The sequence below is a fragment of the Chelonia mydas genome, chromosome 9 (assembly GCF_015237465.2).
Source record: "Chelonia mydas isolate rCheMyd1 chromosome 9, rCheMyd1.pri.v2, whole genome shotgun sequence".
NCBI lineage: Eukaryota > Metazoa > Chordata > Testudines > Cheloniidae > Chelonia > Chelonia mydas.
This window is the reverse complement of record NC_057855.1, coordinates 75,648,975-75,786,488: the sequence shown is the minus strand read 5'-3', so window position 1 is coordinate 75,786,488 and position 137,514 is coordinate 75,648,975. Positions and strand designations below refer to the sequence as shown.

Sequence of the window (137,514 nt, the reverse complement as noted above, 5' to 3'; positions counted from 1 at the left end):
ATAGAGACAGGAGAAATAATTTCCCATAGCAGCAGCATGAGATGGATCTTACCTGCCCTATTTTTGTGCATTCTCAGAGTAATAATAATTAATAATATTTAGCCCTTAACTAGCACTTTCCATCCACTGATCTCAAAGCACTTTACAAAGTGGGATCAGCTTATTATCCTATTTTTACAAGGGACAAGCCCGCTGAGGAAACCACGGTGCAGAGGGTAAGGACAACAATTTCAGAAGTGGCCCTATTTCTGGCTGCTTCAGCTTTTGGGCAACCAGTTTAAGACATGCGGGATCTAATTTTCAGAGGTGCTGAGCCCCCACAGCTCCCATGGGAGTTACTTGTATCTTGTCAGAAGAGTCTAGGACCTCAGGAAGGGACTTCTCTTATGGGGAAAGCCAGCTCTTTGTCCTTGTTCAAAGACCCCTTCCTGAGAGGTTGTATGTAATTAGTGGCTTGAATATGCATTGGTCTTGACTGCTGTAAGCTTGGTTTCCTAGCTCCCTTTATAGAGGACTGGCAATATAGCAACTAGCAGCTTCCTCCTAATAAGTCATTATAGCAAATTTCTTGCAGATAAGGACTTGCGTAAAATGCTAGCTCCTCTAGTAGCTTCATTCATTCATCCCCCTTTCCCAGCCCCACAGATGCTCACTCAACAGTCACTTGCCATCAGGATGGTCTGAAATGGTTCTTCTGTCACCTTCTAACATCTGTTCTGCCCTACTCATCACTCTCGTCTTTTCTGACCCTCATTTTCTTTGCTGCCTTCCAGTGTGATAGAGGAAGAGTTGGATGCTAGGTCTGTTCCCATCTGGGTTATGGGGGTAGCCTCGAACCACAGTCAAACTTGCATCAGTGCTGCATGCACCTAGCCACGTCCACCAAATCCTTAGGGAATCAGGAGCAAACCTGGGCTGGGAAACAGAATGCCCTAACCCCACTCATAGCCTGTTCCTCTGCTGTCCTGAGACGTACGAAAGAACCAGTGAGACCATAGCCTGAGACCCCAGGCTGAAGGAAGGCCCTGGCCTGTCCTAATATCATAGTGTCCCATCAAATGTTAGACCTGTCATTGTGAGAACTAGGGCTCCTAGATATCTCACCCTGGTGACGCTAGGCTGAGGAACTAGGGGGCCGCCCATGCCATGGCCATGCCACTGAGTGCCGCTGTGACCCCACGCACCAGGTTGCAATGCGCAACACCACTCCCACAGATTTGGAGGGGGTGGGTGTCAGGGCTTATGGGCCAGGGGAGTCAGGCTGCTGGTGGGAAGGGGGTGCCTGAGAGGGGAAGAGGAGGGTCAGGTGGGAGGAGCGCAAATCTATGCCCCCCCACCATTTTAAAGGGCTCTCTGAAGACCCTGCTTTTGATTGTTTTCTTTTGCTTCCTTTTGCAGAACCCCTGCTGTGCAGCGACTGATTGAAAATGTCAGACGGCTCCAAGTATGTCTTCCTCTTCCTTCTCCCACTATGTATTGGATTGGGGCACTGCAGAGTGCCAACATGTAGCACCCTTCACAGGAAAGAGGGGACCCCATACACACTGTGTTAGCTCGCCCCAGCCCTAGTGGAGGCAGCCCATACCCTGCAGAGATCGGATGGAATGGGGTAAATGCCCACTGTTTTGAAGGCCTCAGCCCCCTCCGGGGACAGTCCTGCAACCAGCCCATGTTGCCTTTTGCTCCCTCTCCATGTGGGACTGGGACGTGCCATCCTCCAGGGATGGTCAGGAGTCTCATGCACGTGTGTTTAGCAGTGGGTGACAGGACTTTGCCTGGCTTTGGTGGCCCATCCCTCTCTCTGTCATGCATATTCAATGCCATCTGCTGGCATTATGCTAGCTCTCCCACTCTATATCCCGCCCAGAACAAAGCCTGCGTCTGAGGGAAGCTGGGTGCTTAATGTTAGACATGATGGAAAGGGAACGTGGGATTATGGTAATGCGAATTGACACTGAAGTCACTATCAGCTCCTTAGCATCAGCCTCCAGCTGGCAAGGATGTCCAAGGTGACTTTAATCCGTCAGAGTCTGGGCCAGGAGCCAGATGGACATAGGACCAGAGGAACTTCCAACCCAGTCAAGTGTCCCAACTCCTGCCAAAATCAAACCAGTTCAGTGGTCCATTAAGTCCAGTATCCTGGCCCAAGCAGCGGCCAGTTCTTGATACGTTAAAGGAGGAGGAACCCCACCATCACAAAAAACCGACCCTCGTGGTAGGTCATATGTGCTGCAGTGTTCACATGTAGTGGCTGGGCCCAGTGACTATAAACCCTGCATCTATCTCATAGATCAAGCAGTTCGACTTTGTTGCTGAAGGTCCCAAATCCAGTCTCTTTTGATGAGAGCGGTGTCTGTATGCATATGCAGCCACATCTATGTACATGGGGGATTGTCACCTCACCACTGGGTGATCAGTTCATGCCAGGAAATAGGAGCATTGGGAGCCCATGTAGCCTTTTACCCTGACTGCAGATAATGTCTAACTGGAATAGGAACTTGCCCCACAGCATATGCTAAAGCATCAGAGTTTAGCGTTACTAAGGCCATGTCTACACTACGGGGACTACAGCAGCAGAGTTATGGTGCCATAGATAGACTGGCATAACCTGTAGTGTAGACGCATCCTACAGCAACAGTAAGGGTTTTTCTGTCATTGTAGGAATATCACCTCCGCAGCTGCATTTACACCGTGGATTAGGTCGGCATAGCTCACCTGGGTGGATTTTCCCCATCCCTGAGCACCTGTTGACCTAAGTGCAAACCAGGCCTGAGTGTTTGGCAACAGTAGCTCCCTGTCCTGTGGAGAAATCCACTCCCCAGTGCCAGCAGCTAGAGAGAATTGGGGAAATGCAGCAGCCCTACCTGAGAAACCTGAGACAGGAGCAGGACCAGTGCCTGGCTGGCTGACCATATTCTACAGTGAAAGGAGATATATACACATGGTCTCCCTAACTCCAGGAGCTGTTCACTAGCTAACACTCTCACATCGCAGTTCCCTGCTTTCCTCCCCAGCCTTTAAAATATGGTCTGTGGCAACAGTATGTCCTCCACTCCTCCCCACCAGGAATATTCTTCTCATGATAGTAGGCAGAGAAATCCACAGCACAGAGAGCTCAGGGCATATGATATCTCCCTTCTCCCCAGCCATTTGAGTCTGCACCAGGCAGAAACAGGCAGGAGCTCAGTTTGGGGTCTGACCAAGCAAGGGACTGAACCCCCAAAGATCCTGAATTCACATGCCCACTCCTCCGTAGCTGAGAGTTCTGGCTACAGACTCAGACTCGCTCCCCGACTTCCTCCTAACTACCAGGTGAACTGACTCCCCTTCTCCTCCCTTTCTCTGAACATAGCACTTCGGCAGAGGCCAGCCTGCAGGGACTTGCAATCTTTTCCCAGACCTTCCCAACCCCTTTGTGTTTGTTTCCTTTGCAGGGTTTTTAAGAAGACCAGCCCCAATGGGAAGGTAAATACCTGCTGAGCTTGGGCAAGTCTGGGGGGCTGCAGAACACAGACACATGCAAATTTGTATCCCAGGACACTTTACCTGTTGAACTAAATTGTATTTGATTTATTCAGGCACTACTAAGAGAGACTTGCACGAACATGTGTGTCAGAGACTCCATGCCAGGGGGATTCCAAATCCACCAGGGGTGCATTGTGGGGAATCCCACGCTCTTCAATCTCTCTCTTACTCTATTTCTGATGCACCTGGCATTTTTTAATATAATGAAGTCCCTAAGTAATGATGGCTGTTCTGGTAACTTGAATAATCACAGTATCGAGAGATCTCCATTCCATGATCCCAGCCACGGCTACAAACTTGAAACTTCCACTGGTCAAATGAAGAACAACAACCTGTTTCTTTGCTGTTCTTTTTTTTTTTTTCCCTCCCCTCATGCTGCCTCCAGTTATCCATCTACTTGGGGAAGAGAGATTTTGTGGACCATGTAGGTTCTGTGGAACCTGTAGGTGAGTGAAGTTATCGTCCCCATCCCATTCTGCAAGCCAGTATCCTCTGCATGTGACACGGCAGCTGATTGCTATGTAGCTGGTTGTCATGTTGCAAACAAAAGTTTTGTGAGGCCAGATTCTCAGCTGGTGTAAAATGGCTTAGCTCCATATGTTCCAGTGGTCGGTGATTTTCAGTGAGAATAAGCAAGAGGAGCAAGCAAGACTTGTGAGAAGCAAAAATTCTGGTTTCCTACAAATATCTGTAACATAAGACAAAGGTGGGAGAAGCGGAAAATCTAGCCTCTAGGAGCAGGTAGACAGACATGCACTAGCTCTGGTCAAGCTAGCACACTAAAAATAGAAATGTGCCCATGACAGCATGAGCAGTGTGCCTGAGTACGTACCCAGGAGGTCAGCCAGGTCTGTATATGGAGAAAACTGATCACTACATGGAAATGGTTTTGGAAGTATTTTAGGAAGTGGTAGCAGCTCTTCAACATGCAATTTCCCTATGGGATGGGCTAATGTCTCTGCAGCTGGAGAAAGGAGCTACTTTTGTTGACTAAATTTTATGGATAAAGCACATTTTTAAAAGAACATTTGCAGCCCCACCTGTTGTGAAGGCTGAGCTCACCTGCACTTCTTGTGCTTATTTGCAGATGGTGTTGTCTTGATTGATCCAGAGTATCTGAAGGATAGAAAAGGTAACTCTCTGCAGCAATAAGATGCAAATGTTGAGGCTATGATATGCCTTGTGACTGTAGTTAGGTTAAAGTGCCTAGTGATCACCAGTCTCCCTATTCAAAGCAACCCTTCCTGAGCCAGAGATGAAAGACTGTCTCTGTTTTCTGCTCTTCTCTCCTGTCTTGGGGACTGATTCTGAAGCTACCAGAGGCTTGAAGAAGGATTTCATGGATCTTTCTATCTTTCCACTGGGCTTTAGAGACCCAGCCCTAGATAATTGGGTCAGATTTTTGCCTGCACAAAGAAACTGCTTTTAACTTTGAAGAGTCATTAACATGGCCTCTTCTCTTGTCTCAGTCCTGCTCCTCCACCTGCCCTTTCCTCATTTCCATTCTTTCCTTTTGCTCATCTTCTTTTCTCTCTTTCAATTTCCATCTGTCCTGCACTGGCCCCAGTGTATGTGATCCTGACTTGTGCATTCCGCTATGGCCGAGACGACCTGGATGTCATTGGCTTGACCTTCAGGAAGGACCTCTATGTCCTGACCACTCAGATTTATCCTCCTGTGCCAGAACAGACACCAACTTCCCTCACTCCTTTGCAGGAAAAGCTGTTGAAGAAGCTGGGCGAGCATGCTTACCCCTTCACTTTCGAGGTAGGAACTTCTAACACACATGGCTCTTTCCATTCACACACTCCATTATCTCTTGCTATGCACAGTCTCTCTGGAGCTGTGAAGCAATGGCCACTTCTCATGCTCCCCAACAAATGATCCAGGATCAGTGGCAACTAAGTTAAGGAGGTAACTCATAGTAGTATCCTTCTCAGCTACATCAGCTCAAAGGTGCTGCCATATTGCTGGGGGAGCAGTCTTGAGATTTTGTCCCTTGGGTAAGGGATTGGGGCAGAACCAGCACCAGCATCAGCTTGAACAGAAGCTTCCTATGGACAAACATAAAGCCCATGTCATAGACAGTGGCTTAAGAAAGTACAAAGAGACTATGGGGCCCCAAATGCGTTGCTACCGTGGTGTGGTGTATGGGTGTGCAGTGTGTGTGTGTGTGTGTGTGTGTGTGTGTGTGTGAAGTTCCTTGCTCCATTTATGCCTTAGGGAACTAATCCTCAGGCACACTCCTTATCTGAGCTGATAGCCATGATGGAAGAGGAAACTCACCTGCAGAACTCTGAGCTGCTACCAAAATGTCTGCCAGGGACACATCTATCCCACCATAAACCCCAAGCCTCAGGGGACTGAAGCTAGGGATTTTCTCATCCCGACACCCCTCGGTGCCAGGGGTCACTAGCCTGGAGTCAGACATTACAATGAGTGAGGGGGAACCTGAGCTCTGATTGTGCTGTTCTGCTGGGTTGGGTTTGGTGTTCTTGGTAAAGATTTCCTCTCTTCCCCCAGATGGCAACCAACTTGCCCTGTTCAGTCACTCTCCAGCCAGGACCGGACGATCTTGGAAAGGTGAGCTTGGGTTCTGCATTTCATACCTATCATTGGCCTGAGAGAAGGACAAAGAGGTGGATGGATGAATTAAGAATCTGTCTCCAACAACCTGCCCCAACTTTAGGGCTCCAAAAATCACAGCTGCTTCCATTGTGGTACAGCCAGCTGGGGGGCAGCTCTGAGAGGGAGGTAGCACAGCTGCTTCATGCAGAGACAGGGTCTTCAGAGAGGTTGATGATACACACTGATGTGATGAGGAAAGGAGGTGAATAAATGTAACTATCAGCACTTATTATCCCTGATGGAAGTTAAGGGGCCCTGTTCCACCCTGAGGCCTATCACAATAACCTTGTAACCATCTGTGTTTCCCTCAGGCTTGTGGTGTGGACTTTGAGGTCAAAGGATTTTGTGCTGAAAATCTGGAGGAGAAAATTCACAAGAGGTAATTCCAGTGCATTCCTTCTTCCCCCATCACCCTAAAGCAAAAGAACCAAGTTTCTCCCCTGAGGCCAAATCCCTGCAGGAGGGCAGCCCTGGGTTTATACTTCCAATGGAGGCCACAGGCTTTAGCGTCCATCATCCCTGCCTCATGCTTTTTGATTCAAGGTGCCAGCCTCTGTTTCCATTTCTGATGCTTCTTAAGAGCATACTTTGGTTTGCCCATGCATCTCCCTGGGGCGGGGGAATAAAAGTGTCCATCTGTTTAAACAAACAGACATTTTCCTCCATTCTTTTAGATCTAGCTGGGGGAGAAGGGTAGGTTATATGTGGGACCCCTTGGGACAGACCCAATGTCTCTGTGCTTACAGGCCTGGCCATTTCTCATCCCTGCAGGAATTCAGTGCGACTGGTGATCCGAAAGGTCCAGTTTGCCCCAGTAAATACGGGTCCAGCACCTAAGTCAGAGACCACCAGGCAATTCATGATGTCTGACAAGCCCTTACATCTTGAGGCCTCCTTGGATAAGGAGGTCTGTATCCCTGTATGGAGTCTCTCCCGTGTACTCTTGCAAGTAGGGCCTGTCCCACACAGACTGGTACATGCTGGTCTTTCCCTTTGCTGCTGGAGACTGATTACAGCAGAAATGCTCAGCTGTGAAACTGAGGCTCCAGAAGAGGATCTCGCACCCATTCCAGCCTCCTGACCTATTGTGCCTCTCAGCCTTCCAGCATCCATCATTCATTTGCCAATAAATATGGGGGCTTCATCCCAGCCTGTACTTTTTAAGACATGCTTTACCCTGGGGTGAATCCTCAGGAGTTTAGTTGGGCTGGAACATTCTCTTCTATGTCTGTATTTCTAGTGCTTGGAAACAGACCCTTTCCGCAGACCCAAGAAGACAAAGGACCCCTCCTATCTGGGCTGTCCCCTTCTTGGAGAGGAGAGGTCCTGGTGCACATTGCATATGCATTCCCTTGGGTCCCGGCATCCTAGCTATTACAGGTCTCTCTTTCCATGGTGCCTCAACTTCTGCTTATCTATTTAGGTCCTTACTTTGGTGCCCATCATCATAGTATCTGGCTACTTCCTTAACACCTGTTAGCGCGCAGTGTAACCAGCTCCGTTGTGATTGCAGATCTATTACCATGGAGACCCAATCACTGTCAATATTAATATCAACAACACCACCAACAAGATTGTGAAGAAAATTAAAATATCAGGTGAGAGAGAACATGGTGCACACCCTCAGGCCTCAGCTTCATTCTTACCTCCTGTGCCCCACATTCTTCCTTTTGCCCCCTGCCCTTCACTTTGCTCATGCCCCACACCTTGGGGCAGACCTTTAAAACACCTTTGTGAGAGTCAGGTTTTATAAATAAGTGTGCACATGGGCCCAGTAGGTGAACTGTCCTGGTTGGGCACAAGGCCGAATGCCTCACCTCTTCTCTTCCCCACTCTCCCAGGCTCAGAGAGTAAATCCCTGCGCCTGCTTCTCCTCTCCCTTGCACCAGTTCTACACCAGTGTAGTTCCACTGACTGCAGTGGGGTTATACCTCCTTTAAACCAATGCATGGGAGGGAAGAACCAGGTACTTTGTATGGTTCAGGGATGCGGTTTAGAGACACAATAGTTTCATTCACCCTCATAGAGCTCAGACTGTTAGGGGAGGGATGAGATGTAAAACAACTGAGGCCAGAAGCCTGCACGACGTGTGTCATGCTCCAACTTTATCTAACCTGTCAATGCAGCGGTGGAATGACTAGGAAAATCCTTGGGAAGCCCCCTGCTATTCCACTGGTTTAAGGGACTACCTCTTGAGATGCTACAGAGCCGCAGTGTCACGGGGCATGCACAAGGGGGGCAAGCATGAGCATGCCCCTCCTCCAATCCCTTCTCCTTCGCTTTCTCCTTCGCCTCCTCCAATCCCTTCTCCAACGCCTTCTCCTTCCCTGCTGCTGGCGTCCCAGGCGTTGCCTCGGCCTCCAGCCCTGACTCACCTCAGTGAGTGCCTGCAAAGCAGGCAGCAGTGCTGGGACTCCAGCAGTGGGGAAGAAGCAGCAGCTGGAGGGTGAGGGTGAGGGGGAGGAGGAGTTCAGGTGGCAGCCAGCCGCCCTGCTGCTTCCTCCCTCCCTGGGGGGGGTGGGGTGGGGGGGGTTGCAGGGACACGGAGAGTGCAGCTGCCAAGGCAGCTGCTGCCACCTTGCTGCCAGGCATCCCCGCCAGGGTGTCTCAAGAAATCTGGGCCGGGGGGGATCACGCAGACCTTTCACTTGTGTGTGTTTAATGTGCCCTTCCGAAAGCGGTCAAATTTAAATTCCTGCGCATGCCTCTGTACAGAGCCACGGACAGTGTGTGCAACATCCTATGTGATAGGCATGTCATTGCCACGATAGACATTGTGTTCCCTTTCTCTCTGATCAGTCGAGCAGATCACAGACGTGGTTCTCTATTCGCTGGACAAATATACAAAGAACGTGTGCACAGAAGAGATACTGTAAGTGAGAGGAGGTAGCAGATCATATATCACTGGGCTTGGCTGGCCAGTAGAGTGAGGGGGAGAGAGAGAGAGAGAGAGTCAAGGAGTGGGAAGAGAAAGATGGGGAAAGAGAGGAGGCAGGAAAGATGACGTTTCAATGCGGAGCAAGACTATCCAGAGTTCTAATAGGAAATAGGGAAAAAGAAACAGAGCTTTGAAAGGGATATAAACCCCCAAGCATCAGGGCATAAGCCACTGTCTAACCACTGGGAGCTAGGAGGAAACTTCCCTGGGGACAGATTGTCACACAACTGCCCACAGCAGGGTCCTTGCAACTTTCTCTGGAGCATTTGGCGCTGGCCACTGTCAGAGACAGGATACTGCGTGGACTAGATGGGTCACAGGTCAGATCTAATCTGGCAGGTCCTGTGTTTCTGTGCAAAGGAAGAGGGAGAAAGAAAAGGGGAGGAGGAATACAAAGGAGAAGGAAAGTGGGAGAGAGAAAAGGAGACAGAGAAGCCGGGGGATACAGACAGCAGGCACGTTTGTGTTTGGCGGAGTGGCGGGGGGAATAGAGATTCTCCTCTTCCTGGGGCATATAGACAGCAGGGTTGGGGGAAGGGATCAGGTAGTGTGCTGTGGCCTTGCTCTGCCCAGACACATCTGCTCTGGGTCCATAATCACAAGCCGTTCCATGGTGCAGCAGCAGGCAGCTCAGGATCCTAGCTTTCCAATGGGTTACTTGCAATTGTCACTACTCTGTTCTCTGTTGGGACTTTGGTGGCTGTTCTGAGCTTTCCTCTCTGCATCCCTTTCAGTGAGACTGTGGCTGCCAATTCCACCTTCTCCAAAAGCTACACAGTGACTCCCAGCCTATCATCCAACCGTGAGAAGCGTGGCCTAGCACTTGACGGCAAGCTCAAACATGAGGACACCAACCTGGCCTCTACCACCATGTAAGAGAAAGGCCTCCACCCTGCCAGCAGTGCTCTCCGGCCGATCTCTTTGCTTCTCTTATCAGTCTCTGCCAGACAACCACTTCCCACACACTACTCCCACTTTGTACCATCCAGTGCTGCTTGCCAATACCTAGGTACCCAAACCTTGAGCTGCAGCCTCCACTCCTGCTAGTCCAGTCCTGGGCCTCTACACACTGCTTATGTACCTTGATCCTGTCCTGCCTCAGTCCCTGCAGCTCTGTTTCTAAGACCTTCTTGAGCAGAGACTGTTAATCATGCTGAAGAATTTGTTGCGTTTGTGATGAGGCTGCACACCCACTGATCCATCTTGCAGGTGAGAGGTAAGCCCATGGGCCTGACCATGATCTTTAAAAGATCCCATAACACTTTTTCCAAGAGCCGGTGCAACAGCCCTAGTGTCCTGATAAAATTCCAGCTGAGGTAATTACCATCTACCCCCACAAATTCCTCCATGCTTTCAGCTACATTAGTCTTCCCTTCCTTTGTGCCCTGTGGCTGTGCAGTTAAACAGCTACTTCCCTCTGCACAAGATGGAGCCCTATGGCAGACACAGATTATAAGATTTTTATGGCATTGTTGTGGTGGCTTAAACCTATTTCAGTAGCTGTCATCCTGATCATCAGGTGACAAATTCAACATGGCATTTCTCATCCCAGGTCATCTTCCGACCTCTTTTCTATGCTTTTTCTTGTAGACTGAGACCTGGGATGGACAAGGAGGTATTGGGGATCCTGGTGTCCTACAAAGTGAAGGTCAACCTAGTGGTATCCAGAGGAGGGTGAGCATCTCTCCGGTACATAGAGTGTGACTCTTTGGTGTAAGAGTTGTGTGTTTGAACAATACCTAGCATAACAGTGACCTAGTGCATGACTGGAGCTCCTAGGCACTACCCCAATACTACTACAGCTAATCAGAATAATACTGACATGTACTGACCAGGGAAATAGCTTAATAACTGGATTCCTTAGTTTGCCTTTTGGGGCCATCTCTGTACCCTACAAACACTTAAGCCAGGGGTTCTCAAACTACATTGCATCGCAACCCCCTTCTGACAACAAAAATTACTACATAACCCCAGGAGGGGGGACCAAAGCCTGAGCCCGCCCGAGCCCCACTGTCCCGGGTGGAGGGGGCCGAAGCCTGAGCCCGCCCGAGCCCCACCAGCCTGGGTGGAGGGGACCAAAACCTGAGCCTGCCCGAGCCCCACAGCCCTGGGTGGAGGGAGCCGAAGCCTGAGCCTGCCCAAGCCCCATTGCCCCGGGTGGAGGGGACCAAAACCTGAGCCTGCCAGAGCCCCACAGCCCTGGGTGGAGGGAGCCGAAGCCTGAGCTCGCCCGAGCCCCACTGCCGCTGGTGGAGGGGGCCGAAGCCTGAGCCCACCCGAGCCCCACCACCCCGGGTGGAGGGAGCTGAAGCCTGAGCCTGCCTGAGCTCCGTTGCTCTGGGTGGAGGGGACCAAAGCCTGAGCCCGCCCGAGCCCCATTGCTCCGGGTGGAGGGGGCCGAAGCCTGAGCCCACCCGAGCCCCACCACCCCGGTGGAGGGGGCCGAAGCCTGAGCCCACCCGAGCCCCACTGCCCTGGGTGGGAAAGCCAAAGCCCGAGGTCTTCAGCGCCAGGTGCACAGGTGCCAGCTTACTCTGGGACCCAGGGATGCTCAACCTCCCGCTCTGCGCCCACCCACCTCCTTCTCCCAAGTCCCCACCCCCACTCCACCTCTTTCAGCCCCACGTCTTCCCGCCCAATTCCATCCCCTCTCCCGAGTGTGCCCTGTCCCCGTGCCTCCCTCCTGCCTCCCCCGCGCCTTCTGCCCACTGTGAAACAGCTGATCACGGGCGGGAGGCACTGGGAGAGAGGAGGAGGAGTTGATCGAAAAGGCAGCCAGTGGACAGGAGGCATTGGGCGGGGAAGGGAGGAGTTGGCTGCCGATGGGTGCTGAGCACCCACTAATTTTTGGAGCACCTTTTGGAATCGGCACCTATGCCCAGGTGGGGGCCTGTAACCTGAGCCCCACCACACAGGGCTGAAGCTGGTGGGCTCAGGCTTCGGCCCCAGCAAGTCTAATGTGAGCCCTGGCGACCCCATTAAAACGGGTTTGCGACCCACTTTGGGGTCCTGACCCACAGTCTGAGAACTGCTGACTTAAATCATCCAGGCATTGGGTCATCCACATGGCATCCGTTCCAGAGGTGAGCCTTGGATTCTCAGTGATTCCCACCCCTTTGCTCCCAGGTCACATCCCCATTTATACCCCTGCACTTCACTTTATTACCAAACATTCTCTAATGTCCCACATTCTCATAAGCAAACTAGGGAAATGTGGTGGAGATAAAATTCCTATAAGGTGAGTGCATAACTGGTTAAAGACCGTGCTCAAAGAAAGAAGTTATCAATGATTCATTGTCAAACTGGGAGAGCATATCTAATGGGGTGCACAGGAGTCAGTCCTAGGTCCAGTACTATTCAGTATTTTCATTTATGATTTGCGTCATGGAGTGGAGAGTATAGGACTCTTGACACATCACCACAGGACACCTGGGTGCCATGACAGCAGGGATCTGTGAAGGGTGTCACTCACCTGCCCAAAGTAACAGTGACACGAAATGAAAAGCCTCATTGTCCAGAAGGGGACATTTTCCACTCATTCATTACATTTGTATTTGTTGTACTGTTTTTTAGTTGAATTCTATGTTCTTTCTTTCATCCCCACAGCATCCTGGGAGATCTCACTTCAAGGTAAAGAATGAGTCAATTGATGGGTGTCTATCAGGAATGGTGTCCCTGCTTATGGAGCTTTGCAATCATATGGTGCACAGGGCCCAGAGACAATGAATCCTTCTTTCACTGTACAAGAATGAATATCAAGCCGCCCCCACAGCTTCACACCTCCAAAACACACATATGCAAACACACTTTCAGACACCTTGCGTGAAGATGTGATTGTCAAACCCCACACCGCCTGTGTGACACCTTCCTGTGTCCTGCTAGTGGGTGGCTCCTCTTCTCTGGGCTCTTATATTCCCTGCTCAGCTGTTAGTGCAATTACCCAGCAGATGACTTGTGCTAAGAGAACTTCACTCAAAGTTGAGGAAAGAGTGGGTCAAGTAGAAAATCCAAGGCCTTTTCTGGCCCAAACCATGATTTGCAGCCTGACCTCTCTCCAGTCCGCTCTCTGACCTGTATTTCGCAGCACCATTCAGGGAGTTGGATGGTGTTCCTAATGCAAACACACACAGCTGCTCCCCATCCTGTCCTTGTCCCACAAAAGTTACATTTTAACACATATCAGTTTTAATTACGATTTTGATTATCTGATTGTTGCAAAGCATTGTGGGATGTTTCCATGACTGCCAGAGTGCCATAAGCAAGCCTGAGCAGAGACAGCCAGACCTGTACTCATGCCCATTGAAAAGGCCATCAGTTCAGGAGGATTTAACATACTCTTGTGCTCTTCCTTCACAACTGTCTCTGTGTAATTCTCCCCTTTAAGAGATGTGTGCTTTTCCTTCCAGTGATGTTGGTGTTGAGATGCCTGTTATTCTGATGCACCCAAAGCCCACTGATGGTGAGTGATCACGCTGGAATACAATTTTCACTAGGGAAGCAGCAGGGAGGAAATGCATTCATATTCCTGAAGGTGTCAGAAACACTAGTGACACCAGTTATCTCTAAGGCCAGGTGAAGCAGTTCAGCTCAGAGAAGACCCAACCCAGATGGAAACAAACCTCAGAGCCTTTCCAGGGTGGGATCAGTTCATTTGCCCTTTTCTCTGTAGCTCTGTTCCTTCTGCCATGGCCAGGCCTGGAAGCTCCAATGCACCCTGAAAGAGAGAGGCTTGTATTATTCCCTCTCCAAACTGAGCTTCCACACTTTCTGCAACTGACCCATCACTGGGTTCCCATGATGTCCTGCACAGTGTGCCAATGATACCATCAACAATATGAAGAAGGCACAGGCTATGCTTTCCAGAGTCCATTGTTTCCGATGAATTTGTAGTCAGTCAGAGCAGTTCCCACTTACATTTTAGCCATGATCTGTCTATGGCGTGCCAGGGGAGGTCTCCCGTAAGTTTGCCACCTCTCCAGATCTTGACAGGACCATCTTGTTTCCTGCAAACTTGTCTTGCAGAACATGCAGCTACATCATCACACCAGTATGCTGCATTGTGATGGCACAGACATCACAACTTCATGATGCTGTGGGCTTGTAGTGGAGGACAAATTTTTAAGGGTGGTGATCCAATGCCCAGCCAAGACTTGAGGCTAATGCTCTGCTGGAGCAAAGGTCCTATTTTGGAATTGTGTGTCTGAGCCACTAAACACAACACAGGTAACAGGAGAGCTGTGAACTGTGTTTAATGCTTATTTAGCAGAATTGAGTAATAAACGCAAAACTCCACAATGTGTGTAGTGTAGTGGAAGGTTTGACTTTGCCTTGAGATCTAGGCTGAGAAATATTCTCAAGGTTGCATGGTGTCTCAGCCATATGTCTACTACTGACCTTCCACAGTAACTCTGCAGATAAAACACACAACTCCTGTCAGTTATTTGCCCCAGAATGTGTCTTTCCAATAGAAATATCCCAGTAGTAAGAACATGTCCTTTTGAAATGCCTGTTTCAGACTAACCTCTGTGTGTCTCTCTCAATCTTTCTCCGCCTCCCCACGATGTGTTTATAAATGGACTATAGAAATGCCAAGGTAAGGAAAAGGTTTCTCGGCCTCTATACCAACACTTTCTGTAAGAAATCTGTTACATAAACTCATTGGTGATAGCTGCAATACTATCTAACCTGCTCCCATTTCAATATGCAGTTATGGAGCCTTCTGTGAGTGTCTTGGACCAAAAGATCCATCATAGAGCTCAGGCTCAGGCCCCACAAATGTGTGCTCTCGACATCACAACAGACACTATGACATTACAATGTGATGTCACCGCTAAAATGAGCATTGTCATAGCGGGAGGAGAAACCAAAGCTGTAAGAGAGGCATGTTTGCAGCTTAATTTTGTTTATTTTATGGTTTCCTGGCTTTTCTTCTCCTTGCTAAAATCACACTGGCCCCTGTTGTTTCAGATCCAAACTGTGTTGCCTATTTCAGTGTTACTTTATTATTTTCTGAAGGGAGTTGCTGTCACCAAGTTGGCTCCATAGATACATGCCCTGCTCTGTTGCTATGGTAGATGGCCCACTGATAGAGATTTCTGTCCCTCGCTCCTATCAGCACAGCTGAGAACACAGACTACAGCGCTCCCAGTGCTGTTGCTTCCTTGGTAATCTTAGCTGGCTCCAACTCACTTAAGCTTGGTGGCTGCTGGAAGCTGCACTCCAGGCACTGGACTACCGGAAACTGTAACCAAAACAAAATCCAAAATGTCCCTAGAGAGAGGGCACTGGCTGAATTCTTAACAGCAATAAATCCTGTAGCTACTGTAATTAGTGTAGGAAATGACTAAAGCATCCAAGAACTGTCCCAACAGGACACAAATCCACCAGGATTGTTAGTACCAAATCCCACTATGTGCCAATAAATTATATATTGAGAGCCAGCCTCATAAGATAAAGTCCTGTATCGCCCTGGTAATTCTGTTTAGCTCCAGAACACTCTGTCCAAAGGGCTCTAATGGTGAAATCCCACTTCCCCAGCTGGCAGCAATTTATACTGGCCAAAACACAAGGATGGAATTGCCACACTTATAAGTTTCCCCTCTAGGAAATCTCACAATGTCAAATCCATCCCCCACTCCAAAGTCCACCAGCTATGACTTTGATCTATAGTTGCAAGACCATGAAAGACCATTTTTGTGTCTAGTTATATCCTGCGAGGTGCTGCTGCGGGACGCTGGAGAAATGCATGAAAATCAGAACCGTACTTTGGGAACAGGCAGAGTCCAGGAGCTCCCTGTGCCTAGATAAGCTACTCACGTATTCTCACAGCAAAGAATGTGCCCTTTATAGCCTCTCTATGAGCCTAGTCAGGATATTTCAAATTTCTCTCAGGAGTACGGAACCCACTTGCACTTCATTCAGTTTGTCGAATCACTTTATAGTCTTGAAATTTTGGAACCTGTTTTGCTGAATTTTCTCCTTTTTTCCTTCTGTTCCTTTTTGTGCCTCTTTCTCTGTTTCATGGTGCCATTTTGCATTTCCCTCTTGCAAGGAGGTAACTAATCCTCTTTATGTCTCTCTGTCTCCATTTAGTCTGTTTGGTCATTGTGTAAAACTTTGTCTTCAGGAATCTCTTTAGATGCAGGTTTCCCCCCTCCATACACACACCTAGCTGAATGTCCTGGGCAGAATTGCATTGCTTCTGCTGGTAAAAGTCTTAGCCACTTGAGTAGCTATTTACTATTCATCAGCACATCTTGTGGATTGCCTTCAGTAAATGTCCCCCACTACACTGTCCTTACCAATTAGCACTCCAAGCCTCCTGGGGCCAGGGCTGAAATATGTACAGAAGGTGAAGCACTGTTCCTCAACAGAACATGTGCATTGAGGAGTCCTGTGAGGCTGGGTGTCAGCAGAAAGTGGACATTGTCTCCATGCTTCTGATTATTTAAGCAGGGGCTTCACCCTTTTGGGACTTTCACGCTGTGACCCTCCCTCCTCTCCCCCCCCCCCCCCCCCCCCCCCCGCCCCACACCCCGAGGCAGATGATGTGTGTAGTCACCAAAGCCCCAATTTTGAGGCCTCATCATTCTGTCTTCTTCTCTCCAGTGAGGAAGACATTGTGATTGAGGAATTTGCTCGCCAAAAACTCCAGGGGGAGAAAGACGATGAAGATGAGAAGGAGGAAGCTGAAAAAGACGAAAGCTAATCTGCTGCCCTGTCCGGTCCAGCCAAAACATGCAGCAGTGACCACTCCAGTGCACATAGATTTTTTAGAGCCGTCCCTGATGTACCAATCTTATATTGTGGTGTGATACAATCACCATTTGTTAGCAACTGTAACTATTTGAATGCTGTCAAGGAAATGTGTTACATTCTGTTTATGCCACCCACTGGAATTCTGCCACATTCTGCAATTTCTTTATAAATAAAACTATATAAACTGAAATGTGCTGGAATCCATTTATTTTGGCTTTGGTTTTACTCTGATCACTTCCTCATAAGTCAAGGAAGAGCCTACAAGCTAGAGGCAAAGTTGGTGCACAAGTCCCTGTGTCTCTTTCACAACAGCGCCAGCTAGGTGGACACCACCCCACAGGGAAGGGTCAAGTCCAAACAAATTGGTTTTTATAAATATGTTATTAAAGGAGAATGTTCAGTATATGCTGTATATACTATTCTTATAACTAGTTCAGATCTGGAATAGCCTTCCAAGGGGAGCAGTGGGGCCAAAAAACCTAATTTGTTTCAAGACTGAGCTTGATAAATTTATGGAGGGGATGGTGTGATAAGGTTACCTAAAATGGCATATGGCTCATCTGTGACTGCTATTAGCAAATATCTCTAATGGTGAGAGATGGGACCCTAGATGTAGAGTTACTATGGAGAATTATTTCCCAGATGTCTGGCTGGTGGGTCTCACCCACATGCTCAGAGTCTGATTGATCACCATGTTTAAGGTCAGAAAGGGATTTTTCCCCAGGTCAGATTGGCAGAGATCCTGGGAAGGTTTTTTTGCCTTCCTCTACAGCATGGGGAATGGGTCACTTGCTGGTTTGAACTAGAGTAAACAGTGGATTCTCAGTAACTCAGCCAGAAGTTGTGCGTCTATTGCAGGAATAAGTGGGTGAGGTTCTGTGACCTGCGATGTGGAAGAGGTCAGACTAGATGATCATGCGGGTCCCTTCTGGCCTTACGGTTTGTGAGCCTATGATTTACACACAAAACCCTTCCAAATCTGCCACAGTCCAGTGACGCTAGTTTGCCTGCTCTGGAATCAGGTGATGTCATGGGGTTGGGATCTCTCTTCTCTCAGCCCAAATGCCCAGTCTGCTTATGCAGACCAACATACAGCGATTGTATTTACTGCACCTGCTAAAGAAGGTAAAGTTGCTGATGGCTGATGAGTTGCAAAGCTGGATCTCACAGGACCTAAAACATGATAAGAGTGAGATTTGAGGTAATTATGTGCTGACTGCACTTCAGCCAGACCATTTGGCACCAATTGCAGAAGAGGATGGAACCAGCAGGATCATATTTGTCATCCACGTTTAACTGTGATTGTGACAACAGTTGACCAAAACCCCATAACAGCATTACAGTCAATGTCTAGTGCTCTGTGGCAAGCAAGATCTAAATTCTGCAACAAGGTTCCTTGGATTCTCTGAAGGGCGCAGAGACTGGAAACTCTGTGGCAGCTAAATGTTAAAAAAGATGTTTAAAATTAAATATGTAAAATAATAATACAGTCAATGGTATCCATTCTTTTTTATTGTGTTATTAAACTCAATGTATCTTTACCCTGACCCCACATGTTCTGTTTTAAGGTAGTACACATTTTTGGATTGACAATGCATAACTTCATCATAGAAGCTTTGATGAAAATAGGTTCTGGCAGCTAGAAAGGCATTGCAGTTTGGGAGCTGGACATTTCTGCTAAAATGAACAACAGTGATGTAAACTGTTATATTTAGACTTCAGAGTTAATACCACCTTAACATGAATGGGGCATTTCACACCTCAGATCTACTGCTTGAGTCTGTCTGCAAATTCAGGCAGATATCATTGCCTCAGTTGCAGTCATGATTTGTCTAGATTAGGGAAATTTGCACCAATGTAACCATATCAATGTAGTTACACCAGAGCAAATTCCTTATGTATTGCACTGATGCAAAAGTGGGCTTGCTTCTATGCAGGTAGGTTCACACTGGAGAAGCTCGTTCAGTGTGGCACATGTACACAGGGAGGTTGCATTGGTTTAGCTACATTGGTGCAGCTACATAAGTGCAACAAAAGTCACGTTTAGACAGGACGTCATTTCCTATATTTCAGATTTTCCCTACAACCATGGTCATGTTTGCACTAGGAAAATTCAGACCCATAATTTCGACCCGGGTAGTAATGTTGAAAGTACTGTACTAGTGCGTGCAGGACATCAGCATTCTTACTATGTGACCTAAGTTTTCAAGGCCCATGAAGGCTAAAAACACGGTGTTGTTTTTGCAAATGGAGGCTTATAGTCTACAGTACATTTGGGCAGGGTAGCGTAGATCCCTGTTATCCATCGGATGGGTGGGCCCCTGTTATAGGTGGATTAGGGGAAACCCTGGTATCCAGCTGCTGTGGAGCCCCTGGAATAGATGCATGGGGGGATTTTATGTAAAAATCTGGTGTGTGTGTGTGGGAGGGGGGGTGTTCCTGTTACAGGTACATTGTGTTATCCATCTGGTGGGAGGTCCCTATTATAGGAGCGTGGGGGACCCCCTGTTACACATCTGGTGGGAGGTTCCTGTTATAGGTGCATGGGGATCTCCTTTATCCATCTGGTGGGAGTCTGTTATAGGAGCATGGGGGGACCCACCCTTACCCATCCGGGTGGGGGTAGCTAACAGTCTGGGGAAAGGGCAGGGATGGCCTTACCATGAGGCAAACTGAGGCGGCTGCCTCAGGTGCCAGACTGTGGTGGGGGGGGGGCGCCACTAGGACCCAGAGTGTAGAAAATTGTATCTGTTGCTGATGCATATGTATTCTCTCTGCTCTAGATGCACAGAGATGGTGGAGTGCTGTGCTGGAGGATGGAGGGCACAAGAAACATAACAGGCAGGAGAAAAGGGGAGAGGGAATAACAGAAAGCAGCAGGAGCTGCAGGGAGAGAGAGGAGGAGGAGCCTCTTATCTACCTCTCTAGCACCCCCAGGAGCCTGGACTGATTAACCCCAGCTTCTCAGGGAGCTTCCTGTTTCCTGCTGCTTCCCTGAACCCACTTGAGGAGAACAGGCTGTCAACTGCAGTAGTAGGAGGCAGTTAGACCCTTAAGACGCTGATATCTTCCCTCACTCAGGCCCTGCTACCAGCCTGCTTATTTGTCCCCTTCAACTGAGTTTTGAGAGTTACTATAGCTGGCACAGAACAGCAGTCATGAGTGAAAGAAGAAAATGCCCCCCGGGCAGCATTCAGAAAAAAAAGAAAGCAAAGGAAGCTTTTCTATCTAAGCAGGAAGGAGCTCTTCTGAGATACATAGACACAAATGTTCATGGTGAGCCTTCTGGCCCCAGTGAGGATGTGAGTGTTGAGGAGATGCCTGATCTTCCAGTTAGTCAGAGTGCAGCAACATCCATATCTCCATCACAAATGGATGTAACCACGCATATTCCTGAAGAAAAGTGTAGATCAGAGAAGACTGTGGTGGAGGTGCAAGAAACAGCTGCTGCTGAGTTTAGTTCCTTAAGTCTAGATGATCCAGGACTGTGGACCCACTTGAGCAGTAGCCTGAGGGCCTTCCTTGTACTGCATGGGCCACAGCAAATGAAAAACTTCATGTTCCCCAAAGACAATGAAAATAGAAGTTTCCATCCAACACATTCCTGGCGTGAAATCCCCAATGGTGACAAAGTGGAGAGGCCATAGCTTATGTACTCAAAACCCCAGAATGCTGCATACTGTTTTTGTTAAAAGGAGTACTTGTGGCACCTTAGAGACTAACCAATTTATTTGAGCATGAGCTTTCGTGAGCTACAGCTCACTTCTGTAGCTCACCATGCTCAAATAAATTGGTTAGTCTCTAAGGTGCCACAAGTACTCCTTTTCTTTTTGCGAATACAGACTAACACCGCTGTTACTCTGAAAACTGTTTTTGTTGCAAACTCTTCCAGTCCAATGTTCCAGCCACATTGGTTTCTACAGGAACAAAGGACTTTCAAAGTATTGGCCCAAGCGAGGGGGCATGGGGGGCGCCATTTGAGCGCCCCGCCTCAGATGCCAAAATGTTGTGGGCTGGCCCCGGGGAAGGGGGTTTGCCCATCGCATCTCAGGCACTGGCTGCGTTGGGCTGTTAAACACCCAGCCTTGAAATCAGCACCAGCGTGCCACGTGACGATTCGGTGACGTCACACGACAGGAACGGGCAAGCTGGTACGTGAAGACGTCGCTCACGCGCCGGCCGGGATGAGCCCAGGGCGCAGGGGGATGACGTTTTCGCTCTCTGCGTCTGCGGAAGTGACGCCCGAAGCGGTGGCGGTGGGTGGATCCCGGAGCGGTGGGAGTTGGGCAGCGTCTCTTTTTCCCCAGTCCCGGCTCCGGCTCGGCCTCCCCGCTCCGCCATGTCCGCGCCCGGCAGCGGCGGCGAGTTCGGGAACCCGCTGCGCAAGTTCAAGCTGGTGTTCCTGGGCGAGCAGAGCGGTGAGCGGGGCGGGGCCATGGCTGGGGGGCGGGGGGTCGCTCTGTGACTGGGGTGGGGCCGCCGGGGGTGGGGTGGAGAGAGAGGTCTCCCTGCCTGGGCGGGGGTAAACTCGGGGGCGGGGCGGGAGGGATTTGGGGGCAGGGTGGAGTCCGTGCCTCGGGGGCCGCGGGCGGGGGGACACCCGGAGCTGGGGGCTGAGGCCTGAGGCGGGGCAGACCCGGGAGTGGGGGTGCGGAGTGGCCAAGTGGAAGACTCAGTGGCTGCATCAGGGGCCCGGGGTGTGGCCCCGTGGGTTTCTGCAGGAGCTGCAATCATCCCCCTCCGTGATTTCTAGCCTCTCGGGGGTGGGGAGAAGGCGCTGCTGTCATCATCCTGGTGCTCTTCGCGCAAGGCCAGACACAGATCTGAGCCCTGCTCACCGTTCCTGGGAATGGCTGGCTGTGTCCCCAGCATTGCTGAGCTGGGCTGGTGTGTGGGGTGTCCAGCCAGGCTCTCAGCTCTCCAGTCCTTAGCCAGGGATAAGACCTTATCTGCACCACGGAAATTCGCTGTTCTGATGATGACACGCTCCTGTCAGCACACTTATAACACGCCTGGTGACCAAGCACAAGTGCCCCAGCCAGATCATCATATGCCTCCCCAGATCCTTTGCTCCAGACACAGTTCGGTCTCTGCCTTTTTGGTGACAATGTGGATGGAAGTGTTTGGAGTTATAGTATGAATGTTGTAAATAGTTCTTCTCTTACTCTTCTGCAGTGCACTGGTTGTGATCTCCCCAAATCCACAGTGTCTGTCAGCTGTGTCAAGAACTGGGAGTGGACACCCAGAGAGTAGTGCAACTGAAATGGCTTTAGAAATGGCCTAGTGTGGATGGGGGACAAAACTGCATTGGTTCAAAATATGGTTCAGTGTATGCACACTGAACTTTTTATATTAATGGTGGTTCACTCCCACCAGTTCAGTTGTTTAGTGAAGCCCACTGTGTTTGTTTTTGGCATTATCCAGCTTTGCAAAATTCTGCTCACTCACTTTTGAGCAGATGAGTTTGAAAAAAGCTCACTTTTTTATTACAGGATAAGCAAGCAGACTTTTATGTCTTGGCTGGCTAACGTTCATAACATGTGCGAGGTTGCAATAATATGTGCACATATAGAGCATTGGGATTACTATTGAGGTTCTTAGTGGGAATTTGGTCTCTCCACAGGCTGAAAGCTACTGGGTTTAGTGCAGGGGTTCTCAAACTTTTGTACTGGTGACCCTCCTCCATTGCCCCCTTTCACACAGCAAGCCTCTGAGTGCAACCCCCCTTATAAATTAAAAACACTTTTTAATACATTTAACACCATTATAAATGCTGGAAGCAAAGTGGGGTTTGGGGTAGAGGCTGACAGCTTGCAACCCCCACATAATAACCCTGTGACCCCCTGAGGGGCACAACCCCCAGTTTGAGAACCCCTGGTTTAGTGTAATGCCAAATTTCTGGGAGCTGTCTGTGGAGGGTGTTCGTGAGTAGGGTAAAGAGATTTCAGGAATTCCACTCTCTGCACTTGTGGGAGAATTGCATGATCTTAATGCATTTCCACTAGACTGCTTGGGAGAGCACCATGGCCAGGTGCAAACAGTCAGAAAGGGCTTTTCTTGTTGCTCTGCTGAAAGCTCACATTTATGAAGAAGGATGGTCCAGTGGTTAGGGTACTAGCCTGAGGCTCAGGAGACCATGATTCAAGTTCCTGCCCCACCACAGGCTTCCTGCATGATCTTTGGGAAGACATTGAGTGTCTCTCCCTCGTTCTCATGTGAAATGAGAATAATAGTACTTCCCTACCTCACAGAAGGGTTGCAACTCAACTCAAGGATAAATATTTAAAGATTGTGGCCCCGCCTCCCTAATTTCCCACAATGGTGAACACTGAAATAGATAAAAATAGAAAAAATGTTTAAAAATAAACATGGATATTGTCAGTCAATATTATTTAAAAAAAAATTGAATTCTGTCTAGTGTAATTATGATCCAAGTGCTATAATGTTGCTGTTTCAGATCTGTGTGGCCAGAAATTACCATTTCATAAGTGTTGTTAAACTGTAACTAACCCTGGTTTGGTAGCTATCTACACCAAAATATGGTTAAAGCACTTATGGTGACTTCTGTCCAGCTTTGTAGAACACAGTTGCAGAATATGATTATCCCCAAATGTGTTTAAGCAGCTGTTTTTCAGCATAAACTAGGGCTGAAAGTACAGTGTTAAGAAGCTGTATGAGGGAGCATGGTCCAGCTTGGGAAGGCAGTAGAGGGAGGGTCACTGCAGTGTGCGGCGTTGGGGTGGTAAAGGAGTACATGAGAGAATCTAAGATCCCATAAGGCAAATTTCACAGTGGTGGTCTGCGGAGTGCTTGGTTGTCAATGGAGAGCCGATTAGTGCTGGCTCTTTCTCCATTCAGCTACTAAACAGTGCTTAAGGAAAGCTAAAAATACATTGTTTTCCTAATGTTACTATCTATGTTGGCAATGGTTGTAGTTTCCACAGATAAGTTAAGCAGTTCTGAATGGATAGGAAGGGATCCATATTAAAACTTGGACCCTGTTATGAAACCACTTGATAGCTCCTGTCAAAAAATTATGCCCTTTTCCTATGAAGGGAAAGAGAGGGTGCTCAGAAGCATTGGTGCAACTGAGAAAAGTAGATACAAGTGAAGAAACATAGGGTCTGATTTCATACCTGTTACAAGAAGGTGTAATTCCCATAGATATCTCAAACTCCATAGTGATGTAAATAGGATACAAGTTGCATATTGGTATTAAATAGCCAAAAAATAGCATAAGTGGTATAGTAGTGTAACTTATATAGCCCACTCTCATCCCCTCCGTTGCAGTTCTGCTTAACCTCTCTCTCGCTTCTGACTCTTCCCCTCACAACAGAGGCATACTTTATCTAGTTCCTCCCATCTTAAAAAAAATCTTGACCCCAATTGCCTCTGCAGCTACCACCCCTTCTTCCTTCTGTCTCTAAGCTCTTTGTAAACAGAGCAGTCAGTCACTGTCTAGAGTTGCTTTCCAATCTGGCGTTCTTCACCTTACAGTCTACTGAAACTGCTGTTGTGAAAGTCTTTAATTATTTATTCGTAGCCAAAATTCTGAACCAGTACTCCAGCCTCATCCTCCTTGACCTATCAGCCACCTTTGACATCATAGACCATGCTATTCTTGAAATTTGTCCTCCCTTAACTTCAGTGACTGTTTTCTCCTGGTTCTCCTCCTACCTCTCATTGCTCCCTCAGCATGTTCTTCAAAGGATTCTCCTCATCCCCCTTTCAGCTAGTTGTGGGGGGTTCCACTGGACTCTGTTCTTGGTCCTCTTTTTCATCTCTAGATTGTCTCCTCTGCAAACACATTCAGTTGCCATCTCTATGATTACAACTTGGAGATCATCTTCTTCTCCAGACCTGTGTCCAAACTAAAATCTCAGCCTCTCTCTTACTTCTCATTGTATTTGTCTAGTCATAAGCTCAAGCTTAACATAGCTAAAACAGAACTCTGGATCTTCTCTCCCCAGTACCTCATTTTTCAATCACTGTGGACAACACTACTGTTCTGTGTCTCTTGCAGGCCCATCACCTGTGCATCATCTTTGATTCAGACCTGTAGCTTCTACTGATTGTTTCTGCTCAGCATCTCTGAGATACAGCCTCTCCTATCCATCCACACAGCTAAGACTCTCATCAAGGCTCTCGTCTTGATTACTGCAATATCTTTTTTGCTGGCCTTGAGAATTGCAAGCATTTACTTCCCTCCCTGGTTCTATAGACCACAGAGGTCCTTAGCTGAGCTCAGAATTTACCCCACCTCTTTCTGTCAAGGGTACATGTTTCTTATTGATGGTAAATCCCAGTAAGAGCTCTTAGTTTGCTCAGTGTTTTTCTTCCATCTTCTTAGATCAACCATGCCACTGGATACCATAAAGATGACCTTCCTGGCAGAGCTTAGCTTGTTTGCCTTCTGTTATCCTACCATTCTGCCACTGAAGCCATTGAGATTTCACAACATTTATTTTTGGTTTTTCTGTGACTTTCTGCAGTTCCCTATTAGATATTCTCCACACAAACTTGACCCACTCATATCCATTCAAAATATTACTGCACTAGTTCACTTTACTAGCCCATTGTTTTGACCATATCGTCCCTCTCTTTGCATCCCTTTACTGGCTCCCACTTCTCTGTTGCATCACACATGAGCTATTTGTCTTCATTTTCAAGGCCCTTCACGGCCTGTCCCAACCCTCCCTATCATCTCTCATTCACTATTGAGATGTCAGCTCCTGCCTCTGATCAGCCTATGATACCAATCTCCATTGCCCACTTGTTAAATTTTCAAACAAGCAGCTTCTTGCTTTCTCATGTGCTACCCGTCGTACTTGTGAGGAGCTCCCATAAACATCGACAAAGCTACCTCATTATCTACTTTCAAATCCCTTCTTAAAAAATTCCTCTTGTGTGATACCTTCAAAAAATGGTTGGTCTGCTTGTGTGCTGAAGCCACTGTCTATCATGCTGCCCAATACTGTCACACTGTTTCTTTGTACTCCACATTACCTCTGTCTGTATCCATTTGTCTCTTAGTTAGTCCCTGCCCCAAACAGTTTACAATCTATCTCATTGTTCTGTTTGTGCAGAGCCTAATACAATGGTGTCCTGGTCTGGGACTGGGGCTCTTAGGTATTACAATACAAATAATTTATACAGATTTGGCATTGTTTTGGGTGAGCAAAATGAATAATTTTTAAATCCCATCCACACTTCAGCTACAACTAAGTTGAGGACCAGGTTACAGTATACTTAGTAATTAACTAGTACAACCTTGAAAATATCATGTGGCGTGGTTAGATCTATTCTGCACTATATTTTAACCACGTTGTGAGTGGGTTCTTTGTCTAAATATTTTGTAGTATAGACAGTTTCGTACAGACCAAAGAAGGCTGTCGCAAGAAGAGCAACAAACACTGAGTTTGGAAACTTTATCATTTGAATTAACTGTGCTTTGTGGGAAGCATTCTTACTCCTTTTCTGCCACTTGAAAGTAACTTTTTTTCTCTCCTCCTGCAGTCGGGAAGACATCTCTGATCACCAGGTTTATGTATGACAGTTTTGACAATACTTATCAGGTGAGTGGGAGCCCAGTAAATGCTTTCTTTATCAAAGTACATCAAATTCCTTCATTGTTTGGGAAGAATTGACCTTTCAAGAACTGTGATAGAAGCTACATAAGCCTGGGATTACATCCCTGACTATCTTGGCTAATAGACATTGATGGACCTATCCTCCATGAACTTATCTAATTCTATTTTGAACCCAGTTATATTTTTGGTCTTCACAACATCCTTTGGCAATGAGATCCTTAGGTTGACTGTGCATTGTGTGAAGAAGTACTTCCTTATGTTTGTTTTTAAACCTGCTGTCTATTAATTTCATTGGGTGACTCCTGGTTCTTGTGTTATGTGAAGCTAGATGCATGACGTTTCACATAGGTGGGCGCTGACATCTCAGTGCCATGTGGAGATAGGTAAGATGTGGAACCTGTGTAACTCTCCCTCCTTACAGAGGCTACACAGTTCCCTGCCTACACTGAGTTTCCCAGCAGGTCAGACTGCCTAGACAAGTCAGCATGAGCATTTTGCTTTCTTCTCAGAAGCTATAAACAGCATAACTGTGGGCAATTATGAGTTCTCACACAGCCCTTTCTAAGCAAGCACACTTATTCTTAAGGTGAAAGCATTACAGAGAAAACATATTAAACAATAAAAGAACCTACACACACCAATAAGCTTTACCAGAGAGAATTCAGCTCCCACAAAGGCTCTGGCAGGTGATCAGTTCTTCAAACCCCACCAAGGGTTTTTTCTGTGGTTCATAACAGCTGTTAGCTCAGAACAAGCACTCTCATGAATTTGTAGTTTAGGACTTTGATCTTCAGATTCCAGGAATAGGTAATCTGCAGATAATGGGTTTCTCCTCAGGGCATAGCTTCAATAGGTTGGATCAGGAGGTGGGAATTTGCATTCACCTCTTCCCTAGCATTTCCTAGGAAACCCACTTAATTTTGTCCCAAAAGTTCCTTCTTATCTGGTACTTTGTTTAAAATAGTCATTTGATGCTCAGAACACTTCCCAGGGTTTACATCACATCTCCTCCCTAAAGAAGTTATGCAGTCCTACAATAAGAGATAAGGTTTGCGTGTGTAATACAAATGGATTCCAAAGCTACTTAAACTTAATTCAATAAGATCTTGCAAAAAATTGCCCTGTCACTGTGTAAGACACTCTCTCATGGACGGATTGAGGCGATAAATGCACATGAACAACCTTAACTGGAAGATTTTTGAGACTAATAAATATAATGCTTTACAAACCAGTATAAGGGGATAAATTGCAGGTTACTGAGACCTTTTTCTTCTTTTCAGGCAACCATTGGAATTGATTTCCTCTCAAAGACAATGTATCTAGAAGACCGCACGGTGAGTGGGGACGCTGTAATTAACCTGGCAAATGCAGTCACAAGAGCCGCAGTTGCCCACGCACACAGTGTTTCTGCCTGGTTCTTCATGCAATGGCCATTCCTCCAAACCCCACAGCAGCCTTCCCGGGGCAGTGTTTAACAGGAATTGCCAGACCTGGTCAGGCTAGTAATCTGTCTTGCATGGAATCCTGTTGTACTGGCTCAAGCCACTGGTCCTGTTTCTGATACTTGCGATACTTGGTGCTTCAGTGGAAGGTCAAAAAAGCACTATGCAAAATTGTGTCAAGTTCACAAATCCATATGCTTGAAGAAAAGGGCTGTCTTTGTGTTGTACTTGTTGCTGCTATATCACAGGCATAACATGCTCATTCTCAAAAGTGGCGGCAATGCTGCCTTTGGGACTGTCAGTATGAATGAATCTAAGTAGACCAGAGGTGATTCTGCTCTGTGAAGTTACTGAAGATTTCTGAGGATAACAAGGTCAATTCTCACAGGGCAGGTGGCTAGATAAGTCAGTAACATAATTCTAACCTACAACATTCAGATAACAAACATATATATCTGAATAAAGTCAGTGAAGGAAGGAAAATGTTCACTGAAGCAATACAGTTAAGTGTGTCCGCTACATGAGACCCCTTAGATTCCTCTCTTATTCCTTTTGGTATTCCTATTCCTTTCCTGTTGAATCTCAAATGAGTACTCATCACTGGCTGAGCAGGTGAAACTGGCCTTCCTTTGGAGACAGTCGCTGCTCCTGAGTGATGTGATGCTAACCCTTCTGGTTGGGTGGCACTGGCATGCTGCCTCTGCACCTGATCTTCAAACCAGAGCAACATCCCTCTCTCTGGTCCACTGTGGCAGAGAATGAATTTCCTAACTGCCTTCCTCTCGCATTATTTCCACGGTTAGCTTTCTGAGTCATGTAGGCGGCCCACCAGAGGCCATAAAACCTGCTGAATGTAGGCAAAGATGGTGAAATGAGAGATGAAACAGGAGCAGAAATACCTGCTCTCTGGTTGTCTGCATGTCTTTTCTCACAGGGCCTTGTAAAATCTAGCACCAGCCGTGCCTGAGATAAGGCTCTGGCTGCCATGCTTGGATGGAAGCATGATAGGGCCTTGGTTGCACACTGGCCTAATTCACATTTTGGTGCGTTTGATGTATCCTCCCTTCAGAGCTATCCTTGTTCCAGATGCTCAAACTCTAAATCCATCCCGTGTTGCCTGTACCGTGAACAGAAGAAACAACTGTCTCTAGCCCCTAGTGCATGTACTTTTCATTCTCAAAATCAGCCCTAAGTAAATTGCCAAAGAAAAACACACACGGGCTTTGACTGTGGGAGATAGAACACAAACATGCTACTTACAACTCATTGCTTCTTGGGTGGATGAGACACACCAAATTAAAGGAGTGCTGAGGAATCTCATTTACCTTAATGAGTACCCATAACTGTCACAGCTACAACCTCAGCCTGGGAGGATGGATGGAACTTTGTCGCTCACCTCCCAGTATTGCTCACTAACAGGCTGAATTCTCAAGTACAAGTTCAAAGCTTTGGGGCTTCATTCTTCTTCATACTATGAATCTTTAACTTGTGTGATCCTGGAATGGAAGAGAGGAATAGGCTGCTGAGGTGTGGAGAGATTTGACCTGGTACTGAAGCTCTGCTTGCCCTCAGCCATCAGAGTGTCTGAGTGCAACTCCCAAGTCAGTGTGATAGGTAGGTTTTTGTAGATTTCTTTAGGGCTTGTGAAAACTGGTCCCACATGGCATAACCTTCATCAAGAGGTAAGGAAGAGCCTAGTTTATGGCAGCAATGTCAACTGTTAGATTTCACACCATCCCAAGATAATTTACTGAGTGAGCACAGAGGGCTTGCAGGTAGTCCTGCTTTTTAGGCTCCCATGTAATGGCTTCCAGTGTCTCCTGTTGTATGTATTCCCTCTTTCCACTGTGGGATCCTCTGTTCTGAGCATGAGTGATGGTAGGCCAGTTTGGAGGGTGTTTGATAACACTATATCAGGAGAGCAAACACCTCAGTTGAAGGTGGCTGGGCCTCAGGCATTATCCTGCCTTTTGTGCTTTACACCTTATAATGAGATTAAACAAAGACCCTCTTGGCTTCATAATGAGCTAATCTACAAGAGGCTCCAGGATGATTTAGTCCTTATGTATTAGGTGTGACTGCATACAGCCATATGTAGGTAGCAAGCATTGTGGATAGCCCTGTCCTGTCTGACTGCCAGGATGCAGTGATATAGGTACACAGTCATAATCCATCTCTGGTGGATGTTAGAGGTGATTTTATGAGGGATGTTTTGGTTTTCCACCGAAATAGGGTCTCTCTCACAGGTCAGCAGGTTGGTGTGGAGGTGGAGGCTAAGTGATGGTTCTGCCATGTTGTTTGCAGCCATTGCATGGAAGGGATGGAGAGGTACCTTCATCACTCTTCATTCTCCTGCACTGCATTTTTGTTCCATTTTAACTTTCCTTTGAATGTTTTTGTGTTATTTTTTGCCTTGCAAAATAGTTTTCTTTTTATTTCACTTGGGTTTTGGTTTTATTTTGTTTCCGTTTTTCCTGCTCTTCCCCTTTCTCTCCCCCCACATTTTTCCATTTCCCAGATCAGGCTGCAGCTGTGGGACACAGCCGGCCAGGAGAGGTTCCGCAGCCTCATTCCCAGCTACATCCGTGACTCTGCTGCAGCTGTCGTTGTCTTTGACATTACAAGTAGGTACTGAGCCTGAGCTCCTGCAGGGGCCTTGCTGTTAACAGGTGCCCACTAAGTGGAGGAGACAGCTCTGTTTTTGGAAGGGGCTCCTTTCCATTTGGGGTGGGCTAGGCTTGCAGCTAGAGGCCTGCAGGTGTTCTGTGGATGGATCTGCTGCCTCTGAATGAGGTAGCCGAAGTCTCTTCTTTCCCACTTCCAAATGTAATTCTGTCAAGGCTGCTTAGGGAATTGGGAAATCATTGATTTCTATTTACTCAAATCTCAAACCTTAAAGATGACCTACAAAGGGTGAGTACGTGTGTGAATTGGATTTATGCCTTTTTATATCCCTCTGTTATTAAAAAAGGCCTTAAGGGTTTTTCGGACACTTTTATGTACTTGTTTTAACACTAGAACTTTAGGTTTTCTCTGGACAAGTAGAGCACTAGAAGGAATTTGACAAAGATACCAAAGAAGTGAAACCTGAGTTGGGGGAGTAACTTTTTTTATTTTCAAACTGTGTGAAACTGCATAACACCAACTTAAAAAACTGCACAATGCATGTCTGGGCTGTCCAAAGAGCCCTCTAACAAAAAGGGAAAGGCAAGACTTAATATTCCTGGCATTTCTAAAGAATAAACAACTTTGAAGGGAAAACACCCATCAATCAAACTTTCTCTAAATTAAAATGGTCTTGTCTCTATGGGAGGTGTAAGCTAAGGGGTGAATTTAAATTGATAGTTGTACTAGTATAACCCCTGGGGTAGACACTTATTCCATTATTAAGAGTTCCTTTTCTTGGTTTAGTTTATCACTTGGGAAATCAAAAAGTAATTTATATCTGAAGAAGTGCCCACATGGAGGGTTATACCAGTATAGCTATATGGTATAGACCAGACCTAAGTAAAATAAAAAACACTGCCCCAACAGTTTTTCCTTTGCAGGTTCCCTTAAATCTGCAGCTTAGGATACAATATTCTAAATCCGAAGGATTTATGGGTGGGGACTACCTTTACTTTTGTCTTGCACTGTGCTGAGTACATAAATGTTTAACAAGTAAGATCACTTTTCTGTTTGAATTTTCCCCAGTGATTTGTAGTGGGGACAAGCAGTTGAGGTCTCTGTAATTTCTAAGCTTACTCCACTTTGGGAATGATTGTCTGAGACTTCCTTTGGGGAAGGACCTCTGGGGTGGCAGAACATACACATGTAATGTGCCATAGGGCACCATGCAGGAATTTGAGGTTGAAAATGAGGACAAGTCTGCCTTCTGCACATAGACATAGACGTGCTCGGATATACATTGGGAACACCTCTAGCTGAGGTTGGAGTTTGAGAGAAAGGATGTGCACTCTGCCAGTCTGTGATGACATCTCTCCGTCCCTGCTCCTTCCAGGGTTGGATATTGCAAGGGGCATAACATGCCATTCAGCCTGTACTACAGCAGGCTATGGGAGGCTTGCAGTTCTGTTTGGACTTGGAGTAAAAGATTGTCCTTACACAGCCCCGGCCACAAATGAAATGGTGAGAGTTGGGGATAGGAAGGATGTTACGATTGTTTCCCTTATTCTCCGTACACACACTAAAAAAAAAAAAATGTACATATATGCAGTCTGTCTCCACAGCAACTTCAGCTTCTCCAAACAGCTTCAATAAGTCAAAACAGTCTAGCAGATCAGCAAAGCTGTGGCACCCCATACAACATACTTGGGTGCCTGCTGAGACAAGCTGGCAGAGCAGGATCAATCCAGAATGAGTGCTTGAACCTCTCAGTAACACCTTCTAGATACATGGCTGCCACTCACGTTCCTGTGTAAGTGAGGCACTACTGGGTTTGGGGCTCTTGTGCAATCAAGCAGGTCCATTTCCTCCATAACAGTGTGGTGCTCCTTCTGAAGTCTGTTACCTTGTACTGTAAGGAGACCAGCCAACTTGTGCATACCAAAGGCTACGAGAGAAATATCTGGATGAGGACCTCTCCTCCTTCCAGAGTAGGGAAGGGGTTTCTCTCTCTACAGCACAACCCTTGTGCAGCACTGCTTAGGGTTTTGTGGTGGTACTACTCCCCAGAGATTGGCTGAGCATCAGTTTTTTGACTTCTGGGAGCCACTGGAGGCTAATAAGGTATCGCAGTTAAAAATTGTTTTTCTTTGTCTCCTCCCCCCCCCGACCCTCCCCACCCCACCACACACACCCCTTATCCCATCATCTCAGGGTTGTGTTGCTTCTGAAACCGTCTCAAAAACCTTTGTGTGTGTCAGACCATGGCTCAGTGTTGGTGAATTTTTATGCTTGTTCAAACACAAACTGCTTGTTAGTTCAGTGGTTCCCCGTGTTGTTCAAGCAACAGTATTCCTTTACTAGAATGAGATCTTGACTGTACCATCCAATGCCCACCACCTTTGATTCAGTGGTTTATCCTATGGCTATGCTTATGATCACAAAGCTGGAGTTCGGAGCAGCTTAAACTCCATCTTGTTTAGAGCCTGTCTGGGTGAATTGGAGGTGGGCAGCAGCAGTGATGTGCAGACCACCATGGAGGTGCATCATGAAGCTAAGGAATGGGCCTAGGGTACAAGTCAAACCTGAATCTTGAGGGCTCATTTACAGTGTAGCCTAGTGGCTGGGATTCACTGTCCTGGATTTCCTCTGGCACTGGGGGACGCTAGCACAAAGCAATACCCTTTATAGGAGAGGGGAGGGCACCAAGGACGTGAACACTTAAAGTTAGACCCCATCTCTCTTGAAGCCATAGGGCAATGGAGTGGATTCTAGTGCTAGTACCATGGGGGTTTGGAGAGGTGTGGTCTGCCAAAGCATCTCCAAGAACAAGTCTCTTCCTAAACAGAATTTGGCAGTCTGCCCTTCCTTCCTTCATAAAAACTGCCACGTTCATCTTGTAGCTAGTGTTGGGCACTTGCAAGTTCACTCAACTAACATCATCTTTCAGGCATAAAAGGGCCATTGTTCCAAACTGAGTAATGAGCATTTGTGAACACATCGAGCCTGCTCAGATACTCCTACTGGGTCCTTTCTGGGGCTTCCTCCAGCTCACACTAAACATGTTGGATCACTGGGAATGTCAGTAGCAGGCTTTTCTCACCCCATCAGACTGTTCAGCTGAGCAGCGCGGCTAACAGGATTACAGTTGGTAGCATTTTGGGGAGGGGGAATTTGAGGTGAAACTACTTGATATATTTTATTAAGCATCTGTTCACTCACCGTTGTGGTATCTAGGGGCCTTTTTTGAGCCCTGACACTTCATGTAGGTAGGACACTTTCAGGCAGGCATAATCACTGTTGCTTCTTTCTGACGTCCCAAGAACCTCCTGTGGATGTGAGGGTGGAGTGAGTGGGGGAAGGAGAAATAACATTTTTAAATTGTGGTGTATCCTGTAGTCCCTTTCATGCTTAGATAGTCTGACTGGACTAATATGGCTGCTGTGCTAGAGACCAAACTGCCCTCTTCTTACCAAGTAACTGGTGCATGTTTCTGCCTTTCATGTTTTCCTGCAAGGGAGCACTGAATGCAGTTTGTGAGCTGGGGCTTGCTGCGTGTGCTCTTTTTCTTCCTGAAACCTCTTGACCTAAGCTTACATGAAAATCCCCATTACCCTCTTTTGGATGCTTGATGCTGAGGAGAATGTAGATGCTATTTCACTATGTTGTCTCCTGAAGAAGTTGTCCCATGTCTTTGCATTGAGTATAAATCTGAGAATTGCACAAGGGGCACAGATCTGAGATTCTAGCTCTCTAGACTAGGTGTGTTGGGGAGGCAGCGCATGCTCCTCCCTTGGAGGGAATGGCCAACATGGTAGGTTACTTACTGGCCACCTTTCACAATGTTAAATAGTGTTGGAGGGTGCCAGTGGTGTCCTTTTTGGTTGGAATGGCAATAGCCTCAAGGTAGAGCTCATTGGTATGGGGAGCGGGAGGGTGTGAACTTCATGGGACTCCCCGGCACACAGAAGGGGTAATTAAAGTAGGCCTTCTTACAGCCTGAAATAGAACAGCTGGGTTCACTGCTCTTTGCGTGTTCAGGGGGCTGGTCAGCAAGGCAGGTGTCCAGTTCCCAGACTGAGACCTGTAAACAGTTAGTTCTGGCAAATAGCCTTTTCTCTAAAGGACAGTTTCCTCCTTTCTTCTTTCTCTCTCTGCTCTCTCTGCTCTCCCTGGCCTGGTACCAGCAGGTTCGGCTACAGCTTTGGGACACAGCAGGCCAGGAGCGGTTCCGCAGCCTCATTCCCAGCTACATCCGCGACTCCACCATTGCTGTGGTAGTCTATGACATTACAAGTGAGTGGTGCTTTGATGTCTCGTGTTTGAAATGCTACGCTTGAGAGAGGGGCTAGTAAGTGTACAGTCACGAGTTATTACAGAAAGATAACATTAGAAACATAACTGTCTCTTCCCTTCTGGGTGGACAAGAAGCAATCTAAGGATGTCATCTATGCAGTGCTGGGGGAATTGGCAAAGCATAGGGGTAAAGACAAAGGTAGTTTTTGGAAGTGTTTCATTATCCCCCTGTTTGAAAGAGCCTCTAGTTAACGTGCTCAATCTTCCCCTCTTCACACAGATCTGAACTCGTTCCAGCAAACCTCCAAATGGATTGATGATGTGCGAACAGAGAGAGGAAGTGATGTCATCATCATGTTGGTGGGGAATAAAACTGACCTGGCAGACAAGAGGTAATGGAGGGGAATTGGTGACCTTGCCAGTTTGATAGCAAGTGGTGGTATACTTTTTAAGGGGACCACTAACTGTTCTTAAGCCCAGACTACAATGGCCCTTTGGGGCTTAAGTAGCCCGTGATGAGTGAGATTCCCACTGTCCTTGCTGTTTGTTCCATAACATATGTAATAGAATGCCCAAGGTGCTTGGTCTTGTTAGACTGTACAAATAATCATGGTTAGAACAAAGTCAACTGAAAACGCTTCCCAGCCTACCAAAACCAAGCACCTGCTCCACACTGTTTGGTACAAAACACGGAAGATAAGACTGAAAAAGTAACTTTGCAAAAGTCAGGAAATTCTGGTTCCCACAGCAACATTAAGTGGGTCTTTGTGCATGGCAAATGTAAGAGGCCCTGTCAAGTCGTCTTTGGTATCAGATGTAGGTGTGTGGAAAACAGATTTTACAAAATCTGAGATCAACAGAGAGGGTTTCCTACAAAACAGAATTCCCTGCAGTAGCACAGCAGTGCAGTGTTTCGAACCAGCAAATGAAACAAACTCACAATTAACAAAAGTGAATCTGGCCACTCTCAACTGTCCAAAATGAGACGGGTAAAAAGTAAGCTTGACTCTTCAAACTCAGTCAGGTTTACTAATATAAAACACTACTAGTATGTTAAAGAAAGCAGTTCAGTTTTTGAAAAATATTTTAAATGTGACGGTATCACTTCAAAACGTGTAGCAGGGTAGTTAGCATCCTAGGGGACCAGAGGCTTGCATTCTTTAATCTCTTAACTTCAGATTCTTATCCTTAATGTTGAATTCAAGCTTATGGCATTAATTGAAATTTACTTTCTATGAAGGACAAAGTGCACTGAGATTCAAATGTCACATAACTACCCTTGTGATGGAACAATAGAAATACGGTAGATACAAATAGCGGCTGTGCCTTTATTTCATGATGGATAACCTCTTAAGCACGTTTGCTCATGTATATCAAGTGCTAGGCACCTCGGCACATTGTTAGTGAGGGAAAAATTAGACTGCGCAGTATTTTTTTAACTACTAATTTCAAAACAGTTACCTTCAGCTATGTCAAAAGCACTAACTTTACGGAGTTCTGGTCCATGGAAAATTTGCTTCTAGTTAACCTATTTGCGTTATTTGTGTACAGTAAAAATCTAAGTTGCTGAACTGGGGTAAACACTTGGAACTCTCACAGCCAAATGTAGTCTTGCCAAACTAAAGCCATTCACTCCAGGCTGCACACAAGATACTTCTGTTTGCTGGGTGAGGTTCAAGCCGTAAGAGGAATTTAAACAGAAATGCTTTGTCAAATATAATTCTTTCACTGGTATGGTAGCCAAGCTAGAAAAATTGTAAACATTCAGCCAAACCCCTTCAGTTGGCTGTTTAATTTCCTCTGCTTTGATGTAAGGTTCAACAAGATGTCTGACTGTACAACTCTGTTAAAGGGGTATTTTTAATACTTTAGAACTTTTAAATCTGCTTTTTATTTTACCATTTCCATGAAGTATAAAAATCACTTTAGAGTTTAGCGCTTGCATTCTCTGCTTCCCCCGTTGTGTTGGTGTTACACAGTGCTCATGTGACATGATACTCAACCTTGCAAGTGCATATTGCTGCCATGAATCTCATTTTCTCCTTGGCCCTTGTCTACCCTTACCACTTCCCCTTCACTATGGAGAACATGCCTTGCTGCTGTGTTCAGCTTTCTAGCCCCACTGGGAAGAGCATATACAGTTCTGTTAAACCATCTAGCAGTGAGTTAATCACAGAGGCTAGGCTCCTACTCACTATGCCATCTTAGTACTTGGGCTACTGACAGATGCTCTATGTTAACTGAACTAAGCCATTGTCATGTTTACTTCATGCCAGCAACTCTAATTCATTCCCCTGTTGCTCTCCGATAGTTCTGATTTCAAAGCTCCTTTCTACCAAGGTTACTCTGCAGAGTCCCAGCTTCAGTGGATGCCACCATAAATGATGCCTTACTACCATACGTTACAGGAACGGTGAAAACTCTTCCCACCCAGGAACAACTTAAACTAGGTTGTAATTAACACACACCAAATGCTCTGGACTGAGAAATCTGACAGACAAGGATTCCAAGCTGCCTCACTTTGGATCAGCCAGGGAAAGTGACTAGATAAAACATGAGAACCATGCTCTATCCACAGTAACGCTATGACCTGAGCAATTAGTACTTTATGTCCTTCCTGGGTTCCCAGAATAACATCAGTCATCTGGCTCTTAGATTTTGGGCTTTCTAATTTTTAATAAGCTTGTGAAATCTGCCACTCTTGTCATTTTCCAGTGCTGGAAAAAGACACAATAGGAACCTTATCAGTCATCCTCCCCAGGATGACAGATGGGACAGACATGTAGGGCACCCTGCGTATGCCAGCTCATCATTTGTACCAGCCCTAACAAAAAAGCCAGAGACTTTGCCATGCTTGCAGTATACCTGTAGTTGGAGTGCATGTGGCATTAGATATTCCCACCCCGTGGGGTAATCTCGGTGGTATCAGATGCTTTGCTTATGAGCAAGCTAATGTGATCTAACACCTGAAACTCTGGTCAAAGCAAGAACCTGCCTTGTCGTGTCTAGAGTTTTAGGTGTACAGATCATGTTGGTTAGTTAAAATACTGCACCTCTAAACTAAACAAAGCCCCAGTGTCAGTCTGAGCCTGGCCATGAATTCTGTGTCTTGATAAAGTCCTCAGGAAACTGTTAGCCCTTTGGGAAGAACCAGGTACTGTCCTCTAAGCTGTAGTATCAAACATGTTTGAAGAGTTGAGCTATTTATTTAATTTGTCATTTTATTTTGTGTAGCCTGTATGTTTTCTTTCCATGCTAATGTTGTTTCAGTTGCTGGCTAGTTCCTTTGTGGTTTTCTTTTAATTTCTACTACCATTTCTGTCTAGTTTTCTTTTGTTTTGTGATTTGTTCTCATTGCTGTAGACAGGTTTCTATAGAGGAGGGCGAGAGAAAGGCCCAAGAACTGAATGTGATGTATATTGAAACCAGTGCTAAAGCAGGATATAATATGAAACAGGTATGTACAGGGCATTGGTCAGGGATGCTCTTGCAGGTGCTTCGCTTCCAAGCAGCAGCTCAGTACTTGCTGTTGAATTTCACCTCCTGCTGGAGCCTTTTTGAGACCTTCCTATCACCTTACGGAGTTTCCTTCTGTTGACTTGGGGGACTTGCTTTTTGCATGGCTGCACACTGATTCTGTTGCATTAGGTACAGCTGAAGAGGTTCCTTCCTTCCCCCACAAGAAGGCTATGAATGAGACTTACGTGTGTTGTTACATGAAACTCACCGGTGCAGACTCATCCTTATTGGTTATTATAATCTACATATTCCCTCAGCTACTCATTTGGGTTGGTCCCTTCTTAGCTGGAGCATAAGAAGGTAAAGGGAGGGAGGGGCGTAAAGGCTCAGAAGCCCTACAGTCTCCCTTCTTGGACAATGCTCTACTATTAAAACCCTTACTGAAGAGTGTTTCAGTCACAGAAGTCTGTAACTCATGCCTTCTCTCTCCTGTCTGTTCTTCCTTCTCTTGCTCTTTCTTTCCTGTTTGCATCTGTCTGTCCAGGCAAATCACTACGGAAGAAGGTGAGCAGAGAGCCAAAGAGCTGAATGTGATGTTTATTGAGACAAGTGCGAAGACTGGATACAATGTGAAACAGGTAGAGCAGCACTGTGCCCTCAGGATGCAAATTCTGCACTTTTTCCACTTCACTGTGATTAGGGAGATGAGCTGCTTTATGGGTTTTGTGCTGCATCAAATCTTCATTTCCCACTTTACCCTCTGCCTCCATATTCCCAGCCTCTGAAATTCTTCCCTTTAGGCAATCAGTGTGTCCTTTAAATAGAGGAGGCTCCCTCTCTTGCCAAGCCAAGGGTGGCTCATTCAGGTAGAATGCTAAGGGATCCTGTCAGCAGCTGACGTACCCTGTTCCCAGACTGTGACACCAACAATACTTGTTGCATATACTGATATGCTAAAGTATGTCAGAGCTTTGGAACCAAAGCACCTGTGTTCTCTTCAAATCACAGCTAAATTAGTGTCCTGTGGAATTTCCTTTCCCAGGTGGTGGTTTCTGCTGGGACAGAATTAAACCTTGTTCCACATTTACTTTGAAGTACACCCAACATCATTGCTGTCAGGACATTCTTCATCTCTGATTTGCACTAGTCACAACATGCTGCAGGGCAACAGGTTTGGCAGAAAACCTCACACTTGGGTTTGGGGACTTCTCAAACTAACTTCATTTTACTCTTTAACTAGATTACTCTGCATTAGTGTAAAATTCTGGGCCAAATCTACTTGATAGCATTGCTTTATTTGCCTAGCAGAATTTGTAATGCATGAATTTCTGTCATTCTCTAGTGCTGCAAGGTAAGTCCAGCTTTGTGTGTCCTGGGCACAATTACCATGCTGCACCTGAGGCACTGTTCATGATTTGTCTAAGGTAGGGAAGGAAGAACATGGATAGATAGAAAAGAGTCTGTCCCTAAAGGCTAATGTGCAGCACTCTCAAGTCAACCCTCTACTCCTGGCTCACTGCCTCAGAGCTTGGCTTTCTTTTAACTTAAGGGTAGACTTTTAAACACCATGTCAAACACCGTGTCCCTAGAATCCTGAGCTCATTCTGGAACAAACTAGATCAGTTTAGTGGTGGATAGCACTGTCCAGTAACAAAATCAATAATAGCTATGCACAGAAGCAGTGGGGTTGGAATGGTAAATTGGTGCCTCTGACATGCTTCCCAGTTGAGTGGAGGATGGAATTATTAGCCAGCTGGCTCTTAACATCCTGGCATTTTGTGGAGCAATGGTCTGGTACATTTAAAGAAATAAAAAAGCTGAAGCAAAATCCTGCACCAGAGGTGTGCTTTGTAGATGTTCAGTAGCTTACTAAACTTGATAAAATGTTTGAACTGGGGTTCAATAAAATCCTTAGAGATATTCTTGTGAGGACCGTGTTAATTACTGCAGTGCTGGCTAAAATGTGTATATAACTCTTAGCAAAACCTTGGCTTTCCAACAGCAGCTGTAGAGAGAAAATTGGGTTTTTAATCATTTACTTTCTTTGACAAGTTCTGCGTTCACCTGTTGCTTTGGTTGCTGCCTTTCAGCTTTTCCGCCGTGTGGCTGCTGCCTTACCTGGGATGGACAGCACACCCGAGAAGAGCAAAGAAGACAGTATCCTTGTCTGCTATGCAGTCACTTTCTTATTTCAAGAGTTAGCAAGGTTTCCTTGTTGCCAGGTCTGGCTGCTGTCCTTGACAGATTGAGGGCAGCCATGGACCTCGATTCAGTTGCATCACTATAAAGCATAAGTAGCCTTTATATTGTAATGCTCACCTGCATGTGTAAACTGAGGATCTGCAGCCAAATGTCTTGGCCACTTGCACCACTGGGGCCAGTATTGAGCTTTTGCTGTTTAGGCTTGGTGTGAAATGTGTTTTTGATTTGTAATGATTCAGTATGATCTAATCTTTTCTGATTCTGTATTCTGCATGCCTCGGGCCATACAGACCTCCTTCTGACTGGCTTGTCCCCTTCAAAGTGCTGAGTGAGGCCAGTCCCCTCACTGCGCATCATGCCTGCTTTTCAGTGTACATGCTCTGTTAATGCATCTTCCCTTCTCCGGAAGGGTGACTGAGAGGCTATTCAGAATTACAGGAGAGAGAACTGCCAAGTGGGGCTTAGCTAGAACCCATCAAACTGAGCTCCTAAATGACTGTCTCAGACTGAAGGGCAGGAACATAGCCTCTGCCAAAGCAACGGTCCATAGAAATACATTACTTGCCCATGTATCCAGTTAATGCTCTAACAGCAACTGGTGACTCCATATGTGCACACACTGGTAATATAGCATGGGGTGGAGACAGTCAGTTGTTCTTGAGAAGCATGCTTTGTGGGGCTAGTGGTTTGCCATGGGCTATTTATGGAGAAAGATCAGTTCAGATTTATAGTAAAAATGCCCCAAATCGCAGGTCACACTAGTTTAAAGCTCCAGGTAGTTGCTAATATGTTGTAGTCCAAGTGCTGGCTTCTGTCAAGGAGAGTAGGTCCTGTACTGGTCAGTGCATGCTGGTTCAACTGTGTTATCACAGCAGCTTTTGTTGTCAGATGCCAAATCTATAGCTGTCACTTCAGTACTTCTTCCTAGCCTCAACCTTCACAAAGGCAGCAGCTCTCTACCAATGCCTTCAGCCAGCTGTTGGTTCTGGAGATGTCTGCTTCAACAAACAAACCTCATAGTTCCTGGCATTGATGCCTATGTACCAAGCCACCTAGGTGGCTGTACTTGTTACCTGGTTCTTAACTGTGGAAACCCCAGTTTTACTCCTGGGTTAGATAAGGTCTGTGCTTTGTCCTGTGTGCTCTACTGGACTTGAGTTGTATTGTGATGCTTTGCCCATGACCCTGGCCAGGTGGCTTCCTTAACTTGTCTTCTACAGTGATTGACATCAAGCTAGAGAAACCTCCTGAGCAGCCAGTAACGGAGAGCGGCTGTTCCTGCTAAAGTGCCCGTTGTATAGCAACACTTTCCCTGATTGGCCAGTCTCACTGAAGAGCATCACTTCTCATTGGCTAGGCAAACCTACTTTTTGTGAACTGAAGAAACAACTAATCAATCTACTAAGTGAGCGAGCTCCCTGTTAGCTGGTGGGGAACAGCCCTGGCTGCCCCTCCTATTGCATGGTATGAGCCCTGAGTGCAGAATGAATGTTATGTCCTCTTTTAGTTGTTGCACTTTGGCACCATGATGCCCTTTACTCCATCCCACACCTTGGGCCTATCTGCACAGGTGTATTTTCCTGTGAATGCAACAAAAAAGCTGCCATGTTAGGGAAATAAAGCTGGGGGTTGTTTCTCCACCTCCCTAATTGCCTTGCATCTTAACCAGTTTTCCTTCCACTCCAGTAATGTTTTCTCTCCCACACCCCACTTCCTTTTTTTATTTTTTCCCCTTCAGCGGCTTCTCCTTTAAAACTAGTCACAATTTGATTTGGCCTTGTCTGTTTTGAGAGTTGGGGGTGATCTGTTCTCCATGTCTGGCTTCCTTGAGAGGGTGCACAGTACAGGCCTCCCAGTCCTTCCCTCCTGTGGTTGGTCTTAGCCAATTCCTGAGTCTTCTCTTTTGAGGTTTGGGAGAAGGAGCTTCCCAGCCCTCCTCACTTCCCACATCGGTGTGAGAGCTGAGCCCTGGACATTCTACTCCCAATCTGCTCTAGCACAAGCCACTGATCTTGTTTGCTCCCTTTGTCCTGTGGTGGGTAGAATTCCCCAGGATCACTGGCTTCAGTTGGATTCTTTGCCCTGGGGAATGATGTCAACTGCAGGGGAGGAGGGTATACAGACTTGCTGCAGCATTCAGTCTCTGTGGGGGAGCCTGCCTGACTTCACCTGTTGATGACCTGGGCTCTATCTGTAGGCTGCAGATGAAATCTAGAATTTATCCCTAGGATGTCAGTATTAGGACTGGGTATCCCGGGTCCCATTCTGGTTCTCTTCACCTGCAGATATACTGGGAATCTCCTTTTTCTTGTGGAACATGCACAGTCTACTGTCTGCTAGCCAGACATAAGATACAGTTACTAGTTACGCAGAAATGGGGCTTGCACTGCAGAAGTGGCTCAGTCCAGTGCCAGCAGCTTCAACCGATGTGGTGGAAGGGCAGCTGAGCATCTCGTATTCCACTAGGTTGAATCTGGGTGACAGCAGTTTTACTCTTTTAACTATCTAGTGTGTTGCCTATGAAATAGAACATGGCTACCCTCAACCTTGCAGCTGCCTTTGCCGGAGAACCTCCACAGCCCTGTATGTGGGGAAGATGCTAGGTCATAACATTCCCAACATTGGGACAAGCAGTAGGATGGCTTTGTTCCCACCTTCATAGGAGGGGAAGATGGGATTAAATAAAGGGAAATGTTGCTTTTTTGTGGCTGCTTCTGTTCCATTAGCTTGGGTTGAGGGAACATCTCCTAGTGACTCTTATGATAGTTTTAAAGGGGATTTTTTTAAAAAGTAATTTTTGCCTCTGTGCCCACCCACAACCCTGCTGTGATCAGACTTGTCCATTCGCTGAGGGGAAAGTACAAGGAAGAGATGGAGAAGTCCTGTTAGACCATCCATTTGACCACCTGGTCTGTGTAGTGGTGTCAGGGTACATCCTAAAGAAAGGGTAGAGACAGTGCATTAGAACAGGGGCTTAGGCGGCGTGCATCAGCATAAATTCTATTTCCTCTGGTATAATGCCTGGTTGGTCACCACTTCAGTTATGTACTCTTTGTGTGAACCTTGTGGTCCTATCCAGGAAGAGGAATGAACTGTCACTCTTACCTGGATTAACTAACTTGAACCCTGATAGCTGGGATTTCCCTTTTGGGAGCACCCAACTCATGATGCCAGGGCTGGCTTTTCTGGTTGTGTTTACTTAATGGCCCTGGAGCACCCTGCTACTGGTTAAGGTAGATACATTTGGTATGTGGTCAGCATTGTCCCTTCCTCTCCATGTGAGTTGACCTGCAGGGAGAAGCTGGGATGTTTTTGTTCTTTGTTTCTCCTTCCTATTCTGGAGTGTTCCCTTTTTCCTACCTAAAGCTCTCAATGGCCTAGTCTGAGTCGTTTAGAACCCACCCCCAGGGTGAAGCCCTGGCCCATACTATGTATATACTCCCTGTTGTGTGGGAATTGCTGATGTTCTGTCAGTGTGTCTGTGTCTGCAGTAGAACAGGTTCCGCTCTCCCCTCCTTACAGGCAGACATACCCTGCCACTGTGTTGTATTGGTCTCTCGAGTCACTGGACTTTCTTTTTTTGGGGGGGGAGGGGTGTAGGAGGGGGAGAATAAGTAATCGGGAGGGAAAACCTAGTGAAATAAAATAGTTCACTTTCCACTGCCTTCCCTATGAATGTGCATAATAGTGAGTGTGTGTCTCTGGCCCTGCTGTCTCCTAGCTGTTAGCCAAGTAAGTGTGACTATTAATATGAATAGCGACTGTCTGACCACAGCCGTCTATCACACTAAATAAAGTTATTTCACCAACACCTTTTCTATGTTTGTTTTGGAGAGAGGACTGCTGCTGCCACCATTTACTTTACTCAGAGCCCCTGCTCATCAAAGGCCAACACCAATTTATCTGTGGAGGAAACAGGTAACAGGCTGTCCCATCTAAATGCATTCTTCAGCTATAGATGTTCTGTGATGCTGAAGGGTTGTCTGGGAAATGTCTTCTGGATTCTTTATACATCTCAAAAAGAACCTACCACTTTGGCCTTTGGGATATTTTAGTAACTGTTTCTACCTAGAAGTTCTACAGTCAGTAGTGCACTTAAGCCCTATACCTGCTCATTCTGATGAGACACATACATACAAAAAGTAAATGACCCAGTTTCATCGAATCATAGACTATCAGGGTTGGAAGGGACCTCAGGAGGTCACCTAGTCCAACCCCCTGCTCAAAGCAGGACCAATCCTCAGTTTTTGCCCCGGATCCTGAAATGGCCCCCTCAATGATTGAGCTCACAACCCTGGGTTTAGCAGGCCCATGCTCAAACCACTGAGCTATCCCTCCCCTCTCTTTCATGTGAACTATGAAAGAAGGCCTAGTAGTTATACAGTTTTAAAGCACTCTACAAACCAGTTGCAAACAAAGTATAGGGAAGCCAAGGCTCTGAGAGAAAACTACAGTGCCCTCAGATGATGGTGAGTTAGTTATAGGCTTGGGATCCCGGAGTCCTGACTCCTCCCAGCCCCAATACCCATTGTCTCCTGCTTTAACCAGTATGTACCACTTTTTTGGGAAGAAAATTTGTATGTGCCAGTTGCCAAAGGACGAGGGAAGGAGAGGCAGAAATGTTTGCTCATTTCCAAGCAACCCCTGACAATCAGAGTAGGGGGGTGCTAGCAATAAGTAATAGGTGCTGCTGCTGACACTAAGAAGCCTGCTGATCTAGTCTAGCTAAGACCTGTCAGTTGTCTTCCATCATGCTGTGAAGTCAGATAAATCAATGAAGAGTGAAAACACAAACAAGAGGAACTTTTTAAAGTACTTATCAGGGCAAATGTAAACAGCTAGCTCCCTATGGGGTCTATTGTGTGCTTGCAATGAGTGAAACTCAAATAAAGAAGGGATTTGTGCAGTAGGAAGTTGGGATTGCTGCAAGGTTGCATACTGTTGAAACATGGTACTGTCATTGATATTTCCACTCCTGGCTGAGGGATATTGCTCCCCTTGGGAAGTTACAGTTGAACAAATTTAACATTCGGAGATGCTCCTTTAGTCTGTTTTTGCAAGACTTGAAGCTGAGTGAGTGAGGGGGAGCACTGGAGAATTCATTTCAGTATCACCCAACCAGTGAGGAAAGCATCCCTCTGAACAGCAAAACCCAGACTTTGTGTGGCAGACATCCTTTTCAGCCATGGGTTGGGTCCTACCAGTGAACTGCCAGCTCTGGAGTTGCCTGTCATTACATTATCATCATGAACATAAGAAACTGGGCTTCTCTGTTGGGCATGGAATAGTCCGCATTATATACAACCTGGATACATCGCTAAGTTTGTAAATCCACTTCCTGGAAAGGATGTTGATGGCACTTCAGGAGCCTGTGTGAGATGAGTAGGTGGGCTTACCATTATAGATGGGGCAGGTAGCACCATCTATTAGTAAGGTTGCCTAACACTTCCCATTGTAAGATCCTGTTTTCAGTTGTTTATAACTTTGCCAAACTGAAATTTTCCATGTTGCGTGTCTGTCAGGCAGAATTATATCAGCCAAAATAATTCAGCTGTTTCCAAGAATTAGGGTAAGGAAAAATATGCTTTGCCCTGTTAAAAACATTTTGGTGACTCCTGCTTTACAAAGCTCTAGTGCTCCATGCTGTGCAGTAGGGACTGAAAATTTGTCAGAAGCGTGGCCTGTGTGTCACTAATGTGCCTTTTGCTGTCACCATGAAAATCCATCCAAATTTGATCAAATTATAAACCTTTGAAACATTGCAGTTTGCACATGCTTGGTACAGACTTAGATTTTTACCAGTTAAGACTCCAACTGCACTAGTCATGCTCCAACCTGAGGTTCAGTGAGATTTTCCCTGCAATTGCAGTTCTGGGTTGATGCAGACCTGGCTGGGTCCAGACACTCTTACTGAGAGCAAGGAGCCTCTCTCTCTCATTGACCTCCTCTGCTGGGCTCAGGTGGCAGAGAGGAGGAAATTAACTGATTCAAGTATAGAGGGGACAAGAGCCAGAACTGGGGGCGACTAGGACTAGCTGAGCAAGGAGAAGTGGGATGAGGAGTTTGGAGGACTTGCTGGGCAAGAACACTGGGACTGAAATGAGACGTCTGAGGAGCAGAGACAGATACAAGGAGCCAGGGATGGGAAAGAGACAGAACTGGGCAGAAGAGTCTGTGCCCAGTAAAAAGAAAAGGAGTACTTGTGGCACCTTAGAGACTAACCAGTTTATTTGAGCATGAGCTTTCGTGAGCTACAGCTCACTTCATCGGATGCATAGCATATCGTGGAAACTGCAGAAGACATTATATACACACAGAGACCATGAAACAAAACTTCCTCCCACCCCACTCTCCTGCTGGTAACAGCTTATCTAAAGTGATCATCAAGTAGGGCCATTTCCAGCACAAATCCAGGTTTTCTCACCCTTCCCCCCCCCCCCCCCCCCCACACACACATACAAACTCACTCTCCTGCTGGTAATAGCCCATCCCTCTTTGAAACCTCTCTTTATAATGCGCATGATAATCAAGGTGGGTCATTTCCAGCATTAATCCAGGTTTTCTCACCCCCCCCCCCACACCCCCCTCCAAAAACCACACACACAAACTCACTCTCTTGCTGGCAATAGCTCATCTTACAATGTGCACAGCAATCAAGGTGGGCCATTTCCAGCATAAATCCAAGTTTAACCAGAACGTCTTGGGGGGGGTTTGTAGGAAAAAAACAAGGGGAGATAGGCTACCTTGCATAATGACTTAGCCACTCCCAGTCTCTATTCAAGCCCAAATTAATAGTATCCAATTTGCAAATGAATTCCAATTCAGCAGTTTCTCGCTGGAGTCTGGATTTGAAGTTTTTTTGCTTTAAGATAGACTAACAGACTAACACGGCTGTTACTCTGAAATCTGTGCCCAGTAGAACACTCCCTTCCAAAGCCTGGAATGGAACCCAACATTCCTAGCTCTTACCATCCCTCTGTTATTAGCAAATATCTGTGAAACCCACTGACAAAGTGTCCCATTCCCTTCTAGCGCTAGTCCACAGAGGATGACAGCCTACTACTGCTATCAGTTCTTCTGTCAATTCAAATGTCACAGGTCTGTGTGGTGGACCTAAAGGTTCCAAACCTGCTGATGATCCATGTGGGTGTTAATATGATGCCACATGATAATTTTTTCTTTTTGAGTTTGCTTTTTTAAAATTCTAAGAAGTTACAAAAATATTAAAAGAACATTAGTCCAGCACTCAAAAGTTAGGAAATGCTTGTGTAACCTTAATTCAGCCCCCTTCTATCTGTGCATCATAATGCAATCTAGTTACATGATCACACATGGTTTCCACAGGACCCCTGCCTCATTCAGTGCACAGGCTCTTTCTGCTCTGGGGTAAATTAGGATTGTGTAGTGAAGGAGACTTGTCTGTAGGACTCCTTTATTTGTTGCAGAAATTGGAAAGTATGTACTTACTGTGGTTGGAGAGAGACAGCAGGCTTAACCCAGCCATCAGCTGAATGAGAATGGCCATTGAACCCAGGCCACAATTAAATACTGGGCACAGCAACTGAAAAAACAGGGATGGAAGTGAAGTTCAAAGGGCAAAAATCAGAACCACAAGGGGACACCAAGCAGAGAACCCCTGGCAATGTCCATTGCTCCTCAAGAGTGCCTAGAAAGTCAGTGGACATTAGCCCAGAGGAACTCTGCTTGGAGGTATGACTTCACAAGGGCTCGGAAACAGGCCCCACAGAGCACCCTGCTCCCTCCAGCTTCCTCTTTCTGGAGTGATAGATGGCCATCTTGGCCAGCACCAGGGAGGAAATTGACGAGGACATCTCACAACTTTGTTGCTATGGATGAGGTGTGCACTGATGAGGAGGTGCATGGAGAAGTGCAACCAGAACCTCTTACAGACATTCTGGAGGAGCCAGAAGAGGGGTTGCAACCTGACACACCCTACATAGATATGTGCCAGGGTGTCCTCACCACAGAAAGGAAAGGGGTCATGAGATTGTAAACTGTGCCAGGTACACACCCATGCTGATGGATCCATGGAGGTGCTGCCAACTGCTATGCCCTGCAGTCCGTGAACCCAGAGTCGAGGTACAGACTGGCCAACCAGGGTTCCTCACCCTCCTCAGGTGGCAGTAAGCCCCATCACTGAGGGTTGGGGTAGAACATGAAGGCAAGGAAGTGGATGGTGTGAAGCATGAGCACATACAGATGATTTCTGGGCACAGTATGGAGATGGACCATCTGGCCCTCGTTCAGCCAACTTAGGGGATCGGGGTGTACAGAGGCTTGTGGGACAGGTGTCCACTGAGTTCTGGAGGGCCAGGGGTGAGCAGAGAGGACCTGCTTGAGAAAAGTGACAGAAACAGGAGGCAAGGATGGCTTCACTCCTGGAGAACCCAATGGGGGAAATGCAGGATGGGCAGCCCATGCACTGGCTGAGCACCACAAGGTCCACCTGGACCCTCCAACTATTGCCCAGGAGGTCTCCAATTTTGGTGGCGCCAGCCAGGACCAAACCTCCGGTGCACCGAGGGGGACTCCACCACCTGCATGAAGAAATGGGGGTTGTGTAGCAGGGGTTCTATAAGGAGATCTTCCCACTCGACAGCCGCTATGGACCTGGTTGCTGAAACTAGCTTCCAGGTCCTGATAAAAGACTGGCAGCTCAGAGAGGTCTTGCTGGAGACAAAAGAGCTGCTACTGGTACTGGAGGTGAAGGAGGAAGGCCTACATCAGCACACTCTATGCCAGCCTACCTGCACTACCACAGAGTCTTTGCAGGGTCTGAAGGTGGAAGGCGTGGACCTGGCTACAGTTACATACCGGGCCCTGCCTGCCCTCCCCCAGAGGGAGGCTTAGGACACCTGCAGAGAACCAGTGCAACCCTGGCCAGAAAAACTCCAGGATCTTCTGCTGGATGGTGGCCAGGGTCCCTGGGGGTTGGCTCAGGGTGTTGAACTGGTGCCAGAGCATGGACTGGACTAGCTGGTTGATCATCAGCATCAGTTCCAGCACCTGAAGGGAAAGACACTGGAGCAGCCCTGTCCACCTCTACAACCCATCAGACATCCTGGCCTCTAGGTCAATCCAATTCTCCAGCAGGGAGGGACCAAGGGCAGAAAAGTGATACCAAGAGAGCGCAGTAGACCCCACAGCTGGCACAGTATGGGTGGGAAGGAGCCTACCTGCTACCTGTCTCTATCAGACCAGCGCTTGACTCAGTTGACCCGGGCAGAGGAGGCTGCCAAATAAATGGCTTGGCAAGCCTCAACCCGTGCTAGGTCTCCTGAGTCCTGGTCAACAAGAAGTACATTATTGGCATATGCCAACAGGCCCACCTGCAAATCCAGCTCCTGAAACACCAACCCAGTCATCCTCTTGCAGGGGAGATGCAGGAATGGTTCAATAGCACTGGTATAGAGCTGGCCGGACGGTGGGCAATGGAGGCAAGTAGGGCCAAGACGCTGTGGGAGGCAAGAAACAAACAGTGAAGGAAAGGGCCTGGGCACAAAACAAACAGCAAAGGTTGAGGCCTGGGCAACCTAGGGAAGGCAAGCAGGGAAACAAACAGATGGAGGTCCTGGGCAAGGCAGGGGAGGCAAGTAACAAATGGACAGGGGAGTGAACTGCAATGAGAGGGGGACCACACAAGACAGGGGGGGCTGCGGTGAACTGCAAGGGGAAGGGAACTGGTGAAATGGGGGGAGCAATAAACTGCAAGTGAGATTGGGGCCTTGTGAGATGAGGGGGAGGGGGTTTTGTAAACCATGAGAGAGAGGACTGGTGGGCAGGCAGGAGAAGGAGGCCCACCAGCCCAATGCAAACTGAGGGGAAGGTATGTGAGGGGAAGTCCAAGGGGGCATGTGTACCCAAATGCACTTGCCACTGCTGCAGAGTTCCTATGTGATGCTGATGCTGGCAAGTCACTTAAACCAAACTTTTCACAAGTTGTTACTAATTGTATGTTCTTAATTTTCTAGTGCCTAACTTGATACCTGATTTACAAATGGGTTGAGCACTCACAACTCCAACTGAAGTCAATGAGAGCTGTGCTTTGAACATATGAAGTGCCATATAATGCTAAGTACTTTGAAAAATCAGCTCCTAGGAATCTCAAATTGGGCACCCAAAATAAGTGACAGGTTTCAGAGTAACAGCTGTGTTAGTCTGTATTCGCAAAAAGAAAAGGAGTACTTGTGGCACCTTAGAGACTACCCAATTTATTTGAGCATAAGCTTTCGTGAGCTACAGCTCACTTCATCAAAGTACTTTCCACAGTATGCATCCGATGAAGTGAGCTGTAGCTCACGAAAGCTTATGCTCAAATAAATTGGTTAGTCTCTAAGGTGCCACAAGTCCTCCTTTTCTTTTTCCAAAATAAGTGAGCACTTTTGATCTTAATCTCTTTGTGCCTCACTTCCCCATTTGAAAAAGTGGGATCATACCCACTTGTGAGGCCTGTGAAAATGAATGTATTAATAGTTGTGAAGCACTTAGAGGGAAGTGCATAAAAAAAGCCCCAGAGGAAATTTTAAAAATCTGTTTTGTGAGCAGGTTTGAATAGTTTGCAGTAAATAAGGCCTGGAGTCACGTATTGAACAATGTGGAGAAAACAAAATATTGAATCAATAAGTGAGCTCTGTCCAATAGCACTGAATGAGGCAGGTTCCTGCTGAAAAAATAGTATGTGATCATGGAACATAATACATATGTACAAGGGGGCTGAATTAAAGCTGCATAGAGAAAGGGCTGGTGAGTTGCACGAGCAATCTTAATTCTGGTCTTTTCTGACTACACAGTACTTGACTTTGCAATGTTAAGAGTGTTCTTTTAGTGTTTTGGGTGTGTTCTTTGTTTTGTTTTTGTAATCACAAACCATTAGTTCTTATGAACTGGCCTCCTCCTTGCTCAGGCACAGAGGAGAGAACAAGAACTGAAACATACTTGCTTTGTGTCAGTCTCCACACCAGAAACAAGTGAGAGTAAGAAAGTTTCTCAAAGCGTAAGTAATTCTCCTCTTTAAAGGGGAAGAAGAAAAAGTATGCTTAACCTTAGACGTGAAAAGGGTAGTGAGAAAGCAGCCTGTGACTGAGTCACAAATGGACAATAAACCCACATAGGCTCATGGGGTAAAATAGCAAGTACCTTCATAGAGCCCTGTGCTAGATCTTGTCCACATTAGAATTTACTTTGGTATAATTTACATCGCTCATCAGGGATGTGAATAATCCACACACCCCTGATTGGCCTAAGCACCAATGTTGATCAGTGGAAGAGCTTCTAGTGAAGATGTAACCTGAGATGTACATAGAACATCTTGTTCTGACTTACTTGCTCTGCAACCACTCTGGTCATTGATTCCAGGGAGTGTAACTCAGGGCAAGATTTAGCCTGTTGTCTGTCTTAACTTTGGTGACATCAGTACAGTTTCTCGTCAAAAAGGATTTTAAACTTAAACTGGGCACCTCCTCTCTTCCCCAGTGGTGGATAGCTCCAGGGCACTGAACTGAATGAGTCTCACTGGCATGGGGCAGTGTGGGCCGGGCTGGTTGCGTGCCAATCCCTAGATGCTGGTCTTAGCCCCAGAGGTGGTGTAGCTGCATTTCAATCTTGCGTGAAGTGAGGCCTGTCTAGTTCTATTATTATTCAGTTTTTTCAGGTCTCCCAAGGGCACCCCTCCCTAGCGCTGAGTGCCCACTCTCTACATGAAGAGTTACAACACAGACAGCTAAGGCCTTGTCTACACTTGCAAGTTAGAGCGCATTAAATCAGCCCTGGGTGACCTAACTCCTAGGTGTCCACACTGGCAAGGCACGTAGAGCGCCCAGACTCCGCAGCTGGAGCGTCCCTGGTAATCCACCTCCACGAGAAGCATAAAGCTTGCTGTGCCCCGGCTGGAGTGCCGTGGGACCAGTATGGATGCCCTGGTCCATTAATGCGCTCTGATCGGCCTCCAGAAGTGTCCCACAATGCCTGTTCTAGCCACTCTGGTCATCACTTTGAACTCAACTGCCCTGCTCTCAGATGACCAACTGTCAGACCCGCCCTTTAAATTCTCTGGGAATTTTGAAATTCCCCTTCCTGTTTGCTCAGCCAGGCGTGGAGTGCTCTCAGCGCATCTTTCCAGGTGACCATGCCTCCACGCGCCAGGCGATCCCCACTATGGAGCAATAGAAAGGTGCTGGACCTCATCAGTGTTTGCAGGGAGGAAGCTGTCCAGTCCCAGCTGCGCTCCAGCAGTAGGAAATATGATACCTACAGGCAAATATCAAGGGCCATGATGGAAAGAGGCCATGACCGGGACGCAGTGCAGTGCAGTGTTATAGTGAAGGAGCTGCAGAATGCCTACCACAAAGCATGGGAGGCAAACTGCTGCTCTGGTGCCGCCCCCACGACCTGCCGTTTCTACAAAGAGCTGGACGCAATACTTGGGGGCAACCTCACCTCCATTCCGAAGACCACCATGGACACCCCAGAGGCCGTAGCAGCCCACAGTTCAACAAAGCAGTAGGAGGAAAGTGGGAGCGAGGGTGCTGAGGAGGAGGGGAGCCCAGAGCCAGAGGACAGCCCGGCATTCCTAGATGCATGCAGCCAGGAGCTGTTTTCAAGCCAGGAGGAAGGTAGCCAGTTGCAGCGGATGGTGCTTGGGGAAGAACAAACAGCAGAGGAGGTGCCCGGTAAGCGGCTTTTATTTTGGGAAGGTAGTTGTTTGGTGCGGGCTCTTGGGGTGAGGAGGATTAGGGCTGCATGCATATCTAGGTGCGGAATAGGGCGTTGATGTGTTCTCTCACATCACGGTAATCGGCCTCAGTGATCTCATCAAAGGTCTCATGCAGAAGCTGGGCAATCTGCTTGTGCAGGTTCCTTGGCAGTGCTACTGTGTTCCTTGTCCAAGTAAGGCTAACATGTCCGTGCCCCTGTGCCGTGAGGGGCGGGGGGACCATTGCTGCACACAGGCAAGCGGCATAAGGGCCAGGGCGGAAGCCGCATTGTAGTAGAAGACCCTCCCTTGCTCCCCAGGTCACCCTCAGCAGTGAGATATCTTCCAGGACGAACTCGTCCTGAGGAAAATGTGGGGACAGTGTTCAGTATAGGGGCCCCCTGCAGCTGTTGGCTCTCCCCAAGGCACAGAACCCCAGAGGACAGTACGGCCGTGAAACAATCAGTCCTCCTTGCCCCTGTGTTTGCTCACCATTTCGGGGCTCCTGTGGGTTATGTGCGCTCGCTTTGGGACGGGCACTTTCTGCTATTGTTTACACTGTACTTGTCTTTAAGTTCAGCCGAATCATTGCTCTGTCTGGTGTGAACAATGCTGTCTCTGTTAAGTGTTGCATTTTGGCTTTACAGATGCAACCTTGAGATCCCAGCCGTGCTTGTTATCAATGGCCGAAAGATGACAAAGAATCAGGAAGCATACGCGAAGAACCAAAGAGGACCTGTCCCCTACTGAAAATCAAAAAGTACAGGAGTGACAGGAGACTAAAAGGAGGCTCTGCCAGCAGAATGTGGATCGCCGGCACCAAAGCACGGAGCGGCTGCTAAGCATTATGGAGCGCCAAGCGGACTCGATACAGGAGCTCATAGCACTGCAGATGGAGCAGATCCACGCCTGTCCCCCCCTGCAGCCCTTGTCCCAAAACTCTTTCCCCTATGCCTCCATGTCACCGCCAACTCACTTCCCCCAACATCCAGTTTCTTACCGCCACCAGCTGCCTCCAACACCTGTAGCTTCACCACCCAGCCCTGCAAACTACGACCCTTACCCACTGCACTCAACCCCCATACCATGCATTTTAGCCAGCCTGAAGTGCAGTACTCATTGTGCGGCACTCCAGACAGGAAGGCTGAATACGATAACAGGACATACACCAATCTGTGATTGTCCCGTTCCCCACCCCGCCCCCTTCACTCCTCCCACACAGCACAGATGTGTCATGCCCTTTCAGTTTCCCCAGCAGTTGTGTTTCTTTTTTGAAGAAATGAATTTTTTTGGCTTTGAAAACATTCTTTATTGCATTAAGTAAAAGATACCAGAGCCCAGGAAAGCAACAGGCACTGCAAGTCAGTGCATCATACGTAGCAAACACAGATGCCTACTAGCATTGGAGCCACTGCACTTCACACCCGTGCAGGGCACCAAACATTACTGGTGGCTCTCAGCATCGAATTGCTCCCTCAAGGCATCCCTAATCCTTACAGCCCCGCACTGGGCCCCTCTAATAGCTCTGGTCTCTGGCTGTTCAAATTCAGCCTCCAGGTGTTGAACCTCCGTGGTCCATGCCTGAGTGAAGCTTTCACCCTTCCCTTCACAAATGTTGTGGAGGGTACAGAATGCAGCTATAACCATGAGGATGTTGTCATCGGCCAGGGTCCAGCTTCCCATACAGACAGCGCCAGTGTCCCTTTAAATGGCCAAAAGCACACTCAACAGTCATTCTGCACCGACTCAGCCTATTGTTGAACCGCTCCTTGCTGCTGTTAAGTTTTCCTGTGTAGGGTTTCATGAGCCACGGCATAAAAGGGTAAGCGGGATCTCCATGGATCACAACGGGCATTTCGACTTCCCCTACGGTAATCTTCTGGTCTGGGAAGAAAGTCCTGGCTTGCAGCTTCCTGAACAGGCCTGTGTTCCAAAAGATGCATGCGTCATGCACCTTTCTGGACCAGCCTGCGTTAATGTCCATGAAATGCCCACGGTGATTCACAAGCGCCTGGAGAACCATAGAGAAATACTCCTTCTGATTAATGTACTCAGAGGCTAGGTGGTCTGGTGCCAGAATTGGAATATGCATCCCTATCACCCCTCTTCAGTTAGGGAAACCCATTTGTGCAAAGCCAGCCACGTCACACACGTTGCCCAGAGTCACAGTTCTTCTGAGCAGGATGCGATTAATGGCCCTGCAAACTTGCATCAACACGATTCCAACGGTCGACTTTCCCACTCCAAACTGGTTAGCGACTGATCAGTAGCTGTCTGGAGTTGCCAGCTTCCAGATTGCAATAGCCATGCGTTTCTCCACCGGCAGGGCAGCTCTCAATCTTGTGTCCTTGCACCGCAGGGTGGGGGCAAGCTCAGCACACAGTCCCATGAAAGTGCCTTTCCTCATCCAAAAGTTCTGCAGCCACTGCTCGTCATCCCAGACTTGCATGACGATGTGATCCCACCACTCAGTGCTTGTTTCCCGAGCCCAAACGTGGCGTTCCACTGTGGTGAGCATGTCCATGAATGCCACAAGCAATCTTGTGTCATATGCGTTATATGAGTCGACATCATCGTCAGACTCCTCACTGTCAGTTTGTAGCTTAAGGAGTAACTCAACTGCAATCCGTGATGTGCTGGTGAGACCCATCAGCATATTCCTCACAAGTTCAGGATCTATTCCCACAGACCGAAAGGAAAGACAGAGTGCTCAGTACAAAAAACGTTGAAAGATGGTGCCAAATATGGATGGAAGCACAGGGATTGCTGGGATGCGAAGTGATGCATTAGGACAGGACCCAGAATGCTCTCCCCTCCCCCACCCCCTTCACAGAATCATAGAATATCAGGGTTGGAAAGGACCTCAGGGGGTCATCTAGTCCAACTCCCTGTTCAAAGCAGGACCAATCCCCAATTTTTGCCCCAGATCCCTCAATGGCCCCCTCAAGGATTGAACTCATAACCCTGGGTTTAAGCAGGCCAATGCTCAAACCACTGAGCTATCCCTCCCCCGTCCCACAAGCCACAGCACCAGAATGAGAAAAGGTGTTCTGAGGGATACCTGCCCATAATGCACCACTCCCAATGCTGCTGCAAGTGCCACAAATGTGGCCACCCCAATGCGCTTGCAGCTGACAGTGTGAACACAAGGCAGCACTTTTCCTGCTGCGGTCTGCGAATGCTGGTTTAACTCAAAGCGCTCTACATCTGCAAATGTAGCCATGCCCTAAGGCTATTTCATTGCCTTGCTCCAATCAGGCCACCTACTCCCCCATCACTAGAGTGTCTGCAGCTAATGGACATCAGAGATCGCAGCCTTGTGGGCCAGCTCCATGCCCTGGTCCTGGTTAGGACTGCCAGGTGTCCGGTTTTCAACTGAAACACCTGGTCGAAAAGGAACCCTGGCAGCTCTGGTCAGCGACGCTGAGCAGCCCATTAAAAGTCTGGTTGGCAGTGCAACAGCGCTGGCAGGCAAGCTCCCTGCCCAGCTCTCAGGAAGCAGCGACACATCCCTCTGGCTCCACATGCCGCCCCCATCCCAAGTGCTGGCTCCGCAGTTTTCATTGGCCAGGAACTGCAGGTGCAGGACAGGGAGCCTCCTGGCCGCGCCTTCGCCTAGGAGCCGTACGGCCATATCACCGCTTCCCCAGAGCCGTCTCAGGTCAGCGCTGCCTGGAACCTGCATCCCGAGCCCTCTCCCACACTCTGAACCCCTCAGCCGCAGCCCAGAGGCCCCTCCTGCACCCCAAGCCCCTCAGCCCCGGCCCTGCCCCAGAGCCCCCGCACCAGCCTGGTGAAAAACGAGCCAGTGAGTGAGGTGAAGAGTGGCGGCGGCCAGAGCCTCCGACAAGGGGCGGGGCATGGGGCCGGAAGGACAGGCCACGCGGCGCCACAGGGCTCGTAAGGGCCGCCCAGCTCCCGAGCTGTTCCTTCTGGAGCCAATCCCCACCAGACACTCCGTCCCAACAGCCAACCCGAGCTCTCCCCGCCGCCGCCGCTCTTGGCCACGTGGCCCGCGGCCTGTTTCATGCTGTATCTAATTCCGAACCCGCCATTGATTTTTAAAATTTCACCAGTCACGAGGCGGCAGGTGTGTGCCGCGCGGGGGCAGTCCAAAAGAAGCAGCGGACACCGTGGCCAATCAGCGGGCAGGGCGGGGCAGGCGGGACGCACCTGGCCGGAATCGTTCGGTGATTGGCGGCTGGTTCGACGAGGCGAAGCCAATGAGGAGCGGGGACAAGCTGGGCGAACCTGGTGGGGGCGGGAGCTGCTACGCCAACTGCGTGTGGGGCCGCGAGGGGGTGGGGCCTTCGCCGGCACCTGTGTCCACCCGTCCGGCGCCTTCCGCTGCTGATCTCGGCTGGCGGCTCCCCAGCGCCTATGGAGCCTGTGCAGGTGCCCGACGCCGACGCCTTCCGGGCCTTCCAGGCTCAGTGCGAGGCGGAGCGCGGCTGGCAGAGCAGGTACAGCCGGGAGGGCGTCGGGGTGTGGGTGCAGCCGCCCCCGCCCGCCGGCCCCGCCGTGCACACGGTCAAGGTGAGCCGGGGGAGGCAGGAGGCCAGGGCAGGGGACGCGGGGCAGGGCATGGTGTGGGGGGCTGGGAGGGGGCAGGAGCCTGGCGGCCGCCTTGCGCTCCTGGAGCTCCCCTGGGAGCGGCGCTCGCTGTGGGGTCTGCTGGTTGGCCTCACGCCCAGATGTGGCACCGCAGGCAGCTCCACCCACCGAGAGTTTGACTATTTATAGTCCTGACTCCCTATCGCAAACTGAGGTCCACTGAACTCTGGGCCTGGACCCTAAAGCGGGGCGTCAGGGATCTTGTCACGTGGAGACAGAAACTGGGCACCAGAGGCATTGCTGGGCTCCTGCTTGGGAAGGTGCTTGCCAGTGCCTGTGCCAGTTACTAGAGTAATTGATTAACTCTAAAATATGGTAGTGGAGCCCCATTTGTGCTAATTGTCACCATCTCTTATAGGCTTTGCTGTCCCTTTTTCCTGGTATGCAATTCATGTGACCCTTGTCTTTGCCTTGTGACACATCTGTGACCCAGAGGCACTTGTCACTCCAGTGTCTGGGTGCCAGGAGTCTGATGTGAACTTCCCAAGAAAGTGATCAGTGAGCTGGATTAATTATTCTTCATATCCAGTAGTCTGCCCTGGTGATAGCCTTCCCCACAGGAGTCTTCTCCGCCCATGTGGTATAGAACTACATAGTGAATGGTGGTGGAGTTGCACCAGCCTTGAGAGTGCAGTCTGAGTTATGCTTTCTCTGTAAATCATTGACTCATAATGACAAACACCACTGTAAGTGGGTGAAGTTTGGTAGAGGGTGATGGGATTGGAACTAGAGGTGCAGCTTCTCTGAACCAGTAACAGGAAAGCCATTCTTTCTGGGATCTCCCAGACCTGCTATCTCCCCCATGAATTCTGGTCAACCACAAGCCACTGAGTGGGCCTACTGTGCATCTCCACGCTGGAATCATCTGTGTAAGATTGGACACCTCCGCTTTCTGCCTGGTTGCTTCCATCTGGAGATTGGAACGTAGTGTCCAGCTCCGACTTGCTCTGCTCACATACTTCCCTTCTCCATTCTTCTACACCAACAAGTGTGGTGGTATCTTACCTATGGAAGCCTGTGCCATCTGCTTCTTGTTCATGATTCTGGTTGCTATGTGGACTGGGGTTTGTCTAGTTATGGGATAAAGCTTTTAACAGTGATCCATTTATATTTCTGTTTCTGCTGAATGACTCAAGGGCAATAAATATGTTACTTTGGAATGGATTCTCTGTCCTTATCCCTGTTTTTTATCTTAAGTGAGTTGCTTCCCTCTCTGTTCATCATTTACCCTCACAGTGGGTTGATATTTGCCAAGTGTTTTGAGTGGAGGGTTTCAGTGTTTAGTAAAGGGGTGGTTTTTGCCTGGCTGACACACTTCCTCACAAGTGGGAGCCCAGCTGAGGATGAGGAGCTCTTCCCTACACATGGACCAAGTCAGCTACTCCAATTGGGAGGACGGGGGTGGGGGCGGGGTGGGTGCAACCAGCCAGTGTCCTGACTGTGGTCCTGCTCCTGCCTGCAGTGCCGCATTGACATCCAAGATGTGCCAGCGGAGACGGTATATGATGTGCTGCATGACATTGAGTATCGCAGGAAGTGGGACATGAACGTCATTGACACACACGACATTGCCCGTCTTGCCACCAATGCTGATGTGGGCTACTACGCCTGTGAGTGATGGCTTGTGGGCTGCTCTGATTGGCTGAGTGCGGCAGTAGGTGTGATCAACCCCAGAGAATTGAAATCCTGAGTTAAACAAGTGGAGGGCCCATCCAATTTCCTTGAGTAGGAAGGAGCAAAGACTGAGCCCATTCTGTATGCCCCGAATAGATACCATCTGGTCAGCAGTAGGGCAAGCTTCCCACACACCAACATGCCTCAGCCCAAGCTGGACTTTCTAATAGGAGAGGGGAGTTCAGTCCCCCGGGTTCATTTCATCCTTAGCAGCCTCAATAGAGATTCCAACAGAAGGGTCAGCTGGTCTCTTAGGAGAAGAGGGGAGGCATTGGTGGCAGGATACAGAGAGATCACTAACCTCATCTGAGGGGCAAGTGCAGGCAAGGTTGAAACCCCTTAGTGTGACTGCACTTCCTGCAACTTTTATCACTGGGTGAGTTGAAGTGACTTTGCTTCCTTCTTGGCTAGGGAAGTGTCCAAAGCCCTTAAAGAACAGAGATGTGGTGACACTGCGATCCTGGCAGGTTGTGGATAAATCTTACATGATCATCAACTTCTCTGTCAAACATGCGGTGAGTCGGGGGCGGGAAGAGTTTAATTACATGGACCCATGGTCTCCTGGGAATCTCAATAGTGCCTGCTTAGATGCCTCCTTGATGAATGACTCCACCCCACAGCTACAGTCATGAGCTGGGTAGAGTTTGTCTGGGTTAAGGATGCTCTGTTGAGCAGAATGTGACTCTGGCTCTCATTAACCTGAGCTGCACTTGTTTATCTGCCACCCCTTACTGATGCCTTAGAGTATATGTAGCCAGTCCCTGTGTCCCTTTGGGTGTGCAGGGACCTTTTATTATTGTGGGATATGAATTCACAGCTAACTCTTTACAGACCAGGCACCGTGTCTGAGCCTCTAGATTAGTCCCATTGCCCTGTGTGTATAGCACCAGATCTTAGAAAGAGTTCAGGGAAGGTGACAGGGTCTGAGTATCTGATTTCACCATACAGCAATATCCTCCCCGAAAGGACCTGGTAAGGACTGTTTCTATCTTGGCGGGATACTTGGTGCAGTCGACTGGACCAAACAGCTGCACCTTGACTTACCTGGCTCAGGTGGACCCCAAAGGTAAGTCTGGGTCTGTATCCCTTGTGGGTGTGCAAGGGGATGAGGCAACTTCAGGTCTAGGTGAACAGAAATTCTACTCCCTTATATAGGACATAAATTGCATTGCTTTCTTTCCACACACTTCCCTCCTAGGTATCCATCTAGGATCACTTTGCAACTTGCCATGGAGATGATCTTGCAGCTTGGCAATTGTACCCTGGTGAGGGGCTGGAGCATTGCGTGCGGTTGCATCCTGGCACAAATGCAGCATTTTTCTGCCATGGCTCACTAATAATTCTGTTTCTCCACCTTTCTTTCTTATGCATTAGGGAAACTGCCAAAGTGGGTTGTGAATAAAGCTTCCCAGTACCTGGCACCAAGGGTGAGTGAAGGCACTCCTGTGTAGTGGGTAATAAGGATCAAACATCGTTCATGGTTATAGGAAAGGGCTGGCAGTTAGTGGAGATCTACTAACTTGTCCTTAGACTTTCTAGCCCCTCTAACTTCCTAGTATGGGCCTGAGCAGTAGAAAGAATGGGGCATACTAGCTATCCTTGGATTTGATACTAGAATGTGCTGGCCTGGTTAGTCCAACATCTGACAATGACTGACCTCTGATACATCAGAGAGGTGAAAACCTGTGCACAATGCTTTGTCTTGGGGTCCCCAGCTTCTGACCAGCGAACTCTGCATTCTGAGGTTTGGCATCCTCTGAGCTTTTGGAGTAGTGGGGAAGGCACAGGTCAGGATTGCAGGGCATAACTGTGGGGGAACCTATTTGGCATGAGGTGTAGTTGAGACATGAAATTGCAGCATGGGTCAGCATCCTGGGTTCTGTCCCCAGCTCTGTCACTGGACTTGACCAAGGTGTCACAGTGACTTTTTGGCTCAGCCTCCATTTCTCCATCTGTAAAATGGGGATAATAGTTCTCTGCCTTCTAGAGGAGAAGCAGCTGAAGCACAATGAGATCTTTAGATCTATTGAAGATGCTGATTGCTTATCCAAATGAATGGAAAATGCTCCTGTATGGAACTTTACAGTATTAGTCTGTCCATCCATGCGCTCAGGTCTCCCCCCCTCACCCCACCTGTCTCTGCTAACTGCATAGCACCCACCCTTTCCCAAGCATTAAGTACATAAGAAAATGCGGGGGGTCTGGTAGTGGTCAGATTCTAGGCTGCTTCCATTTTCTTTGTCCCCTTTTCTGCTTTTGTCAGATGCTGAAGAAGATGCATAAGGCCTGCTTGAAATACCCCTCCTGGAAACAGCAGCACAATGTCAGTGTGAAGCCCTGGCTGTACCCTGAGCAGAACAAGCTCCCCACCATGATGCTGTCAGACCTGGCACTCCAGCATGCTGCCTCTCTGGAGAACATTGACGAGAGCAGCCTGTCGGAGGTGAAGGATGAGAGGGGAGACAACAGTGGCTCTGAGAACTGATGCTGCTTGGCTCTTTTCCAGGAGCAACACTGCACTAGACTGTTTTTGGACTCTTCCTGACAGTTTTACATTAAAGGGGGGAAATGTATTTTTATGCCCAGGGTTTGTAGTTCTTCCTATCATGACCCAAGAGACCATGTTTAGGCCTCAAGCACAGAGGGGTGTCTGTGGACAGTGGCTGAGTGGAGAGCTTAAGAGTGCCTGGGGCCCATTGTGCTGACACAGCTATCGCAGTGAGCAGGGTAAATCTTGAGAAATTATCAGACATCTGATAGGATGGTATGAATTGCTTCTGCTTGATGATCCTTTCTGTCCTGTGACCAAGATCTGTTGCTTCATACGAAGGTAAAGATATCCATAATGCATCTGGCCAACTGTGCTGTGCTGCCTCTTGGTGGGAGTTGCTCCCTGAAGTGCTCATGCTGCCCCAGTCTGAGAGTTTTTGCCTGTGTATTCTGAGAGCCATTAAGAACTGGACAGCATTAGACCAAGTACCCTCCTACGGAAACGGGCAGCAGGAGTGAGTTTGGGGTGGACAGACATGCCTACTTCCTGGGGCACTTCTGGGGAGAGAGGATAAACGTGTTTGCCTGTTCAGAGTTCATGTGATGCTACCTGACAGAGCTGAGGAATTCAACTCCAGTGCAGGAGGGAGGAGTGTGTCCCAGAAAGGCCTTGAAGACTGACCCAAGTTTATTGCTGCTGTAACTCAGGATGTCACCCTGTTGCCCCAAGGCTGAACTTGACCCTAGCAAAGCAGGCTTGTATTGAATGGGGTGATGTGATAGGTAGCTGCAGCAGTGAAGCTGGAAAGGGATAGATGCAAATAAGCCTCAGGGAAGCAGGTTGGCTTTGTTGTCAAGGTGACAGGAAATGGACTTGGAGTGGTGAGAACTGGGCTGCCAAATGATTAAAAAAAATATTACGATTAATCTTGAGATTAAAAAGTCATGATTAATGGCAGTTTTAATCCCACTGTTAATATAATACCACTTATTTAAATATTTTTGCTAGTATTTTTGGTTTGGTGTGTATTGGGGGAGTGCGGTCTCTTTAAGCATAGCACTCAGGAGCCTGAACACTTTTCAGCCAGCAGCAGCTATTGTCAGCAGAACTCACTCCTGAGCCACCACCAGCAGAAGACAGGCTCCCCCGTTCTCTGGCCCCAGCTCAGTAGTGACCAGCTACATGGGCAAGGGGAGGGGGATACCCCAACATCAGCCTCCCCACCCCTACTCTGCACAGGAGGCTGGCTCCCAGTCAGGAGCAGCTTGGCCAGGGGCAGCTCCATGGGGCGGACAGGTGGGAACTGCAGTGGAGGAGGGCGGCAGGAGATGGGGCACCCCTGCCCCAGATGCATGCAGCAGCACCCCCTGAGCATGGTGCCTTGGGCAATGGTCCCCCTTGTCCAGCTGGTGGCTCCCTACCTGGCCACCACTGAGTCCCAGCTGCAGAGGTCTGCAATTAATGCTCATTAAAAAGTGTTAATTTTTGAGTTAATCACATGCATTAACTGAGATTATTTGACAGTTCTAGTAAGAACATAAGTGGCCATACTGGTCAGACCAGAATCCATTTAGCCCAGTATCCTGTCTTTTGACAATGGCTGGTTCCAGGTGCTTCAGAGGGAGTGAACAGAACAGGGCAACTTAATGAGTGATCCATCCCTTGTGGTCTAGTACCACCTTCTAGCAGTCAGAGCTTTAGGGACACCTAGAGCATGGTAAGGTTGACTGAGTCCTGGAGCTGAGAGGTGTAAAATGAATGGAGCTAGTGCTGCGCTTGAGGGTCCTGCTCTTAACAAATAGGATGAGCAGGTTGAATGTTCAGTGAGAATTTTTAGGGTTTATCTCTGGGTTTGTGTTTGTAGTTATCTGTGTGCAGGTAAGTTAGGGACAGCCGATGGGCCTCTGGCCATAGGCCCCTCAGTGATACTGATTGGAGTCTCTGTTAAAAGACCCTGTGCAAATACACTTGTCTGTGATGAGAGCATTGCTCAACCCTGCCAGGCCTATTTGCTCACTGCATTTTCCATTCTGCAACATATGGTTGGTGTTGGCTCTGAGAGGCTGGGTGTGGAATTGTTCATTGAACTTTCCCCCAGGATGTTTGCCCTTCTCAAGTAGGTGACACTACTAAAGCTAGAGATATACTAATCTTGCGGGCAGCTGTTGGATTTGTGGGGTGTGAGATTGGCTTGTCATGACAACAAACTGTTCCTTCTCCAAGCCAGTGAAACTGTGTCCATGAGTGTGCTATAAAGGCAAGTCAGTAGAAGGAAAGGGCATTGGCCCTGTGCAATACTTTAACCTCTGTGTGCTGTGGAAATGCCTTGGGTTCCTTGTCCCTTGGGCGCTATTCCTATTGGCAGCAGCTGGCCTGTAGCAGTGAGGCTGCCAGCTCATGTTAGGTTTTGATAGAAGATTGTTACTGAGAACACATTGTGTTAGTTCTGTCCTCCATTTTCACCTCCTTATTCCCTGGGTTGAGTCCAAAGTACTGGGGGTGGGGAGAAGAGTGGCTAACCCTGGCCTGTGGTGCAAAAGCTGGGCCTAGAGCTGCTCTTGTCCTGCAGTTTGACCCTTTTGAAGAGACAGTTCCAGTGTTGCTAACAGCAGTGGTTACTAGAACTTCCAGCAGAAGTGAGACTCACCCCCCCCCCCCCCCCCAACCTGCTTGTGTTAAGTAGCACATCCCAGACTTCTTGTCAGAGAAAGTCAAACTGACTCAGTGTTTGGCTTGGTTTGCACTGGGGTTCCCACCTCTGGAATTGAACCAGTAATCACAATGGTGGGTGATTGTTAGAAAGTGTCCCTATATGTGCCATGGGTCCCTTTCAGTGCCTGCAGTTGCAGAAGTTAAGGATAGTGTTGCACATAACTTTAGCCTCCAATGCTGATGGCTATTGAGCTGTGCTCACTACTTCCTCCATGTCTGGGGTGGATGGGTACAATTCATCAGACCACAATCACTTTCTGGGAGGGAATTAAGAGTACAGGAGCCAGACTTCAAAACTAATTTTTTATTAAGACTTTTAGGTGCCTATAAAGTGATAGAACAAATTCCAGCCCAGGAAGGCAGACCTAACCCCAAATCCTGTTTGGCAAGAGCAAAGAAGCTTTGAGGATAATGACACCACTGCTGTGCTTCATACCAAGAAGTCAACTGCTAAGAGAAACTGCAATAAGCTTCCCCATATAGGGCATGGTGGGTTCTCTTTCGCGTCATAAACAACCAACATTCAGTTAATCCAGTAGCAGGTTGTGAGACCTGTCTACAGGGATGGAACATGAGGGATGAGTGCAGGTACCTCCCCCTATACAGCTGGCTGGGAGTCATAAAGGGAGAGAGTAGTAAAACATCAGCAGCAGGAAATGCTTAACAATGAAAGCAGCAGTGCCACACAAGGAGCCTAGCAGAACAATTGTGTGTGTTTGGTGCTAGACCACAGCAAGCATGATTTGAAAACCAGTCCCAAGAGTTACTCCACTGTTAAGTCATGACAGGATACAAGCATATGCCTTATTCTCAAAATCCAGGAAGATGGCTGGACAGACACACATACTGAAGTTCACTGGATCCCAACCAACCCATTGTCCTAGAAAGGAGCAGCTCAGGGGAGGGTATGGGTGGGGAGGATTTCTAGCCATGCCCATAAGAGGGGCTGAAGAGCCTGTTTACCTTCTAGAATTGGGGAAGATGCTGATGTCAGGCTACAGCAAGTGGCTACCAGACAGGGAGAACGAGTCCATCTCCTATGCAGTAACTGGCCCCACCCATTCTCTTACCACAGAGCACTTGTTCCATTTAGGCTCGGGGGGGGGAGTGCTACTGTGCTGTGAACAAGGTACAGGGCCTACTTTAAAGGAAACTCCAGTGGATAGTGAATCGGGTGGAGGCAGACAGCAGCTTGGCTGTGCCTTCTGCCAGGTACTTTCTCCCTCCACCACAGCAAGCAGCAGCTGCTTCATTCATGTTGTACAATTTTGAAGTGCATGATGGGTAGGGCAAAAGACATTCAAGACCACACTGGAAAGAAAAAGCCTGCCCTGTGCTTGGTTTAGAATCAGCACCACAGCCCCCTCATCTTGTGCTCTAATTCAGACATGACAGGTTTCAGACATGGTGCATGTATATAGACCCACACTCTTTGGCCTCACACCTCATTGTTGAGATGGACAAGAGCTGCACCCCCTAAGAATCTCCTTTAAAAGAAGCAATCACATACTGGAACAGACACTCAGTCCATGGATACAGGTCTGGCTAGAGAAGCCACCCTTCATGCCCCAGCATCCTCCATGCCCCACTTCTCCATCAACCTCTGCAGCGCAGTGCCTGAGTCAGAAAGTGGAGTTTAGAGTCCAGCTCCCTGTCCTGTCGCATCCTTGACTCCATGGTGTAAACAGCAGGAAGAGGTTGGGTCCATCAGTACAGAGAGCAGAGCTGGGATCTTGTGGAAGCTGAGGCTCATGGAACCAGTGGGATAGTCACACCTCTACCCGAAGCTGAAACTTGAAGGAAAATCTAGTTTAGTGTCAAATCTCCCCAATGCTGAGGAGAGCAGAGTCTTCTTGCTGTGACCCAATGAATTGCAGGGCAGAGCAGCCATTACTGGGGAGGACCCCATCAGGGACAGTGAACAGTTCTCTCCTTCTGCCTCTGGTAATCTGGAAAGGAAAAGCCAGCATTAGTGAGGCTGATAGAATAGGACAAACAGGAGAGAATGGGCTCAGGTGCTGCTATTTGACTGCAGGCATTGCTCTAAATGGAACAATGTCCTGTCAGTAGTGGGGAAATTGATGCTACTATAGTAAGGGTAACAGGTCTAAGGTCCAGCCTGAATACAACACTCGCTGGACTCCTCTCTAGCAGTTGATTTTAATGAGATGGCATGTTTGTTGGCAGCTTAGCCACTTCATTCCTAAATTCCTCCAGCACTCTTGAAAGTAGAGCTAAATCTAGGGATTTGGTGTCCCTTAATTTGTCAACTTGTTCTAGCACTTCCTTTGACACTCCAGTCCAGACACCTGATCTTAACTAAGGTGAGGCACTATCTCACACCACCTTAGAATCATAGAATATCAGGGTTAGAAGGGTTTCAGAGTAACAGCCGTGTTAGTCTGTATTCGCAAAAAGAAAAGGAGTACTTGTGGCACCTTAGAGACTAACCAATTTATTTGAGCATAAGCTTTCGTGAGCTACAGCTCACTTCATCGGATGCATACTGTGGAAAATACAGAAGATGTTTGTTTTTATACACACAATTCATGAAAAAATGGGTGTTTATCACTACAAAAGGTTTTCTCTTCCCCCCACCCCACGCTCCTGCTGGTAATAGCTTATGTAAAGTGATCACTCTCCTTACAATGTGTATGATAATCAGGATGGGCCATTAAAAGGGACCTCAGGAGGTCATCTAGTCCCAAAGCAGGACCAATCCCCAACTTGGTCTTCATGATGGAAGGTTTATGTAAAGAAATGACTTAGCTTCACTGCAGTATCCTCATCCTCTTTAGCTACTCCTTTGATTTCCTGATAGAATTGTTGGGTCCAACACACTCTGTCAGGCATCCTACATCTCAGATTTAGAAAATGTCTTTCTGGTTGTGTCTCTGGCTATTTGCTCTAATTTCCATCCAATTTAACTGCCATAGTTTGCTTCTCTCTGATGGCCTCATTAGGGTTGGATTTCCATTTTCTGAAGGATACTTTTTTGGCTCAAATAACCGCTTAAACTTGTCATTTTACCATCTGGGTTTTTTCTTGCATCTTTGCACCTCTGTTGCTTAGCATGCAGTGTCCTAAGGCTTTAAAATTTGCTCATGTTGGTCAGTCTCCTTTTTAAAAAAATCTCCATTCTAAAGAGCCAGCACTATTTGGAATCTTTCCTCCCTTGAGAAAGTTTGTGTCCACTGTTTAAAGTTATTCAAATTATACCTACTGAACCAATTCCTGACTTAAGTCTAAAATTGCTGCTTGTGTGCTCTAGAACTAGCTGTTCCAAGAACCTGTTTAAGCTGGTCAGTTTGTTTAAACTTTGTCTTGCTAGGATGTGACCAGTTTATATGCAGGTGCTTGATGTCACTTGTTGTTGTATTTGACGAGTGTAAAATCTTGATCAAAGCCACAATAGTTTCTGATCAGGAGCCTGCTAGTCTAACCCTATGTTTGACTTTAGATTTTTAGTATTTGTCTAGCTGGAGTCAGCACAGTCTCTTGCTAGGATGCAAGGCATCAGGCTTCACAATCAGCATTTCAGAAGCAGCTAACAGGCACTTACTGTAGGGGAAGTAACGCACTCGCATGATTATCTCACGGGCAGTCTTCAAGATCTCGACAGCCTGGAAGCAGCAGCAAGGGAGTCAGTAAGTTAACAGATTGGGCTGGCAGAAATTAGTTCAAAGGGGTCTGCCCCAATGCCACCCTTCAAACCCAGCTGGAGGTTCCAACCCCCAGTATACAACTTGCACTGATTACTGCTGCTGCTCCTCTAAGTGCAATGCTTTAACATCCAATCAACTCTTATGGGTCAGGCCTAAGCCGTAACACACTAAGGAAGGTATAGTGGGCTTCCCTACCCATCCTGTATCAGACTTGTGATGACCAATTCTGTGCTTTTCCCCCCATTTAGGGTTGCTCACTTCTTTAAATCAAGAGTGAGCTCTTACCGAATGATCCTTGTCTGTGAGATTCTTCTATTTTATAGGTGGAGATGGGAGCTATGAGTCAGGAATAGAAGTCTAAGAGCTTGCCTCCTAGACTTGCTCTACCTAGTGGACAAAGCTGTAAAGTAAATGCCACACTGCAGGTGAGTCCAGGCTGGGGTGATGCTGTGAGGGGGCAGGATCAGCTCCCCTCACTGCATGTCTCCTCCCTCAGTTCCCTTAAACCCCTGTCTCTCTATCAATCTCAGATTGTACAAGCAGTATATGATCCCCTTAGCAGCAGCCGGGGAAGCTCTCACCTTGCTGTGCTCAATGTCCTGGAAATCTACATCGTTAACGGCCAGGACCTGGTCTCCCTCCTGAAGCCCTGCTCTGTGTGCATCTGAGTCAGGGATCACCTGAAAATGGAAGAGAAGAGATAGCCACGTCAGTCAAACCAACGTATCAGATTATGCAGAGCCACCAGTCCACAGTTCTCTCCCTAGCCAGATCAGGTCAGACCCTCAGAGCTCTGTAGTACTAGTCAGCCTCTATATTTCCCCTTCATGTTGTCCACCTCTGCTCCTCTCAGAGAACAGCAGGGTGTGGAGTTTGGGTCAGAACGAAGGTTCATTAGAGCTACAGGCCAGGTTGTCCCCAACTGCTGATACTTTGGCAGTTGGTAGTTCACAGCAATGGATTCTGGAGCTCCATGGGGTCTGAGTCAGCCCCAAATAGGTAACTTCTCTGCTGGTTTAGCTTGTCCAAAAAAATTACTAAATCAGCTAGACAAAGTGGCAGAGAGAATGGCAAAGGGACTGATGTACCTTGGAGATGAAGATTCCCAGCTGGGAGGCCTTTCCTCCTCGAATGTTGAAGCCCAGCTGTGAGAGGAAAATAGGATTAATAGTTAAGTGTAATGTGAACTACCGCCAGCTACTGGGACTTCTGCTCCAGTGGCAGCAGGGAAAGGCCTTCAGAACCTGCAGCTGTTACCCATGGGGTCAGACAACACCCTGAAGCGTTCAGGGTCTCTATTGGTACCTTTATGGCAACCCTTGCACCCCCGTGAAACATCATCCCCATTTTACAGCGAGGAGTGGAGGTAGAGGTCAGTGGCCCCGTTGGGAAGTTAACACCAAGCTTTTCTCAGTCCCAACCCTGTGCTCCAACCACAAGACATCCACTGCCTGGGCAGGATAAGTGTCAGTCATCACCCAAGAACAGGGCCAGCAGAACTCTCATGCCCTGGCCCCCAATTTCTAGGGGCAGTTTCAGTTTATTATCTAGGAAACATTTTAACAAGTGATAAAAGCAGGAGAGGGAGTCACCTGGTAGCAGGAGCCCCATTCCCAGGGACAGCAGGTTTGTATAATTTTTGGTGATGCCCAGAACGGGTTCAAGTCCCCCTGTTCCCCTCCCCACAAACTGTCTACAGTTCTGGGAGGGAATTTCGGCACTGGGTGCAGGCTCTGGGCTGGGAGTGCAACACTTACCTCAGGTGGCTCCCAAAAGCAACCCACACACTCCTGTGATAGCAGCTCCTAGGTAGGGGGGCAGGAGTCTCCTCATGCTGCTGCCTGCAAGCACCACCCCTGCAGTTCCCATTAGCCACAGTTCCAATGGCAGAGTTGGAGCAGAGGCAGCGCGCAGAGGCAGCCCCCACTCCCAGGGATGTGCCAGCTGCTTCCAGGAGTGGTGCGCTGCACGGAGCAAGGGCAGACAGGAAGCCGCTTTAGTCTTGCTGTGCTGCTGCTGGCGATGGCAGGGGCCCTTTTAAATCACTTAGGGGTGGCAGTGGGGGCTGGGAGATGCTCTAGCGGAGGCGTGCAGGAGAAGCCAGGGGAGAGACCAGGCCATGAACATTGGTGGAGCCAAGCCCCCATGCTCTGAATATTCCTGGAGCACGGTCACCATGGGCCCCTACAACTCACCACCCCTGCCTCCAAAATGTCTTCCTTAGCCTACGCAGAAGAATGATATCCTTCTCAGAGCATGGTGTGGGGTTACCTCCTCCCTCCAACATCTATGTGGCCTGGTCTCCAAGCAGGATTTTTCACCTCTCAGTGGAATGAGATTGTGATTGTTGCAGGACAAGGGGGTGGAGAGGTGAACCTGAACTATCCCCTTCACTGCCAACAGATTCCCTAGGAAGTGGTAGATGAAGATAGTATGTGTGGGTGACCCATACCTCCCCTCCCTTGAGGCTACTGGACAGTCACACCATGGTGCATTTTGTGACTTAGAGTCCTGGAGCGAAGCAAACCTGCCACAGCAAAACAAGAACATACTAAAGCAGCAGACTGCACACATTGATGCCAGGCCTCAACCAGCAGGCAACCCTATCTGGGCCTGTAGAAAAGGCTAGGGCTGTGCCCTGAGAGTTCTCACCTGAGCCCCAGGAGGCTTCTTCAGCACAATAGTGCGAGGCAGGTACTGGGTCAACTCATTATTGTAGTCAGGGTGGTAAACTCTCTGCAAAATACAACAGCCACTGTAAGAGACCTGAAAGCAGCAGGGAACATAATCCCCTAAAGGGGCTTTCTGCACCCTAGACAGGAATTCCATGCTATCACTGCTCAAGATGCACTTTGTGATACCTATGGTATACTGCCAAGTAAAAGTGGTGTGGTTGGTGGCCAGCAGGGATTCCTCATGTCATTGATATCAAGTGCTTATATACAGCTGTAGGAGATCCATCGCAAAGCCAGCTTACACACAGCAAGGGTACATTACCATCACCCTTCCCTTCCCCCCCCAAAACACACACAATCATTTACTTGTTACCCCCACTTGGGTTATGTATGCTTTTCCAGGAAAGGTCTGTCTCGTCCTAGGTTTTTGTGCAGCACTCAGCACAATGGAGACCGGACTCTGATAGAACAGGGGTGGGCAAACTTTTTGGCCCGAGGGCCACGTGCCAGTTGCAAAACTGTATGGAGGGCTGGGTAGGGAAGGCTGTGCCTCCCCAAACAGCCTGGCCCCCACCCCCTGACTGCCCCCCTCAGAACCTCCACCCCATCCAACCACTCCCTGTCCCCTGACTGCCCCCCAGGACCCTTTGCCCCTTATCCAACCCCCCTCCCCCCTGCTCCCCACCCCTTACCATGCCGCTCAGAGCAGCAGGAGCTCACAGCCACGCCGCTGCGCTGCCCAGCAGGAGTGGTGGGCCAGAGCACTGACGGTGCAGCTGCGGGGGAGGGGGAACAGCAGGGGAGGGGACATCCTCCCTGGCTGGGAGCTCAAGGACTGGGCAGGACGGCCCTGCGGGCCGTAGTTTACCCACCTCTGTGATAGAGCGTGCATGTGCTACCACGCTACAAGTAGTGTGACAAGCAAGGATCTGTGAGGGGAGGGCAGTGCCAGGCAGAACTCAGCATCAACCTGGATTGTTGGTTGATCACATGTTAAACCACTATATATCAATATTAAAGGATGTGTTGAAGCAGGGGGTTAGACCCTGATTCTTCAGGGCTTTGACTGGGCCCTAAGCAGACCACATATCTTCTCAGCCAGTTCCTTATAAAAGGCACCATCTCTACCCCAAAAGTTAGGCTTTCTGGTCCACCCAAGAAACCCAAAGACCCAGCTGTTTAACTCAGAGGGCGAGGGCCAAATAAAATTGTAACCTCAGCATCTCCTTTAATGGGCACAACAAAACTTTGCTCGATATGGCACAATTACTGTAGATCAGTGTGTCTAGATGGGGGACCTGGGAGGACAGTAGGACATGTGGTTTCTTTTTCATCTAAAACACCTTGGCACAGCATCACTTCCTACACTCTGAAATGTTTGGTTCTTAATTGGCCCAGCAGTCAGGAAATGCTTTGGTCAAGTTTGGAAGAAATGGCTATGGGTAGAACAGGTTCCTTGCATTAGTCAAGGAGGCTGGGTGTGGTAGCCCTAAGCAAGGCAGAGGACTGCCATTTTTACTCAAGGGATGCTCCTGTGATAGCCAGAGCAGGTCAGAAATCCGTGCAAATCAACCCAAACAAGCCCCAGTAGCTGCTGCAAATAGGAACTCCATGGTAATAAAGGGGGACTACAACCACTATATTAAAACAGAAGGGAAGAGGACACCAGGCACACACAGAGGGGCAAATTTCAAAAGATTATTGGAAGAGTTAAAATGTATCCTTTTAAAACAGATTTTTTTCTGTCATTAATTATGCCTGAGGTAACCAGTAAAAATAAACTTTATAATCTTGTTTACTTTTTGTGCTTCTTGTTATTTGGATGGAAAGATTAGATTAGGAAGTTTGTGGTTCTAGTGAATTTTGCTTTAGAGTTCTCCTGTACTCAATACTGTGAGCATTGCAAAACAAGATTTAAAACAAAACATGACTTTCACTAAATATCTTATTTCATGGAAGGTTCTAGCAACATCAAGTTATGGCTTGTAAGGTAAGTGCTAGTTCAGCTTTCTGATTTATTGGAGGTTTAGCTCTTATTTAGGCCCCTGTCCTGCAATGAGTATGCCTAGATCTCCATACTAATATGAGCCTCCATTGTTTTTAATTGAGTTCCATGCAGAAGTCCATCTGCTATTGTAGGATGAGGACCTTGAATTACATGCTCCTGGGGCAGAGCGCTTGCGGTCTTAGCTATCTGTAAGGCAGAGCAAGTTGTTGGTGTAAAACGAAGCAATATTTGACAAAAAATAGTTGATGCTTACCTTTAAAAAAAAGGTTACAGCCAATTCTAATAGCTACTTTCCATCCAATCTGCATCTCAATCTGCCCAACCTGACAAAGATTTAGTAAATGCTTAGCTAATTTTAACAGAATCACTGGCACCACCTACAGCTGTAAAGGTTTAGGAGAGATTTCGGAAGACTGCCCCATGGTTAAGCCACGGCAGCTCGCCCAGCACCGAGCTCGCAGAGGAACCATTATTCCAGTTCGAGCCCAGCGGAAATACTGCCTCGTTTGTAACGAGTGTCCCCGGGGCCCAGCAGCCCGTTTTTCAGAGCGCTGGGAGCCAAGCACTGACCTCGTGGGGAGGGATCCAGGCCGGCGGGTTCTCATAGGCCGGCAGGAAGACGACAGGATAATCGTCATAGGGGATCCTGCTGTCCATCGCGGGAGCGACTCTGCAGGGAGAAAGCGCGGCGTCCCGTGAGTGGCTGGACCACTGAACCCCGAAGCCACCCCCACCCCACGGCCCGCCCGCGGCGCTTCCAGCTACGGCGGGGCGAGAGCAGGCTCCTGGCTGCCCGCCGCGCACATCCCGGCCTTAGTCTCAGCCGATGGGGCCCAGCCCGCCGCACCGATGGCGGAGAAGCCCCCTCCAACACCCCGCAGGCCCGCCAGAGGGAGCCCGCCCCTGTACCCCCCTCACCGTCCGGTTTCCTCGCCACGTAACCCCAGCACGATCATGTGACCGTGACCCACAAAGATCACGTGACGAAGCGCGAGTCGATGACGCTGTCCCTCGGTGCTGCCCAGGTTACATGTAGGAGCGCGTCTCTTCCTGTACGTGGTGACGTATCGCGTCGTGGCTCTGCCATTGGCGGGCGGGGCGGGTTTGAATGTTGGCGGTTAAAGCTCCAGGACAAGGGGAAGGGTTACTAAGTGGTGGCCGAAGGCTCAGGCAGGCGGCGGTTCCTTTCCGCACCAGCTTCCCGCGGCCCTGCTGACTTGGGGCGCCGGGCTTGGGCTGCTGGCGCCTGGTCGTTGTCACGGGGCCTCCGCGAGGGCAGGTATCTCTCCCCCGAACGGCCCGGGAGCTCTGCGGCCCGGCCCAGGGCCGGCTTGTTCTCCGGAGCCGCTCAGGCCCGCGGGTGGCGGGATCCGAGCTCTCCCGGTGTTGGCTCGCTCGGGGGCCTCGGCTGCCCCCACGGCGTCCCCGTGACCCTCTGAGCGCGGGGCGGGCGGAGCTGGGCAGGGCCTCCCGGTGCAGAGCTCGGCCGTGTCCCCCGCTGGCTTCCCCACGGGGCCTCGCCTCAGCCCCTCGGAATTAGAGAAACGGGGGTACAGCTAGGAGCAGCCTCCGCCGCCCCGGCTTGGCTGAGCCGCCGCCCCCCCGGCAGGAGCGGAACCGTCTCCGTGCTGGGAGGCCCCTGCAAGCACCACGGGCCGCTCGCCGTCGCCTCCCGCCCTTGTTCCGCGCTACACGGCTTGAGGCAGCGGAGCCCCGGGCCGCGCCCCCGGGCGCTAGAGCTGCCTGAGTCAGCCCAAGCCTGGGATTGTCATAGAATATCAGGGTTGGAAGGGACCTTAGGAGATCATCTAGTCCAACCCCCTGCTCAAAGCAGGACAAATCCCCAATTTTTGCCCCAGATCCCTAAATAGCCCCCTCAAGGATTGAACTCACAACCCTGGGTTTCGCAGGCCAATGGACAAACCACTGAGCTATCCCTCCCTTTGTTGGCTTCCCTCCAATGAGTATTTTATGAATGGTTTTGAGCTTTCTTCGTGGTCGGTTTGTCAGATTTCTCTGTGGGAAGCTTTGGGGCAGGCAGTGCCATGTCTGTTGATGGTGTGGCATGATGATGCTCTCTTACAGAAGGGGCTCTGTTACTATGGTGACTGGACACGGAAGGGGTGCAAGACACTGAGGCTCAGGGAAGTGAAGGTTGTACAGCACGTCAGCATCGTTCTGGGAATAGGGAGGCGAAAAGCTGCTCATATCTCTCCAGAGCCTCAGGTGACACAAATCCTTCTTTCTTCCTGTTAAAACTGATATTTTTATCAGCTGTACTATTTTTCCTAACAAACAAAAACCTCCTTTCCAACTAAATAGCAAGGGGTGGGGGTTACATTTTTGGGATCCAGGACAATAGCATCTGCTGCAGACACCTACTAACAGAATATTGATGAGAGATTGCAGCAAAGTCTACAGCAATCCTTGACCAGAAGTGTAGCCACCAACTGCTGCTGAGGAGAGAGAATTGGGTCTTTACTACTCCACATGTTCCTAGCTTTAGTGTTTTTTCTTTCTGTTGCTGTTCATCCTTTTCCCAAGCATTGAAGCACTTGGAGGAGAGGAAGGTGATCAGGAACAGTCAACATGGATTCACCAAGGGCAAGTCATGCCTGACCAACCTGATTGCCTTCTATGATGAGATAACTGGCTCTGTGGATATGGGGAGAGTGGTGGATGTGATATATCTTGACTTTAGCAAAGCTTTTGATACCGTCTCCCACAGTATTCTTGCCAGCAAGTTAAAAAAGTGGATTGGATGAATACACTATAAGGTGGATAGGAAGCTGGCTAGATTGTCAGGCACAATGGGTAGTGATCAACGGCTCCATGTCTAGTTGGCAGCCGGTATCAAGTGGAGTGCCCCAGGGGTCGGTCCTGGGGCCAGTTTTGTTCAACATCTTTATCGATGATCTGGATGATGGGTTGAATTGCACCCTCAGCAAGTTTGCAGATGACACTAAGATGGGGGGAGAGGTAGATACGCTGGTGGGTAGGGATAGGGTCCAGAGTGACCTAGACAAATTGGAGGATTGGGCCAAAAGAAATCTGATGAAGTTCAACAAAGACAAGTGCAGATTCCTGCATTTAGGAAGGAAGAATCCCATGCACCGCTACAGGCTGGGGACCGACTGGCTAAGCAGCAGTTCTGCAGAAAAGGACCCGGGGGTTACAGTAGACGAGAAGCTGGATATGAGTCAGCGGTGTGTCCTCGTTGCTGAGAAGGCCGACGGCATATTGGGCTGGATTAGTAGGATCATTGCCAGCAGATCGAGGGAAGTGATTATTCCGCTCTGTTCGGCACTGGTGAGGCCACACCTGGAGTACTGCATCCAGTTTTGCTCCCCCGTGCTACAGAAAGGATGTGGACAAATTGGAGAGAGTCCAGCAGAGGGCAACAAAAATGATTAGGGGGCTGGGGCACAAGTCTTACAAGGAGAGACTGAGGGAACTGGGGTTATTTAGCATGCAGAAGGGCGAGGGGGGATTTGATAGCAGCCTTCAACTACCTGAAGGGGGGTTCCAAAGAGGATGGAGCTAGGCTGTTCTCAGTGGTGGCAGATGACAGAACAAGAAGCAATGATTTCAAGTTGCAGTGGAGGAGGTCTAGGTTGGATATTAGGAAACACTATTTCACTAGGAGGGTGGTGAAGCACTGGAATGGGTTACCTAGGGAGATGGTGGAATCTCCATCCTTAGAGGTTTTTAAGGCCCAGCTTAACAAAGCCTTGGCTGGGCTGATTTAGTTGGTGTTGGCCCTGCTTTGAGCAGGGGTTTGTTCTAGATGACCTCCTGAGGTCTCTTCCAACCCTAATATTCTATGATTGTCAGAGTGAAATTACCTGATTCTGGTTAGTTTAAAGGCTAGCCCTGAAATTCTAAGTTGCAGTCATAAAACCAATCAAGTTGTCATTAGTTACTTTGGTCCTTGGAAAAGCTTTGAGCAGCAGAGGCTTTGGAGGTATGTTTATGTGCTTGGGTAGGTGATGCTGCTTCAGGTCACTTACAGCAGGCTTTCTTTACAATTCTGAAGGCTTGTCTACATTACAGGTTATGTCAGCATTATGCTGACATAAGCATTGGTGTGGACGGCACAACATTGCTACCACCTCTCATGGAAGTGGTTTTATTATGCTGATGGGAGAGCTCCCTTCTGTCAGCATAGAGTGTCTTCACCAGATGCACTATGCCACTTTAGTGCTTCTCGTGTAAATGAGCCCCAAGTGTCCTAAGATCTAATTTTGAAGTGAAATGTTAAATTATTCAGAAACTGCTAACTTAGGGTTTCTCACTCTATCTGGGTAATCTTTCTTTGTGCAGTGAATGTGATATAATGGATCATAGACTCTTTCCAACTTATGCCAGTTGTAAACAAACACCAGTGCAGACTGTGTGGAAGCTGAATGTGTCTTAATGCCCAGAGTGGCTGTCAAGCCTGATAAAGGAAATCCAGCTGATGATACTTACAGTGAGACACACTTAAATCTATGTCTTTGGTTTTTTTAGGGAAGCTATTGTAATCTGAAATGGTGAAAGAGGATGAGAAAGTGATTCCTGTGCGTGTGGTACTCCGCTGCCGCCCCTTGGTCCACAAAGAGATCAGTGAGGGATGCCAGATGTGTCTATCCTTTGTGCCTGAGGAACCACAGGTAAGTAAATGATGTCTTGACTATGAAGGGTCAAAATCTTTCACTTACTAGAATCACTCTATTGACGTCAGTGGTATTTCTGTAGACTTGCACCATTGTAAATGACCTGAATTTAGTATCGAGTAAATGAACCCATAAACTGCAGTGTGTGTGTCACTACCTGCTTTCTCATCTTTCCCACAGGTGATTGTAGGCAATGATAAATCCTTCACATATGATTTTGTGTTTGACCCATCTGCTGAGCAGGAGGAAGTTTTCAATAGATCTGTTGCCCCTCTGATACGGGGCATCTTCAAAGGTGAGAGCCTGTTGGATTGTTTATAGTAACTAAGTGAAATCTCTTTTTAAAAATGCTGTCAGTTGTGGTCAGCGTGGCATTCCAAAGTCAAGTGAAACAGGAAAAGATCCTGTCAAGCCAGGAAAGATCGCTTGGTTATCCACTCTGATTTCCCTCACCCACCATACCTTTCCATGTTAACAAAATGCTTTTCTGATTAGAAATCAATCCCAGGCTGAAGTGGTGAGTGCTAAATCCTGCCTATTTACTGCTAGTGTGGTATTCCACTGGGCCACCAAGATGAGTTGTGCAGTCTCACTGGGCTTCAAGGAAAGCAAAAATGGAGGGACTGACTTAAAACACCAGGATTATGTTAAGATCCTTTATGATTGTTTGTTTGATCTGCAGTCCGACACTTGAATGTTATATGCTTCAACTTTGAAACTGGTTACCTAAGATGTTGTGGGGAGGGGAAGGTTGACAGAGCAGTTAAAAATTGTTTCTGGCATCTTTAGTCGGAACCATAAAATTAGGCTTAATTAATAAATCTCACCTCATACTTCATAGTCCAGATAAGGCACCTGGTTCTGTTCAGCTTTTTGTTCTTGATTTAGCAGACTATGAATTGTGCATTTATGCTGTGTAAACTGAATGGGTGAGTGGCAATGCTTCTCTGAATTGGAGATTCTAGCTTCTGAGGACACTTCACACGGAAGCATACTAGGATGCTCCAATCTGACAAGGTCTCTTCTTAGATGATCCCATCCTCCTCCTGATTCCAGGCATTCTCTACTTCTTCAGGGTATAATGCTACTGTCTTGGCGTATGGACAGACAGGTTCTGGAAAAACATATTCTATGGGAGGGACTTACACTGCTGATCAAGAGCATGAACCTACTGTTGGGGTCATTCCTCGTGTTATCAAACTGCTCTTTCAGGAAAAAGAACAGAGGCTGGAATGGGAATTCACCCTGAAAGTCTCTTATTTGGAGGTAAAAGCTATTTACAGTTTCAAAATATCTGGAATTAAAAGCAAACTTTGTAATAAAGTGAGGCTTAAATAGGTCAAATTCTTCAGGCAGCCGGGCTTATTAAAATCGAAGCCTCAGGTCACACACTATGTTGGAGTCTTGGTTGGGACTGAAACCAGATTCCACTAGGCTCCTAGTCTTTTTTTAAATCATAAAGCCTCCTTATTGTGGTTATTTAAATAGTCTGGTGTGGGGGTTTTTGTTTTTGTTTTTTTTCCCCTTCTATTTTTCTTTTGTAACACTCCAGTGAGTAGGGTTGTGGCAGCTGAACCAGGAGAGCTGGTATAAAGGGGAATCTAAAGGACTTCAGAAAGGGACCTATAACTTCTCATGAATGTAAGCCTATGTAGCAGATGGGTGTCCCTTGCCTCTGTTTTTCAGAAGCTGGGAATGAACGGCAGGGGATGGATCACTTGATTACCTGTTCTGTTCATTCTCTCCAGGGCACCTGGCACTAGCCACTATCGGAAGACAGGATACTGGGTTAGATGGACATTTTGCCCTACTGGGTCAGACCATTCTTATGGGACTGCACACTTTCCTGATCAGTGTGCAGATCTGGCTACTAAGTCTAACCTTTTATGCGTGCTACCTGGGACACAGTTCCTAGAATGTTCTGTTGTAATCTATAATGGGGATAGGACTACTGCATTTCTTCCTAGAGCAGTGGTTCTCAAACTATTTGATCAATGCGTTCCCCCACCCCCCTTCGTGTCTATAGACGTTTACGCAACAAGTACATATACCACCACACAGCTCTGAATGCAGAGCGGAGAGCAGCGACTGTTGGAGGGGTGCCCAGCTCTGAAGGCAGTGTGTGCCAGCAGCAGCACAGAAATAAGGCTGGCAATGTGAAAAGTGAGATTTGTCACTTTTCACAGTAGACTTAGCGCCCCATTGCCACCTTTGCTTCTGCCATCCCGGTGCTGACAGCCAGAGCCCCGCTACCTCCTGGTGAGGGATTGAGGGAGAGACTGGGGAAGGAGAGCCTGAGCCTGTGTAGCGCGGCTCTGCTCTGGCTGTCCCCTTTATCCCTGCCTCCTAGGTGTGCACAGCCCTTCTTCATGAGCCCCAGCCACCTGGGGCTGACAGCCAGAGCTCTTTCCCGCCCCCCCAAAAAGCACACAGCTCTCTCCTCCCTTGACACATTCCCACGCCTCCCTTGGAAGTCCCACCCCATGGTTTGAGAACCGCTGTCTTAGAGAGATTTGCCTCAGATGAGCAAGGAGCATCTCCAGCATCACACTCTTCTCTTTTGGGAATTGGGGTTCTCAGGCTTGTAGAACTTCTGTCATTGAGGAGCCCATGGGGAATGGAGAGTGGGGCACATGTGTAAGAATTTAATTTAATAAAACACAACTCCTACTCACAGGACTGGGGCCAAGTTAAATCTGCATGTCTTAGTGAGTAAGATGTGTGCAATATCTTGCAAAGTTAGCATGGTTCAGCGTAACCCTTTATTGTCCCTCATGCTCCATGCCCACTTCCGCCTGGACCACTTGTTCTGAGCTTCTGTTCAAATACCTTCAGATCTACAATGAGGATATTCTAGACCTGCTGTCTCCATCTAGAGAACGATCTCAAATCAGCATACGGGAGGACCCCAAAGAAGGCATAAAGGTGCGTTGTTCCCACAGAGGTGGGCACACTGGGAGGTGGGAGAGGTCAGAGTCCAATGTTTCAATCAAACCCAGACACGCTTTTGCAATTCATAATCTTGCTGTCTCAGATTCTCTCTCATGCTTCACTCTGGTCGCTGATACAAAAGAATGCTGACTTCCAACTTTTTTCTCAATTAAATGTCTGGTGATTCTCAAACCTGCTCTGCGGTGACTTCATTAGGATCTAGATTTCAGACCACAGCTAGTTAAAGCTCTCAGTGAACTGATAACATTAACTCAAACCCTGATTTTATTTAAAGTAACGCATTACTGCAGTTCCTGAAGCCAAACTTCCTTGCTGCATGCCTTCTCCAAACTCAAAAGGAGGAAAGCTACAGCAAAATGGCCATGGCAGGCACTGGCTATAGATATGAAACTAACTTCTGTCTCTAAGTCCCCCAGAGAAGGCCTGAAGTCCATAGATGGGTTTGGGGTACAGTGTAGGGAAAGTTTTGTGCTGCTGTTTCATCCTGCATCTGTTCTATGGATAAACTAGCTTTTGTCTCCAGGGCTTGTCAATCATACTTCATTAACATGAAACTCCATTTCCAAATGGTGGGTGGGTTGCTGAGTGCCATTCTTCCAAAAACCCTGGGCATATGTAGTATCTGTGTTCTAGATGGATGCCTGGAACAAAGGTTCTCTTATGCAGCTTTGTATGCTGGCACCTTCAGAGGATTTGCTTCTGTATTTTAGATGAGGCATGACTCATGTTAGTGGCAGCATGCTGGGCTCCTAGATGGCAATTAGATATGCCTACTTATAAGCAGTTAATACAGCTCTTAGTTGGCACAAATTTGGACCCCTTGGTGAGCATTAATCTCTTTCTGGTAAAGTCTGTTAGACTACAGCAGAGTGCAAATGTGTGTTTCTCCTTTGCTAGTTGTGATCACAGTGGGATGGAAGCAGGGACTTGGTCTGAGACATAAGTACACATCTGTAATGTAGTAAATGAAGGCTGAATATTGAGAGGCAAGAAAACGAAACCAGATTCTTCGTTCTTGGCACAGATTGTAGGATTAACAGAACGGGATGTGACGTGTGCCCAAGATACCGTCCTCTGTCTGGAGCAGGGAAACAATTCCAGAACTGTGGCCTCTACAGCTATGAACTCTCAGTCCTCGCGGTCCCATGCAATCTTCACCATTTCAATCGAACAGAGAAAGAAATGTGACAAGTAAGAAAGCGAGAACTCCTTCGGTAATAGTTCTGATTCAACCCTGTCTCTTGTCAGTCTGAGATTTCATACTTGCCTATCAAAAGGTAACCTTTTTAACCATTACTGGTTGACTCTCTAGAAAAAGTTGCCTCGAAGGTATACAGTCACTGGGCTCTCCTAATTTCAAAAGCCAGTGGCAGCACTTTGATGAGAAATGCACTCTTAAACCCATTGGATCAGCTCTGATGTGAAATCCCCTACATCCTGCTTGCTGCTCGCATTCTAACCACACATTAGCTGAGGAGTGTAACTTTTCTGTCTGCTGTAGGAACAACAGTTTTCGCTGCAAGCTACACCTTGTAGATCTTGCTGGCTCCGAAAGGCAAAAGAAAACCAAGGCTGAGGGAGACCGACTAAAGGAAGGTAAGGAAGCACAATAACTTCAAACAACTTCAGTAGTGCAAGCTTGTGCTCTTCACCTCTGACATTCCTAGAAAGGACAAAATACAGCACACCACTCTGAAATCCTGACCTTAAAGGTGACACATAAAGGAGAGAGACTTGTTTTTGCTGGGTTTTGAGGTATAAGGAGAGCTTGAAAGGTATCTAGTAAAACTTTCTGTTTGGCTTTTATGTCAGGAATATATCAGGCTTTGTCTTCTGGAATTTGAGGACTGAAGGACTAGCTGGATCATGGCTTCCTAAGTGACTGAAACATATGCAGTTGAGGGGGAAAGCTTTTTGGTCTGATGATCAAACACAGTGTTCAGTTATTTAGCCCAAGTGCATGAAATGCTTTGGGAGAAAAGCTCTCTGAAAGAGTCATATACCTTCAGTTAAGGGCTGATCTTCCATTGCGAATCTCCAAGGAATCCAGCAAAAACAAAGACACAAAATTTCTTCTCCTTTTTTTTAAAAATCCACTAGGGCAGTGGTTCGCAAACTTATTTGTGTCTGTAGTCCTTTATGCGCCTCTTCCCCAAGTACATATACCGCCACCCAGCTATGAAGGCAGAGTGGAGAGCATGCAGCAGCACAGAAATAAGGGTGGCAGTGTGAAAACTGATATATGTTAATATCACTTTTCACAGCAGACATAGAACCCCATGGCCACCCTTACTTCTGCACTGCTTCTGCCACCCCAGGGTTGACAGCCAGAGCCCTGCTGCCTCCTGGTGAGGGACTGGGTGTAGTGGGGGGGGAAGGAGAACCCAGGTGCTGGGGCTCTGGCTGTCCCCATTATCCCTGCCTACCAGGTGTGCACGGCCCTTTTGCATGAGCCCCTGTCACCTGGGGCTAGGGTGACCAGATGTCCCAATTTTATAGGGACAGTCCCGATATTTGGGGTTTTGTCTTATATGGGTGCCAATTACCCCCGTCCCCCTGTCCTGATTTTTCACCCTTGCTGTCTGGTCACCCTATCGGGCTGACAGCCAGAGGTTTTTTTTAAATCCACACATTCCCGACCCTCCCGTGGGAGGCCTGCCCCATAATTTGAGAACTGCTGCATTAGAGGACTCAACCAGTCTTTCCTCTACATTCACCCTTTAAAATCAGAACAAGATTCTTTGGGTTGGTGCAGAAGAACGGGAAACTTGGAGGAACTCATGCTAGCCGCTGAAGACGAGTAGGGTTCTAGGTAGATTTGAAATGTCTATTCACCTTTGATCATAAGGACATTCAATGAGATCCAAAGGCAGCCAATTCAAAACTGATAACTAGCTTTTCACACAATGCACAAGATATTACTGCCATTAGCTTAGCAGGATTCCAAAAAGGGTTAGACATTTTACTTGGATAACAGAATGTCTTAAGTTATAATAGTAAAAGCTAAAAATAAACTGGAGCTATGGAAAAAAATATAAACCCTCAACTTTGGGGCATAAGACATCCTCTAGTGGGAATTAGGATCAAACTTTCTCTGGGAGCAAGTTATTCCATAACTACCCACTGTAGGGTTTCTTCTTCTGAGGCTCCTGGTGTTGATCACTGTCAGAGATGGGTACTGGACTAGATGAGGCACATTGTCAGTTACTACATTCTTGTGTTCAACTAGCAAAGTATGGGGAAGGAAAATGTGCCTTATCTTTCACTCTCACCATCACGCTGTAGCTGATGTCAGCATTGACTCTTCTAGGCGGAATGGATATAAGGGTAGAGGTCCAACATGCTAAAACATCACTGATTGCTACGATCTTTATGAACCTTTGACTGTACCAAAATAAGCCATCTGTTGCACTCTGATAATGGGGTAGGAGGTGAGAAGAGCAGATGCTGTTCATCCTTGGTTCTGGTTTTTCAAAAAAATATCCAAATCTAGTAGGATGAGACTCTGATGTTCATTGAGTCAGAAATATAGGGTTGGAAGAGACTTCAGTGAGTCATTAAGTCCCGCCCCCTGTACTGAGGCAGGACCAACTAAACCGAGACCATCCCTGAAAGGTATTTGTCCAAACTGTTCTTAACCTTCAGTGAGGGGGATTCCACAACTTCCGCTGGAAGCCTATTCTCGAATTTAATTAGCCTTCTAGTTAGTTTCCTTATATCTGACCTAAATCTCTCTCGCTGCAGATTAAGCCCATTACTTTTTATCCTACTTTAGTGGACATGGAGAACAATTGATTACCATCCACTTTATAACAGTCTTTAATGTATCTGAAGACTATCATCAGGTCCCTCTTAAGTTTTCTTTTTCAAAATTAAACATAACCAGTTTAACCTTTCTCTGTCAGATTTCCTAAACCTTATATCATTCTCTCCCCCCCTACCCCCCGCACTCTTTCCAGTTTTGTCCACATCTTTCATAAAATTTGGCACCCAGAATTGAACACCGGTATTCCAGCTGAAGCCTTACCAGTGCCAACAACCTCCCGGGTCTTAATATGACACACCTATTAATACGCTTCAGAATGATATTGGTCTTTTTTGCAGCTGCATCACATTGCTGGCTCATATTCAATTTGTGATCCCCTATAACCTTAAGATGCTTCTCTGCAGTGCTACTGCCTAGCCAGTTATTCCCCCTTTTGTAGCTGTGGATTTTTCCACCCCCGCCGCCCCCCTTCCTAAGTGCAGTACTTTGCACTTGTCTTTATTGAATTTCATCTTGTTGATTTCAGACCAATTCTCCAATTTGTCATGGCAATTTCGAATTTTAATCCTGTCTTCCTGTATCCCTACCAACCTGTCATCTGCAATTTCAATAAGCATGATCTCCCCTCTATTACCCAAGTCGTTAATGAAAATACTGAACAGTACCAGATCCAGGACTGACCCCTACAGGACCTCACTAGATATCAATGATTTGCTATCATAGTGGGAGCGTATAACTACTCGTTGAGTATGGTCTTCTAACCAGCTGTGTACCCATCTTATAGTAATTTCATCTAGAACACATTTCTCCAGTTTGCTCATGAGTGTCTTGTGGGACTGTCACAAAGCCTTATTAAAATAAACATAACATCTACTTCTTCCATTCCCCACAATCCCCTAGGCCACTTACTCTGACAAAGAAGGAAATTAGGTTGATTTGGCCTGGTTTGTTCTTGACAAATCCATGCTGGCTATTCCTTGTAACCCTGTTACCATGTAGATGCTTCCAAATTTGTTTAATAATATGTAGGCTGACTGGTCTATAATTCTCTAGGTCATCTTTGTTCCCCACTTTAAAGATAGGTACTATGTTTGCCCTTCTTCGGTCCTCTGGGACCTCGCCATCCTCCAAGAATTCCCAAAGATAATTGCTAATGGTTTGGAGATTGTCAGCTAGTTCATTAAGTACCCTAGGTTGAATTTTATTAGGCCCTGCTGACTTGAATACATCTAACTTATCAAAATGTTCTTCAACCTGTTCTTGCCCTATTTTGGCGTTTTCAGTTGGAGCAAAGAGCAGGTCTTTAAAGAAGAGTTCCTCTGCCGTTCTGACTAGGACAACATTGAAGATTATTAACCTGCTGTGCTTCATATGACTCCACATAGCACATCTGTTCTGTAACCATGATCATATCCTTCTTCATTAAATCTCTTATGCAAACCTGTGAAGAAGGCATAGGGAGGGATTTCCTTCTGGGAACTGGAGCTTTTCTATGAGGACTAAACCTCTTCATTTTCTACATTTTCTGGCCTTTGTTGGCAAGTATAGGACATAAACAGTAATAAAGCAAACCTATCTATTTGGTTTAGCTCTTACTCACTTTGGATTTTATTTGTTTGTGTGCAGGAATCAACATTAACAGAGGTCTCCTATGCCTGGGGAATGTAATCAGTGCTCTTGGCGATGAAAATAAAAAGGGTGGTTTTGTCCCTTACAGAGACTCCAAGTTAACGCGGCTGCTGCAAGGTAAGAGCCATACCGGTATAGTTCTGTTCTATAGTTAAAAATAAATATGTAACAAAATAATATGTCAAGAGCTATGTAACCCTCAGGCCAAGTGTGTTACATTCCTATTGACCGGATATGAATGTATTATTTGTGCTTTATTTCACATACCCATGATCCTTAATCCCTCTGTGTTTTTGTTGTCTTATCTTTGAGTGCAAATGCTTTGGGGTAGGGGCACAAACAACTCTAACTCTATCCTGCAGTGACACTATAAGGAAAAAACCTTGAGACACTCAACTGCCTTTTTAAAATACATTAATCTAATCTGGAGGCACAATCACTAGTATCAACAAATCATAACTGAATGGTTACTGCACCATGTCACCACAGGGCAGAGCTAAGATGCTGTGTCCCTTAACATTTACGCCTTAATGTGGTTTTTTTTATTTTTGTTTTTGGTTTTTTTTGGATTTCTTAAGTTTAACCTTAACTCTGAATTTTCTGAGTTTGTAATGCTTGTTTTTGTGATAAACACATTACAAGAATGTTGTTATTTACCCTAAATTCCTGATCTGGAATCTTTAGTCTTCATCTTAATGACACTTTAGTCTGGGAATAAAAAGGAAATAGCTCAATTTACTAAATTAGTTTTTCAGTCTTCCTTTTCACAGTGCAGTAACTTTCTACACAAAACCATTTTACATCTTTCAAAACATGGACTGTAAGGTGCCATAACCTTCTTAAGAAACCCAGTTGAATGAGCTGAATTTGAGCAGGGCCATTTGTGCCCTTCTCAGGAGACTTATGGCACAAAGCTGGATAATACAGACGCTTATACAGGTGCAAAAGTAATAAGCCATTTTGGGCACCTCATTGCCAGAGGGAGTATATTTGTTCAGATCCTCAAATGAAGGAGAATGAAGTCTGATCTGATGTTTGGCTGTCCAGAGTACCCATGAAATTTCATCTTCCAGGGGAGCTGATGCCAGCAGAAGTAAGAGTACCTGAAACATTGATATAGGGAATTGTGTAGCTGCTTGACATGAGACTCCCGTCAGCGGCATGTGATGTCAAACCACCGGCGTTTGGAGTAGAAACAGGAGGCAAAATAGCATATGTGAAAAATGTTGTTTAACTTTTTGAGGGGTAGAAGGAGGTGGGGTGACATATTTCAGTGGGGCTCTTACTAGTTGCTTTTCTTAAGTGTTTCTTGTAATGGGAGAAATCAGCTATTGAGTATTACATGACTAGCACGTTAGCCAACACAGACAAGAGGTTTTGACCATTGAGTTTTATGGGTTTGGTGCACTCTTACAGCTCTGGGTTTCCATCACTAACCCACTTTGACATTTTCACTGTCTCAGTAATGCTTTGTCCCATTCTGTTTCTATTCAGATTCCTTGGGTGGTAACAGCCACACTCTCATGATTGCCTGTGTGAGCCCAGCAGATTCCAACTTAGAAGAAACCTTAAACACTTTGCGCTATGCTGACAGGGCGAGAAAAATAAAAAACAAACCAATAGTCAACATTGATCCTCAGGCAGCTGAACTAAATCATCTAAAGCAGCAGGTACTGGACACTTCCCTCCTTCATCTGGAGGCTGGAAAACATCTGTTGTGCATAGCAAAAGTGAGATAATCCTCATTGCATCAAATTCACGAAAGAGAAATAGACACTGAACTCACTTAGCTATGGGTCACCTTAAAGGAAATCCTTAAATGTTTCTTTGTATGCAGTGGCCTCTTCTCTAATGCCACATGCTGCTTGAGATTCTCCACTGTAAGTGTGCTGCAATTGGAACATTTATTTTCTCCACTTTTAGGTTGGGCCTTCAAGGTCAAGCTTCGGTCATGGCCAAGTGTTGGTGTCCATCACAGTTTACATTTCACATTAATTGTGCACTGGACACACCATAAGAAATGTCACTGCCACCAAAGTGCAGCCATCTCTGGAGTGAAATATGGCACCTAGGGAACACTACACAGCTATACTGCCCAAGTTTAGGATAGGAAATGTAGAAGGGTTCATATGCAATCAATTGCAGGCAAATCTAGTTAATCAAATTCTAGTTTGCTTAAAACATAAAGGATAATGCTTTCTCCTGGCACTCTTGTAGGGACTCTTCAATGAAGATGTGCTCATAAACTCTATCTTGTGTATCATGTGAAAGGTAACACTGTGCTGTCAAATAACACTGGAGCATTGGTTCAGCACTGACAGAGAAGAGAGGGAAAGCTCCCTCTTAGTCATTAATGTTAATTCCTGCAGCTCCAACTCTTTCTTAGAGGTCAGTGTGCTCTGAGCTGATTACTATAGAGGTAGATTCAAAGTTGGGTACTTCTTTTCTGTTTCCCTCTAGGTACAACAGCTGCAGGTCTTGTTGTTGCAAGCCCATGGAGGGACGCTCCCAGTGTCTGTCAAGTAAGAATTGTAGACTAATGCTCTTAATGTAACTAGAGGCCTTGATTCCCCACACCTCCCCCTCCCCCCAGCTGACTAGCCCTCTTGTACTGAGGCTCTAGACTGCACTTGGTGCTAAGACAGGAACTAATTTTTCACTCAAGTATTTGTCAAGTCCTCTTTCTCACTCCTTTGTCATGCTCCAAGTATTTCGCTTCCATGTGTAACAATACCCTCTGTAAGAATGCAACAGTCTAGCTGTAGTAGAGGAGGCATGGGGAGGAACTTGGTCAATAATGGTAACATTTTAGTGGTGTAAATATCAGCCTTCCAAGAGGCTGCTAACAAACACTATGAGTAACTGACTTTATTTCCTCTCTAGCTTAAAAAGCAAACGCTAGTAAATCCAGGGAGGAAATGATGTGTGTGTGGGTTTGTCTTAGAGGGTGCATCTACTCCTAAGTGAATGCCATTTCTCAATTTAACACCAGCCACAGTGATGCTACCTAAATAGTATCCACTTGCCTATGTGATGCAGTAACTGTTTAACTTTTATAGTGCTTGAAGGTCTTAAATTCAGGATTTGGGTTTCTCCAGTTATATCCTTCTCTCAAACTGATCCAGCCCCTGTTTGTCATAGTTCTGTTGGGAAATGTGCGGAGAAGTTCAATCTCACTCCAAAACTTTAGTAAAGTTGCAGTTGAGCTGTAGTTGGTCTTGTCTGACTGGCAGCTGCTGGGGTTACCCATTCCCTGAGCAGGCATCTGACCCTGCTTTTTAAATTGAAGAGTAGCATTTTACTGACCATGTATTTCTCATATTGGATAAAATCCCTTGTACTTTCTCCTTCCTACCGGACACTTCTGCCATATAGTTTCTCAATCCATCACCCAAACTGTAAATTAAAAGTAAGCAAAGATTACTTTTCCATCTTCCTAGACTGTGAGCTTCTCAGTACAGGAGTTTTCTCTCTCCAATTTTCTGTCACAGTTCAGGGTGACTGCACCTGCATCTCAGCAAGGGTGCCTACCCTTAGGCTTCCAGCTCCCCAGCTGTTACCTCTCTCAGGTGGAGATGCATGTCTCTCACCCTTCTGACCAGGGTATTTCCAGGTTGTACAGTTTCCTGCCTTCATTGTGTATTTCCCAGCAAAGACAGTCTGCTTAAACAGACTTACTTGCTTTTTCTTGAGAGACTGATACCAGAATGATTGCGCGGATATATGACTACATGGTTCTTTTTAAGGAAGCCTACTTTATTCTTAAGATAAAAAGCATTAGAGAGAGAACCTATTAAAAACAATAAAAGAACCCAGAACATATGCTAATAGGGGTTCTGGTAAGCTTAAGGCCATGCATACATTACAAGCTTATGTTGACTCAAGTCATGTTGGCACACAGCTGCCGCAGTTACTACATTGCTTGTGTGCATGCGTACTTGGCTCCTTGTGTCGGTGGTGAGCATAAGCACTCCTGGTAAGTGTACTGATGCAGAGTGCGGTGCTCCAGGGGTAGCTATCCTGTTGTACAACTTGCCACTGTCCAGCGCACTGTCTTTTAGGAAGATGCATGATGAGTCCTAAACAAGTCTCACAGGAGTGACTGGGAGCATGGTGTCAACTCACCAGTTTGCAGCTGTCTGCATCCCATACTTTTTGTGACTTTTGTCAAAAACCTATGACCCTCCTCACTGTCCGCCATCTCTGACAGAAGCGTGGAGCCTGCACAGCTCAGCACTATTGTCATGAGTGTTGCGAGAACAGGGTACGTGATCCTGGAGTATTTGCAAAGCCATAAGAAAAACCAAATGAGAGGGAACATGACATTTCCTTGGAGGACAGATAGCTGTGGAACATAGTGAGAACCAATTCAAGGTTGTTGGTGGCATTCACAGAGAAGCTGCAGCAGGTGGAGCATTGCTTCCAGACCCGAGAAATAAGCACTGACTGGTGGGATTGCATCATAATGTGGGTTTGAGATGACTAGCAGTGGCTGCTGAACTTTTGGATGCGGAAAGCCATCTTCCTGGATCTGTGTGCTGAGTTCGCCCGAGTCCTCCAGCGCAGAGATACCAACGTGAGCTGCACTGACCATGGACAAGTGAGGGGCATTTTGTATTAGGGAAATTTGCTATGCCAGATTGCTCCCCATCAGTTGGGAATCAATTTGGAGCTGGGGAAATCCACTGCAGGTGCTGTTGTAATACCAAGTGTGCAGAGCCACTAATTGCTTCCTGCTATGTAGGACTGTGATTCTGGGCAATGTGCAGGATATAGTAGGTGGATTTGGCAGCAATGGGACTCCCAAACTGCAGTGGAGCAATAGATGGCATGCATATCCCTATTTCGGCACCAGACCACGGTGCCACTGAGTACATCATCAGAAAGGGCTACTTTACTATGGTTACACAAGCGATGGCAGATCACTGGGGTTGCTTCAATGACAACAGTGTGGGCTGGTCAGGGAAGGTGCATGACATTTGCATCTTTAAGAATACAGGACTGTTCGGAAAGGTACATGCAGGGACTTTCCCAACTGATGGATTATCATTGGGGATGTTGAAATGCCAGTAGTGATGGGGGCGTCCCAACCTACCCTTTGCTCCCCTGGCTCATGAAGTCATACGCTGGCTATCTCGACAGATCAGCAGGTGCAAAATAACAATTAAATGGGCTTTTGGTCGTTTGAAGAATCACTGGCATTGTTTACTCATAAGATTGGACCTCCAGTGAGAAAAATATCCCAATAGTTAGGGCTGCCTGCTGTGTCCTGCATAATATGTGAAGCAAAGCAGGAAAAGTTTTTGCTACGGTGGAGCAGCTGTCTGCTGAATTTGAGCAGCCAGATACATGGGCTATTAGAAGAGCTCCGTGCTATGCTATATGACTCGGAGGTTTTGAAGACAGGTTTTTAACAGAGAGCCAGAGTAGGGTATGATGGTGTTGGGTGCTCTACCTGTCCCTGTTCTTTTGTGCCCTGGTAAGAATCGTGTGGTGATTGCTACACATGTAGGCATATAATTTTGTTTGTGAATGATCCTATGAGTTGTGTAACAAAAACAAACACATTAAAAACTTAGTAAATTAAGAGAACAGAACTTCTGAAGGGGAAAGGACCTTCATGTCCATCTTAACTAAACACGTACACCTATCTGTGAAAGTCACAGTTGGTGAATATGAAGCTGTGATTGTCATTAATGTTCCCTGGGATGGAATGGAAGGAGTAGTGCAGCAACCCCTAATGCCATGTGGAATGTTGAGGGGGTGCATACAGAGGTCCCCAATATTGAGTTCTCAATGGGCTGCAGAGGGTGGCGAGCACAGGATTGTTGAACCTGCATGTTCAGCAGTGTGCAGCACCTGTGTTCTGCTACCTGAGAAGCCCTAGTATGTCCTGGTGCATCTCCTTTTCCTGTTGGGACTCCTGGGCCTTTGTCCTCTCCACGCTTTCCTTCTCCAGAATGTCCACAACGTTCATCCTCCAGGCTCTGTGCTCAAGGCCTGATACAGCACTGATTTGCAGGATCTCATTGAACATGTCATCCCGAGTCCTGTTCTTTCCTCCTTATCTGGCTCAGGCATTCTGCAAGTGTGGAGGGGGAGACTTTGAAGGCCACAATGGCAGCAGCTGAAGATAAAACAGAGGTACCATTAGCAGCATAATCTCTACAGAAAACAAAACTTAAGATGCGGATCTCACTCACCTTGCTCCCCTAAAGTTATAAGCACTACATTCTCGCTGCTTCTGCTTGGGATTGCTTGTGAATAGTGTCAGTGACATCACCAGCCATGGTCAGTATGGCCTGCTGGAGGATGTGAAAATGAGGGGGGAATTGCTCTGTTGCATGATTCTAGTAGCATAGGGCAATGGCACTGAATGCTGGCGCCGTTTTCCACAGATGATGGTGGTTTTAGCTAGCATCTCACTCTTGAGGGTAACAAAGGCGGAGAACACAGCTGCAGCTCATGTCCTGAAGCCGCCCAGCCCCAGATGCTGCTAGCCTGTGTATTGCAATAGTGTCGTCTGAAGTTATCACTGAGTGGCATGGGAAAGTGTCCTATTGTGGAGGAAGAAATAAGGCAGCTCTCCCTAGAAATTTTTGGCAGAATACTCTCATGAAAGTTTCATCGTGATCTCAGGAGGATTCAAGGGACATCCCTGTGTACATACATAAACTACTGCACATGCCCCCACGTAATCCTGGAGGGGAATGAAAAGCAGATGGCAATTCTACCTCTTTTGGTTGTATGAATAAATTAATGAAAAGACCGTGTCCTGCTACTTTGAGAGTGCCAGCCTTGTAATTGAAAATAATGGTTCCTTTCCCTGTATCAGGCTTGCCTGTGTTGGACTGTGGTGGAGTCAAAACAAACAAATAAATCCAGGTCCTGGCGTGCTGCGTAGCTGGATTCCCTGGTCCCCTGTCCCCCATACTCCTCTTCATCCACTACCTCCACTGTTCATGGCAGGGGCTTGTGACTCGGGGCCCTCAGAGGTATACCCGGTGCTGTGGGAGTGGTGGTGGTGTCTCCATCAATATGGCATGCAGCTTTTCATAAAAGCAGCACGTCTGTGGCTTGGCACCCAGTTTGATCATTGGCCTCCCTGGTTTCTGGTACGCCTGCCACTACTCCTTTGCTTCTCACCCAGTACTACTGCTGGTTCCTGTCATTCATCTTCTCCTGCATCCCCTGAGCAATTTGTTCATAATGTCAACATTTTACGGCTGGTCCACAACTGTGCCTGCACAGCCTCTTCTTCCTGCAGGTCCAGGATATCCAATATCTCCTGTCAGTGCATCTGGAGCACGTAGCCAACATAGTTTGCTGGAGAGTTGCACTCAATAGTGAAGAGCTGCTAGTTATGATCACCAAGTCTAGTAGCCAGGAAAAGGAATTTCAACAATTTGCAGGGCTTTAAAGGGGATTAGGGACTTATCGATCTCTGTGACGCCTGGGCAGTGGAGTTCACAATGGTGACTAAAGCAGTCAGTGTAGTAGAGCATTGTGGGACAGCTCTGGAGGGCAGTTAGTGTCAACATAAATAATGCAGTGTCTACACTCGCATTGTGTCAACCTAAGCACACTGATCGTGGTTCTATGCTGCTCAGGGAGCTGATATTACTATGCTGGAGTAACGGGGTGCTTACAGTGGGGGGAGACTGATTGTAAGTGTAGGCACGTGCACAGCTAGGATGACATAAACTGCTTTGTGTCAACCTAACTGTGTTGTGTAGAGAAGGCCTGATGTATTCTGGTGAGAAAAGTCTTCCAACGCTCCCCTGGGGCTTCCTTATAGTTGCCGGTTCATAACTGCTTCAGCTGAGAACAAGTACCCTCATGACAAGTTTAGGCCACTCTTTTATACAGTTTCAGGAGTTTTTGAGCTGGACTTTCCAGAAGCAGGTAATTAGAATACGAGTGTCTCTCTCCCTCCCCCCCCCATGCGTGTCTTTGAAGTTTGGATCTAGAGGGGTAGAACTTATATTCCCTTCACCTCAAGGTACTTCCTAAGGAAATCCATTTCAAACGTATTGTTCCAAAAAGACCTTTGAACTTCCTCATACCTTCCGAAGATTGCAGTAATCTTTGTCTTCTTGCTAAAGAAGTTCCATAAAATCTCACAATAATACATACATTGTATAGGAAATGAAAATGTTTATCCCACAGGTATTAACCCAAATTCAATAAAGTTTATCTTAATTCAATAAAGTTCATTCAGGATACTGTCAGTCTGTAACAGTAAATACCTCATTGGCATTAAAATAATAAACACTTGTCTTAATTAGTATGAAGCCATCAGAGAATCTGCAGTCCCTCATGGAGAAGAACCAGTCCCTGATGGAGGAAAATGAAAAGTTGAGCCGAGGTCTGAGTGAGGCAGCTGGTCAGACAGCCCAGATGTTGGAGAGAATCATTCTGGTAAGGCTCAAAATTCTATGTGAAGAGCTTTTAGCTACACACTACTGTTTCCCACCTGTTGGAAATAGAACACTGTTAGTGGTCAAATGGTATTCAGGAGCATCTGACTCTGGAGGACTAAAGCTAAATTTGTAGGGAACATATTAAATGTCCAGTAGCAATATGATGTTAAGCTACAGAATGCATCTGGTTCTGAAGCCTGCAGGTTTTGACCCAAATGTACTAGAACTGGAATACATTGCACTTTGCTCTGAAAATGCATTACCCACAGGAATACAACATTGAATACCAACTTTTCTATTTCCCAAGTTCTCCCATCAGTCACTGTGGCTCTGTGTGTCTTGACTATTTGGAGGCCATTTGCCCGCAGCGGTTGTACTGCCAAACTTTGTGATTCCAGGGTTAAATAAGTCAAAATGTGTCTTGCATGCCAACTTCTCCCAAAAGCTCCTTATACCTGCTCTTTTGTTGGCTTTGGAGAAAAGTCCAGACTTACTTTAAATTAAAGGGAACTAACCTTCCCCTGAGTGTGCAGAAACCTGTACTGAATCACAATGCAAGTCACCTTACAGTAGAATGATGAAGCAGTATTGCTACAAAGAAGATAGCTGTTTCCTGCTTCTCCTTCTATAATTCAGTATCTAATTGACTTTTCTTTTCTTAGACAGAACAAGAAAATGATAAGATGAATGCCAAACTAGAGGAACTCCGGCAGCATTCTGCGTAAGTCCAATCCAGTTTCATGTGCTGCAGAAGTGCCCTGCAACACTGTTCATTTCATTGATTGGCTCTGCATTTGTTATTCCAAAGTCCATCTGTATGCAGGGAGGGTGAGCAAGTATGTTGGCAATACCCTATCTATTGAGCAGTCAGACATGCAATTGCCAAGCAAGACCCGTGGACTCAGTTGCGTGTCTGAATTTTTTAGGTGCAAACTTGATCTGCAGAAGCTGGTAGAGACTCTGGAGGATCAGGAGCTCAAAGAGAACATAGAAGTGATTCGTGATCTCCAGCAAGTGATAGTCCAGCTGCAGGTAAGAACTGACCTAGGGAATGGGAAGATCCCTGTACCAAATGAGCTTCCTACTGAGATGAACTCAGTGGTATGGTGCCAGTCTGCTAGGTAGTGGTTTCTTTAAAGCCCTGCTAAATAAGCCCTTTGCACAGGTGTGTGGCTGTTAAATGGCTCTCGGCAAGTTACTTTAATATAGACTTCCTGTTGAAACTTCAAAGCCACAAAATGACCATTTTATGCTCAGATAGCTGCTCGCTCCAGAGTAAATGAGTATCCTCAGAAGAATGCTGTGAAGTGAAACTATTGCACAAATTTACAGCCCAAAGACTGGGTAATGCAGGGCGCAAAAACAACTCTTGGAAGCTCAGGGTTTTAGCTTCTATGTTTCTAGTAAACGGTCCCATTGGAGGGAGCTGGAATTGTTTGAAAATGTCACGTCCTTGTCTAATATATGATTCTTCCATGTTCCTAGATGTCCCTCAAAGCTCCAACCACCCCGTAAGGAACTGGCTGCCAATTCTGTGCAGTGCAGGAAATGTCTGATAGGGAGTAACTTTGCCTTGTCAATTGAGACTGCGTTCAAAAGAGGCGTTCACTGCTGCTGTTAAAATGGGATGCCAGTGGCCTTCTCTTCCTGGAGAGGAGAGTTTTTTCAGATCAGAGGAGAGTCTAGAGAAGCCTTTGCTGTTCTAAATGGACAGCAAGGAGCCCTTGTTAACTGCACATCACTTCTCACTGCTCTACATTAAAGTGCTCTGTTTGTGCTACACAGGATGAAAGTGCTGCCTATGTGGCAGTATCTGTGGAAGCTGTTGCTGAGATGGCAAACTCTGAGCAAGAATCTGACGCTGTAAGTGGGGGTGGGGGGGTGTCTGATATACTGCAGATTTTGACTATGTAAATATTCTCATTCACTCAGTAACTGCATCTTTCCTGTTCCCTAATCCCATGTGTTTGTCACTTTATAGTTACTTCCTACCATCCATCCTTCCTCCTTTACTGTACCCTTTCCTGTTTTTTTATTTTGTCCTTCTTAAAATTATAAAGTTATGTTTTAAAAAAAAAAAAAAAAGTCCAAGCATTTTATATAAATACTGCTGCTTACTTCAGTAGTATTCAGCTGTTCTGCTATGTTCAAACTGCCAATGCAAGCACTGAGGAGCTCCTTGGAATTCGTTTCTTCTGGCTAATAATTGTGTCTATATTCCAGCAAGCAGAAACCAGCCAGGACAGCAAGAGATCCCCAGATGCTTTCACCACCCAGCATGCCCTCCGCCAGGCAGAGATGTCCAAAGCATTGATAGAATTAAATAAAGCCCTGGCTCTGAAAGAGGCCTTGGCCAAGAAAATGACCCAGAATGACAGCCAGCTGGAGCCAATACAGTCCCAATACCAGGTAAATGCTCCTTTCCAGGAAGACTCATGGAAATATCTGTCCAGTGTTGTCCTCTTCTTCATCCTATATGTGCATGTTTTGTAATGCTAGTGGGGGAAGGGATTAATCAGAACATGAGCATTCCCTTGGTGGTTCTCATAGTAAGAACTCCGTATGTCTTGAGGTGTGGTATCAGAGAGCCTCCGTCACAGGACTCGGCCATCTCTGGAATGGTAATCATCTAGCTGTAGGTGCCCACAGGTGGCAGAACTACGGTGCCTAAATGTCGTTCTAAGCAGCCAGTCCTTGCTGCTTCTGATCAGGACACTGGCTACTGACTGTTCCATGTAGTCCCAGTCTTCCAGCTCACCCCTCAGAATTGCACTTCTGCTGTGGCACTGCTTAGCCTCCATGGAACTCAGCCACTGCTGCCATTGAACTGGCTTCCTCTTTCCTATAAGTGCTGGAATCCGTCATTTTTGAACCCACCTGACTTATTGATCAAAACATGACGGCCAGACTAAAGGCTAACTGCAGGTGTATATTGATCTGGCTCCTACAGTTGCTGCATGGAGAAGTCTTCTGATTCCTCTGACAATAGTGCAGTTGTCCAACCTATTGAAGAGAAACATGGCTCCCCAAGACCTTATCTAGCCTTGTCCCTAGCCATTGGGATTTCAAGACGTGAAATCTCTCTGCTCCTGTCTCCTTTCTAGACTAATATCAAGGGCCTGGAGTTGGAGGTCAGCAGCCTGCAAAAAGAGAAGGAAGAACTGATCCTTGCACTTCACACTGCAAAGAAGGATGTTAACCAAGCAAAGTAAGGCTGGCTAGAAAGGCCAAGTAGATTAGAGAAATGAGCATCTACTGGAACCAATCAGTGGCACTTGGCTTGGCAAGTAAATTGGCCTGGCCATTGCAGCACATACTGACTACTGGAATAAAACATAAAATCCTAAATTCCAAACTGTGTTGCAATGAATGGGCTTGTCTCCTCCATGACTATGTCCCATTTGATAAATCTGCACACTTCAGGTGCTGGGTGTAGTTTTTATCACCACACTACACAATGAACCAAGCTAAGGAATTGAATTCACACCCCTGTCAGGTCATGAGGGCTCTGGGGAATCACTTCACAAACCTTAACTACTTCATTGAGACAATGAGTATATTTTTAGGCTGTGGAAGCGTTCATGTTTGGCACTAGGAAGGTGCCTACTGTATCATGTTTTTACCCTACAGACTGGCATAACGTGTGAGGTGGGGGGAATACCCTCAACTCTGAATGAGTAAATTTTCAATTTCTCTTGTAGAGAATCTATTCTGACCTAGTGCATCCTGCTAGGAGTTGAGATGAGGAAGGGGAGGCTCTTGAGACTTAACGCCCAGAACAGGGAGCCAAAGCATTATTCTTAGCCCTGCTACAGACTCTGATGTTGTGTAGTTTTCTCCCTTCTCAGTGCCTCAGTTTCCCATCAATAAAACAAGAATAATGCATACCTGATTTGATTTGTTGGGAAGGACTTGTCAGACTTACTTATCTTTAAAGCGCTTTGCCGTCTGCTGATTAAATCTATTCTTATCGCTAGTCTCTTTAGAGTATACTCCTGTTTTCCAAATGGCTTGGGGAACAGCTGAAACTTTTGGATAACCAGGCATTCAGTTAAACAGAAGTACTATTTTTGATCTTGGTTCTAGCTTCGGGCTGGGAGGCAAAGGTCTGGATACAGTGGGAGTTGCAGGCTGAAGACACTCTGGGGAGCTGCTTTGCTCAATTGGCCACTGTTGTCTTTCCGCGCTATGAGCCAATGAGCTCTGTGTGTCAGCCCCTCTCCTGCACATGTTGCCTGCCCTGGGCTATGCCGGACACAGCCCCTCAGTGATGATTCCAATGTCCGTGAAATTCCTGCATTGATGGTCACTGGCAGGGGTTGTGTCCTGGGCTGCAGGGCTTCATGATGGGAGAGGAGGGCTGACTAGAGAGGCTGCTATGGATACAACTAGTTACAGGCTGCACTTTTGAACTGGGCACAATGCTGCAGCCATGGAACCAGATTGTGAGTGGATATGTTGTTGCACTGGTATAGCATGAATTATACTCCTTGCTGAATATTAGCTTAGCACGAAGAGGTTAATTGAGAAGTTATTAGTGGGCTACTTGGGGAGTGCACTGTGGATTCAGATAACTAGAATTTTCAGATAAAGGAAATTCTAGTTAAGTGGGAGTGTACCGTATTACAGTTCCAGACTCTATTGGTATGTCTATCTACACTGCAAAAAACAAACAAACAAAAAAACCCAAACCCTGCAGCAGCAAGATTCGGAGCCTGGATCCAATGAATCAGGCTTGTACTATGGAGCTAAAAATAGCAGTGAAGACATTTGGGCTTGGACTGGAGTCCAGGCTCTGAAAACGGGTGAAGAAGGAGGGTCTCAGAGCCTGGGCTTCAGTCCTAGCCCGAATGTCTTCATTATTGTTGTTTTTAGCTCCATTGTGTGAACCCTACAAGCTTGAGTCATTTAACCTGGGCTCTGGGATTAGCGGCTGTCCGTCTCTTTGGGAGTTTTAAGGTATGTTTGCAATGCAGTCGGCTCTCGTTCACCTGAAGGGAACTGATCTCATAGCAGAGATGTTCTTGGCTTGCCCAGGATCAGCTATTCTACTTGCACCCTGGGAAATAGATTTCTAGTGTGCATCTCCCTTCCAACCTTCCCTTTGGATTGAATGAGTTGCTGAGAAGCACAGCCAGAGTTTCTAAACTCTGCTTTATACAATGGTCAGGTCCTGGGGTGAGTGAGGGACAGCAATTCTGGGTCTGTTTTCACAGTAAGGAGAAGGGGAGTCTATTTCTGGAGAATAGCTCTACTAGGCATATATTTATAGGGTGATTCTTTGCAGGCTGAGTGAACGCCGCAGGAAAAGACTCCAGGAGTTGGAAGGGCAAATGAATGAGCTAAAGAAGAAATTGAATGAACAGTCAAAACTCTTGAAGCTGAAAGAATCTACAGAGCGCACAGTCTCCAAACTGAACCAGGAGATTCGGGTAACTAACACTGCCATATGCAGCCTCTGAGCTCATCTAATGGAGTAACTTCAGCCAGAAGATAGTGAAAACTTCCATTTTATTGGGTTGGCATCACCCTGTGTATTACAAGACTCCTGTAATTGTAGTTATGTGACTATCGCTGCTAATGAGGGAGTGGATAGGAGGCTCTTGTAGTATAAGTATAGGCATGGGAGTCAAATCTGGCTATACTACTTGTTCAGTCCAAGCCTTGGGCAAGTCACTTGACTTTGTTGTAACTTGGTTTCCATGTCTGTAAAATCAAGATGATTCCCTACCCCTTTAAGTGGGGGTTAAGAGGATGAAATAATTAGTCTCAAGCACTGACATCCTCAAAAGGCAGGTGTTGCGGGTGGGCAAAGTTTTGTAATATGTCCTCTTGTCAAGAGTACTTGGAAAAACTATCCAAAGTGTAAGTACTGGAATAACTTCCTGCTGCAGGAAATGAAAAATCAGCGGGTACAGCTGATGCGCCAAATGAAAGAGGATGCTGAGAAATTTAGACAGTGGAAGCAGCAGAAGGACAAGGAAGTGATCCAGCTGAAAGAACGGGTAAGTGAGCCATTAATCGCTTGGACAGTCACTGCTGGCCATGAGTTAACATCTGAAAACATAACATCTCTACAGTGCCTTGAGAATAACAAACCAATAGGTCAAAAAGCCTCTTGTTCCATATATGCCTGAGTGGCAGGCTGCCACCTTTCACCAGTTATGTGTGTCATGGGCAGATAGACAATTGGTTTATGTCTGAGGTTCTTTGATCTGCCAGTAGAGCGATCACAACTCCGATCTAAATCAGAAGGAAAAAATACCACGGCGTTAGTACCTAGGGGTAGCTTTACCACAAAATAGAAGTAGTGTATTCTCAATATACCCTTGAAAGGCAGATGCCTCCTACATGAGCATATAGTTAAAGCTGTTACTATTACAGTAGTTAACTTAATCAAATCAGGTTGTGGCATTCAGGCCTAATAGGGCTTCTGTGCCTCTTTAGTTTTCAAGTTTCCTTGTCTCAAGGTGTTGTGAGCAGAACAGTCCTAGCCCCAGAGGATGTAGGAGACCATATTCTAGAGCAACAAGGGCCACCTGAATTTTAAGTCAGCTCAAGCTTACAGTGATCAGTGTTTCTGTCATAGAGCACACAGGATGTCTGTGTCATGCTCCCCCTGGACTAAACAAGTGCACTGTAAAACATGTCTTTATATGACCTGCAACTTTTTGACTTGCCTAGTTTGTTTCTCTTCAGGATCGCAAGAGGCAGTATGAGCTGCTTAAGCTAGAACGAGACTTCCAGAATCAAGCCAATATCCTCAGGCGCAAAACAGAAGAGGTAAGGAGCCAGCATCTGCTAGGGACTCCTGATCAGTCCCCCAAGGTCTGGAAGACGTGACTGGAGTTTTGGCAGGGGACAGATGGAACTCTTGATATTCTGGGGAACAGTTTTGGGGTTTGGAGATGAATTGAAGATGTCAGTTCAGAGGGGATGCATTGTGACTTTTCTCTCCCCCTTGAAAAATTTGGGACTCTTCCTCTTAATTCTCACTGTTTCCTTCCCAAACCCAGTACCTCTTGATTGCACTGCCTGCCCTAGATTTTACCACCTGTTCCAACAATGATGGATAAGCACACTAGCTGGATCTGCTAAAATGATCACCAATGAGATCGCTGATGTTTAAAGTGTTGACATTAGGCTTCAGACTTCTCATTGATGTGTGTGGGTGCAGTTAACACTGTGCAGAGCTTGTCTCAGGCTGTTTGCAGATGTGAGAAGACAGCACTGCATCAGTTTTCTCTGGGTCCAACTCTTGAAGGCTTTCTTCAACTATAAGGCCTAGAAGCAGAAATGTTTTGACACAAAAATGCTTTTAAAATGAGAGCTTCGGTTCTGGTACACAACTGCATTGGGTGTATTCTGGAGACAACTTGGCTGCAGAATCACAGGAAATTAGGTACCCAGCATATAGACTTAATAATAAAAATGCATTCTAAAGGTGAACCAAGAGGCTTGTAATATGTCTAAGACCCTAGTTAAGGGGTATTCTCCTCCAAAGGCTATTGACATTCAATAATTCCAAAAGCAGATCAGGCATCTGTTTCCTTCAGGCTTAATACTGCCCTGCGCTCTGTGACCTCCCATCTGTATTAGCTTTTATAAGGGCTCAGTGAAGGAAGAACGGATTCTTATAAATGTAGATCTACTATTCCACAGCTAAAGCTAAAAGCAGCAGTGTTTTTGTGCAGATGTCATCGTGCAGATGTTTCCTGACTGACTTTCAGCAGCATGGAGTCCTGCACCCAGAACTGTGAATCAAATTAAGCTAAGCAGCCCAACAGTTTCAACTGTGCTAGGGGTGCAGGGAGGGGAAATGCTTGTATGTGTGGTGGAATTTTATTTATTTATTTATTTTCAGGCAGCAGCTGCTAACAAGCGCCTGAAAGATGCTCTACAGAAACAGCGTGAAGTAGTGGATAAACGGAAAGAAAGCCAAAACCGAGGAATGGAAGGAGCTGCTGCTCGAGTAAAAGTGGGTATCAGCATGGTGGTGCACTGCCAGATGCATCCCTTTGAATAATGAGCTCACACAAAGGTTGCCTGACTAGCTCACTGATGGAGGCTGGGTTTGATGGGTGGAGAACAGGGAGGGCCATGGAATTTCCTGTCCTGTATAGGAGTAAATAGAGGCAACATAGTTTATTTGTCCCTAGATATGGAAGAGTTCAGAGGAGGAAGTGGGTGACCAAAGTCCCACTGTTGAAATGTTCAGTAGAGTTGATTACAGGGGTGGGCAAACTTTTTGGCCCAAGGGCCAAATCTGGGTATAAAAATTATATGGTGGGCCTTGAATGCTCACGAAATTGGGATTGGAGTGCAGATGGGGGTGAGGGATCTGGCTGGGGGGGTGGGCTCCAGGGTGGGGCCAGAAATGAGGAGATGAGTGTGTGGGAGGGGGCTCTGGGCTGGGGCAGAGTGGGTGCTGGGGGGCTGAGGGGAGTGAGGGCTCCAGCTGTGGGTGCAGGCTCTTGGGTGGGGCTAGCTATGAGGGTTTTGGGGTGTAGGAGGGTGCTCTGGTCTGGGACCGAGGGATTCAGAGGGAGGGAAGGGGATCAGGGCAGGGGTTTGGGGCCTGTGGGGGTGACTCAGGGATGCAGGCTCTGCGTGGCACTTACCTCAAGCAGCTCCCAGAAGCAGTAGCATGTCCCCCCTCCAGCTCCTAAGGGGAGGTGCGGCCAGGCAGCTCTACTGCACGCTGCCCTGTTCGCAGGTGCTGCCCCTGCTGCTCCCAGTGACCATGGTTCCCTGCCAATGGGAGCTGCGGTGGCAGCTCTTGGGGCGGGGACAGTGTGTGGAGCTGCCCTTATGCGTAGGAACCAGAGGGGGCACATGCCACTGCTTCTGGGAGCTGCACAGAGTGGCACCTGACCCCGCTCCCCAGTGGGAGCTCAAGGGCTGGATTGAAACGTCTGGCAGGCCGTATGCAGCCTGTGGGCTGTAGTTTGCCCACCCGTGGTTTATTCTCTGTCCTGTCTTTCTGCAGAGTTGGCTTGCAAATGAAGTGGAGGTTCTGGTTAGTACTGAAGAGGCCCGGCGCCACCTCTCTGACCTTCTGGAGGATAGAAAAATCTTGGCCCAGGAACTCCTGCAGCTTAGAGAAAAGAGGGAAGCTGGGGAGACTCCACCTCCAAAACTCAGGGTGAGTGACACACAGGGAAACAATAGCTGAGAGCTACACTCACTCTCTGTCCTCTTACTGCTATGCTTGTTTTCTCCATTCTGGGCCTGTGAAGAGTAGATGAATGTTTCCACAGCCCCCCTGGCTGATGAAAGGAATAGCAATGAAGAGGTGGTTGTAGCACAAGAGGTAGCGGGGATCTGGTTCTTCGTGGTTCTATTCCCTAAAGCAATTAGTCTGGCATCAGTGTCATGACAGTGGGTCCCTGCCCCATCAAAGGTTTTGTATACAACCCCTTCTTCAATTGAGAAGGAGGGTCGGGTTTCAGCTGAGAGGAACTATTTATAAACATCTTTCCTGGTAATACAACCCCTATCTTAAGTGTTTAGAGTGTCTAAACTAAAACTCAGACTCAAGCTCTGGGTGGGGAAATTTTTTGGCCTGCGGGCCACATCTGGGTATAGAAATTGTATGGCAGACCATGAATGCTCACGAAATTGGGGGTTGGGGTGCAGGAGGGGGTGAGGGCTCCTGCTGGGGTGGGGGCAGAAATGAGGAGTTCAGCGTGTGGGAAGGGGCTCCAGGCTGGCCAGGAGGTGGGGGAGCTTTCCAGCTGGGAGTGCAGTCTCTTGGGTGGGACTGGGAAGAGACGCTTGGGATGCAGGAGGATGCTCTGTGCAGCGACGGGGGGGGGGGGGTTCAGAGGGTGGGAGGGGGATCAGGGCTGGGGTTGGGGCAGGAGGAAGAAGCTCAGGGTGCAGGCTCCGGGCGGCGCTTACCTCTAGCAGCTACTGGAAGCAGCGGCATGTCCCCCTTCCGGCTCCTACCCAGAGCCGTGGCCAGGCTGCTCTGTGCGCTGCCCTATCCGCAGGTGCTGCCCCCGCAGCTTCTGGAAGCAGCAGCATGTCCCCCTGTGACACTTGGGGCAGGAGCAGTGTGTGGTGCCCCCTTGCTGCCCCTGTGCGTCGGAGCCGGAGTTGGGGCATGCCGCTACTTCCGGGAGCGGTGCAGAAAGCCCCAAACCCCACTCCCTGGCTGGAGCATGGAGCAGGGCAAGCCCCTGCTCCCTGGCGGGAGCTCTAGGACCAGATTAACAGGTCCAACGGTCCGAACGTGACTCGTGGTTTACCCACCGCTGCTCAAGCACTAGGTTGTTCTCACTCTCCTCCTGCCTCCCCAACCTCAAATTATTTCCTATTGTGTCTTGCTGCAATTCTCTTCAGAGACGTACATACTCGATCGCAGATGTGCAGGCTTCAGAAATAGACCATTCCATCACAAAGCAGATAGAAAGCCTGGAAACAGAGATGGCGCTCAGGTAAGGGAGTGTCATGAAGCTTCTAGCGGGCAGAACTAGCTCTCATTTCTATAGCACCATCATCTCAAGGTACCTTACACGTTCACCGTTGCAGCTGTTCTGTGAGACCTGGGAGAAGTAAAGAATAGGAAATACAACTGACCTGTTCTATGTAGTTTCAGGCAGAATATAGCTATCCAGTGAGAATTTCCAAGATACTGCGGCTATGAACACTATTTATGCAAAAGAAATGTATGTCTGTTTTGCTTATCTGAAAGATGGTAGCACAGCCCTACTTGCATGATGCTGAAGCAGTGGCTTGGTACAGATTCAGGAGAACGAATTTCCAGCTGACCCACCAATGCAGCTTTGCAGCAGACCCCACCACTGTGCAAACAATCAAGTTTTAACTAACTGAAGTTGCTTTCCATAATGTAATGTTTTGGGAATATGACATTAGTGTTATGCAAGAGCTACTCCAAATTCTTTTCCTTGAGCTCAAATGCGTGTTTGTTTCCAAAGGAGTGCCCAGATAGCAGATCTGCAGCAGAAGCTATTGGATGCCGACAATGGAGACCGGGTGAAGCAACGCTGGGAAACTATTGCAACTATTCTAGAGGCAAAATGTGCCCTGAAATACCTGATTGGAGAGGTAAATTTTTTCTGCATTGTGGCACATCCATCTGTTTGGGATTGCTACACTGTATTTATTAGCTTTCACCATAGAGATGTCTGCCTCAAAGAGCTCATAATCTCGGGTTGGACAAGAATAGAAGGAAGTGACAAATGTGGTGATACATGACAGGAAGGGGTTGTGACAAGGGCAGAGGTGAAAGTAAGCCGGTATGCCCCAGTACGGCATACTGGCAAGAGCCGGTGCGCTGTACTGGGGTGGATCAGCTTCCCCGGCGCAATTTAAAGGGCCTGCGGCTCCCGGGAGCAGCTAGAGCCCCCAGCCCTTTAAATTGCTGCCAGAGCCCTGCTGCCAGAGCCCTGGGGTAGTGGCGGCAGGGCTGGGGCAGCAATTTAAAGGGCCCGGGGCAGTAGCGGTGGCCGAAGCCCAGGGCCCTTTAAATCGTCCCCCGCCGCCGCTTCCCCAGGGCTCCAGCAGGCTCTGGGGACAATTTAAAGGGCCTGGGGCGGTAGTGGTGGCCGGAGCCCTGCTGCCGCTGTTATCCCGGGGAGGGGGAAGGAGGCACTTGCTGGTACAGGATGGGCCAGGGCTGGCTCTGACCTCCCGCAGCCTCGCCCCTTCCACCCAAGGCCCCACCCCTTCCAGGGGCCAGAGCTGGCCCCAGCCCAGCCCCGTACTGGTAAGTTTCTAGACTGACTTTCACCCCTGGACAAGGGTCATAAAAAGATCATGACGACGATTGGGTGAATAGTGCATTCATTTTGAAGGTTACATAGATGGTTGTTTTAACATTTTAAAACAACCATTGGTCTCCTTGAAGTGGGTTATATGGGCAGCCTAAAGAGAGGGAAGAGGCATGCTGGATGGGGTCAGAATGCGATTCCTGACCTGGGGTGTAGCATGGAGGAAGTGTGGGGAAAAGACACACAGGATGCATCCATGACAAATGGGTTGGGAGGGGAGACACCATCCTTGAAAAGGAAGAACTTGAATTTGACACAGGAGGTATGGGGGAGCCTATGATGGTGTTCAGGGAAGAGCTGAACATGGTTATAGCTACGAGTGAGGCATGTGACTTTCTGCTGTGGAGTTTTGGAAGGTTAAGAGTGAGTGTGTGTAAAGAAAGCCAGAAAGGAGCAAGTTGCATTAGTAAAGGTATGATACAATCAAAGGCTGATTGGGACTTCCAGAAACTGGAAGCATGGGTTGTGGAGAAACAGGAATTTACTAGCAATGTCTACAGTTGGGAGATGGGGAAGATGGCTTTGAGTTGGCATTGAGACTCCCAGGAGGAAAGGTTTAAAATTAAAAAAAAAAAAAAAAATCCACAAAAAAATTAGAAGGAAATGTGGAGGCACTGGCCTGGAGACACTAATCAGAACTTTGTGAGCAGATGAGTTTGCCCAGGGGCAGTGAGGGCAGAGGACAAATCTCTGGGGGTACTCTGAGTGCAAGGGAGGAGGGGAAAACAGCATAAAAAGCGTCCCTGAAGGAGTAGTCAGCAATGAAAAACACAGTCTATAAATGTCAGGATAGGGAGTAATTGTCTTTCTGTGTGGTGGGTAACTTTGAAGGATAACAGAGACCTAGAGATTTGGCCAAGGAAAGACCACTCATAACGGAAGCATAGATGAAATGGAGGGAGGGGGAGGAAACCAGACTTGTAGAGGATCAAGGAGAGAGTTAGAAACTCAAGGCAGGAGAAGTAGATGTCAAGTCCAAGAAGACTGGAGACAAATGAGGTAGGTGGGATCAAGAGATATCTGAGGAGTGGGGGAGACAATGGCATGCTGAAATGCAGCAACAAAGATAATAGACAATGGTGGAGTCATTCTAGTAACTGTTGTCACTGCTGCCGATTCTATCTGCTTCCATAGTGAAGTGTGTGCGCGGGGGGTACCTGATGATGGTTTTCAGGTGTGTCTAGCTCTAAATTTGACTCCAGCACCCTTGTTGCTGATGTCCAGTCCCACTCATAGGCTGTGGAGAGTGGCACCCATTTTCTCCAGTAGTCTCCTTACTGATGTCTTTCAGCTGGTTTCCTCCAAAGTGGAGGAAAGCAAACTTCACAGCAGCCTGGAACAGAGCAAAGCTAACTGTGCAGACATGCAGAAAATGTTGCTTGAAGAGCGAAACCAGGTGGCAGAGATAGAGGCTGAGCTCCAAAGTCAGTTGGTGACGCAGGAGCAGCAACATCAGGAAAAGGTAAAACCCAGAGGTGAAGGAGCACCATTATTACCACTGCTTGGCTTCTGTGGGGTTAAACAAATGTCTTGGAGCTTCTCTTCAAAAAGGTCCCTAAAGGTCTGCCCAGAAGAGTACCTAGATCCAAGTACCTCTTTCCTTAAGAGAAAAAGGGTTAAATTAAAATCAATTTGCAACCTTTTATTTTAAAAAAACAAAAACAAACAAAAAAACCCTATTTTCATGAGGCTTTATTGGCCTCTGGCAGGAGACCTGATGTAATTATCCCTTAGGAAGTCTCCCTCATCTGTCTTCTGGCCTCCATTTCTAAAGTTTTAATGGTGCTAAATGGTCTTGCTGAAGTAAAAACAGAACCATTTTATTCAGCTCCATTCAAAGGCACAAACTTGCTGCATCTGAACACAAGGTGGTGTTTTCAAGTGGACCCAGACTACTCTTATGCTGTGGATGGCAAAGAACTAGCTTGCTTGTCTCTACAACTTGTCTGCCTACTAGAGATTGCCCACCACACCATCTCTTCAGCTGCCCCCAAACCTCCAGGTCTACTGAGAATGTCAAGACTGCCAGGCATGCCTTAGGGGTTTATCCCTTGAAAGCATGTTTTGTCACTGTCTACATCCTCTTCATCTAAGCTGTGTTAATTTGCCTATAGGTTCTGTACCTGCTTAGCCAACTGCAGCAGAAAGAAGCAGCAGAGAAGAAGCTGGAGGACTCTCTAACGGAGCATGAGCAACAGCTACTTGAGCGACTCAAGTTCCAGGTAGATTAGATGGAGGTGGACTCAGCTGTGGTAGGTTCCCTCTTCATGGAGGGGTCCCCTGGTGCAGGATCTTTTTATATGTGGGTGTCCTCCCATTGCCCCTGCTGGCGCAATGCCAGCTCCTTGCCATTGGAAGCGGGGCTTCCAAGTGGCTGAGTAACAATGGAAATTATTCATGCTGCTCTCCATCTGTAGACTAGACTGCTTGGAGTAGTTGCTAGTAGATGGCTGGAATATTGGGCCTCTAGTCTGTGTTAGTTTGCTTCTTTCGAAGGAGCATTTACGAAGTGACAACAGCCTTGCCTCAAAGGCCAGTTCAGCTTCCACAAGCCCCACATCAGCTGCTTTTCTGCATGCTCAGGCCAACCAAAGGAATACTGTTAGCTCCATGCTGAGTGCAGCATCAGTCTGCCTTCAGTGATGAAGGGCCTTTGGGGGGGATCCAGCAGTGGAAATGTTAAAAGCACCAGCTCCAGGGTGGGCCCTACAGTAGCAAACAGTGGAATACACTATTCTCTCCCTCAAAGCTCCTAGAGTTTAGTATAGCAAATTGCTAGGGAAGGAGAGAGTTGGCCAAGCTACTGAAGCAGAGCTTTCCTAGCCTAACTCATAGATTGTCCCTGAAGGGTAAGGAATATGTTAAAAGTTTGGAGACTGTAACATGAGGAGAGGGAACTGTTGGCCTGTTTGGTAGGACAGAGGAAGTTATTGACAGTGAGGCTTGTATTCCTCCTGACCTCAAAACTAAAGGTCTAGTCTCATGTTGGAGATTGGTGGGGAGGCCACCTCTGCGGATGTGGAGGAACAGAGCACTCCTAGGCATTGAGCAAGACCTCCTCCTGACTTGAACAATCTGTTGCCAGCAGTTTGGAAGCAGTTTCTACCTCTCAGACCCTAAATAACCCTACAGATTTCATTCTTTCTTGAGAACAGGATGAAGAGCTTGAGAAGATGAGGGAACTTTGTGAGAAGAACCAAGAGCTTCTCCAGGAGAATGAGTCCCTCAAACAGGTAGGGAAGAGTGTGTGCACAGCCACCTGGCGGCTTATTGGTGGCAGGGTTTGTTAGGTTTGGCTACTTATGATGCAGTGAAATTCATCATCTTTTTTAACAGAAATTAATACTCCACCAAATTGCCAGTGGACAGAAGCTCCGACACATTCAGCAAATGCCGACTCAGTCCCCAGATTCTCCCTTTGATTATGTTCCACCCAAGGTAAACAACTGCCATGTGCTAATTGCCACACTTCTCTGTGACTGATCAGGCTCTGTATGGATAAAGATACTGGCTAACAAACCTTTCAAACTTCCCTCTTACACCCGAGTTGCTTTATTAAGCTTCTTTGTTCTGAAGACTGGGATAGATGCATCATCTGCCCTAGGCAGGCCCCAAGGATTTCCCCCACCCTCTTCTTTAGTAAAGAACTAGAATCCTTTTGGAACCAGTTGGCACTGCTGCTCCTTTTCTGTCTAAAGGAAGCTGTCACACCGCGTATGTTGATACAGTTTTTGCCTTGTCCCCACCCTCGCAAGCAGGCTGCTTCTTCTGCAGCACTGCCAGCGTTTGCTGAGACAGGGAGCAAGAAACTAGAAATCAAGTATAACGTATGGCCTGCAAATATGCTAACCACTAGGAATAATGTGGTGATTTAGGATCACTTGTCATAGCTGTGTAGCATGGGGCAGTGCACCAAAGTTCTGCAAACTTTAAAGATAACAGGCTAAACCAGCTGCTGCTTTGAACTGTTAAGAATCCCTGCCAACCTGATGACTTGGCACCTGCCTGGTCCTGCAGTTCTCTTGGCTGTTCAAGTAAGCTGGGTGTGATATGCTGCTGGGACTCTGGAGTAGTCCAAATTCTGACACATTCCTTAGGAGGTCTCAAACCATCTAATTTCCATCTGTAGCCAAAGACTCGCCGTCAGACAACTGCAAAACCCCGTGCACAGACACCAGAAATGGATGTGCAAGAGCTGTTCTCTGAATCTGGGGAGTCTGGAGGGGAGATGGAAGATGCAGAGTGGGTGCCAATAAAAGCAGCCAAAGGATCCAAGAAAAGCCTATCAGGGGTATGATCCAGTTACCTTTCTCTGCCTCCGGCTTGGGTTACTAGCTCTGACTGAGGGGGCCACTTATATATGTCATGATGCTGCCTAGCACATACAGAATGAAACACAGCTGAACTGTGGGGTTTGTGCTGGCATTCTGAAGCAAAAGCCACTTACTCCAGCAGCACCAGAGGGCATTTAGTTGTGGCCAGTAGTGCTTTGGATGGATTGTTGTCTGCCATCCACCTGAACACTTCAGATAGCAGCAAAAGTAGCAAGTACTCCAGGGCAGCTGTACTTCCTGCACATCAAAGGAATTTGTAACTCTCTGAACTGCTATGCTCATGCATGTGGCTGTTCCAGAGAGAAACTGGCTAGGATTGCAAAGTCCTCCTGCAGATGGTCCCAGCTATCGTGTGATGCAAAAGAAGCTGAGTAGTCAGCTTCTATGTGTACAGGGCTGCTGACCCCGTAGGGAGAAGATGGCTATGGAACACTAAGCACTACATGTAGGATGGGAAACGGGGACAGAATAGAAGATGAGTGAGAGAGAGTGGGAGATGATAAAGAGGCAAAAATATTGATGACACTGGTACCATGCAGCTTTCTCCACAAGCAGTGATGGGTACCAAATGAAGCACATGCATACAACTAAGGAATGGCATTTGGGAGGTAGAGAGAAGTGTTAAACTTTGTGGGAACTCTCCCTTCCTTCCTGGTTCCCGTAGTGATACCTTGTTCAGGCTCTTGCTCTCCACTAAGATTTTTGAGGGAGAGGCACTGTGGATGGAGCTTGCATGTGCTGAACGCTTAAATCAGTAAGAACCAATGGGTCATTCTAAACTTGAATTTCCCCAAAGCCAGCTCTCTGATCCCCTATGAAGGCTGACTGCCTTCTCCCTCAAATTTTTATTTTTTTTATTTCATTTTATTTACAGATACACTTGTGTATAATGTATACTCTGACACATCTGCAAGCTACATGCAGGCTCAACTGACCTGAAGGGTTGGGGGCCATCCGCATTGAAACTGCTGCTTGGCATCAAAGGGAGTTTGTAATTCTGAACTGCTGTGCTCAAACCTTATTTAAAAACTAGGCAGTTTCAGAACCTCCATTGCAGGGGTGAGAGTGGCTGATTGTACTTCACGCTTAGAATTTAAAACTGTGCCACAAAACCAATGTAACCTTTTTACTTCTGAACTGGGATGTGCATTAGCTTTATCTGAGAGAAACTCTAGTTTCATGCACTTAGACCTGTGAGTGAGACTGGCTGTTGCTGGCATGTGTAATGGGAACATGGAGAGGTCTCAAGCTTGAATTTGACCTGGCAAGGTGATGAAAGTGATCGTGGTGGTGCTGAAACACCAATATTCAGAATGAACATCTACTCCAGGAGATGGCTCAGTGGGTCTCTTTTCTGGGGATAGAGTGGCAGTGAGGTGATGAGGGTCATGGTAGTTTATGCAGTTTGGTGTCCAGTACTAGCACTGGTAAAGACCCTCTGCTGTGGCTATCTAGACACAACCCAGCAGCAGTGGAACTGTTATTACATTGAGTTCTCTTCTCTTAAGTGTTCCTGCCGGGGCCGATGTGGAAACAGGCAGTGTGGCTGCAGGAAGCAGAGGCTAGGCTGTACTGCAGGCTGTAACTGTGATGCAACAAAATGTAGAAACCGTGATTCTGGCCTGCTGGTGAGTAGTACTGCATTTGGCACTTGGACCTTGGTGCTGGATGCACCCAACATCTAACTAATAACTTCCATATAATCTAATTCAGAAAGACAAACATGGGCATCCACAAGCTAGTGGTGCCTACACATACAACTTGGCAACCTATGTTGGAAACAATTGTAAATGTCATTTTGAGTATAATCTACCTGGTGCATCTTGCCATGTTAACCATGGTAGTAGCTCCACCTGCTTTGCCAGCCTGCAGGATTCAGGAATATGAATGTGGGAGTCTTTCTACTGATCTCCAGTCTTCTGGGTTAACTTGCTGCAACCTGGCAGATGTCTCTCAGAGGATAGGTAATGGCAGTCCCTTCTGCCTGGTAGTTGACATGAACTTGTGCCTCTGGTCCAAACTACAAAAAACTTACTCCACTCCATTTATTCATGGCTTTTTAAAAACATCCGAAGAGGAACTTAGCTGGTTTTAGCTACCTCACAAATCATCCTGAATCATTTATGATTCCGAATAGTAGCCCTATCTGCCTTTTGCATTTGAGTTTGACTAGCAGTCTGGTACTGGGAGGCCTCTGCTCCAGACCTCCCACCCTGGTAACCTAGAAAGCAAAATTAGCTGACTTTTGATCCCTTATCACCTTGAAGAACCAGTTGCCTTATATCATGTGCTTTCTAGTGCCCATGCCACTTTCTCTAGAGTTGCTGTTCACAGCAAGGGGAAGTAAAATACTAGGATCCATAAATAAGTCTATTTCCTGAATAAGATTTATTGATGGGGCAGCATTGGCCTAGGCTAATGTGCATGTTTGTCCCCAGGATGGTCCTATGAGTGAGGACCAAACAAGAGATTCTGAAGGATCCTTCAAACTGGAAGATCCCACGGAAGTGACTGCTGGGGAGACCTTCTTTGAACCAATATGTATCACTCCAACCAAGAAGGTACAAATCAGAAATGGGGGAGCCTGGGTGGAATTGATTTCCAGCCACTGGCTGCTGTATCTTGTTCATGGCTAGGAGTGGGCACTAAATCAGGAGAAAATTGAGAGGCAATTTCACTGCCTCTGCCTCTTGCTTCTCCCCAACCTTCTGAGTAGCCTGGGGGAATTAGACCATTTTGCTATCAAATAAGCCATTGACATGTTGGCCCTTTACCTGGTTCAACCTCACCCTAATTGATTCCATGTCCTTATGCCAACTAAGTACACTGGATTCTGCTCCCTCCGACCCAACTTTTCTGCCCCATTTTATAAATCTCTTCAGAGTTTTGACACGTACAGAAAATAGAGTAGCTTTTGTGAATTACCGTTAGTGACTGGGGAAAGGCAGCTTGCCATTGTGGATGTCTTCTAAGTCTCAGGGAGGGTTGGCTGGTTTCTTTGAGTGCTGTGGCAACTCAAGCTAATAGCCTCATTTTCTTACCAGGTCCTGAAAGAGATCACTGAGCAAGATGTGTTTGTCAAGAAGGCCAACACAGCTGCACTCTTAATTAATGGAGATGTAGAGTTCCAGGAGAACCAACTACCACTAGTAAAGAAGAAAAAGCGAATGTTGAGTAGTAACACCAGCTTCTTCTCCGGCTGTACCCCCATCAAAGAGGAGGACAACTGAGGGCAAGGGAGACTACCTGTGACTTTTAATGTTACCATGTTGCGCTTCCTTTCCCACCTCAGACACTAACTCTGAAATGATTAACAGGATCTATGGCTACAAAATAAAACTTCAGAAGGAACAAGTCTCAGCTGCGGGCCGTGATATGGGACAGCAGCTCTCCCTGGGTTGTTTGTCTAGATCTGCCTGAGCAGATGTTCGCTGTACCAGAACAATGGAGGGAAGTGTTACTTTCTTTTTGGAATATTTTAGTGAGCAGAGTAGACTCATCTAGCCCATGCATTCCAGCTGCATCCTGAACTGTGAACAGTTTTACCTGCATTGCTCTTAAAAGATCATTTTGAATTGCACTGGTCACTGGGCCCTTCCTTCAAATGCAGAAAAAGGAATTCCTGCCCAAATTACCATGGGAGCCTTCATGGTGCTTTTATCTCAGTGAGGCACTGTTTGTCGTCTTAAAACTAGCTAGCACAGCAAACTTGTCAGTGGGTGTGCTCCCTCTAGGCCACTGGTGCCTCATTAATGAAATGACTCTCACTAGCCCTTGTGTTTGTGAATATTAGTAATTTTAACTTTTTAAAAATTTTTGTAGCTTTAATAAAGAAGTACGAAAATGCGTAAGCTCTTAGTGCATTATGTTCTGAGCGATTCTAACAGCACCTACTCCACAGAGCCTCAGTAACTTCCTAATCCAGGTTGATCTGACTAGACAAGGAGGTTTGATCATGTCAGTGGGATAACTGCAACTATCAAAGTTCTTCTCTGACTACATGCCCAATTGTACTGCAATGCATGTAGTTAGTAAAACTTCCAGCAACTGCTCCAACCAAGCACAGGGCTTGCTGCTAGGCTGAATTGTGTTCAATAGCTATGCTATACTTTGAAAGAACAGGAAACACAAATGGCCTTGTCTAACTCTCTCTTCCTCTTGACCTACAAGGAAAAAGTACTGCCATTTGTACTTGTTCCTGTTTACTACAGCACACTGGGTTCTTCTGTTGTCCATGCCAGGAACTAAACTACAGGGCCCTGTGAGGCTGAAGCAGTGCAGCATGCTCTAGCTAATCTAATGTACAGATGGCTCCTTTTGCTAGAGGATGATTGTAGTGACTCATAAGCAGTTATCCTTGGGGAGAATGTACCTTTTAAAGGCATGTGGTTGTAAAAGAGTGGATGGCTGTTAACTTTGTGAGCTAAAACCCTTCTTCTGCAAGTAGTTAGCAGTTCTGCTGTGGTAGTTTCACTTCTCATGTTTGTTCATAGGAGTGAAGTTCTGGAACAGCTTTCGAAGGGGAAGAGTGGGGGCAAAAAAAAAATCATATTAAGCTCAGGCTTGAAACCAGTTAAAGTTGTTTTTGGGGTCTGTGTTTAAATGGAGGGGATGGTATATTAGGACTGCCTATATGCCATGTGACAACCAGTAGCAAAAAACCCCCCAACTACTGTAGATGGGCTGCTAGCTGGGGAGGGGTCTGAGTTACTAACTGAATTCTTTCCCCAGATATTTGCACAAATTGCAAGTCCCATCTTTGTACATTTTGAAATGTCAAGGTTTTCCCCACTTTAAGGAAGACCCTGAATTTCATCCCTACTCTTCTTTCACTTTGGAACAACTCCTTGGTTGATATGAATTTTCAGCTGGCTGTACAGTTGTTAAAACTGCAATCCAGAAACTACTTTCTAGGGGCAATTAGCTTACAGCACTGACTGGTGGAATGCAGGATCTGACATAACATTAAATAAAGCAATTGGAATGATCTTCCAGCATTTCCCAGTGCTGCATTCTGCAGCTATGCTACTGGCTACTACTATTGAAAGTGGTCAAAGTGGCTTCTTGCATGAGTACTGTTAATAGCTATTGTATGCATCTAATTGCTCCTATGCTGAGACTCTCCACTTCATGTGGTGTGCCTTGCTTAGTGTACTAGGACAAACAGCCCTCCCATTGATTATCAGCCAAGAACTACACCAAGTGAAGATGCAGGATAAGTTTCTTTATATAGTTTATTGGACTGTCACTGTCAACTATTTCAGCTCTCACAAGTTATTGCTTGCAGAGTACTATTTTCTTTCAAGCCACAATCACTTTAATTATGAAGCTACTGGAAATCTATTTTGTAAAAGCCCAAATGATTTGCTAAAGGTGACTAGGCCCTGTTTTCAAAATGGTTAAAGTGCTCAGTCCAGTGTAGCACATTCTTCTTTTGCAAGTTTTCATATATCCTACCACAGCATTGCTATATTAATTCTCACCACCTCCAGTGGTACTCAAACAGTGTGAGTTGCACATTCACTGTCTTCAAACAAATCTACACTACTAACTTAGCTGGAGAAAGAGAAGAGCTCTACATAGCTCAAAAGCTTCTCTCCATCAACAGCAGTTGGTCTAATACAGGGGTCTCAAACTCAAATGACCATGAGGGCCACATGAGGACTAGTACATTAGCCTGAGGGCTGCACCACTGACCACCTGCTGCCCAGCCCTGCCCCCACTCCACCCCTTCCCTGCCCCCACAGGGGGCTCAGGGCAGGGGGAGTGGGTCCAGCCTAGCATACACTGAGGGCAAGGCAGGCTGCCTGCCTGCCCCTGTGCCGCTCTGGGAAGCAGCCAGAACCCGGGGGCGTGGGGGGAGCGGCGGCACACTGGAGGGTCTGTGTGTTGCCCTGGCCACTCTTCCAGGTACCTCCCCCAAAGCTCCAAGGGCAACATACAGACCCCTGTGCCACCGCCCGGTTCTGGCCACTTTCCAGAGCTGGGGTGGGGTTGGGGGGCAGTGCAGCCAGGGAGGGAGGGAGCCTACCCTGACATTATGTACTCCCCCACTCCCTTTAATCCCCTGCCCCTGATGTTCTAAATTCAATGTATCAACACAACCTAGGGACCACTACAGACATGCTTAATAGGCAGCTGCATGAGAGGATATATTAAAAAACAATATGCCATAAGGTAAATTATGGTATTCCAGATTTGGGATAGCATGAAAACATTTCATCTGAAGAGATCTAATATGTCTCCTTTAAAGTAAATAATCTGAGTAGCAGCTCAGGAGTAGAAAAAGGACATTCTCAAGAACTAAACCAAGACTTTTTCTCATTATTTAAAAATTGACACCAACTTCAAACCTAGTTAAAAAAAAAACAAAAAACATTGTCCTTTCAAAGTCTACACCTACCTCTGACTCCTTTTTAAAAATTCTCTTAAGAGACACTATAGTAAGAAAAGCATCTGGCAGAAACTGCACTCTTCAAAACTTCAAGCATTTCTATTTGAATTACAAGCAACACACTCAAGAGGAAAGGGAAAGATGTACATAACTATGGTACAAGACAGAAATCCTGAATAATAATGATCATGGTGAGTGAGCACCAAAAGCAATTTTGAATCACAGACACAGTTAAAAAACAGCTTTTATTGCAGCATCATTATCCTGGCACTATCATTCTTCTCCTGATTCCATTAACTCTGAATATTTACATATTTTCTGTCACAATTTGTGAACAACATTTTGGCAAGTTCCAGCTTGGCATCAGACTCAATATGAATCACACCTCTGAAAAAGTATGGAGACTGGACTGTATCCCATTACAAATTATCATAATCATCATCTTCATGCTTCCTTTTCAATGGATTTGCCTCACTGGCTGCATTCTGTGATGACACCATATTTGTAGTAATCAGAATGTTTTTTGATCCAATTAATGAAGGATTAATCAGAACATTCTGAACTGTAGGGGTAGTAGGCGTTGCTGTATTTAAAAGGAAAAGAAAAAGTGTTTATTAGCTGCCATTGCCACAAAAATATAGTTAATATTTCAAGCTAATAAAAATATAGTTTCCTATTATAGGACATGTAATATCCTAAAGGCGAAAGGTGTGCTGCATGCTAATATTCCTGTTTATTTTCAATAATGTTCAATGGAGTTTCCATCACATAATTGTGGATTTGTTGCAAAGCTTAAATTGAAATTTGCTATATTGTTTCCTTCAGGTTTTGCTAGTCCTCACTTAAAGTTGTCCCGGTTAACATTGTTTCATTGCTGATCAATTAGAGAACATGCTCCTTTAAAGCTGTGCAATGCTCCCTTATAACGTTGTTTGACAGCCGCCTGCTTTGTCCACTGCTTGCAGAAAGAGCAGCCCGTTGGAGCTAGCTGGTGGGAGTTTGGAACCAGGATGGACCAGCAGCCCCTATCAGCTCCCCACTCCCCTACGTTCCCTGTACAGCAGCAGCCCAGCAGGCTACCAATTGCCAGGAAGTTCAGCTCTCCCTCCCCCCACTGCCTAGGAGCTGCTCCCGACCTCTGCCTAGGAGCTGCTCCCAGGAGCCTCCTGCTTGCTGTGCAAGGAGAAGGGGGAGAAGAGAAAAAAGTCAGGATATTCCCCTACCCCTGCTAATTTACCCCATTTCCACAGAGCAGTGGGGGATATGACAGGGCTCAGGACAGAGGGAGCTTCTTGACAGCAGCTGCTGTCTCAACTTGCTGATCTACTTAAAAAGGCAATGTACTTAGAGTGGGGTCAGTGTACTTAAAGGGGCAATACACATCACACACACACACACACACACACACACACACACACACACAGAGTGTGTGTCTGCCTCTCTCTGCCATGCTGTCTCCCCTCCCTCCATTCGTGCTGCCTTGTAGACTGTGAGGCTACATTAACAACAATGTGTTAACCGTTGAGAGCTCTGCCAAATGCTAGTTCATCATTTAGCAGTAAGGCATTCCCTGAGGAATATCCCACTCTCTGACTTTACCACCTCAACCAAGCTTCACAATCATCCCTGCTGTGTATAATATTAAACTGTTTGTTTAACAGGGAAATTGGATTTGCTTAAAGTAGCATTTTTCAGGAACATAACTACAACTCTGGTTGCTTGTTTTTGTTCGTTTGTTTTTAAACAGGCTTAGTCCTTAAAGGAAGTTTTTGCTGTCTGTCTGTTTAAGTAGGATCTATGACAATTTTACTGATTAAGAGAATCTGTAATTGTTTAGTAGCAGAAAGTGAATTATTTCAATAGCTAAGACAGACTAACAATGGCTTTGGTACATTTGTACTGATTATGTTAAGACTAAGAATTGAGGACCAAAATAAAGTTGAAAAGACAAGCTTAATTCTGGCATTTCATGCTTTCTGGGTGCTTGACTTTTAAATCTTAAGTAAGTAAGTAAGTAAGTAAGTGAGTGAGAGTGAGAGAGAGAGTGTGTGTGTGTGTGTGTGTGTGTGTGTTCCTAGGTTTTTAAAAGAGAAAATGGAAGAAACAAATTCCATCATGTGGTGTCACATTAACCACATGGGTCATCAATAGGGTTAGAACCTCTAGATCCACCATGCAGATCTCTTGCACCTCAATAAAAGAAAAAAACAAAATAACCAATATATGTGGTCTTTTAAAGAAGTGGTGTAGGTCTCAAGAGATTGGTGTTTTGTAACTTATGCCATACCTGATTTGACTGTTGTCTGAGAGGATGGGATTTGTACAGTGAACCTTTGACCTGTCAGTGATACCGGAGTGCCAACTTTTGTTGAAACAGCTACTGTTTGTGCTGAAGGAGTTCCTGAAATACACAATGATTTCATTAGAGGACTCAGTGCAGGCAAATACACAACTCTTTACATTACATAAAATGTCTTCAAAAAAACTGAACTTGCTACTTTCATATAGAAAAGAGATAAATTACTATTAAATAATACCAATATACATTGATACTTCATAGCTAGGTTTGATCTAGATCCTAACAAATGGCCAGATATGCAGAGTAAGCTGTGTGCAGCAGCATGCATACATTTGTGTATGAACACAACCAGTGAAACTCCCAGCTGGCCAGAAGCACATGCATGGTTACATGTATATCATTGCATGTGCCCAACTTAAATTCTGGTTCAAAATAGCTGAGTCTGTAAAAAACCTGTTTCAATCTATAGTTCAGGGTGTAAGCCCTCCTCAGAATGTAGTTTGTATTTTTTTAAAAGTCATTCAACTAGTTCATTTTTCTCTCCTGAAAAAGTGCCACAGTTTCCATTTTATAGAACAGGTCAGAAATACAAGAATGGTATTATCATACTACATACTAAATAAAAATGGTCTAGCTTTGGTAACTTAGAGAGAAACTTATTTTCATTTAACTTCCATTGCACTTTTCTAACAACTCATTAGGTTGTTAAGATATCAAAGTTCACTGAAATGGTGAGTTGGATGTTATCTACTGTTCCTTAAAAACATACTCCAAGATGGTTTTTAACATGTAAGAATATTCTTCAAAATTTAGAACTGTTCCATAAGTTTAAAGTTTTTTCTAAGCAAGGTCAATATGGCAAACCATAACTGAGTTCTCTCTTACCTAACGTAGGCGTGCTAGGTCTACTACTTACAGCACCAACACTTAGTCGGGGCACTGTTATTCTTCCTGCAGAGGAAGAGACCTGTAGATAGAGAATATATGCATTCAGATTAGAACCACCATTTCAGTGTTAAGAACCATCGATTATTTCTATGATAACACATGTACCCTCTGCAACATGGAAGAGTAACAAAATATGAACATGTGATCATGCGCAGCCTACTGCAATGCAACACTTATGTCGCAGAATTTACCCACTGGGACAGAGGTTCTCAAACTCCTCACACTGTGAACTACATTTCAGTAGAGATGCCTTGTGGAACCACTAATCCACCATGCTTATGCACAAAGTGCAGAATCTTTTAAAAACTTAAGCTGTTTGAGTTATACAAGTGTAAAAGAAATTACATTAAAGATTTAATTTTAAAACACACCATTTACAGACTAAGGCCTTCTAAACTTTGTTACCTGGATAGTGTTTACAAGGGAAGTGTTGCTACAGTTATAGCAGTGTTTTAATATTGTGATAGCACTAACCAATTTTAATATTGTAGTTACAGATACTAACCCATCATTTATACTGAAAGTGCATTGCTAGTTTTGAGTAATACTGAAAATTATTGTACTATTCACAGTATACGTGACCAACAAATACTACTATTACGTTAATAAGAAGCAATACAATTTACTTTGATTTGCCTTTTCAGTAATAGTAAGTCATTGCTTTAGCCTATGCAAAAAGAATCTAACCAAAGGACAAGTCTTCACTTTAGCATTTGTTTATCCAGGAAAGCTTTGTTCAGATTCTGTGTCTGATTTTCAATGACTTTGTACCTTTTACCCAATAGTCTAGCTGAGCTGACTGAATGGTCCACCAGGATACACCTAACCTGAAATCCTTTGTGCTAACCATTAAACACCACAGCCTCTTTTACACACAATATTAAAAGGTAAATTGGTGGAAAGAATATCTGCAAACAGCAGATTATTTCTGGAAATTGCCAGAAATAATTTCCATATACTTTAGCATCCAGAGATCTCTACTGGTATTTGCACCTACGTTTGTACCTTAAGCATCCTGTTTAATAAAATGTCATCATCACACAAAAATCCTATTTGGCTCATAAAACTCTTACCTTTTTTTGCAAGGACTTGAGTCTGTAATTTGGAGCTGTTAAACAGTATCTATCAGGTGGTAGTCTGGGTCCAGAATACGGCTTTATCAATGGCAGTGGGGTCTGATTCTTTTGTCTTGCAATATCTAGCAAAAACTAGGGGGAGAAAAAGGGAAATAGTTATCAATACCCAAGTTCTTTTGTTATATAATGATTCTTTAAATAAGCTTTACTTACATCTCTTGGGGGAGGAGAGGTAAATGACTGGTCTGTTCGACACTGGATTGCTAGTCTCACATCATCTGCATCAACACTGGACTTCTTAGCATGACTTGAGTAAATTTTTGCATCTTCCAATATAGTAGTCACATACCCTTTGAAGAACAAAACAGAATATCTCCTGATGCACGTCTAAAAAAATAGCAACTTCTTTTCACAAAAATTTGGTAAAAGTTCATGTACTCTATAGGTTTTCTAGAAGCTATGAAAGAACATTATTTCCTGATACACATTCCATGAAACAAAAGACGAATCTGTCTCGTCACAATCAACAATACATTTACTGTGACAAAAATTAATTCCTAAGTACCCATCTAGTTTTATTTCCAATAGTTCCTCTTTTTCTTCAAAAAAATTTTTTTAAAACAATTGTGCTCATTGAAAAGCTAATAGCAATGACTTGTGCAAGACAGTACAAGTTTTTCTATCAAGCATTTGTTTATGTACATGAAACCCAGCATGCAATATCACTCCCACCTGTGCCACAGTCCAGGGCATCTCATCAGCAACATTTGCAAATTGTGCCAAATAATGTGGTGGGTTTTCCATATAATTTTTTTTTTTTAAATGGCAACGGACTCATTTTTACTTTTGTTCTCATGCTAAGATTGGAGCCAAAAATTCCACAGGTGAAACTCTACAGCAGCAACACACCACACCACAAACCTTCTAAATATCCAAATTTTTCTTTTCTTTTTCTGTGCCATATGTTGGAGAGTTAGGAACATGGAAACCACCATACTGGATCAGACCAGCAGTCCACCTAGCCAAGTATGTTGTCTACAAGTATCCAGAACTAGTTGCTTCCGACAATAATATAAGATCATCCTGATCTCTGCTCATCAGAGATTGGTTTAAGCCCTGAAACACAAGGTTTACTATTGTTTCCTACAGTTTTATTGTCATTACTGATAACTCTGGATATTCTTTCCCTACCTATAAATATGCAATCACCTTCTGAATCTTGATAAGTTCTTGACCACAATGATCTCCCGTGGCAATTAATTCCACAATTTAATTACAAGTCATGTGCAAACATATTTTCTTTTATTAGTTTTGAACTTTCCACTTTTTAATTTAATTGAACATCCACTTGTTCTCCCATGCTAAGACAGGCAGGCACTCCTGATCTGCCTTCTCCATACCATTCATTACTGTACATACTTCTCAAACAGTCCCTCTTATAGGTCTCCAGTTTTCCCAGGTCTTTGGTCATCCTCACTGACTCTCTCCGAAGCCCTGCCACTTCTGCAATAGCCCGTGTGAGAAAGGTGCCCGGTACCGCCTCGGGGAGGCCACACCTGGAAAGGCAGCGCAGCATGTTCTGTAGGTAGCACTTTGACAACTTACTGTAGGCGAATTCCAACATCTGATTGATAACCCGGGGTTCATACTCCGTGATCCCCATGTCCTTCAGGATCTGGGCCATAACCTGCGTTCGGGGAAGAGAAATACAGCGTGAGTCCATTAGATCAGGCGCTAACATCCCCCTGGCGCCAGGGGCTGGGCACACAGTGCTCTGGGGCTAGCGCCCCCAGCTTCTCAGCGCTCCTTCGCCTCAGCAGCAGCCGAGCACAGGACCCAGTCGGCTGCACCGAGGACGCCCCGGAGCCGCCCCGCCGAGCCCCTCCACCCAGCCCGGCCCGCGACGCCCCCACTAGGAGCCCCCCGCTACCTGAGCATCCTTAGGCGCGCTCTTGGGAGACGCCATCTTGCTTTGCTCCATTGCTTCCGGTCAGCTGACCTGCTTATTTCCGGGGCTGCCGTGTGAAGTCCCGCCCCCCGGTTTGCTAGTGAGCATGCGCAAGAGCCTCCGCACGGTGCTGTTGGGCATGCGCAGTGGAGTGTCAGGGTGGGAGTAGTACCTCGTTTTCGGCGGCGCGCGGCGCAGCCAGAAGCCGTGGCTGTGCGGGAGCGCCAGGCAGGGCCCGCGCTCTGTGCTCCTCAGGCCGCTGCGCGAGCGCGGGAACTTTTGCTGCTGCTTGGAACGGGCGGGTCCAGCCCTGGTGGCGCGCAGGGCTCAGGCGGGGGGATGCCGCGGGGCAGGCTGAGGGCTCAGGCGGGGAGCCCCGAATGGTCGGCTTTGGAAAGAGCCGGGTGGCTGTTTTTAAAGCCAGTCTCATGGTTTCCGGGGGCCTGACTCGTCACTTTTTTTATTGCTCGGTTGGGGCTAGTGTTGGTGACCCTAAGTGTATAAAAATAACGAGTGGGCCTCTCCAAATCGTATTTAAAAATTAGTAAATGAAGGGTTCATTTGATGTGCCTTCCTGTGCTTGAGCCTTTGGCCTGCTCTTGTGTTACATAATCAAGTTTTTCTTTGGCTGGAGGGCTAAAAACTTATTTTTTTTTCTAACGAAAGCCTAATCACATGCCTCCAGGAGCTGGGGCTTTCAGAAATATATCAACAATCATATGATTTGCTATAAAAGCACAAGAGTTGGCAGTGCTAGATGACATGAGTTTGGGGGAGTTAGAGGAGGGGCAGGATTCCTACCAAGCAGTGAGACGCTCGTACAGACTGTTACGGAAAAAGTAAAAGTGGGCAGAGGTCTGCAAAATAAATAAAACCACAAATAAATGCCTGCCTTTCTTTGTTCCTCTCTCCCACACATGCAAAAGGCAAGGGTGGTGAATAAAATGAATTGACATAAGAATGGCCATACTGGGTCAGACCAAAGGTCCATGTAGTCCGAGAGTGGACAACGCCCAGTGCCGAATGAACAGAAGAGGTAATCATCAAGTGATCATCCCGTGTCGCCCATTCCCAGCTTCTGGCAAATATGCTAGAAAATAGGCAAAAGTATCATAAAATGCAACAGACAACAGTGTTTAATGAAATTCTAAAAGAGGAATTGGGCAAAGGTTAAATATGGAGCAGCCAAGGGCAATTAATAAGCATTCACCTGAAAAATTAGAAAATAGGCAAAAAGTGATTTTTTAAAAAATGTATTCCTATCAGCAAGGGCAGTTCAGAAAATTAAAACAAAAAAAACCAATCGAGGTAACATGACATGTCTGCCACCACTCTGATCACTCTGTGTGTATGGTGTATCTCTGCTGGTTGCCTTTTGGCTTTCTCTTTATAGGTCCAAATCTTGCAACCAGATGTGCGTGAGCTTGTGTGGATTCACTTACCTTAGGTACTGATCCACCAAATACTTATGCATAAGTTTTTGCACGAGGGTAGTCTTGTTGATTTCAGTGGAACCACTAACACATGCAAAGTTAAACATATGTTTGCAGGATTGAGAATGTTTAGGACACTTAAACATTTTTGCTTTTGTGCATGATTCAGTAGGAACTATGGACCAACTTTCACCACCATCTTGAGGGGGTTACCAACAGAGCCTCTCTGGAGGCATGGGGGATGAATGGGACCATGTGGACTTTGTCCTCCTGTCTCCACATTACTGTTGAAAGAATGAGGGAAGGGGAAAATCATTGTGTGGAGCTCAGAGGGGAAGTGATTTGGGGGGTGGGGTTGCTACTTCTCAAAGTCACTGTCAAGAGGCAGTGCAGTTTGGGGCAGGACCATCTGTGGGTGATTCAAGGTGGAATAAGTGTGATCCATGATCAGTCTGGGCTGTTGTGGAGCCACCCATTCAAGGTGGTGTGGCCATGGGCTGCCCCGGGACAATTTAGGGGCTTGTGGTCACTGTGGGGCAAACTCCATTAACCTCTCTGTCTATGTTCCAGAACCCTGACAGCAGCATTACTATGAAAAGACTGCAAGCTGGAAGAACATTGCGCAAACAAGCACAGAATTACTTATGTTTTTAAAATCATGTTGCTATTCTGCAGAAGCAGGGAGAGGCTTGTAGAAGATAGTAGGCAGAGCAGCTGCCTTCCTTTCAGGCTAAATGTGGGAACAATTAAATACCCTTTAGTTTAGAGATAGTTGAAACAATAGTTGCCACTGCCCAAAGCACAGGCTGCATTTAAAGCCATTCAGGAATCTGAACTATATGGACAGAGGAGTTTCACTAGGGGCTGAATGTAAGTACAGGGCAGGGGATTGAATTGATTGCAGCTGTGTGTTTGTGCGTGTGTGTGAAAGAAGGCAGAAGCACCACAGGAGCATGCAGAGAAGTAGCAAAGAAGACTCAGACAAAAGAGAAGCCCTCATAGCATGACCCTGACAAAAGCCTAGAGAGGGAGCTTTTGGGTGGAGTGCTGGCTGGAAAGAGGCTTGGAACTGTGAGCAAATAAACTGTCTCCTGACATTTGATTTCTACTGTGGTCAGGGAAACAACAACATATGTGACACTATCATCAGTTTCTCCTAATGGCAACAACCCACTTAACTCCAATTTTAGTTAACCACAGAGGTCAAAGGGGGTAGCAATATTGCCCTACAAAACTATTTGGATTTGGGGCTCCAAACTTTTCCGAGTTGGCAATATGGCCAGAAACCCAAAGCCCACACCTAATATGCAGACAATAGAGAAGACTGCCACCCTTCTTGCTATGGAGTCAGGCTCTGTGAAGATGACAAATCCTGGCATGCAGGGTTCCATTATTAACTCTGTGGATTTAAGCGGACCAGGCAGCTCTCTATATTAAAGATGAGGGATGCCATGCATGCCATTGTGGTGCTCTGCACAGGGCCATCTCTCTCATAGAATTTGCAGCCCCTTAGTTGTATTAGTTAATTTCTCATGTAATAATTTAACAAGAAAGAAAGCAAGAACCACCATGGAAGAAATGAGCCAAAACTGTTTTATTTATCTTCTAATTTTCCATGAAAGTGACCTTTACCACTTACTTACATTATGTACGAGCTGTGGAAAATGATGTGAGTGGTACAAAAAGAGAGGCTGTATCCTGGAGACAGCATGAATATTGTATAATGTAGCTCTTGCTGTCTGTTCATTTATATACTAAAGCAAACAAGCATGTGAAATTTCAGCACAAGTTGAAGCCACAGTCTCCTGGGAAGCACAGATAATGATTCTGAACAGGAAGAAGGGTTGGGGACATATTTCCCCTAAATGGAGTGCATTTTTCCCCATAGATCAGCCCTTCTCAGCTTGCTTTTTTATTTACTTTGAGGAAGACATTTTCCTATTAACAACTGGATGGATGTCTCATTTCTGTACTCTCTTAGGTACTTATTTGACCTCATTACTGTAGCATTTGAGTAACTCACAACATCCCTATAAGGTAGGGAAGTACTATTATCCCCATATCTGGGGAATAACTGGCTAGGCAGAAATAGTGCAGAAAAGGATCTGGGGGTTAGAGTGGATCACAAATGGATTATGAGACTACCCTGTGATGCAGCTACGAAAAAGGCTAGTATCATTTTGGGCTATATTAACAGGCATATGGTATGATCTGTTCAGCATTGGCGAGGCCTCAGCTGAAATACTGTCTCCAAATCTGGGCACCATACTTTAGGCAACATGTGGCCAAATTGGAGAGAGCCTGGGGAGAGCAACAAAAATGATAAAAGAGTGAGGAGGAACCTATTAATAATCTTCACCTATGTTAAGGGCTGTTGTAAAGAGGACGGTGATCAATTGTTCTCCACAGCACTGAATGCAGAACAAACAGTAATCAGTTTAATCTGCAGTGAAGTAGATTTAGGTTAGATTTTAGGAAAAACTTTCTAACTGTAAGGATAGTTAAGTACTGGAATAGGCTTCTGAGGGAGGTTGTTGAATCCCTGTGATGAGGTTTTTAAGAACAAGTTAGACAAACAGCTGTCTGGGAAAGTCTAGGTTTACTCTGCTGTATCTCAGCACAGGAGCTGGATTAATTGACCTCACAAGGTCCCTTCCAGTCTTATGATTCTTACGGAGGGGACTGAGGCACAGAGAGACTAGTTAACTAGCCTGAGGTCACACAGGCCAGCCTGTGGCAGGCAAGGACTTGAACACAGCAGGTCTCCAATGTTCCAGGTGAGCACATTAACTACTGGATCACTTGTGACAGATTTCAGAGTGGTAGCTGTGTTAGTCTGTATCAGCAAAAACAACAAGGAGTACTTGTGGCACCTTAGAGAAAACACATTTATTTGGGCATAAGCTTGTGTGGGCTAAAACCCACTTCAGATGCATGGAGTAGAAAACACAGTAGGAAGATATATATAACAGTACATGAAAAGATGGGAGTTGTCTTACCATGTGGGGGGTCAGTTCTAACGAGACAATTTAATTAAAATGGGCTATTATCAACAGGACAGAAAATCACTTTTGTAGTGGTAATCAGGGTGGCTCATTTCAAACAGTTGACAAGAAGGTGTGAGTTATAGTAGCATGGGGAAATTAGTTTTTAGTTTTTGTAGTGACCCATCCACTTGTCTTCTCTTGTCTTCAGTGTGTTACAGAAGTACATGATATGTCATTACTAATAATGGCAACAGCTGTAAACGTTGAAATTAAATGTTGAGGGGTGTTTTTTGTAACAGCTATACAGGAGAAAAATACAACTGTACTTAAGGCATTACATTTTTGTGTTCGTAATCTCATGACGAGCATTAGCAGCAAAAGCCACGTCATGATCTTTTTGCTGTACCCTCTTTTTCCCCTCCCACCCAGTGTTTGAAACCATCAACTCTCATTAATGTCAATGTAGCAACTCCCAATTATTTCAGTGGAAGTAGAATGAAGCCCATAGTTCCTGATCTTGCAAACCAATCTGCAGTTAGATCCCTGTGCCCTGGGCTCACATCATTTCATCCCCTGCACTAGATGAAAGGATACTGGCACTCACAGCCTTACGACGTTCTGCCTTGACGACAGGTTTTTTGCTATGGAATGTATTCTTGACATTGAAAACCAAGTTAAAGCAAGGAACTGAACTTCAGAGAATGTGGATTAGCATGTACATTGCTTGGAAGGTAGGTGGGAAGGAATTTAAGTTATCACCAAGAGTCAAAACACTCACGTGTGGGCATCATTTTAATTTCAATGCAAAATTAATGTTCTCATATGTGATAATGATGTGTGACATTTCAAAGCATGGAAACAACCACCTGATGAGCAACCACACAAGTGCAGCTCTACTAGCCATCTGGCTCTCATACTGCATCTGTTCTCTCCCGTCGCCTCGTTAACCCCATACAGACACTCCTCCACTGGAGCTCCAAGTAGAGAGAGCAGCTCGGGGTGCTCCATGCCCAGATTTCTGCATGGAAATCAGCATGGGAGATGGTACAACTGGGAGCTGTTGTTTTAAGTTTGTCAATGAAAATGTCTATCAATATCTGTCATCTGCATCAGTGGTGCAAGTAGAAATAATTTCTTGACGATATTGCACTCATGGGAGGGACACGAGGGAGGGGACGTGACCTCCCCACATGACCCTTCATGTGACTCCACCCCACCCTGCTCCCCCAGCCCGGGGCCCCCACACTCTCCCCATCCCCTCCGACACCCCTCTTTGTATATACAAACATCAACATGCTTAACTGCTTACTTTCCCCCACATATGTAGTATTCAGTCTGTTTATATGGAATATGGGAGTTGGATGAGGAGCCATTTCAGCATACGTATGATTTATTAAAAGACAAATTGTAAGTAGAACTGTATCCTAAACTGCTTTATGGCCTTGTACCCAAACATTTCATTTCAATGGGGGATTTAACTTCCTTTATAGGAATAAGAAAGGAAGACTTATGGCACCTTAGAGACTAACCAATTTATTTGAGCATGAGCTTTCGTGAGCTACAGCTCACTTCATCGGATGCAGGAATAGACCCCTGAAACTCTTACCAGTCCACAAAAGTGGTCCATAGTTATGCAAATAGTCCCATTGTCTTCAGTGGGATTGATCAAATGACTAAGGATTTGCAGGATTAGGTTCCAAATTTGGAAATTGTTCTGGGTGAAACTGACAATGCCTGAGCGGTCAGATCAGAAGGAGCTTCATTCGAATAAAGGTGGGCAGATGTGTGATAAGTCCTAGCTCCATTGCTAAGATGAGAAACATATTTTCATCAAAGTTCTTGACATCAGTGTCCAGCATTATAATCTTTACTTATAGTTCTATCACCCACAAAGCTGGAAAATGAGGCATTTATTTTCTATGTTTTGCTGCTCCAGTTCCAGTTAACAAAATGCATGTTAGACTAGTTTGGCTGCAGAGAAGAATTCTATGTACACTGGGGACAACACCTGATTCCTGTCAGGCTGCAGAATTGGGCTGACATCAGAATCCAAACATCCTCTGGTCAGTGCAAGCAGGGGCATTCCTCTAATGATTTGTACTTGATGTGATGCAATATGAATGTCATGGATAATTCAGACAAATGGGGCGAAACAGAATCAAAAACACTGTTTAAACACCTTCCGTTCCACCCCAACGCCCCCCCCTTGAGGACTCCTGACCAACATAACAGCACAATACATATGCTAACAAACTTAAACAAAGCCTTTGTTTAAGTTTGTTAGCATATGCATTGTGCTGTTAAAGCCATTTAAAGAATGAATGCCCTCCCTAGTCGCGTTCTTCTCCTTTAAGGAGCAGAGCACAGCCCCAACTCCCCTCTAGGGGGAGGCTAGCCCCAACTCTTTCCGGTACCCTGTACCCACTAAAAATCTCTTGGCGGTACTGCGTACTGGAGGGTACCACCCTACTTGCACTCCTGCCTCTGCTTGTCCCATAGGGGCAAGGGCACTGCAGTCTAGTCTCATGTGGGGACACACAAAGCTCCAGGGCCAGCCCTGTATCCAATACATGCCAGCATTAGTTCTGTATGAACAGAAAATGCAGCTTCTGAGATTCTTTGGGGTGCTGCATTATTTCACTGTAGCCCAAGAAATTTAAATTTCACGAATCTTAGTATATTACACAAAAACATCTTGCTAGGATGGGAGGAAAGACAATAAAGGCTATAGACAACAAAACAAAATTCAGCAAAGACAAATGTAAGGTGTTACACTTAGGGAAGAAGAAACAAATGCACAAATACATATTGGGGGATAACTGGCTGCTGAGAAGGGTCTAGGAATTGTGGTGGATCACAACCTCAACATGAGTCAGCAATGCGATGGTGTTGCCAAAAAAGCAAATGCAATTTTAGGTTGCATTAACAGAGGCATAGCATGCAAGTCACGGAAGATGACAGTACCACTGTACACGTCATTGATTAGGCCTCAGCTGGAGTACTGTGTCCAGTTTTGGTCACAAATATATAGAAAAGATGTGGAGAAACTGGAAAGGATGATCAAAAGGATGATCGTAAGGCAAACCATACGAACAAAGGCTGAAGGAACTGAGTACGTTTAGTTTGGAAAAGAGGAGTTTAAGGGGGGACATGATAGTGATCTTCAAGTATTTGAAAGACTGCCATAAAAAAGATGGAGAAAAGTTGTTCTCTCTTGCCACAAGCGGCAGGACAAGAGGCAATGGATTCAAACTACAACATAGCAGATTTAGATTAAATCTCAGGCAAAACTTCTTAACTGTAAGAACAGTAAGACAATGGAACAGACTGATAAGGGAGGTCATGGAAATGCCTTCACTGGAGGCTTTCAAAAGGAGGCTGGATAGCCATCTGTCTTGGATGGTTTAGACCAGAGGTGGCCAACTTGAGCCTGAGAAGGAGCCAGAATTTACCAATGTACATTGCCAAAGAGCCACAGTAATACGTCAGCAGCCCCCCATCTGCTCCCCCGTCCCGCTCCCAGTGCCTCCTGCCCACTGGCAGCCCCACCAATCAGCACCTCCCCCTCAGCTGTTTTGTGGCATGTAGGAAGCTGGGGTGGGGGGGGAGGAGCGAAGTTCATGGCAGGCTCAGGGGAGGGGGTGGGGGCAGGAAGGGGTGGAGTGTGGGCAGGGCCTGGGGTTGAGCAGTGAGCTCCCTCCCTCCCCCCCCCCCCCCCGGCACATTGGAAAGTTGGCACCTGTAGCTCCAGCCCCAGAGTTGGTGCCTATACAAGGAGCCACATATTAATTTCAGAAGAGCTGCATGTGTCTCCGGAGCCATAGGTTGGCCACCCCTGGTTTAGACACAACAAATCCTGCATCTTGGTAGGGGGTTAGACTAGATGATCCTTTTTGTTCCTTCTGACCCTATGATTCTAAAGATTAATACCAGACACTGAACTAAAACCAGCATGTTTCTGGCAGGAAAGGGGGATCTATTCCACCAAAACTGAGCAAAGTTTTTACACAGCCTCAGCCAATGGATTAAATCAAAAACAGACAAAATCAGGACATCTGTCATGTTGCCATTCACTCCTGCCATACTGTATAAGAAGGAAATACATTGCTGACAGCTTATGAACAAGGACTGATAGCATGCATCTTGTACTGGTGAAAGGAGCTACATTAACAACCCTGAAAACTGAAGTCCTCTGTTTATCCACAGACAGTGGGAGGGCAATCCTGTTTTGGAAAAACCATTTTTAAGCATGCGCAATTAGTTCACTTTTCCATCAGCCTGGTTCCTCTCTGTGGAGACTAACAACAGGGACAGAGTTTGGGAATGTTTTTCACAATGGTCCACTGGGACAGAGACCACAAACTCCTTTTACATAAGCAACCAAGCATCCCTCAGCTGATACCTTTTGATTCCTAAGGCTTGATCTGGATTCAGACTGACTGCCTAGACAGGAAGGGTGGAGAGTAGCCATTACCCACCCAGTCCTCCTGATAGTTCTATAAATGAATGTTTGGCTAACTTGGAGGTGCTGTAAGTTTTGGAAGAAGAGAGGAACATTCACAGTGCATAGCGCTGATCAGGTAGTGAACACTGTCCAGGCAGCACAACTCTACAGTCAAAAGATCACTTTTTGGAACATAAGTTGTTCCTTGTCCAATAAGATGCTCTTAGCAGTGTTGATAATGATGCTTCCTGCAGGATTTAGGGTGGCTTATTTTTAGAACTCCTATTCACATGAGTGTTGTACATGCCGCACAAGAAGTGAGGGCTTTGGGGACAGATTTTTAAAGGCATTTAGATGCCTAAAGGTGCAGAAAATGTAGTAGGATTTTCAGTAGTGCCCTGTCTAATGCCCATTGATTTAAAAGGACATTTGGTGCCTAGACTCAGCTCCTCAAAACTATTTAGGCATCTAACTGTCATTGAAAGCAGTGGAAGTGAGGTGCCTATCCACACTTTTGAAAATCCCACGAGTTGCCTATATGCATCTTTATGCACCTAAATGCCTTTAACAATCTGGCCCTTTATGCCTACTCCTGTTGAAGTCACACTGGAATGCTTCACTGTAAGCAAACCCACAGCTCTGGAGTTTAAGGAATTAGCTGTGCTGGACATGCACTTTTCACCCCAAATACTGAACTACTGTGCAGTACATTTCAACAGCACACCTTGAATAGGCTTTATGACGAGAACAAATCAAAAACAGTATAACTGAAGAAAATGAACATAACAGACTTCTTCTCTTCTGGGATCCCTGTTTCCCTGCTCTCTGATCTTGAATTTACAGGGAATATAGAAGTTCCCTCAGATTACTCAGTGAAGCACCCTGTTTTCATATGGAGAGTACTATAGCTCTGATATTTAGCATAATGGCTCTCTTCTAGCTGTGAAGAATGAAACCGCTTTAAAAGTTTCCCTGAGTCAGCCGCTAATGGCTTCCTTTATGTTTTGTACAGTACCAACACCCTTAACCCCCAATCATTTAGTAAATAATTACTGATCCTTTCTGAAGTTAAAAGTAAATCAAAGTGACACGGTCTCATTTTTTAAACTGATGTCCAAACAAACATGTTTCCACCTAACTTGATTATCTTATTAAGACACGTTCAGTCCAGACCTCTCACCCTGCAGCATATGTTATGGAGGAGATGTAGGGGAAAAGGCACTAAATAAACACAGCAGTCCTATGTACAGGCCAATGGAAAAATTACATAATTATCCTGAGTGGTCATTAAGTTTCCAGTATCAAAGAGCTCTTTAACCTCTCTGTTAGCTGTGACTACTTTCCACAAGTTAGGGAGAAAAATAGAGTGAAGCCTAAGTATTTAATGATGTATCATTAACTGTACGTAGATGGAAGAGGAGGAAGCTAGATTATTATGAAAGTCTGTGTAATGTCCGTGCTCCACAGGAAGTGCACTAAAAGATCAAAGTACCTACCCCAAATGCTTTCTTCGGGAATTGTGACACGTCAGAAGTCTACACTTGGCTGGGGACATGCTAGTACAAAGAACATATTTAGCACAGATTCTGCGTCAAGTTGATGTTCCATATTGCAAGTGAAGCGTACCTTCTCTCTGCCTAGGGCAAAGACGACCTGTAAATCCAACTGCTTTGGAGGATTCTTTAGAAAGGAGTGCTTCTTTGTCAAGAAAGGGTCTGAACTTTTGTAACTTGCAAATTCTTAAAATATGGCAAACTTTCGCAGAGGTAAACAGTGATTTTCTCAGTCCATATCTCTCTGTCTGTTAAAATGGATTGTATCTATTTGCATCCACATTGGCTCCATCTTCATCTCTCAAGAAATACCCCTGGTGGACTTGTCAAGATACAAATGCTATTTTGAAGCAGTGTAAAGCAAACAGTAAAAATGTACATTTTCAATTTTTTTTTTAAATTCCCAAATGTTTGGTATAGTAAGCAATAGCCTCTCTCTTGCAACAGACCAGTGGCTATTTCCATATTTAGTTATATCCAACCAATATTTTGAAGATTATTTTGAGTTTTTGTTTCAAAATTGATCTTTAAAGGAGATGACACGCCTGATATCACTCTCATGATAGCAAATGATCTGCAGCCAACCCTACCATTTCTTTTGAGACCCGACATGGATTCCTTCTCAAATTACAGCTATTTCCAAAATGACACAGACTACTATGAAGAGCAGTCTTTTTCTTTATTTGACATTCATATCCTGGTGCCTGTGACTATAATTTCCAGCATCTTGTTTTTCTTGGGTATCGCTGGGAATTTGCTAACACTATTAATTTTCAAAAGATACAAGGAAATGAGGACTACAGTTAACATGTATTTATCCAGCATGGCGTTGTCGGACATTCTGATTTTCCTTGGTCTGCCTTCTGATTTGTACAGGATTTGGAAATACAAACCATACATATTTGGGGACTTTCTCTGCAAATTTTTATTTTACCTCAGTGAAACCTGCACATACTGCACCATCTTGCACATCACCACTGTGAGTGTTGAGCGGTATTTTGCAATATGCTTTCCCTTGAAAGCCAAAACCACCATCACTAAATGCAGGGTGAAAAGGGTCATCCTTTCTTTATGGGCGTGGGCTCTCCTGACAGCCAGCCCAATTCTGTTCCTGTTTGGCGTGGAACACCGCAATGGAAGCCTGCCTGATGAAGCCAAGGAGTGCAATTACATAGAACACTCAGCCCGCACAGGGCTCTTAGAAACAATGACTTGGGTCTCAACCATGTATTTCTTCCTACCGGTGCTTTGCCTGACTCTACTGTATGGACTCATCTGTGGAAAGCTTTGGCGAACCAGACACAAGCTGAGAGGACCTCAGGCCGCAAGCAGAGAAAAGTACCACAAACAAACTGTCAAAATGCTAGGTAAGGATCTGGCTTGAGACCAGACTAAACATCTGCATTTATATAACACTAGGCCAGACACAAATTAAAGGTAGAAAGCGGGAGGTGAGACAAAAGGAAAGGAAAGGCCCTTACAGATTTAAGGTTAGTACATTGTACTTCATTTAGTCACGTTCCTGGGTTTTACTGAGATACGGGGCCCCAATTTGAAGTGTGTGCAGGTTGGTCGTAGGAACAGTTGAGCTCATCGTTTGCTCTGGACTGATGCAAAGTCAGAATAGCAGCAAAAAGAAACGTAGGATGTGGCTGAGACTTTTTTGTTTTCTTTTTTTTTTTTTTTTTTAAGGCAAATCTGATCAACCTTGATTTGTGTGTGTCAAGAGGGGCCTGGGCTCAGCAGTCATGGTCTGACTGGAACTTTTTCAAGCCAGCCACTCTCACGTCTCCCATGGAAAGTTTCATGTGTTTTAGCAATTAAACTTGGGGCCAAAATCTAAGCAAAATCATGTGTCCAGGCCTAGTTAAACATTGGTTTTATTTCCACTTAAATCATGTTTAACATTTTAGTAGACTCATTACAGAACCCACTGGTCAGCATGTGGTGTGTTACCCTCTGTGGCTCAGGGACAGGGGCTAAGTGTCTGAACCCACAGCAGCATTTACTACTTTAGTTCCAGCTGTAGTGACTCATTCTTGAAGCTCTGAAGGTCTTTGGTTCAATCCCCAGACACAACAAGCAGTTATCACGATTTGATAAAACAAAGGATTTATTTGGGTTAACAACATCTAATGCTTCACTGAGCCAGTTCATTCATCTCAGGTGAGCAAAATAGCCACTGCTTGTTGCTGTCAGCAAAATTCAGTGGGTGCAGATACCAACTCTCTGTGCTCACAGTGGAGGCAAAAGCATTGATGGCCCTGCCCTCAGTCTGTTCACAGATCCTCTATCATCCCCCAGTAGCTGTGAATGGCCCCAGAATTGCGTCCTTTTCCAGAGCTCAAAGTGGAATCTTGCCTCTCTTCAGCTCCCCCACTTTCTGCAGGAAACACACAGGGAAATGCAGGACCATGGATCCATGCAGTAAAATGTACTAACTTCAGAGCTGTGCATTTTCCCCTTCCATCAACTGTTATTGTCCCCAACTTTTGTTTCCCTGTCTATTATGGCTTCTAATAATTTCTGTCCTCTTTTTCAGTGTTTTCCTTCCCCGTCTTTCCCTCTCCCCACTTCTTCCTCTGCATCTTTATTGTTCCATTCATCTCCCAGATTTCTTTCACTCCTCTTTTCCATCTCCTCACCATCCCCTTCTGTTTGGGCCCAACCAGACACTTTGTTCCTCTTCTGATCCCACTCACTTCCCAACTGCCGACCCTGCCCCACTCCCCTGGTAAATATTTCACTGACAAGTGAGGCAGATTTCAGGATAACAATGTAACAGCAAGAAATAATGCTGAAGTACTGATGCTGCTGTAAGCTAGCCTGGTTTTGTTCCTTTCTTGTCACTGTACTACATACATTTAAAGGGTCTTTTACCTGACCACTGCAGCAGGCAAACAAATCCCCAATGCTTATATCTACCTGCCAACATGAAGCAAAAATGGCTGCACAAGTCAGGTGGTAGCATGTTACAGTACATGCCATATTCAGCGTAGTAGTCTGAGGTCTCAGCCACAATGTAGTTTAAAGAGACAGAACAAACAGTGCTTCAAAATTACTGTACTAAAATATATTCCCTTCCTTTTCAGCAGTAGTGGTCCTGGCCTTCGTGCTGTGCTGGCTACCATTCCACATCGGCCGAATCCTCTTTTCCCAGACCAAAACCATCCTGTATGACATCACTCAGTACTTCAATCTCATCGCCATGCTTCTCTTTTACCTTGGAGCATCTATAAACCCAATACTTTACAATGTCATGTCACAAAAACACAGAAAAGCAATGAGCAGAATCCTGAACTACAGTCAAGTCTGGCAATCCAGAAACTTGACAAGGAGCGAAAGGACTTCTCTTGAAGGTACAGAAGTCAGTTCTGTCATGTAAACAGTTCAGCTCTGACTTAAATACAGTGTCCTGTACAGCTAGATTACAGCCGTCCACTGTGCTTGTGAACTGTGTGTTAATATCAAGCCACGGCACATGGGCATGTTGTGGGTGAAGGGGGGATTTTAATCTCTCGGGATGGAAAAAGTTTGCTGCTTCCATCTGTGTGCACAAAATTCTCCCTTAACCACTGTCACTCCTTCCGCTTCAGGGTGATGTCACTAGTATTTCCTGCAACGTTTATGAAGTTTTAGCAGTGTCAGGATCAAGTCAAAACTATATACAGAAGCCAGTAGTGACTCAACACTCTGAGTGCCAATGGCTTCAGTCAATTGCCTTGCAATGTATCTCTGTGCACTTCCAACAAGCCACAAAGCGGTCATCAGCCAGTGGATTTGTCCCAAGCCCTACAAGATCACAGCTTTTGCTTATGGCTGATACAGAATCTATTCAACACCCTCATTCAAGTTCTTAGTATTTGTTTGATGTATGAAAAC

The 137,514-nt window shown here is 46.5% G+C and overlaps 7 protein-coding genes and 1 long non-coding RNA gene across 20 annotated transcripts; 5 read left to right on the top strand and 3 right to left on the bottom strand.

Annotated features, from left to right (window-relative positions):
- Window positions 1-1,423: 1,423 nt before the first annotated feature.
- On the top strand, window positions 1,424-16,917 carry ARR3 (arrestin 3). 2 transcript variants are annotated; one of them, XM_027817680.3, is made up of 16 exons: window positions 1,424-1,444; window positions 3,435-3,465; window positions 3,911-3,971; window positions 4,613-4,657; window positions 5,093-5,292; window positions 6,049-6,108; window positions 6,465-6,532; window positions 6,925-7,060; window positions 7,667-7,751; window positions 8,953-9,025; window positions 9,826-9,963; window positions 10,682-10,765; window positions 12,698-12,721; window positions 13,498-13,550; window positions 14,675-14,684; window positions 16,700-16,917. In XM_027817680.3, exons 1-16 carry the CDS (start codon window positions 1,428-1,430, stop codon window positions 16,797-16,799), a joined length of 1,185 nt encoding a protein of 394 aa, XP_027673481.1. In that variant the 5' UTR covers window positions 1,424-1,427; the 3' UTR covers window positions 16,800-16,917. The 2 variants fall into 2 exon arrangements, with proteins under 2 accessions (XP_027673481.1, XP_043377948.1); XM_043522013.1 differs by lacking the exon at window positions 12,698-12,721.
- On the bottom strand, window positions 10,855-38,572 carry LOC122461606. The gene is made up of 3 exons (XR_006283611.1): window positions 38,346-38,572; window positions 14,865-14,875; window positions 10,855-10,866 (listed from the first exon to the last, which is right to left on the bottom strand). It is a non-coding gene; the product is annotated as an uncharacterized LOC122461606 (long non-coding RNA).
- RAB41 (RAB41, member RAS oncogene family) lies at window positions 21,054-44,253 on the top strand. 7 transcript variants are annotated; one of them, XM_037908466.2, is made up of 8 exons: window positions 21,054-21,267; window positions 26,366-26,424; window positions 27,720-27,773; window positions 34,676-34,781; window positions 35,062-35,173; window positions 38,785-38,878; window positions 40,331-40,397; window positions 41,663-44,253. In XM_037908466.2, the coding sequence occupies exons 1-8, from the start codon at window positions 21,189-21,191 to the stop codon at window positions 41,725-41,727; spliced, it is 636 nt and encodes a 211-aa protein (XP_037764394.1). In that variant the 5' UTR covers window positions 21,054-21,188; the 3' UTR covers window positions 41,728-44,253. The 7 variants fall into 7 exon arrangements, 6 of the variants coding, with proteins under 6 accessions (XP_037764394.1, XP_037764397.1, XP_037764393.1 ...); XM_037908469.2 differs by lacking the exons at window positions 34,676-34,781; window positions 38,785-38,878 and adding exons at window positions 30,400-30,505; window positions 38,145-38,238 and having other exon boundaries at window positions 21,064-21,267; XR_005226699.2 differs by lacking the exon at window positions 41,663-44,253 and adding an exon at window positions 38,145-38,238 and having other exon boundaries at window positions 21,065-21,267; window positions 34,673-34,781; window positions 40,331-40,403.
- Window positions 44,254-57,391: 13,138 nt separating this feature from the next.
- On the top strand, window positions 57,392-62,021 carry LOC102932634 (START domain-containing protein 10). The gene is made up of 6 exons (XM_027817692.3): window positions 57,392-57,690; window positions 59,231-59,378; window positions 59,854-59,957; window positions 60,391-60,508; window positions 60,817-60,869; window positions 61,706-62,021. The coding sequence occupies exons 1-6, from the start codon at window positions 57,535-57,537 to the stop codon at window positions 61,925-61,927; spliced, it is 801 nt and encodes a 266-aa protein (XP_027673493.2). The 5' UTR covers window positions 57,392-57,534; the 3' UTR covers window positions 61,928-62,021.
- Window positions 62,022-64,934: 2,913 nt separating this feature from the next.
- Window positions 64,935-74,030, bottom strand: PDZD11 (PDZ domain containing 11). 3 transcript variants are annotated; one of them, XM_037909835.2, is made up of 8 exons: window positions 73,912-74,030; window positions 73,564-73,663; window positions 70,963-71,046; window positions 69,399-69,455; window positions 68,892-68,990; window positions 68,208-68,268; window positions 66,509-66,594; window positions 64,935-66,438 (listed from the first exon to the last, which is right to left on the bottom strand). In XM_037909835.2, the coding sequence occupies exons 1-7, from the start codon at window positions 73,947-73,949 to the stop codon at window positions 66,554-66,556; spliced, it is 480 nt and encodes a 159-aa protein (XP_037765763.1). In that variant the 5' UTR covers window positions 73,950-74,030; the 3' UTR covers window positions 64,935-66,438; window positions 66,509-66,553. The 3 variants fall into 3 exon arrangements, with proteins under 3 accessions (XP_037765763.1, XP_007055356.2, XP_027673494.1); XM_007055294.4 differs by having other exon boundaries at window positions 64,935-66,594; XM_027817693.3 differs by lacking the exon at window positions 66,509-66,594.
- On the top strand, window positions 73,731-114,396 carry KIF4A (kinesin family member 4A). 4 transcript variants are annotated; one of them, XM_037909832.2, is made up of 32 exons: window positions 73,731-74,045; window positions 75,079-75,219; window positions 77,503-77,645; window positions 77,829-77,943; window positions 78,724-78,914; window positions 80,484-80,573; window positions 81,625-81,791; window positions 82,102-82,196; window positions 85,993-86,112; window positions 87,490-87,665; window positions 88,456-88,517; window positions 94,284-94,416; window positions 95,081-95,139; window positions 95,345-95,450; window positions 96,204-96,281; window positions 96,642-96,827; window positions 97,523-97,626; window positions 99,706-99,850; window positions 100,313-100,423; window positions 101,118-101,201; window positions 102,283-102,396; window positions 103,408-103,563; window positions 104,766-104,860; window positions 105,362-105,491; window positions 107,508-107,678; window positions 108,331-108,438; window positions 109,372-109,449; window positions 109,553-109,654; window positions 110,346-110,507; window positions 112,059-112,178; window positions 112,989-113,111; window positions 113,595-114,396. In XM_037909832.2, exons 3-32 carry the CDS (start codon window positions 77,523-77,525, stop codon window positions 113,778-113,780), a joined length of 3,690 nt encoding a protein of 1,229 aa, XP_037765760.1. In that variant the 5' UTR covers window positions 73,731-74,045; window positions 75,079-75,219; window positions 77,503-77,522; the 3' UTR covers window positions 113,781-114,396. The 4 variants fall into 4 exon arrangements, with proteins under 4 accessions (XP_037765760.1, XP_037765761.1, XP_043377600.1 ...); XM_037909833.2 differs by lacking the exon at window positions 73,731-74,045 and adding an exon at window positions 74,050-74,272; XM_043521665.1 differs by lacking the exon at window positions 73,731-74,045 and adding an exon at window positions 74,076-74,268.
- Window positions 114,397-117,170: 2,774 nt separating this feature from the next.
- On the bottom strand, window positions 117,171-123,328 carry LOC102947288 (transcription initiation factor TFIID subunit 9). Its single transcript, XM_007055274.4, has 7 exons — window positions 123,198-123,328; window positions 122,873-122,954; window positions 121,481-121,617; window positions 121,265-121,399; window positions 120,129-120,210; window positions 119,232-119,345; window positions 117,171-117,527 (listed from the first exon to the last, which is right to left on the bottom strand). The coding sequence occupies exons 1-7, from the start codon at window positions 123,246-123,248 to the stop codon at window positions 117,364-117,366; spliced, it is 765 nt and encodes a 254-aa protein (XP_007055336.2). The 5' UTR covers window positions 123,249-123,328; the 3' UTR covers window positions 117,171-117,363.
- A 10,707-nt stretch (window positions 123,329-134,035) lies between these two features.
- Window positions 134,036-137,157, top strand: LOC102931963 (growth hormone secretagogue receptor type 1). The gene is made up of 2 exons (XM_007055292.3): window positions 134,036-134,999; window positions 136,725-137,157. The coding sequence occupies exons 1-2, from the start codon at window positions 134,192-134,194 to the stop codon at window positions 137,015-137,017; spliced, it is 1,101 nt and encodes a 366-aa protein (XP_007055354.3). The 5' UTR covers window positions 134,036-134,191; the 3' UTR covers window positions 137,018-137,157.
- Window positions 137,158-137,514: the final 357 nt, after the last annotated feature.

Excerpts from the sequence above, each read along its gene's own strand:
- ARR3 (XM_027817680.3), top strand. Across the intron at positions 6,109-6,464 it reads GACCGGACGATCTTGGAAAG|GCTTGTGGTGTGGACTTTGA; the intron begins GTGAGCTTGGGT and ends TGTTTCCCTCAG. Across the intron at positions 7,061-7,666 it reads AGGCCTCCTTGGATAAGGAG|ATCTATTACCATGGAGACCC; the intron begins GTCTGTATCCCT and ends TTGTGATTGCAG.
- RAB41 (XM_037908465.2), top strand. The coding sequence starts at position 21,189 with ATGTCCGCGCCCGGCAGCGGCGGCGAGTTCGGGAACCCGCTGCGCAAG. Across the intron at positions 35,174-38,144 it reads ACTGACCTGGCAGACAAGAG|ACAGGTTTCTATAGAGGAGG; the intron begins GTAATGGAGGGG and ends TCATTGCTGTAG. Across the intron at positions 38,239-40,330 it reads CAGGATATAATATGAAACAG|CTTTTCCGCCGTGTGGCTGC; the intron begins GTATGTACAGGG and ends GCTGCCTTTCAG.
- LOC102932634 (XM_027817692.3), top strand. The coding sequence starts at position 57,535 with ATGGAGCCTGTGCAGGTGCCCGACGCCGACGCCTTCCGGGCCTTCCAG. Across the intron at positions 59,379-59,853 it reads TGATGTGGGCTACTACGCCT|GGAAGTGTCCAAAGCCCTTA; the intron begins GTGAGTGATGGC and ends CTTCTTGGCTAG. Across the intron at positions 59,958-60,390 it reads ACTTCTCTGTCAAACATGCG|CAATATCCTCCCCGAAAGGA; the intron begins GTGAGTCGGGGG and ends TTCACCATACAG.
- PDZD11 (XM_027817693.3), bottom strand. The coding sequence starts at position 73,949 with ATGATCGTGCTGGGGTTACGTGGCGAGGAAACCGGACG. Across the intron at positions 73,664-73,911 it reads CGTGGCGAGGAAACCGGACG|AGTCGCTCCCGCGATGGACA; the intron begins GTGAGGGGGGTA and ends TTCTCCCTGCAG. Across the intron at positions 71,047-73,563 it reads CCTGGATCCCTCCCCACGAG|AGAGTTTACCACCCTGACTA; the intron begins GTCAGTGCTTGG and ends TGTATTTTGCAG.
- KIF4A (XM_037909832.2), top strand. The coding sequence starts at position 77,523 with ATGGTGAAAGAGGATGAGAAAGTGATTCCTGTGCGTGTGGTACTCCGC. Across the intron at positions 77,646-77,828 it reads TTGTGCCTGAGGAACCACAG|GTGATTGTAGGCAATGATAA; the intron begins GTAAGTAAATGA and ends TCTTTCCCACAG. Across the intron at positions 100,424-101,117 it reads TGATCCAGCTGAAAGAACGG|GATCGCAAGAGGCAGTATGA; the intron begins GTAAGTGAGCCA and ends GTTTCTCTTCAG.
- LOC102947288 (XM_007055274.4), bottom strand. The coding sequence starts at position 123,248 with ATGGAGCAAAGCAAGATGGCGTCTCCCAAGAGCGCGCCTAAGGATGCT. Across the intron at positions 120,211-121,264 it reads TCAAGTCCTTGCAAAAAAAG|GTCTCTTCCTCTGCAGGAAG; the intron begins GTAAGAGTTTTA and ends CTCTATCTACAG. Across the intron at positions 119,346-120,128 it reads ACCTAGCACGCCTACGTTAG|GAACTCCTTCAGCACAAACA; the intron begins GTAAGAGAGAAC and ends TGTGTATTTCAG.
- LOC102931963 (XM_007055292.3), top strand. The coding sequence starts at position 134,192 with ATGATAGCAAATGATCTGCAGCCAACCCTACCATTTCTTTTGAGACCC. Across the intron at positions 135,000-136,724 it reads ACAAACTGTCAAAATGCTAG|CAGTAGTGGTCCTGGCCTTC; the intron begins GTAAGGATCTGG and ends CTTCCTTTTCAG.